The 131,189-nt window shown below is 47.2% G+C and overlaps 2 protein-coding genes across 2 annotated transcripts; one reads left to right on the forward strand and one right to left on the reverse strand.

The window, feature by feature from the left end:
* Positions 1-16,141: 16,141 nt before the first annotated feature.
* On the reverse strand, positions 16,142-36,233 carry KPNA7 (karyopherin subunit alpha 7). The gene is made up of 10 exons (XM_059416024.1): positions 36,168-36,233; positions 34,644-34,772; positions 30,624-30,706; positions 29,919-30,187; positions 27,348-27,430; positions 25,147-25,410; positions 23,465-23,698; positions 21,798-21,980; positions 18,370-18,516; positions 16,142-16,255 (listed from the first exon to the last, which is right to left on the reverse strand). Exons 1-10 carry the CDS (start codon positions 36,231-36,233, stop codon positions 16,142-16,144), a joined length of 1,572 nt encoding a protein of 523 aa, XP_059272007.1.
* A 23,981-nt stretch (positions 36,234-60,214) lies between these two features.
* Positions 60,215-120,546, forward strand: LOC132027145 (myosin-16). Its single transcript, XM_059415920.1, has 43 exons — positions 60,215-60,424; positions 63,970-64,113; positions 65,609-65,765; positions 66,394-66,421; positions 66,745-66,841; positions 67,595-67,687; positions 68,699-68,762; positions 69,041-69,139; positions 70,580-70,683; positions 71,464-71,602; positions 71,973-72,241; positions 74,170-74,340; positions 75,969-76,148; positions 77,757-77,883; positions 78,955-79,013; positions 79,869-79,956; positions 80,671-80,788; positions 81,965-82,085; positions 85,352-85,488; positions 86,774-86,855; positions 89,291-89,464; positions 90,514-90,741; positions 91,247-91,351; positions 93,428-93,514; positions 93,743-93,888; positions 95,036-95,126; positions 95,496-95,552; positions 96,296-96,382; positions 98,094-98,339; positions 99,154-99,271; positions 100,452-100,579; positions 100,814-101,010; positions 102,217-102,349; positions 103,609-103,825; positions 105,966-106,102; positions 106,196-106,299; positions 111,396-111,588; positions 112,499-112,702; positions 113,674-113,799; positions 114,791-114,961; positions 115,504-115,704; positions 116,717-116,948; positions 120,179-120,546. The coding sequence occupies exons 1-42, from the start codon at positions 60,215-60,217 to the stop codon at positions 116,915-116,917; spliced, it is 5,838 nt and encodes a 1,945-aa protein (XP_059271903.1). The 3' UTR covers positions 116,918-116,948; positions 120,179-120,546.
* Positions 120,547-131,189: the final 10,643 nt, after the last annotated feature.

Below are 131,189 nucleotides of genomic sequence, written 5' to 3' on the forward strand. Positions count from 1 at the left end.
GTTGGTTACTTAACTGACTGAGCCATCCAGGAACCCCAGTAGGTTCTTCTTTGATTAAAATGTTTATTGACAGCATTGTAGATTCACATGCAGTTATAAGAAATAACACAGAGAGATCCCTTGTGCACTGTCTCCAGTTTCCCCAATGGTAACATGTTACAAAACTATAGTGCAATATCACAACCAGGATATTGACATCAATACAATCCAATGACATTCAGATTCTCCCCGTCTTACTCGGACTTCTGTGTACGTGTATGAAGTTCTATACATTTTTAATATCTGTGTGGGTCCAAGTATTCACCACCACAAACTACTGAACACACCAACAGCACACCCTCCTCATCCTCATGTCCTTTTGTCCCACCACCAACACTTGACAACTAATCTACCCTCCATTCTTAAAATGTGGCCAATTCAAAAATGTTACATCGATGTAGTCGTATACAATATAGTCTTTTAGAATAGGTTCTTCTCACACAACATAATTCCCCAGGAGACTCATCCAAATTGTAATCTGCTTCTATAGTTTGTTCCTTTTTACTACTAACTAGTATTCCACGATTTGGATGTATCACCTTTTAACCTTCACCCATTGGACGACAGCTGGCTAACTCCACAGTTTTGGGTTACTATAAATAAACAGCTATGAACATTCATGGGCAGGCATTTTTGAGAACATAGTAAGTTTTAATTTCTCTGGAGTAACAGCCTTAGAGTACAATTACTGTGTCATATGGAAATTACACGATTAGTGTTCTAAGAAACTGCCAAACTTTTTCCAAGTGGCTGTAGCATTTTACTTTACTTTTTTTTTTTTAAGGATTTTCTTTTTTTCTTTCTTTATTCGTTTGTTTGACAGAGAGTGCCACCAAGCAGGGGGGGTGGCAGGCAGAGGGAGAGGGAAAGGAAGCCCGAGGCAAGGTTCAATCCCAGGACCTGGGATCACAACCTGAGCCAAAGGCAGACCCTTAACCCACGGAGCCACCCAGATGCCCCAGTATTTTACTTTTCTACCAGCAATGTTTCTCTGCATCCTCGCCAGTATTTGGTATTGTCACTGTCTTCTCTTCTGGCCATCCTAATAGGTAAGTGGTTGTATTTTATGGCTGTGGAATTATTTGAGATTTAGATTATTTCTTCAAATATATGCAGCCAAGAAATTAGGGACAATTCTAGAAAAAAATAATTCCTTAAAAGATCCTAGTTGTGGGGCACCTGGGTGGCTCAGTCAAGTAAGCCTCTGCCTTCAGGTCATGTTCTCCGGGTCCAGGGATCAGGCCCTGGGATTGGAGCCTGGGATAGAGCCCCACATTGGGTTTCCCGCTCAGTGTGGAGTCTGCTTCTCCCTCTCCCTCTGCCCCTCCCCACCAACCCTGCTCCTGCTCTCTCTCTTTCAAATAAATAAAATCTTAAAAAAAAGAGAGAGATCATAGTTGAACCTCACAGTCAATGTTCAGAAACAGATCAGGCCATAGTGGAAATGAGAAAATGACTGAACTACTTTTATACATTTAAAAATGTAGTTTTGTTTACAGAGTAGACACTTAGATGAGCAGTGTTTTAAACAATTGATTATCCTAATAAAAGTAATCAAGACACTGCTAAGAATATAATCAACTCATTTTTTCAGACATGACATTTTTATTGTAAATAAACAAAGTTGATGCCCAGGCTTTGGTCTACTACTCCCTCAGAATCTCATGATTCTATTGGTCTAGAAAAATAAGTATTCTCTAAGTTTGTTGCATCTCATCTGTAATATATAAGCAACAATAACCAAGGAAATCAACAAACCAAAGGAAATCCCAAGTAACACTCTGAATCATTGTGTATTGGCTAAAAATTGTTGCTAGTTTCAGACAGGGCTAGAGGAAGTGCTCCTGTATTCTAAGCAAATGGTTCTCAAATATGTGGCCCACAGAGCAGCAGCATCAGCAGGGGACTGTTAGAAATGCAAATTCTCAGGCAGCATCCCATACTGACTGCATCAGAAACTCAGAAGGTAGACCCAACAATTCACGGTTGAACAAACCCTCGGGGCAATTCTGATACGGGTTTGCATGTGAGAGCCTCTGTGAAAGGCACTTTCGTATCACCCCAACTTTAGGAAGAGAGAAGTGATGTGCAAAATCCAAAACAAAGATACTTTGGCCAGAATGTCAAAAACAGTTATAGGTAATTTAAGCAAAAATGAGTTATATTAGAAGAGTTTCGGGGGTGGCGAGGTCAAGGGGAGAGGTTACAGAATCCTTGTTAGATTTCACAATAGAGTATGGGCAATGATCAAAACACCTGAACAGCCAAGGAGAAGATTTTTTTCTTAATGAGAAACAGTATGGCCAGGACGCGACCCCTGCTCCCCTAGGACTTAATGCCATCTTCCGTACATCTCAAGATTGTAAGCGCTAGAGGGAGTTCCCAATAGGCTGAGTCTATACCAGACCCTGAAGCCCTGGCTGCCAGGGAACAATAAGAGGGGAAGATAAAGCCACTTTGACTTTTGTAATGAGAACTAGGCACTACCTCCTGTCCAAACTACACACAGGAGGGCTTTCTCCCTAATAGGAAGAGAACTGAACAACCCCTCATATGGATAATGTGTGACTCACGAACACGATCAGGGAAGGAAGGCAGCAGACTAACAGTTGTTATGATTTGATTAAACTGATACCAGGAATTTAGAGAGTTCAGTTTTTGATTCCCCAAGCACATGCTGACTCTAATGTGAAGACAGAGGAATCCTAACAAGAGGAAAGGCTGAAAGAATTCACCGGAAAATTCATGAATCACACACAGTCGTGCTAATTATAAAAAAAAAAAAAAAAAGAAGAGTTGTAGTAAGTGCCCATCTGTGACAAATATTAACTAGGGTTTGTGCTGGCAAGGAGGTGACCCAATTCTCCAGTCCTACAGATGCGCTGAACCAGTCACCAAATCATTGCTCTCTGCATTCTGCACAGTGTTTGAATCAAACTCATCTTTCTGTGGAGCTCCGGCAAGGCTCTAATCTTACCCTGATTGTGCAAAAATAGAAACAAGTACAGATGAATGTGACAAAGATTCCCCTAGTACCAAGAAAGGGGCGGGAGCTGTGTACCTCATTATTTAAAGGCATTCATATAAACAAATTAAGTTAATTTGGGGTTCTGGTGTGTGTGAGGGAGGGATGCTTCTATAATTATTAGCTTCCGTTCCTGCTAAGTGAACATGATAAAGATTTTCAAGGATAGCTATTTCCAACCCAAGTTCATCCTTTCTTCGGTGCCTGTCCTTAGCACTGTCCACGTGCTTCAAGTAGACGTTCTGTCCATCTGTCCATCTCTCTACACTGCATCAACCCTCTGTCTGCCTAGGATCTCCCGGTAGGGAGGGGGAAGGTGGGGCTTAGGCCACAGAATAGGTTGCTGATGCCCATTTTTTCCTCGCCAGGAAACCGGTTTTGTCATTTGTATGCACTGATTTATAACATAAGTTCACTTTCTCTCTTTATTATAAGGTAGAATATGAGCAAACATTTATCAGGAAACTTCAGTGTGTCTGGCAATGTGCAAGGAATTTTTTTTTTTTTTTTTTTTGGTATTAGAAACATTTTTGTTCTGAAATGTAACACATGTAAGGAAAAGTGCAACTCCTCTGTAGTCACCAGGAGGTAAAGAAACAGAACATCTCCAGGTCCCAGAAAACCCCTACATTCATCCCCCCAATCACAACGTTTCCCAGCCTCCTCCGCGGGAACCACGCCCCTCTTATTCGAATTTCGTCGCTTCTATTTATAGTTTCATCAATTAAGTATCTCTTTTGCCTGTTTTTGAACTTTCTGTAAATCGATCCATACAGTCTGGAATATTTTGCTACTGATTTTTTCTAACTCAACATTATGTTTCTGAGATTCATCCATATTATTGTGTTGTGGCTATAGTTCGCCTATTTTTATGGTTTGCATAGTATAACTATACATCAATTCATTCATTCATAGACGTTTGAAGGTCCCACTTTGGGGCTAATGTAAACACTATGTTAAACTGCATTTTTACTAATATGAGCATTATATTAAATTGTCTTTTCTTTTTTTTTTTTGCATTTTTTTTAAGATTTTATTGATTTATTTGACAGACAGAGATCACAAGTAGGCAGAGCAGCAGGCAGAGAGAGAGGAGGAAGCAGGCTCCCCGCTGAGCAGAGAGCCCGATGTGGGGCTCGATCCCAGGACCCTGAGATCATGACCCGAGCTGAAGGCAGAGGCTTAACCCACTGAGCCACCCAGGCGCCCCTAAATTGCCTTTTCTATTATTTTTTTAAAGATCTTATTTATTTATTTGACAGAGAGAGTTCACAAGTAGGCTGAGAGGCAGACAGAGGGGGTGGGGGAAGCAGACTCCCCATCAAGCAGGGAACCCGACGCGGGGCTCGATCCCAGGACCCTGAGTTCATGACCTGAGTCAAAGGCAGAGGCTTAACCCACTGACCCACCCAGCTGCCCCACCTTTTCTGATTATTAATAGGGTATTACTTCAGCTATTCGGAATCCCTTTAGCCAAGTGCACATGCAATATTTTGGGTTTTTTTCTCCATTTTCCTATGGGATTCTCTGTCTTTCTTACTGATTTATAGGCATACATTATGTAGTTTGGATATGAGCTGTCAGGTTTTCTTTCCCCTAGTTTTTTTTTTTAATGGCAAAATATGCATAATATAAAATCTGCCATCTTAACTACCTTTAAGTGTAAAGTCAGTGGGACTAAATACATTCAGAATGTTGTGCTTCACCATCGCCCATCTCCAGAACTCATTTCATCATGTAAAACAAACCCTGTACACATTTAACAATGCTCCACTGTCTCCTTCCCCCAGACCCTGGCAATCACCATTCTGCTTTCTGTCTCTGTGAATCTGACTATCCCAGAGACCTCATATAAGTGGAATCATATGATATTTTGTCTTTTTCTAACTGGCCTGTTTCACTGAATGTAATATCCTTAAGATTAATCCATGTTGGGGGCGCCTGGGTGACTCAGTTGTTACGTGTCTACCTTCAGCTTAGGCATGATCCCAGGGTCCTGGGATCGACCCCCCGCCCCCAGTCAGGCTCCCTGCTCGGCAGGAAGCCTGCTTCTCCCTCTCCCACCCCCACTGCTGTGTTCCCTCTCTTGCTATCTCTGTCAAATAAATAAATAAAATCTTTAAAAAAAACTAATCCACTTTGTAGCAGATGTTAGAATTTTCTCCCCTTTTAAGACTGAGTAATATTCCATTGTCTGGAGAGACCACACTTCGCTAATCCATTCATCTGCTGTTGATGGACATCTTGGTTGCTTCCATGTTTTAGCTATTGTGAATAATACCGTTGTGAACACGGGTGTACAAATCTCTCTTCAAGACCCTGCTTTCGATTCTTTGGGGGTAGATACCCAAAAGTGGAATTGCGAGATCCTATGATAATTCTATTTTTATTTTTTGAGGACTCACTGCACTGATTTCCATAATGGTCACACCATTTTACATTCCCACCAAGAATACACAAGGGTTTCAATTTCTCCACATCCTCCTCATCATTTCTGGTTTTTGACAGTAGCCATCCTAGTGGCCATGAAGCGGTATCTCATTATGGTTTTAATAATGCATTTCCCCCCACGACTAATGACATTTATCATCTTATCATGTGCGTGTGGGCCATGTGTAGGTCTTTGGAAAAATGTCTATTTAAGTCCTTTGTCCATTATTGAATCAAGCTGTTTGGCAAAGAATTTTATTTATTTATTTGACAGACAGAGATCACAAGTAGGCAGAGAGGCAGGCAGAGAGAGAGAGGAGGAGACAGGCTCCCCGCTGAACAGAGAGCCGGATGCGGGGCTCAATCCCAGGACTCTGAGATCATGACCTGAGCCGAAGGCCCAGGCTTTAACCTACTGAGCCACCCAGGTGCCCCCGGCAAAGAATTTTAAAAGGTCAATAGGGTATGGCCCTGAATTTTGTGGCTCATGTCTGGTAGTGGAAACCACCACATAAAGCAAATAATGTATAAATAAGACAGAAGAGCTACACTGAGGGCTTACGTTTAGGGGACAAGGGGAAGGGTTTGGCTGCTTCACCTGGATGCACATAGAAAAAGATTTGCATATGTCTTAAGCTTCAAGTTTCTAAAGCGTTTCCAAAAATGAGCTGTGATCCATTCAGGAGCATTACCAATTTAAATTTGATACTCAGGATGTATGGCTGGTAACTTTTTTTCTCATAAAGCAGCCCCAAAACTTGCTTTTTGCAAAGACTTGAACAGCTTTCTCAACAAGCCACATCTATTTCTGCTGTGAGTTTTCATTTTAAGTTGTCACTTAGAGGTATAATCAATTTAGACACTGCAGTTTGCTCAGCGAGCAAAGTCTGTGATGTCTTAACTAAGCCCAGGACAGGACTACCATGCCTCTCTCTAATAAGTCAAAGTCTTTGGAACCAAATGGGAATACAGTTTTATTCTAAGGAAAGCACTAGCTGCAAAGGAGAAAAACTGTACTTACTACATTGCATTTGGATTATGGTTGGATTCTCTAGTCATTGATGAAAATTAAGACTCTTGAATATTGTTATCTCAAATAAACTATATTGCATCTGAATGGAATATTTTGATAATTCCATTGGGCTGGTCTTAGGAGAATGCCTTCCTTCGAAAAAGGGTAGAGCTAAGAATCATTAGAGATGTTTTATGGAACCCATCCATTACCTAATGCTTCCTTCCCCTAAAGTAGTTTCCACAATCTGAATGCAATCCTTTGCAGAATAATTCCTATTTAAGCAGGAGGGAAACGGGTTATTGGGAGACTGGTGCCAACAGTGCATGACTTAGGCAAGCTATGAACTTGTCCGTGCCTGAAATGCAGTATTGGGGTAGCACTAGGGGGTTTTTTGTTTTTGTTTTTGTTTTTTTTTTGACGAAGAGCTAGTTTTCTTCTTATTGGGAAGAATTGGACTGCAGGTTCAAAAGAAAGAGTTGCCAACTTGACCCTTGGTCACTCAGCTTAGAACGTTCCTAGAGTTTTGCTAGAAGGGTACCTGTAGCTGGGAAGCCAGATTTATGGCCACAGGCAAAGAGAGAGAAAGGCCCTGTCTACAGTATACCTGATTATTAGGGTAGGTATTCTCCTTAGAAATCTGTCTAGAGAAGTCCCATAAAAAAATCATTTTCAAGTCTCCCACATCTGCACCTGCGTCTTCACCTTCCAATCAGTGAGAGTGGAGTGTCCCCCACCCAGAAACAAAAAAAAAAAAAAAAAAAAAAAAATCACTTCCAAGCATCCTTTGGATTCTGATATCTTGATGACCCAAACACTCCCTTCCCTACCTTTCCTCAAGACTAGAGACATGTCACAAAATCTTTTTAACAATCACCAGAGTTTCCTTTCCTTAAAATGTACACAGATCTAAGAACCCAAGGCATATAAGAACCAGGGTAAACCCAGAACAATGAATCCTTCAGTGATCCCCCACATTAGGGATACAACTGTGAGTAGATCTGGCATCAGCTGAATGGGCTTAAATACTCCCCTATTCGCTGGTTATGTGATCATGGGTGATTGCCTTACATTTCTGAGCTTCAATTTCTTTCTCTATAAAATAGATACAATATCAACATCATGCTGTTTTTATAAGAATTACTGGTATGGAAGATGTTATCTGTGAAAACCCTTTGTAAAAGTGTCATTTAAATAACTGTGCTTAATCTAGAGGTGTTTGTATTTAAACCACCGCCTCCCAGAGAAGACTTTCCCTCGTAAATTTATTCAGCTGAATATATAGGTAGTAACCAGAACTTCATAAATAAATAAAAAAGTTCCCATAAGTTTTAATAACTGTTAAATGTTATGATTCTCCACTTCCCCTACCCCCACCAAAAAAACAAACAAACAAAAAAAACTTTAAGTGTTTTCTAAACAATCACATTTCTCAAAGACAAGCAAATCAGACACATGGAATCTTTTGCCATTTATGATTCACCCAAACTGAGTGAAAGGGTGTTTGCTTTAGAGAAGAGAAACTCACACACTGAAACGCCTTTTTATTACTGGTAACTCCCAAGTCATTTATCAGACTTTTATTGTATGGAGTTATGCTTCAGGAATTCAGGACTCAAATTCATATTCATGCAATACACCATAAGATTACACAATTCTAATGTTTTTGAGGTTTTCTATTTTTAATTATTATTAAAACACTAGCAATAATAGAAATGGGACTCCCCTCTCTTCTAGCCAGAGATTAGCAATTTGGTGAATAGTGTCCCAGAATGTTTTTTCTATATATATACTACTAGATATTCACCAATAATAATATATATATATTTATATAATACACAAATATAGTAATATAGTAAATATAACATATAAAATATAATGATAATATATATAATACACTGGTATTCCTTTTTTTTTTTTTAAGATTTCATTTATTTATTTGACAGAGAGAGATCACAAGTAGCCAGAGAGGCAGGCAGAGAGAGGGGGGAAACAGGCTCCCTGCTGAGTAGAGAGCCTGATGCGGGGCTCCATCCCAGGACCCTGAGATCATGCTCTGAGCCAAAGGCAGAGGCTTTAGTCCACTGAGCCACCCAGGCGCCCCCACACTGGTATTTCTTGATTTAATTTAAGACATTATCTGACTCCCCATTGTGGAAGATAAGGAGTTCCCTCCTCCTGACTCCATTTTGGTACTTGCTTTGTATTTTTGCTTCTTCTATTTGTACTTTAAAATTTTTTTGAGCTCGTGTTTGATCTTCCATCAGCCTGTAACTCAAGATCTCCTCCACGTTAGATGAAGATATCAATATCCCTACCTTCTCTTATACTTGTCCTCGATACTCCCACCTCCATACTTATCAGGTAAACTCTGACAACGTCAAGGATGACAACATTCACATTCTCTTCTGCAAGCAGAGTTGACTTCCCTGTTTTATCTGCTGGTTCCACAAGTTAATTGTTACAGAATCAAGATTAAAATCACACCACATTTTGGTTTGCTTCCTGTTTGGCCATAAGTTTCTTACATAATTTTTTAGCTTTTATTTCTAATTGCCTTACTTTCTTCTTACTGATGGAAGAGATGTATGTTTTCTTCATCAAGTCATTAACATGATCGGGCTTCTTGGTCATTCTGTTACTCTGGTCTATTTCATTCCTCTCATTGAAAACATTCTGATTGGAGCTGCCTTTCAGTTCTAATAGGGAAAAAAACACTTTCCAGCTTCACTGTACAACTGTTATTCTGGGATTGCATTTCAATGGACTTCTGAGTTGACTCTACTTTTTATCTTGTGTTTTTCTTTTTAGTGATGGTGGGGGGTGGGGTGGGGAGGATTGTTTTCACCCTTTTGGGATGGCGTACATTCTCAAGTAGCTTACTTAGAAAATAACTTGAAAGGTAAGCCTCCTGATTTTATATCTGGAAATACTACTATGCCTTATATGACTAGAGAATTGTCAGTAGTAAGTAATTTTCCCTCAGAACTTTCAAGGCTTTGGAGTGTCTAGATAGCTCAGTCAGTTAAGCATCTGCCTTTGGCTCAGGTCATGATCCCAGGGTCCTGGGATCAAGCCCCACATTGATTGAGTAGGGAGTTCTCCCCCAACTCTTACTCTCCCTCTCAAATAAATAAAATCATTAAAAAAAAAAAAACAAAAAACAACTTTTAAGGCTTTGTTCCACTATATTCTACCATTCAGTGTCCCCAGAGAGAAATCTGATGTTAATCTCATTCTCATTCTTCTGTACATAACATTGTTTCTTCTTGGAAATTTCTTGGATTTTCTATTTATTCTTGGTGGTCTGAAATTTCACAACATTGACTGTAGATAGTCATCTTTTTCTCATCTATTCAGCTTTGCATTCCAAGTCAGTCCTTCAACTTAGAGATTCCTTCAACCTAGAGAGTCCTTCAGTTTTGATAAATTTTTTTATTATTTGTTTGATATGTCTTTCCCTGTGTTTTTTCCATTTTATTTATTTATTTATTTATTTATTTATTTATTTTGGAACTCCAATTATTCAGATGGTGGATCTCCTGCATTGATCCTCTCTCATTTTTCTCCCAACTTTTATCTCGCTCTGTTCCATCTTTCCTTATGTTTACCTTCAAACCCTTACCTTGAATTTTGTCCTGATAATTAATCTGAGATGGTTCCTGGTTCCTGTTTCATTGTCTCTTCTTGTTTAATGCCTGCAGTCCCTATCTTCTCAAATCTGTTGAAAATACAGAGAGTAATTTCCCTAGCGTCTCTTGAATTATGTCTGTTTTTCCTGGGAATAGTTGTTTCATTCACCTTGGCCTTTCTCTTTTATCGTGGTTTTCTTCTTGTGCCTGATCATGCATAGTTAAGAATGGGGGCCTAGGTTAATTTTTCTGGATAATTGGTTCAGATTTTTTATATACACACATCTGTGTGTTCCCATTAGGAGTCTCCCATGAATAGATTAGTTGACTGAGTATCCTAAAGAGTGATACAAGATTTAACTGGGTGGGTAAGAAGAAATGCATTCTGATTCTTGACCTTTGTACATGACTTGTCTTTACTCTCTGGAAATTTGTAGGATCTTTTACCAGAGTTTTGAAATTTTACAATGATGTGCTTTGGCAAAGGTTAATTTTAATCCGTTTTTCTGGGCTACTCACTGGAACCTTTAAGTTTGGAAATGTCTACTTCTGCTTTGGAAAATATTATTTCTCTAATAATTGTCTATCCTTTATTTTTTTCATTCTCTACTTCTGGAATGCCTCTATTGAGATTTTGCATCTCTTATATGTCAATTTTTTTTTTAAAGATTTTATTTATTTAACAGAGAGGGACACAGAGAGAGAGGGAACAAGGGACACAGAGAGAGAGGAAGAAGCAGGCCTCCTGCTAAGCAGGGAGCCAGATGTGGTCTCCATCCCAGAACCCTGAGATCATGACCTGAGCTGAGGCAGCTGCTTAACAACTGAGCCACCCAGATGCTGCTAGACTTCAGTATTTATATAACCTCATCTTTTCTGTATTTTTATCTTTGTCCTTTTGCTCTACTTTATGGGAGATTTCCTCAACTTCATCATCCAACCCTACTGTTGCATTGTTCATTCCTACTATCATTTTTAATTTCCAAGAGTCCTTTTTGATCCTGGACTTCTAAAAATAGCATCTTATTTTTGCTTCATGGAAGAAATACTTTATCTCTTGAGTATGCTAGTATTGTTTAATTTTCTTTCCTTTGCATGGCTTTTCTTTCAAATCCCCTACCAGCTCTATTTGTTTTTGTCTCTTTTATGTCAGAAGACTTCCTCAAATGTCTAGTGGTTCTTGATCTATTTATTTAAGTGAGGTACTAAAAAGCTGATCAGAAGTGGTGAGACCCTGGGGTAATCTACTTGGGTTGTTTCCTTGTGGAACTCACAATGTCAGTGTCTTTAGGTCTTTCCTCTTGGGAAGGTCACATTTCCCTGAGAAAGCTCTTCTAGGATCATGTGTGGAAGATATACACCTGCCTGGTAGCATTCCATTTATCCAGTAGGGTGTGGGGGAAGTAGGGGCTCACCATTCCCTAAACAATTTACTTAATCCCCCTGCGTTCAGCATGAATCTGCTTTTAACATTGCCCAATGTATTCTATTACAGAGATCTTTTTCCTACCCAAATGAGGAAACAATCTTTCAGTTTACTATCAGGGTAGGGAAGGGTCAGATCATCAGCTTTGTGGAGTAAAAGGACATAATGGCTTTTAATTTTTTTTTTAAATTATTGGGAAATTCCTATGTTCACAGGGGAAAAAAAAAAAGAATGGCATAATACCCACACCCCCCATGGTCCCATCACCAGCCCCTGAAGCCATTATTGAATTGCCAGTCCTACCCTATATATCTCTCCCTCTTCCACTTTCCTTATCCTGTACTTTGAAACAAATTTCAAACATCATTCCATCTGTAATCACTCAGTACATACCTTTAAAAGATAAGGACTTTTTTTTAATAAACATAACCTTAACATGATTATTCAACCTAAAAAATTAACACTTCTTTAATATCAAACCTCCATTCAATGTTCAAGTTTCCAGTTGTCTCCTAAATGTCACGTGTTTTATTTATTTTACATTTGTTACAACCAGAACAGAGCTAATAAGTCACATATTCTGGTGGTGGTCAATAGTCTTTGAAGTCTCTAAGTTTCCTTCATGTGTGATTTTATTCACTGGAATTTATTCAATGAGGAAAGACCATTCTATTGGTCTTGCAGAGTTTCTTACAGTCTGAATTTTGCCAGTTGCATCTGGCAAAATTCAGACTGTAAGGTGTAATTTAACATTTTTCTCTGTCTTCTGTATTTCCTGTAGGTTGGTAGTTGGATCTAGAGGTTTAATTGCTTCTATTGGTCTATCTTCAAGTTCATTAATTCTTTCCTGTCTGCTCCATTCTGCTATTGAGCCCATCTAGTAAATTTTAATTTCCGTTATTTTTTTAAAGATTTTATTTATTTGACAGAAAGAGAGAGATCACAAGTAGGCAGAGAGGCAGGCAGAGGCGGGGGGAGCAGGCTCCCTGCTGAGCAGAAAGCCCAATGGGGGCTCGATCCCAGGACCCTGAGACCATGACCTGAGCCTAAGACAGTAGCCTAACCCATTGAGCCACCCAGGTGGCTTCCGTTATATTTTTTAGTTCTAAAATTTCCATTTGGTTCTTTGCTTCTTTTTCTTTGCAGAGACTTCACTGACCCTAGGCTATCATCAGAATGATGTCTCTTAAAATGTGAACACTGGGGCACCTGGGTGGCTCAGTTATTAAGCATCTGCCTTCAGCTCAGGTCATGATCCAGGGTCCTGGGATTTAGCCCTGCATTCGGCTCCCTGCTTGGTGGGAAGTCTGCTTCTCCCTCTCCCACTCCCCCTCTCTCTGTGTCTCTGTCAAATAAATAAATAAAATCTTTTAAAATAAATAAATAAAATGTGAACACATGGTAGAGTGGCAGACTGGGGTAGTCAGCCTCTAAGGAGGCTCCCAATGAGCCTGTTTCCTAGTTTCCACGTTCTTGTGTGGCCCATATTCTACCAGGATCAGTCTGTGTAACTTACAGCATATGGTAGATGTGATAGTATATCACCTTCTGAGATTATCTTATAAAGGACTGTGGCTTCTATCTTGACCAGTCTCTCTCATGTACGCACTCTTAGATCACTTGCTCTAGGAGAAGCTAGCTTGTCCTATGGAAGGCCTGTCTGATGGAGAACTGAAGTCTCCAGCCAACAGCCTTGGACAAACTGAAACCTACTACCTACCATGTAAGTGAATTTTGAAGCACATCCTCCCCCAGTTAAGCTTTCAGATGAAATGTGGTTTTAGGAGAAGTTTGAATGCACTCTCTTGGGACTTTGAGCCAGAACCAGCAGCCAAGCGGTCTCCAGATCCTTGACCCACAAAAAAATGTGTGACCATAAAAAACTAATAGAGTTTTTTTTAAGCTGTTAAGTTTTAGGGAAATTTGTTCTATAACAGATAATACATCAGGGTTTGTAGCTGAGTCTCTGCTCTACCACTTAATAAAAGATGCAAGACATATTGAGTAACATTGTGAGCTCCACTTTCTTTCAGTGGAGACTGATAACCATTTCTGCCACACTTTACCTTCTCAAAGTTATGACTTGCACATCAGAAAATATATGGAGACATTATACAACTAGTAATTTACTAAACCCAAGCTCCCTATTTTGCAGATAAAAACTGAAAGCCCAAAGGAATGTAAAGGATTGACAGGCGAAGCATTAAGGAACAGAGAAATTATAGGACTTGCCTCGGCTTCAACTATTTAGAAAAAGAGCCAGGACCAGACCCCACAGCCCAGAACTTCACATCTGGCTATTTTTGCTACTATGCCTAAAATATCATGTTCTGTTGTCATTAAACATGGTCACCCCATGTTTCAGGAAGATAGGCGACAGGTAAATTGTGGACTGTAGGGTAGACAGGAGAATGGCTTCTCTTCCATGGTACATTACAAGCTTTAGGTAAATGCAAGAGTCATTTGTTCCAGCTTAGCTTTTACATCATAAAGCTGACATTGGGCCAGTTACTCCCTTCTCTCTGTTGCTCTGCCAGTCACCCCAACACCGAGTCCAAGCTCATAGGCAGCCAGCCAGAAGGTGACTAACACCAACTCTTTGCACCTAAGCCTTGTAGGATAGGCAGATAGTTCCTTTTTAAAAAATCTTGCTAGACAAGTTTGTATCAGTATCCTGCAACTACAAATGCTCCTTTGTTATGCAATTTTTGTAAAAATAGTTGACTGGGAGGGGAGAAAAAGGCTAATAGTATTTTGAGTCAACAAGGTCAGGCCATTTGGGCAATGACTAACCTCAACAGGGTTTCAAACTTTTTTTCTCAAGTTATTTTTGTAAAGCACCTCACCTTCTGCCTTCCCCTCAACTTCAGTCTTCTGATGGGGGAGGGGGAGAAGGTGGCATTTAAAATGTTGAAAAAGAATCGGATCTCGATCAGATAAAAGAAAAAAATGTATACATGGACTCAAACTGGAAGGGAAAAACACAAACATAAGTACGGTTGTGTTGATGGGACAGCTGGCTGGCTCAGTCTGTAGGGCATGCGACTCTTGATCTCGGGGTCATGAGTTCAAACTTCACCTTGGGCATTGAGATTACTTAAAAATAATCAATCCAGAACAGTTGTGTGAAATGGTAGAATTATTTTTTTTTCCATTCTTAGTATTGTTTTTAATTTTTAAAAAATTTGTATAGGATTGGGGCACCGGGGTGGCTCAGTGGGTTAAAGCCTCTGCCTTCAGCTCAGGTCATGATCACAGGGTCCTGGAATCGAGCCCCACATTTAATTTAATTTCCATTTAAATAACTAGTTATAATTTAGTTTCTCATCCATGTTTATCAGTTAAGATTCTTCAGTTGCAAGCAACAGAAACTATTTCTGGCTACTTAAACAAAAAAAATTTGTCATAGGAGTATAGAAGAGCAGGGGCTTCTTAAGATTGAGTCCTACATCAGGCTCTGCAATCAGCAGAGTCTGCTTATCCCTTTCCTCTGCTCCTCCCATTCCACTCATGTGCATGTGCTCTCTAATAAATGGATAAATAAAATTAAAAGAAAAAAAAAGTATGGGGGAGCAGACACGATCAAAGGGAAGCCTTGGAGAAGCAGAAGGCAGGTAACCACTGAGAAGGTCTACTCCACAGAGCATAAGGCCCTGCTGCTGGAGTAAATGAACACTTGCCAACAATTTGTTTCTTCTTGCTCAGTCGCTGGGTCTAAGAATTGAAGTCCTTGTTGGGTGGGATTCTGCTTGGTTGGAGATGTACCAAGCTAGGATGTCCAGAACTGATGAATGAAAGAGGGAATTGAAAAGGAGTCTCCGGGTCCTCTCTATTTCCATGTGGAAGAGCAAAACACCGAGGACCCCATCCCACCAGCACAGCTCTGGGCAGCGAGCATCATCACCCCAGAAGTTGATGAGGATCCCTATCAGAAGATCTCATGTCCACTAAATCCTAGATATGTTCTCACCATTCCAGCAGTATTTTAAATGGACTCCCACCCAACTTTCCTCCTCACTTGTCTAGGACCAGCAAAGACCTGCTTTGGCCATGACATTTTGGTGTGATTCTTCAGCACCACAAAAGAACTTAATTTGTATTATTTGAGTGTAGAGGCGGATCAAGTCCAACCCTCCTTAAAACATACCCCATATCCATCACAACACTGCCTAGGATCATTTTCCTACATCCTTCCCATCTTCCTCCTCTCACTCTCCTTTTGACGATCATGCACACAGCTTTCCCTGAAGAATGTTTTGTATTAGCAGGCATACCATGACAATGGAAAGGGGAAAGAAATAGAAGAACGGTGGGTTAAACCAAGTCTACAAAGAGGAAATTTGTCTAGCTAGCTGTAGACCATTCTACTGTTTTCAGGGTCTTCCTTTAAGATCCTTAAAGGTAACCACTAAACCACACATTCTTAGGAAAAAAATTCCATGTGGCTTTAAGACATAAGCAGTTTAACGGCAGTTTTGATAGATGGAGGTGAATGTGTTGAAAATTTTATTAACATTTAGTTTAAAATGCTTTATACCTGTGCCATGCCAAGACATAGAAGGTTCTTAAGTTCCCTGTTAGGGTTTGCTCCTTGGTTTAGGAATCGGGGGGGCTTGGTATTTTTTTGTTAAGCCATTTAAGAATTCATGATCTTGGTCCAGGGCTGGTAATATTGCGCCGCTTTCTTCTCCCTTCAGGGAAGAAGAGACACTATTATACCTGCACGCTCTCAGCATACTACTGCTGCACTGTTGACTCCTTAACATCTTCCGTGGATTAGCAATTTTCTCCAAATCAGCCTCAAGTCTCCCTCAGAGGAGAGGAGCATGGAAAGATTTCTCAGGCTGGATCTTCAATGGGAGTTTGTGTGTATGGTAAAACATACATACCGGAAACTTGCCATCTCTAACTATTGGCTCAGTGGCATTAAGTATGTCCACATTGCTGGTCAATTACCACCATCCATCTGCAGAAGCTCTGTACCTATTAAATACTAGCTCCCTCTTTTCTTCTCTCTCCCAGCTCCTGGCACCCACCATTCTGCTGGAGGTCTGTCTGAGTTGGACCCTTCTAGATCTCTGATGTAAGTGAAAGCACTCAGTATTTGTATTCTCGTCTGGCTTATTTGTAAGTGCAGTTTTGATGCACAGAACAGTGCCCTTATGGTGATTAAGGACACAGCATATGGAGCTGTTACTTCCAAATCAGAAGTCTTTAGCCTGGGGCCATTGGAGGAGTCCTAGAGATCCGAACCTCCTTTAAGAGATGGGTCTCCTAATTCCAAGGTGTTCGTAGGAGCCTTAACCCAGAAGCTGCTGACTGCTGTTCTGAGTCCTCTCTGCTTAGAGAGCATCCTCTTGGTCCCAAACCAGTATAGGCAACACACCACCAACATGGTCCTATTTATTGTATGGCTCCGGATTTTGCTGATTCAAGTTTGATGCCTAATGGGGTGCCACTTTATAAAACCCCAGCCTCCTGGCCACTTAACTTTGAGCTTACCATCTTCCTATGAAAAATATCTAATACAAATGTAACTCAAAACCACAACGAAATAACACTTGACACCCATGAGGATGGCTATGATTAAAAAAAAAAAAAAAGACAAGTACTGGCAAGGATGTTGAAAAATAGGAACCCTCCTGCGTTGCTGGTGAGAATGTAAAATGGTGCATTCACTATGGGTAACGGTATTGTGGTTCCTCAAAAATTAAAACTAGAACTATCCTGCGACCCAACAATTCCATTTCTATATATACACCCAAAAGAACTGAAAGCAGGAATTCGAACAGATATTTGTACAACCATTTTCATAGCAACATTATTCACAATGGTCAATAGAACAGTCCAAGTGAGTATCTATGAGGAATGGATAAACAATATCATATCCACACAATGGCATATACTCAACCTAAAATATAAAGGAGATTCTGGCACACGCTGCAACATGAATGAACCTTGTGGGCATTGTGCTAAGTAAAATGAACTAATCCCCAAAGAACAAATACCATAAGATTCTACTTATGTGAGGTACTTAGAGTAGTCAAATTCACAGAGATGGAAGTTAAATGGTGGTCGCCAGGAGGTGGGGGTGGGGGAGGAAGGATGGCGTTAGTATTTAATGGGGACAGAGCTTCATTTTGCAAAGACAGGAAAGTTCTAGAGATGATGCTGGTGAGCTCTACCTAGCAATGGGAAAGTACTCAAGGACCCTGAACTGTGCACTCAAAAGTGGTTAAAATGGTAAACTTTTATGTTGCACAGTACAATAAAAAGTGGTTTAAAGAAGTGTCTAATGCTCTCTGGTCATTATTCCCTGCTTCCGCAGAGAAGTTAGAAGCCCCGTGAACAGTTTATCCCAAATCCCATCTTCTGGGAAGAGACAAAATGTGTTAAGTAGCAAAATGCTTTTCAAAAGCTGGGCCTGCTTCAGTTGTGTTTCTCAGCAAAGCGAAAAAAAAAAAAAAACCCACACCTCAGCATCATACCCCCTCCCTTACTCCATCCATCTGTCCGTCCCCATCAAAAGAAGCAAGTAGGGGAGTAAAAAAGAGAATAAAATCCTAAACCAGAGACAACAGGACAAGCTTTTATGGGCCTAGAATGGTCTTTCAGGAGCCAGGAAGCTACCATTCAAAGGCAGCCCATTCAACATGGATGGGGGAGAAACTCAGAGCTAAGTCACCAGAGAAGCCGTGTCCGGTCACCCACGTCAAAGAGCAGAATGGGCACCTGCCCGGTCATCACCCATGAAGGTGGCATGCCAGGAGGCATGGGTGCTCCTTTCCCTTCTGAAGTCGCTTACCTCAGAAAAATGGTTCTCGATAATGTTCAAAGCCGTCAGGGCAACCTGCGGGTTCTCGTGAAATTGCAAAGCCTCAATTTTATCAATGCCTCCCATTTCTTCAATCAGAAGACACAGGTTTTCCTTCTCTGAAAGCTGCTCTGCTGCCTGTGGGCATATAAAGAAAAGCAAAACTCTGGGCAGAATCCCTGCAGCAGAGGGGAACTTCACCACTGTAGATTCAGACCAAAGGCTCCTGTTCCAGAATGGCAGCCAAAGTTTCACTGTGCCCTCAAAGATGGCAGGATTGGGACACCTGGCTGGCTCAGTTAAGCATCTAACTCTGGATTTTGGCCCAGGCCATGATCTCAGGGTTGTGAGATCGAGCCCCGTGTTGGGCGCCATGCTGGGCATGGAGCCTACTTAAGATTCTCTCTCTCCCTCTCCCACTGTTCTCTCTCCCCCTCTCTTAAAAACAAACAAACAAAAAAACCTATTTCAGGATCTTTCTCCTCGTTTAGATGTTTATAGTATATGTATTTAGGTTTATATTAATTGCACAAAATACAATTTTTGCCAAGTATGCTGCCCTCCATAAATACATCGCTATTACTGTTTAATAGATATCTCCCTTCTAATTAATGGTAATTGTTGAAAATACAGTTTGAAAAGATGTTCAAGTAATGCTATTTAAATGCAGGTATCTGGCCCTGCCCTCACTGGAAAGCCTTGAGAGGTAAGACTGAGGGGATGCTTAGTAATACCACGGCAAATAACCAAGTCCCTAGAAACAATATGAGTGGATTTAATCCAATGCAGATCATTGGATTTATCATCTAGTGCTATTCCTTCACTCAAACATTTGTACATGTGCCCTGGGCGAGGCCTACAGAACTAGAGATCAAGATGTGATTTAGAAAAGGCCTTTTCATAACTCACATTCTTGGGGAAGACAGGTAAGTAATTATTGCAGTACAGAAAGCAGAATATAGTGGATGATATATGGTTTAAGTTACAGAAGATGTGCGTAAAAGGCTTGGAAAGTAACACATATTCTTTAAAACAAATAAAGAGATTTATTTATTTGACACAAAGAGAGGGATCACAGCTGGCAGAGAGAGAGGGGGACACAGGCTCCCTGCTGAGCAGAGACCCGATGCGGGGCTCAATCCCAGGACCCTGGGATCATGACCTGAGCTGAAGGCAGAAGAGGCTTAACACACTGAGACACCCAGGTCCCCAATGAAAGTAACACACATTCTTGATGAACAGGGCTGTGCCAGGGTCAACCATAGGATAATCATGGCATTCCCCAAACAAGGAGGGACAAGGACAAAGACATGAAGGAATATATGTCGCATATTAGGAAAAGAGGGAGTAATTCAGCTCAACAGCCTATTTCGGGGAATTGAAGAGAAATAAAGAAAAGGCTTTGGTGGCAACTTTGAAGGACTCTGCTCTCTATTCGTGAGCTGTAGTAAGGAAACCTCTTGTGGTTCAAATTAAACATGATTTAGGCCACACTGTCTACCTGATCAGAGTTTGCACTCTGTGTCTAAATCCTGACATACTCCAGTCCTGGCCACAGGTCCGAAATGAGGTTTTTGCCTCTGAAAAAAAGAAACGGAGGCAGAACAAATGTGCTAGGTTAGCCTTAGAAAGAATGCTGGAGAGTGTGGGATGACCAAGGGCGGTCAGAGCTCTGGAGAAGGAGTCTAAATGTCGACACCACAGCACATGGCCCCAAAGTCACTTCAAAGAACTTCACCTACACTCTGCTGCCCATTTGAGACTCATATCTCATCCTCCTAACCTGCTATTTCAGTGCCTCTTGCTGGTCTACCAGATGTGGTTTTCCCAGACTCTCCCAAGGAAAAAAATCCCAAACATTTAGTTCAAATGAAACAGATGAAGTTAAATTTCTATAGCTCACAAGTGTGCTTTCACAAACGTGTTATGTCGTTGTGTCCAACCTTGTCTGCAGGTGGGCCAAGTCTCTCCTCTTCATCTGTGTGATTTGCTCAGTCTTAGTGTCTAATTGGGTGCTGTTTCAGATCTGTTCTTGACTCAGGTCAGTTCTTTCCAAGACAGTTACATGAAAAGGATGCTTAAAGTGAGCTTTTAAAAGGAGTCCCCTGGTGTTACTTTGAAATTTTTCCAACAGCTTAGTTGCATATCAAAGGACCTTAAACAGATGAATATAGCCAGCCTTCAAGATGGCCTCAGATGCTCTCTGCCTCCTGGTACTGAACACCTTGTATAGTTTCCTCTGATGTTGAGTGGGGCTGATCTGTGTAACCAAATGGATGTTGTTGAAATGACTTCCAAGGCTGGGTCATAAAAGTCACTGGGGCATCCACCTTGCCTTCCTAGATCACTTGTTCCAGAGGAAGCCAGCCGCCATGATGTGAAGACATACAAAGGGCCCTAAGAAGAGGACCATGTAGGGACAATGACTTTCCAGGCATATGAGGGAGCCATGTTGGAAGATGACCCCAGCCTCCATCAAGTCTTCAGATGAAACTGCAGCCCCAGATGACACCCCGAGCCTCATAAGAGACCCTGAGCCAGAACCATCCAGCTGAGCTGCCCCCAGATTCCTCACCCTAGAAACTAGGTGAGATAATAAATAATTGTTCTAGACCACCAGAGAGTAATCAATTATGCAGCAATATAGAACTGACACACGGTTCATGAACATAGGCTTTCTGTTGAAATAAAACTCTTCTAGATCTCTAATTCAAGTCTTTCTAGTCAGTTTCAAGATCTATTCCTGTTAACTTCTTGCTGCTCTTTTGAGCGTATCCTATGTTTTAGCCTTCTAAAAGAGCCAGCCGTGTGGTTCACGAACTGCTTTCTCCTGCTTTGAAGGTTTGATTGGTTTCTCCATTTCACTCGGAGTCAGCTGAAGTTCTCCTACACCTTATGTTATCTGGATGCTCTGAGCCTAACCTACCACCTTCTATCCATTCCCTCCCACTCATCTTTGAGTGCTCTTCCCCAGATATCCACAAGACTCTCTCACTTCACTCTTCTCAGGGCTTAGCATAAATGCTCTTCCTGAGACAAGCTTCTCCTGCTGACTGCGTATAAGGGATCACCATTCTCTCCCCACTCTGAGCCATCAGCGACGGCCCTTTTAGCCGCTAAACTCTCAACTCTTGTGTCTGGTTTCATCTCCATTAATACATAAGCTCAATCAGAGCGAAGATGTTCTTCCATTGTATGCTGAGCATCTGAAACGATGCTGGGCACACAGTCACTCCATTGAAAAATGAAGAGGGACCTTTATTAAAAATTCTCTTGTTTAGGTTACCCATAGGATATTTGGCCAGGAGGAGGGCATGAAGGAGTGGAAAGAGAATCCACATGTGAGTTTTAAGAACCAAATTAAATGCCTTAAATTTGGAGACTGCTATTTAAAAATCGATCTGCTTAGAACAGCTCACCTGGAGGATAAAAGAGAGAACATCAAGGATGATTTTAACAATTTTGGTGTCTTGGATGGTAAGCAGATTCACCAGTGGTTCCAGGACGCCAGAGTGGACAAGCTGGATCAACTGGTCTAGGGTGCCTCCAGTTGTGAAGTTAGCTACGGTCCAAACAGCCTCTTTCTGGACTTTAAATTCTCCCTGCCAAAAGAGAACATTTTGAGTCTTTATAGGTCCTAAGGAACTTAAATACAGTGATGCTAACTTAGTTCAATTTGTAGGTAGGCTGGGGACAGCCGGGACTGTCTGTGCAATTTACATGGACCACCTCAGCAACCTGCCTCTAGTTCCTGAGCAGAAGACAGCATCTTTGAGAAGCCCAGAAGCAGGCAGGCAGACTCCCGTGGGGCCTTCGAGGAAGGTTCTAAGTTTTGAAGTAGACTCCCTTCCTTAGGTCGGGTTATGGGAAAAATAGGCATTATGCTTGGAACTTTAGGTTGTAGTGACCTAGGTCAACATTTCTGGTCTTTCTGTCACGGGAAAACTATGGATGAGAAGCTCCCTAGCTACAAAGCTGAGTACACAGAAGCGATCTCAGGGACTGAGCCAGCCCAGAGGTGACAGAGAAAGGCCACTGAAACATCACTCAATGTATCCCTTGCATTTATAAGAAACACTTTGCCCAGACATATGGGAGTCATCTATTGTAGAACCTTCTATCCCCAGGCAGGAGTTATTCCCATTTTATGGCTGGGGAAAAACTGGCTTCAGCTTAAAAACACAAAAACAAAAACGTATCGATTACCAAAACACCATACGGCTCCAAGCCAGTTGTAGTTCAAAGGGCAGTTTGAAATAAGAGTCCTCCTTGACACGTGACTGGATGTTCTGATTAGAATATGTACAGCCTCACGGACGCACACGGGATAGGAAGCATCCGAGGGATTGGACTGAGCCCCTGATTTGAGTGGGGCAGCTGGGAACCCACCATCCGACCTGAGGGCAGGCGTCCTACCAGCAGCTTCTCCTTCCCACCCTGCTCCACTGGCCTTCCTGCTCCCTATAAGACGGAACCACCCCTGGGTGGTGTCACATGTAGAGGATTTAAACAGAGCTCGTCCATTCAAAGGTGACCAAAAGAAATGCTGACGCATAGAAGCTGTCCCCCGGAAGGGGAGTGGGAATCAGGAGGAAGGAGGAAGCCTTACTGTATTTGCACATTGTATCTGGATTTTCAGTGTCTATTCCCACTCTAATTGATGTGATTTTTTTTTTACACTGAAAAGTCCACTTTCTTCAGTGTATCATATCACCATAACCGGATAGGTTTTTCCTCCTAAAATAAAACAACCGCCCCACCTTTGGCAAGTAGAATGGATGGTACATTCTTTTAACACTAAAGATAAGCCAACTATTTACCAGCTCAAGATTTTCCTGACTGTTAGAGCTGTGGGGATCACCTTTCCGTGGAATAATGCCTATTTAGTCTCCTAAATCTTTTACGGGTTATCCCAAACAGGATGCCTCTTCCTTTTTCCAGGGCAAGTTAGGAAACTAAGGTTTCCTCGCTCTGTTGGGATCTCAATTGATTTGCTCCTTAGCCTGTCTCTGAATTCCTGAAGGAGTTCAACACGGGGCTGATTGGAAAATAGCCTTTTGTTGTGGACACACAGGGCACCACTCACATTTTTTAGTAGAGCCACCAAGGGAGGCAGCATGCCGCAACCAATCAGCCGCTGGATGTGTTGGCAAGGCCCTGCAGCCACGTTGCTCAAGGCCCAAGCTGCCTCCTTCTGGATGAAGGCCTTGGGGTGCATCAGGAGCTGGGGCAGCACGTTCAGCATGCCCGCGTCGATGGCCACCTGGGTCTGGTCATCTGTTCCCGTGACAATGTTCCCCATGGTGCGGAGCGAGGGCGTCTGGAAGAACAAGGCTACAGGTATAACCAAGCATTGCAAATTTCTGGGAACAGAACAGGACAATCACACCAGACTCTGCGCATTCCCAAGTGTTCCTCATGCTAGATTCATGGCACTCTGGAAACCCAGGAATAACGATTAAATCCTTGATCCCTGTTAATTCAGCACATCCATGGCCATTTGCATAATTTAAAGGTACTTGCTAGCCTCTCAATAGTTCCAGCTCACGTGAGATAGAGGTCAAGGGATGCCTTTATTAAGAAATAATGCTGCCCCTTTTCGTATCCTTATGGTGGGGGAAAATATCACTAAATTGATTACAGGGTTTATAATGTGATAACTTCTACCGAGTTTGTCTTTAGCACCAGTGTCAAGTTTCTGTTGTATATTTAATTGGAGCTAATGAGATCCCAGTGGCATTTTTTTTTTTTTAATGTATTCACAAACTCCCTCTCAACTCCAAAGGTCCCCAGGATGAGTCTGCAATTGGGCTCAAGACACCCATCCCCTGAGGGCTGACTGTGCATTTTTTTTTTGGTTCGCGTGCACTGTAGTGGCTGCCCCCATGCAGATGGTTCTAGAGTTTTCCTAGCCTTTTATGCTGGGTATCTGCTATTTCAGCGAGAGCTGAAGTAGTGCTACAGGCCAACAGCCTCGGCAGGACAGCTCCAAATGAGTTCTATACCCCCCAGGACAAGCAGCTTTTTATAGATATTCTTATACTCTCCTTCTCCCCTATACTATCCTCAAACTAACCTTGACATCCAAGGAATACTATGCAAATCTAGGCATAGATGATCACGAAGGCTGCATAAATATGTAACATTAGCCACAGAAATCAAAAGGGCCACTCACATTTCAAGGCCTATCTTCAAGAAGCGTATTATGTAAGGGACACGTTTCATATCACAGCAAAGTACTTGATGTTGGTTTCCTTGTTTCATTTTACCTATACTGAAATAGACTAATAAACTGGGGAAAGGATAAGAGGGAATTTTTTTTTAATACTTGAGTAAGAAATTCAAATGTTACACTGAGCTTTATGTTAATACACATGTGTGTGCACGTGCGCGCGTGCGCACACACACATTGTATTAGCCAACTTGTTAACATCCATATGCACAGACCCCTAGAAGGAAAGTCCACAAAAGAATAGTTTACTGGGTAGAGGGATTATTTTAATTTGGTGTCTGTCTAGATTTGCTAGTTATCAGATTAAGACAGAGTAAGTTATTCAACATCCACTAGGACACTGGGTCAAAACAGATTCAAGTCTTTGGCTAGAGAGTAGCAGAGACCTGGGAAATGTAGACAACAAGCTTTGTTCTAGATAAAGTATGAGACCCGACTGTGGAAGACCCTGGGAGAGGCCCTGGTTCAAGGGAGTATGACTCACACATTCTCCTGTGAAGGCCCAGACAGAGACAGACAGGACTGAGGACATTTACCAAGACATTGAGCTCCGAGCTACTCATGAGCTGAACCAGCCTGGGTAGGACCCCCGTGTTGACCACTTGGCTGATGCGCTCGTTGGAGCCATCAGTGAGGTAGGACAGGGCCCAGCAGGTGTCCGAGAGAATTTCGCTGTCTTGGTGCTGCAGGAGGTGGGACAGGACAGGCAACATCTGCTTCACGGCTTTCACGGAAGGGTAAGGGTTCTTGTTTCGGCACAAGTTGGACAAGGTCCACGTGATGTTCCGCAGAAACGTGATCTGTAACAAGGAGAAGTCTTCCAGCATCGGGTGCAAAGGAGGAAAAATGCCAGTGGCTTATGTCCTTGCCATCCCTGATCAATACTATCGACCAGCATGAAGCAAAGCGTTTGAGCTTCACACAGAATCTGTTCTCGATAGTGATACATGCTAAGAAGACTGAGAATGAGGTTTAGGTTTCATACACAAATGTTAGGTGGAAGTTTCCTTGTAGTCTTCAAAAAAGTTCCTCCCCGCCTTGACTGAGTTTATGACCTAATTCATTTTTCACTGACGAAACAAAGGTGAAGCAGAAGTTACTTGGTCTGCCCATTGGTCAGTCACTCTATCGATAACGTGGTAACCACATTCCTGATCTTTGTTGGAGGGTCAGTCCTCCTATCCCACATCTGGATCCCACTTTTGCCTTTGAAGATTGTATCCCCATGATCACTTCTCTCCCACCCCTCCCACACTCTGGGACCCTCCACCTCTCTAGCCATCATCCTGCTTCTATTTTTCCAGAGTCCAGTGTCAAGGATCATCTCTATTCACTGTCTACCTTGCAGCTTCCATTTGTTCTTCCACCCTTTCTAGTCTGATTTCTGCCCCTACTTCTTTGCATTGAGTGATGAAATCAGCTTCTTCCAAGCCACCAAATCCAACAGTGTTGTTTCAGCCTAGAATGGCTGCCCCTCTCAACCATCTTTAGTACCCCTCTTGGAAAAGCTCTTCTTGATATCTATGACACCAAACTGCATTTCTCTTGCCAAACTTCTCGGTCATTTGGGCAGACTCTGACTTCTGATTGTCAGAGCCCTTGAGACTTGGTCCTAGGCTCTACTCTAGGTCAGGGGTTGGCAAACTTTTTCTGCAGGAGGTCAGAGAATAAACACATCCAGCTTTATGGGCCATAGGGTCTCTGTCGCAACTAGTCCTCTCTGCCCTTGTAACATTACGAAAGCCATAGGCAGCATGGGCCTAAATGAATGGCAATGGCTGTGTTCCAATAAAACTTTATTTACAAAAGCAAGCAGCTGGCCACTGCTCTAGTTGATCCTGCCCAGCTGGATGGCGGATGCACGCATAGTCATCCAGACCCGCATTATCCACCCACCTGACATTGCTGCAGTGGTGCCTCTTACTCGCTTCAACTTGATATGTTTAACTAACGCTGATTCCTTTGTCCCCCTCCATCTTCTCCATTTCTCCAGGAGAACAACCTAACCTGAAACCAGAGGGCATTCTTCCTTCTTCCTATCCCCCGGCATCCCAGCTGGCGGCATCCCAGCTCCCTCTGATCTCACTTTACCAGTAGCCAGAAGGGTCTTCCCAAATATCAGATCACTTCACTTCCTGCTTGCCTCTGCCAGCAAGTGGATGTCTAAGTCCTTCACCCCACTTGTCATCTTGCTCTGCGATCTCCTTGCAAACTCCCTGGTCATGCCAGCCTCTTACTTATCCCACCATGTCAGGTTATCTCCTGCCTTGAGGGATGGGTAGTCCCTGGGATTTTAGAAGCTACCTTACCTTCATTTTTGTTTGGGGAAAATCTAGAACGAACATTCACCCAAGGGGGTTCCCTGTTGTTGCCATATCAATCAACTTGGACTCTAAGGTTCAAACCTAGACCCAGTACCTAGGAGCAGAACTGGTGACCCATTAACTCTTGTCTGTGCCCCATGAATGGAGACTTTTCTACTTTTGCAGGATTGAAAGCTTAGAAAAACTTTAATGGACCTCTTCCAATGTTGCCTGAAGAAAAATTAGCACTATAGCCCTTGGGGCCAAATGAGAATCCATCTCTGCCCAATGTGATATTTAGTCCTGGGCCTTACTTCTAACTGCTGGCCTAAGGGGCAAGGCAGCAACCTCATGACCTAGCATTGACTTGAAAGTATTCCCCCAGATTCAGAAACTTGTTACTTAGTTAGTTTTTCTACTTTAAAGATACTTACTGGTATGGTTGATGAAACGAGGGTCAGCAGATATGGAATGGCATTGCTCGAGATAACAAGGTCTCTGAATTCTGGGCCATCACCTACAAATAGATAAAAATGTGACATTCAGGGGTCACCGGGGCGGCTCAGTCAGTTAAATGTCTGCCTTCAGCTCAGGATATGATCCTAGAGTCCCAGGATGGAGTCCCTGGATTTAGCCTCGAATCGGGCTCCCAGCTCAGCAGGGAGTCTGCTTCTACCTCTGCCCTTTACCTTGCTCATGGTCTCTTGCTTGCTCACTCTCTTTCTCTCAAATAAATAAAACCTTTAAAAAAAATTTTTTTTAAAAGAATGTGATATTTGGGGCGCCTGGGTGGCTCAGTGGCTTAAGCCTCTGCCTTCAGTTCAGGTCATGATCTCAGGGTCCTGGGATCAAGCTCCACATTGGGCTCTCCGCTCAGCGGGGAGCCTGCTTCCCCTCTTTCTCTGCCTACTTATGATCTCTCTCCTCTGTCAAATAAATAAAATAAGAATTAAAGATTTTATTATTTATTTGACAGATAGATTTTTTAAACTTTAAAGTTAAAAAAAAAAAAAAAGAATGTGACATTCAAGGGGAGCCTGGGTGGCTCAGTGGGTTAGGCCTCTGCCTTCGGCTCAGATTATGATCCCAGGGTCCTGGGATCGAGCCCCACATCAGGCTCTCTGCTCGGCGGTGAGCCTGCTTCCTCCTCTCTCTCTGCCTGCCTCTCTCCCTACTTGTGAACTCTGTCTGTCGAATAAATGAATAAAATCTTAAAAAAAAAAAAAAAAAAGAATGTGACATTCAAACAGGGAGCAAAAAGAATCCTGAGCTAAATGACTAATTCTCTAAAACCCTGTGTAAAGGGTGAGAAGCCAAAACACATCCCCGGGCTAGTCAAGTACATAGCATAGCCATGAACTAGATCCTGGGTCTCCATCATGTTGGCTGGGTAGACAGGCCAGACGGGAGGAGCAGACACCACACAGCAGCAGTCTGTGGACACATGAAGGAGTCAGCCAATGGGTCCAGGAAGTGCCCTTGAGACTCTAAATGCTGGTGGCACTTCACAACACAGATCTCAGGAAGATGAAGGCTATTGCAGGCCAAATCGTCTTTCCAGGAGACTTCGGCATGGGGTGGAATCTTCCGAATGCAGCTCAGAATCTAGCCTGGGAGGTGGGTCAATGCTAGCTACCTGCTGTCTGCTTCTGAGGTGAGAAAACTGATTTGAGACCTTAGCAGTCTCCATTTTTATTATTATTTTTTTTAATAAAGATTTTTACTTATTTATCTGACAGAGAGAGAGAGATCACAAGTAGACAGAGAGGCAGGCAGAGAGAGAGAAAGAGAGAGAAGCAGGCCCCCCGCTGAGCAGAGAGCCCGACATGGGGCTAGATCTCAGGACCCTGAGATCATGACCTGAGCTGAAGGCAGCGGCTCAACCCACTGAGCCACCAGGCGCCCCTCCATTTTTAATTCTTCAACCATTAAGGCGCCTGGGTGGCTCAGTGGGTTAAAGCCTCTGACTTCAGCTCAGGTCATGTTCCCAGGGTCCTGGGATCAAGCCCCACATCAGGCTCTCCGTAGAGGGAGCCTGCTTCCTCCCCTCTCTCTCTCTGCCTGCCTCTCTGCCTACTTGTGATCTCTGTCTGTCAAATAAATAATAAAATCTTTAATTCTTCAACCACCAAGGCAAGGCATAGGTTACTTTAAACCACCCAATTTTGCCTCTTCTTTACTGAACCAAGCAAAATGAGGGACAAAGTCTCTGTAATAGGTGCTTCCTTTCTGCAAGCATTTAACAAGCAGACTTATTTTATATTCTGTGTTTGCTAATCCCAGTATCTGAAGTCCTTGGAGGTCTAATCATACTGTTTGTTTCTGCTGACTCAGTCATGGTGGGTTGTTGATTCTCTGAACTCGAAACTGCTAATATTTGGTTGATCATAATTTATCAAAATCCTGAGGGACCCAATTGAGTTCATATGCCCCCAGGAGCTTTGTATTTATTTTCAGCCAGGAATCCTGGAGCCTCCAAACCTACAGCACTAACTCTTCATTTTATGCTTTCCTGGACCATGTAGGGAATACAGCATCAAGCCCCAAATTCACGAGGCCATAGTAGGCTTGTCTTTACAGGACAGACTTTTACCCCACATTGAGCAAACACTTTTCTGGTCTGTTCCCTTGGCAACTCTCGCCAGAGGTAGAATTCTTTCAGGCTCCTGGGTGATGCAAGGGTCTGTCCTAAGTACTGCACAGGTCAAAGACTTGTCTTTGGTTCACGAAGCCATTAAGACCTGAGGCTGTAGGACCACAGTATTGACAGATGTCACCAGGCAGCCCATAGCTTTAGTACACACTGCATTATCTATCTGGTCATCGCTTTAATTCAGAGTCAGACTCTGAACCTAACTCTGGATTTTGGAAAAGCCTGTCATACTCTTCCCAGCGTTTCTAGATATTTATACTGAGAATATCAAATCTTTATGCTGCCCAAAGAACCATAGCATGCCAGATGGCTGCCCACTGGTTTCCTCCCCACCCTGAGGAGAGAGTCTCACCTGCGATATTACCAAGAGCCCATACCGCCTGTTCGCACACGGTCATGTGGGGGGAAGACAGGAGCTCAACCAAAGGTGGGATGGCCCCACCTTCCACAACAGCTTGAGTCTGCTCTGAAGTCCCGGAAGCGATGTTGGTCAGAGCCCAGGCTGCCTCAAACTGCAAGCAGGGGTGAGGCGACAACTTCAGGAACTCCACCAGCCTGGGGATGAGCCCTGCTTCAACAATCAGTTTTAGAGGAGGGTTCTTTTCTTGGGACAGCATTTTCCTTTGCAACGAAAAGAGAGGGGGGGGGGAATATAATGACAAGTCATGTGAGGCCGATATTAAGAATCTCCTTTATAAACATTCCTGGCATTCCTAGCTATCAAATGAGACTAACATCTGGGCCAGAGCTCCTTAATATTCTAAAGTCCAACCTATAGCACTTTGCAGTGACAAAGCAACATTTTTCCCTTTAGGTATTATCTATGAGCGGAGATTCCTATAGAGGCCAATTTAAATTAAGCAATTCATCTCTGACAACACTTGCATATCTTAAGTTGTTCTCAAGGACAGTGTAGAGAAACAATTTATTCTTGCTTTTGAATGGACTCGCCTCTTATATCATGTGGGCATTTTGCCAGTGCCACGAAACCAAATAGGCCACTGGAGCTCATTTCTAGTTAGGAATTTATAAACCACAGAAGTCTGTTTGGCAGTACCTGGCTGCCTGGGTGGCCTGGAAACACAGGTCTGGATCTGAGGCATTCACGCCACTGATTATTTCTTGCAGGGTGAGGCTGACCTGCAAGGAGACACATTCAGGTCAGAGTCTCTGCCCACAGGAACCATGAAGGTCATCTAGTCCAGCCATCTGATTACAGGCTGGCTTGGACAGTATCTCCCAACATGCACATTGGTCTACATTAGGGGAGAGAAGAACACTTGGTGGTCTTGTAAGTCTCATGGATCTGTGGGACACCCCCCTTGTTCTGGGGAAGGGTTAATTCCTATCATCACTTGGATCCCCAGCACCTTTTCATCCTGTGCAGTAAGAACATGTTAGGGATAACCAGCAAAAATGGCAGAGGAAGGACTTCCAAAATTCTCTCCTCCATAAAAACAAGAAAACCTACACAAGTAGATCAACCTTCCAAACTCTAGAAATGGACCAAAGGCTTGTAGCCATTTGTTTTCTTTGAGCCAAAAAGAGATTGTTCAAGAAAAACAGCTAATCTCAGGAAGAAGGATTCTAGGGAAAAAAGTGCATCAACATATGAAAGGGATTATACATCATCACCAACTAGAATTTAATCCAGGAGGCAAGGACTGTTCAACATATGAATATCAGTATAGTAGGTCATAGTAATAGGATATAGGGGGAAAGGCACATAATCATCTCAGAAAATTCAGGATAAGCATTTAACAAAATTCAGGCACACTTCCATGAAAATAAACATTCAGCAAGCTGGAAATAAAAGGCAATTTCCTCAATCTGATAAAGCCATCTAATAAAACCCCAAACAGCTAGTGCCATACTTAATGGTAAAAGAGAAAGTTTCCCCTTCAGATCAAGAACAAGACAAGGATGTCCACTCTTGTTATTCAACATCATATTGGAAGTGCTAGACAGATTAATTAGATAAGAAGAAAAGAAGTCATCCAGATTGGAAAAAGAAATAAAATTATTGCTATTGGCAAAATTCTAGAACTTGTATATGGAAGATTAAGGAATCGCCCCCCCCCCCCCCACACACACACACAAATAGAGGTTCAGGTAGTTTTCAGGATTAACATATGAAAATCACTTGTGTTTCTATATACTAGCAATGAACAATCCAAAATTGAAATTAAGAAAATTTTATTTTCAATGACATCAAAAAGAATAAAATACATCAGAACAAATTTAACAAAACTACATGACTTAAATGCTGAAACTATAAAAAAATTAATTTATTAGATCCCCTCTAAAAAATACCCATGATCATGAATCGGAAGACTTAACATTGTCAAGATGGGAATATTCTTATAAACTGATCTATAGAGGGGCGCCTGCATGGCTCAGTGGGTTATTCCTCTGCCTTCGGCTCAGGTCATGGTCTCAGGGTCCTGGGATGGAGCCCCACATCGGGCTCCCTGCTCAGCAGGGAGCCTGCTTCCCCCTCTCTCTCTGCATGCCTCTCCGACTATTTGTGATCTCTCTCTGCCAAATAAATACCTAAAATCTTTAAAAATAAATGAAATAAAATAAAATTCATATGGAAATGCAAGAGATCCCAAATAGCCAAAATAATCTTGAAAAAGAAGATTATTCTTGGTTGGAAGATACTTCAAAACCTATTACAAAGCAATCAAGTCTGTGTTGTGCTGACATAAGAGAAACATATTGATCAATGGAAAAGAACCCAGAGTCCACAAATAAACTCTCACATTTACAATCAACTGATGTTAGACAAGGGTTTTAAGACCGTTCAGTGGGAGAGAGGATGGCATCATAAGGCATCCAGGACAATGAAGTTGGACCCCTACTCACACCATTTACAAAAATTTACTCAAAGTGGATAAAAAGGTCTAAACATTAAGCTAAAACCATTAAACTCTTAGAAGGAAACTTAGACATACATCTTTGTGACCTTGGAGCACTCAAAGGAGTCTTAAATAGGATATCCAAATCACAAACAACCAAAGACAAAAGTAGACAAATGGAGCAGTTACAAAATTTAAAGCTTCCATGCTCCAAGGATTCTACCAAGAAAATAAAAAGACAATCCACAGAATAAGAGGAAATATTTGCAAATCATATATCTGGTAAGGGTCTAGTCTCCAGAGTAGACAGTATAAATAACTCTTACAACTCAACGATAGGACAACTTACTTAAGTTTAAAAATCAGCAAAGCATTTGAATGGACATGTCTCCAAAGAGATCTAAAAATAGCCAATAAGCGCATCAAAAAATTATCATCAGTCGTTAGGAAAACATATCAAAAGTGTAACCATATAGCCCTTTGAACCCACTAGATGGCTATAATCTGAAAGCAGACAACAACAAGCGTTGGCAAGAAGGTCAGAATGTACAAAGGTACAGCTACTTTGGAAAATAGCCTGGCTACCTATTTGTTTCCTATTGTTACTATAAAAATCACCACAAATTTAGTGGCTTCAAACAAGATATTCTCTTATAGTTCTGGAGGTCAGAAATTCATGATCCGTTTCACTGGACTAAAGGCAGGTCTGGCTCCTCCTGGAGGCTCTAAGGGAAGACTCGGTCTCCTTCTTTTGTTCAGCTTCTGGTGGGGCCACCTCCGTTCCTTGGCTTGTGACCCTCTCTTTCCATCTTCAAAGCACAACATGTTAATCTCTGCTTCGGTGGTCCTCTCACATTCTGCTCTAACTTGTCCTTCATCCTTATTGTAAGGACTGATGTGATTACACTGGGCCCATCCAGCTAATCCAGAATAATGTCCTTTTCAAGATCGTTCACTTAGTCCTACCTACAAAGTCCCCTTTGTCACACAAGGTAACATTTACAGGCTCTGGGGATTGGGAGATAGAGCTATTTGGGGAGGGGCATTATTCAGTGTACCATAAGCAGTTCCTCAAAGAGTTAAAACAGGGTGATCATAGGACGCAGCCATTCTACTCCTAGGTATACTCAACAGAATTGAAAACACGTCCACTCAAATACTTGAGCAGCGTTATTCATAATAGCCAAAAAGTGGAAACACAAGCCCACTGACCAATGAATGGATAAACAAAATGCGGTATATCCGTACAATGAAGATCTTTTTTTTAAGATTTTTTTTTTTATTTGAGAAAAAGAGAAAGAGAGCACAAGATGGGGAGGGTCAGAGAGAGACGCAGACTCCCTGCTGAGCAGGGAGCCCAATGCGGGACTCGATCTTGGGACTCCAGGATCATGATCGAAGCCAAAGGCAGTTGCTTAAACAACTGAGCCCCCCAGGTGCCCCCATATGATGGGGATGCTATAAAAGGGATAAAGTACCAACGCATGTTACAACACGGACAAACCTTGAAGACATTACTCTCAGTGAAAAAGCACATATGGCAACTTAGAGATGGTGTACAACCATTCTGTTTGATGACCACAGCGCATCATTGGATCCACTTGCCGGACTGAACTCATCTCTGTCCCATCAGAGTCCCGACCGCAGTCAGGTGCAATGATGCACGTGGATGGCTAAGATCGGACACAGATGGTGGCAGATCACAAAAGGCATGTAGAAACAAGGCTACTGGAGTCAAAGAAGAGAAACTCCCCCATCAGGACATTCCAGAAAAGATCTGAAAAACAATGTTGGCCTGCAAGTCAACCCAGAACTTACAATGAGGGAGGTTGGGGTGGATGGTGAATAGAAGTTGGAGGACAGCACTCAGTCCCAGACAAGACTTCATGTTTAGCGACTGGATTCTTCTAACTGAGAAAGAACATTTGTAACCCCTCATTTCCTATTTTGGCCCAAGTAGTAGCAAGTGAATTTCCATTAGAAGCCGCACCTTGTGTATTGCTCAGAACATCGATCTCAGATCAGTCACAAACCTAATAGCCCTTCAGCTTTCCGAAACCCACCAGTTCAGCTCGAGTCATCTCTCTGCCCCTCTCCTCAAAGACCCTCCATTAGAGCTTGCAAGTGCTGAATCTATTACACATTTTCCAGCCAGAGAAACTTGCTAAGGATGTATTTCACACCCAACTGTCCTGAACACCACATTCCCAACATACCCCTTTGGTTAGCTCTCCAGAAGCTGGTTCAGGGGAGAAAATGGTGATATTTCTTCTCTTTAAGGCCTGCTCATCTTTCTTGGCCTTGCGGAGTTCCAGGCTGACTGCCATGCGCTGGTGCCGCCGGATCTAGTGAGGAAAAGAAAGAACTGGAGCCCTTAGAGAGCAGGGACTCAGGTTCTCACTACATTTCGCTTTTAGCACACACTTCAAAGTGTCGGATGTCACTTTTACAGATACAACAGGCTGGAAGAGTTAAGATCACACAGTAAATAGTCTCAGCATGGTGTACCTCTTCCACTTTCTCCTACTATACCATGTCCCCCAAAATTGTCAACCTTCTTCCCAAAGTGAGGGAAGACCTATAGTTTTGGCAGGCCAGGATGCTCTCGGCTATAGAGCCATCTGAGCAAAGCATCCCATTGCCCCAAGTCTGAGCCCATCCTCCGCAGCGCTGATTAGTCCCTGAGGAGCAGGTCTGGTCTGGGCCTCCCATTTGTGGGGATCCAGGTGGGGCTGGGGGTCTATGAAGTCTAGGAAGACATGCCCCACATGACCCTGACCATTTCCATCATTAGGGATCCATCTACAGGTCATTCAAGCCTTGATCCAGTCCAATCCCGGGGGTTTTACTTGGAGGCCAGACCGAGGGAGATTATAGTTAAAAACAAAACAAGTGGCGCCTGGGTGGCTCAGTAGGTTTAGCCTCTGTCTTTGGCTTGGGTCATGGTCTCAGGGCCCTGGGATTGAGCCCCACATCGGGCTCTCTGCTCAGTAGGGAGCCTGTTTCCCCCTCTCTCTCTGTCTGCTGCTCTGTCTACTTGTGATCTCCCTCTCTCTGTCAAATAAATAAATAAAATCTTTAAAAAAAAAAAAAAAAGAAATACCCTTTTTCCTGGATCAGAAGAAACGCAGACATTATTAGCATCGAGAATCCTGGGGGGAATGATCTCTCTTTTTTTTTTTTTAATATTTTATTTATTTTTTTGATAGAGATCACAAGTAGGCAAAGAGGCAGGGAGAGAGAGCGAAAGGGAAGCAGGCTCCCCGGTGAGCAGAGAACCTGACGCGGGACTCAATCCCAGGACCCCAGAATCACGACCTGAGCCGAAGGCAGCGGCTTAACCCGCTGAGCCACCCAGGCGCCCAAAGATCTCTTCTTTAGATCTCTATTTTTGCCATATATGCTTTGTCGTCCCCATGTCCTGATCCTTCACTCCATTTTTTTTTTTTTTTAAGAGAAGTGTGCACGTGCTTGAGCATACGCGCTCGTGAGCAGGCGAAGGGCAGAAGAGGGCAGAAGGAGAGGGAGAGACTCTCAAGCAGGGTCCATCCTCTGTGCAGAGCCACTGGGGCTCACTATCACCTCCCTGAGATCACATCCTGAGCCAAAATCCAGAGCTGGACGCTAAACCGACTGCACCACCCAGGCGCCCCCAACCCCACCCCACTCGGATGCATTTCGACCATGAGACTTTCACGGCTCCGCTCCTCCACCGACTGGAGCGGTGGCTGGGTACTCACAGATGCATCCTTGCCCCGGTACTTGAATTTTCTCAGCCTCCCTTCTGGAGCGTCTAAAGTCGGCATATTGACGGGAAGCAGTAATCCACCTGCAGGTAAGACAGTTGCCAGAGACGGTCAGTGCCCAGCATGCGGGTGCCTATGTCATCAGCCGTCCTTGCTGTAAGCCCTGGAAGGTTTCACAGTGGGTAGGTGAGCAGATGGGAGAAGTCCGCTTCCATAGGCATCACCACACTGGCTCAAGAGGCGACGAGCACCATGGGAACCAGAGGAGACCAGCCCTGGGCGGCAGGAGTGAGGGCTACCTTTGGAGGCAATTCAGCTTTGACTTTGATGGCGTGGGTAGGTCGGAAGGAAAGCACAGAACCCTTTTCTTGTTTGTACATCCTCCTCCCTCTCCCCGCAAGGACAATGAGGTCATGTACATCTTGGGTGCGATTCCCCAGCCCTTTCACAGTGCATGACATATAGTAAGTAGGTACTCAAGTATTTGTGGGAGGAGGGTGGTGGGTCATAGGGCACAAAGGGAGCCGGTCCCTAATTAGAGGAGGTTATTCAAATCAGGCCACATTTTAACTTTCTATCAGGCAGCGGGGAATGGCATTTCTTACAAGGGTGCAAGGAGTACCCATCTGTTTCCAAGTACACAGGCTGAGCCAAGCTACACTGCAGAGACGAGAAAACTGGATAAAGACAACCAGAGTCTATTGACTCTATTCTTGAGTGTAGAACAGCTGGGAATGATGTCGGGAGGAAAGACGCATTTAGACACATCAATTCAGATGGGACAGTGTAGACAAGTAGGAGGCTTCCAGAAGTAGAGAGCCAAGACTGAGGTCTTAAGAAGAGAGATGAACTCTGCGAGAGAACAGAACATGAGCTCAGTCCTGGTGACATTCCCTACCGGGCCCAGAAGAATGAAGAACCAACAAGGGACGAGGAAAAAGAAGGGAATTTGAGTCAGAACAAAAGAATGATAGTGTCCAAGGCATTGGCAGTAACAGCAGCTACCAGGCTGAGCACAAGTTAAGTGCCACCAGCCGCCCATAGCTGGATGGAGCCAATGTGCTGAGCCTCAGAGCAGAGTAGTCATAAGCACCTCAGGCCAGAGAGTAACCAGGTCCTATACTTTCATCTACCTTTAAGTAACCTCAAAATCTGCTTTGTAAGGAAGAAAAGTTGCTTTTCAGGACTAAAAGGAAAACCAGAACACCGTTTTTTAACTTTAATTTTCTTTTTAATTTTAAATAGACTCTGTACCACGCCCAGCGTCAGGCTTGAACTCCCAACCCTGAGATCAAGAGTCACATGCTCTACTGACTGAAACAGCCACTTTTCCCCAGGACATCCTTTAAAAAAAGCCCGGGTGGCTCATTCGGTTAAGGGACTCCTTTCGGCTCAGGTCATGATTCTGGTCATGAGTCAGAACACGAGTCCCCAGATTGAGTCCCAGATCAGGCTCCCTGCTCAGTGGAGTCTGCTTCTCCCTCTGACCCACCCCTTCTCATGCTCTCTCTCTCTTACTCTCTTTCAAATAAATAAATAAATAGTTTAAAGAAAACAAACAAGGGGCACTGGGGTGGCTCAGTTGGTTAAGCATCTGCCTTTAGTTCAGGTCATGATCCCAGGGTCCTGGAATGGAGCCCTGCGTTGGGCTCCCTGCTCAGCAGGAAGCCTGCTTCTCCTTCTCCCACTTCCCCTGCTTGTGTTCTCTGTCTCACTGTGTCTCTGCCAAATAAATAAATAAAATCTTTAAAAAATTAAAAAATTTAAAAAAAAAACAATAAAAGCAGCTCAAGAGTTTTCTATTTGCTATAATAACCGGGGTCAAGAGAGTTAACAGCTTGGAGTAGAGATTTAGGTTGGAGTGAGGAGCTATACCCTCCATCTCCAAGAGATAAGGCGCATGGCATGTTCTTGGTCTGGAGAAGAGTAGTTCGGTTCAGGGAGCAATTGGCAAAACACATTTATCACATGCCAGGAATGTCAGACATCTGGGATTAAATGAAGCAACATTAACAGTTAAGTGGGGTTGGGGTGCCTGGGTGGCTCAGTCGGTTAAGCATCTGACTCAATTTGGGCTCAGGTCTTGATCTTGGGGTCATGATTTCAGCCCCACTTTGGGCTCCATGCTCTGTGGGGAATCTGCTTAAGATTCTCTTTCCCTCTGCCCCTCCCTCCACTCCCACACACTCTCTCATGTATGCGTGCTCCAAAATAAATAAAATCTCTAAAAAAAAAAAAAATAGTAAGGTAGAGACAGTCCCATTTTACAGATGGGGAAACCATCTCAGAGGTCACTTCCTGAGGAAGCCCAGAGTGCCCACAGCTGTCAGGCATCCACGTCAGGACTTCAGCCTAGATCTGACTCCTGTGTCCATGGTTGGAATCACCATGCTTTGCGGCCAACAGGTTGTAAGGAGTTCTGATGAGGAAAACAAGTCACCCCCATGGGTGGAACTTAACACATGGAGGAGGTATTGGAAATAGGAAAGCACAAGCAAGGGAGGCCATTTCTGAAATATCTGCCAATGCACTGCCGCTCCATTGCTGTCTCAGTGTCCACGACACCCTCTGAATATGCCTCTGTATGAGGCCAGTTTGGTACTAGGGGCTGAAACACTTTGGTTTCTGACCCAAGGCAGTGCCTGGCTCCAGGACTATTCCACAAGAACCATTCATCCTTTGGCCACAGCCCAGAACGTAGGGCCATTAGGGAAACTTGGAAGTGGGTCTGGGGGTTCTTCCCTCAAATATCAAGGGGAAGACCAGTATGGCACAAGCAGAAAAATGGTCATCTTCAGAGGGAACTGGGTCCTCCCCCTGAACCACCCCTTCCCAGGGGACATCTTGAAGGAAGAGTTTGAAAGTCACAGATGTAGCCAAACCACTCGTTTGGGGACAGTCTGCAAAACGACTTCTTTTGGCTTTCACAGGTTTCTCTTGTCACAGCTCAGAGTGTGCTTCCTTCCCCTCACATTGCTATTTGTGGCATCCAGAAAAACCACTACCCTGTCACCCTTCACCAGTGGCATGAAAGAGCCAAGCTGGAGGCTTTGAGTTAGGCACAAGATCAAAGCCAGAACCTTTCGTCATCAGCTCCCAGAGTATGAGATCCGAAGAAAGCCAAACTGTTCTTTAGGGAAACAGCACCAACTTAAAGGCTTTATTTATACACACAGCTAGGCCCAGGCCAGCTCTACTCCACCCCACCCCCGCACTCTAGGGGACCCCCACCCTAGGAGCATCAGGTGGAGAGGTCCCGCCAAGGGCCCCCGGCTATACTCATGGTCTTCCAGGCTCTAAACTAGGGACTCTAAAGTTTTGTTCATGGCACTGAGTCACTTTGGAGCATTACAGGCCATTTTTAAAATACTTTCCTAGACTTAGCCAAGCTTTGACTGTTAGCATCTTTCAAGAACTGAGAACGGTTTTAAATTAAGATCGAAATCATCCAAGAGTTGGCTTCTAGAATGGAGTATTTCTCTGATTTTACATTAACACACACTCATGGTGTAGACAGTTTAATACCTCAGAAATGTATTGAGCATTAACTCCCATAACCTACCTTCCTCCAAGTTAGCCTTTAAAAACTCACACCCACCCTACGGGGCTAATTATAGAAGGGGAGTTTCATAGACATGGTTTGGCCACACATTTCTCCACTTGCTTATACTGTGGACTTTTTTTTTTCCCCCAAGATTTAAGTAATCTCTATGCCCAATGTGGGTCTTTAACTCACAACCCTGAGATCAAGAATCACATGCTCTACCCACTGAGCGAGCCAGGAGCCCTCACTATGGATATCTTTTGATGTCGGAATGCTCAGATCTACATCCCTAACAGCCACTTCTTCAAACTCAGTGGGATTTAAGGTAAAACGACACATGGGGTTGGAGTGAGAGTCATTCCCCAGGAAGACCCACTGACCTCACCCCCAGTGTGCACGGGTCAGCAAGCAGGAGCAGCTGGGGCAGGAGTACTGGGAAGAAGAAGCAACCATGGGAGCGTGGAGGCCTGGGGGGGGGGGGGGGGGGGGGGGGCGGGGGGGGGGGAGGGGCCCGGGGGGGGGGGGGGGGGGGGGGGGGGGGGGCGGTGGTTGCCATGGGGTGGCAGAGACCCCACCTTGGCACTCATGGGGCTTTACCAACATGGACAAGACGTGTCCAGACCCTAAGTTTGTTGGAGGGAGACACATAGGCGTCAGGTGTCCCTCAAGTCTCACACTGGCCCGGAGGGGAAGCAGAGGTCACAGAGGTCACAGCAAGAAGGGACAAAGGAACCCAAGCCCTCTTCCCAGGGATCCTACTTCAGGGTTTGGGAATGTTCTAGGAGGGGGTAGAATCAGCCGGGGTTGATTCCCGTGGGTGAACATGTCCCAGGGGTTATTTCAGGGAGAGGGAACACAGGTAAAGGTGCAGACACATTGATCTATAGGCTGCTGTATGGTCAGGCTCCCCGGACCCTGCCAGCCCCCCTCTGGACTCTGCAGAGTAGACGACACTCAGCCATCGCCACATCCTCCATACCCACCCAGAAAACAAGCCAAGCACCACTTAGCACAATTTCATTAAACTGAGACTGATTTCAGCAAGGAGAGACCCAGCCTAGGGACGGACCTCTGGAAGCTGTCCCTCTGAGCAGGCCACTGACTTTTGCCACGATGGGGGTGAGGCAAGACTGCAGCAGCCTCACCCAATCCCCCCGAGCAAGACTAGGAGTCTCGTCAATAACCAGACAGAGGAATCTGGGAGGACACGGCCACATTGAGAGCCCCCGGCACTCACCTACCCACCACTCACCTGGAAGAGAGCCACAGCCTCCAGCCCCCTGACGGGCCTTAAATGCCCTCAGAAGGCAGCAGGTGTTCTGGGGTATTTGGCCCTTCCTCCCAGGGTTGGTCTCTGACCAAAATCAATGGATCTTAACTCTAGGTGCAGATTGGAAGCACCCAGGGAGCTCTAAGCTGCCGGCCGCCAAGTCCCTAGCCCTTAGGCTGATTGAGTTGGTCCAGGGGGAGGCCCTGAACTCCAGGTGCTTCTCATGTCCAGAAGAGGCACAGAGAGGAGCCTGAGGGTTGCCATGGACCTTCGGCCTCGGCAGCTGCAGCCTCCCTCAGGGAAGGGGTTTGCGTGCTGGGCATTTAAGGTTTCTGGGATCTGGCTGGACTGGCCTCCTCCTAAAACTGGAGTATTGGGATTAATGCTGCCATGCAACGGTTGGCAAATGTTTATTCCCAAGGCAGGCAGGGAGACTGGGTGGTGGTGAGAATGGGTTGGCTTCGTATCAAAATAGAAACCGAAATAAAATTTTGCGTATTGTTCAACTGGGGCACCTGGGTGGCTCAAGGCATCCAAGGCTTGAACGCAGCGTTGTGAATTCAAGCCCTACATTAGGCATGGAGGCTAGTCTTAAAAAAAAAAAAAGTTAAAGGGCATATGCTTCTAAAAATTTTGGGGCTCCGGGCTGGCTTAGTCCATGGAGCATGCAACTCTTGATCTCAGGCTTTGCAGGTTTGAGCTCCACGTTAGATGTAGAGATTATTTTTTTTTAAAGATTTTATTTATTTATTTGACAGAGAGAAGGATCACAAGTAGGCAGAGAGGCAGGCAGAGAAAGAGGAAGGGAAGCAGGCTCCCCGCTGAGCAGAGAGCACAATGCGGGGCTCAATCCCAGGACCCTGAGACCATGACCTGAGCTGAAGGCAAAGGCTTTAACCCACTGATCCCCCTAGGTGCCCGATGTGGAGATTATTTTAAAATAAAATTAAAAAAAAAAAAAAAGCACAAGTATTTATCGAGTCCGGACCATGGGCCAGGCCCTGATTCTGCAACAGTAATAGGATGAGCTGGTCCCTGTCCTTCCATCGAAGCAGAGATGGGCCCTCCCAGCAGAGCAGGAGCAGGACCACAAAGGGACAACGCAGAGCAAGGGAGGTCAGGGAGGGCTTCCAAGAGGAGGTGGTGCCAGAACCAAGTCCTCGGGAAAAGCAGGAATTAGCAGGTGAAAAATTGTGAGAAAAATGCTCCAGGCTGAAGAAACAGCATAGGAAAAGGCACTGAAACAGGAAAAGTGGTCATGGTTCTCCTGGGAACAGAGGCCATTCAGCACTGCCAGAGGGTGGGGCGCCTGGATGGCTCAGTAGGTTAAGCGGCTGCCTTTAGCTCAGGTCATGATCTCAGGGTCCTGGGATCAAATCCTGCATTGGGCTCCTTGCTCAACAGAGAGCCTACTTTACTCTCTGCTGCTTTCCTCTGCTTCTGCACACACTCACACTCTAACAAACGCAAACAAATAAGTAAAATTAAAAAAAAAAAAAAAGATTGCCAGAGGGAAGACAGTGTTAGGTGCCAGTAAAGGTGACCCGGTGTACAGGGGTGGGGGCAGTGGGAGCCATCCACCCTGATCCAGGCACTGAGGGCTTGTACTGTCTATAGGGATTTGAAACCAATGATAAAACCAAGTACAAGTTTGGTGTCTTTTATCACCATGAGCCAGGAATTCTGCAGTGCCGGTGAGCTGCACCCCACCTTGTTAACTCACTCTGAAAGTGGGCTCCCACCCCGAGAGCAGGGGGAAGCCCACCCCAAGGCTTCAACAGTGCTCCTATTTGCATTGTTTTTTCCCTTTTTTTTTTTTTTAAGATTTTATTTATTTATTTGACAGACAGAGATCACAGGTAGGCAGAGAAGCAGGCAGAGAGAGGAGAAAGCAGGCTCCCTGCCGAGCAGACAGCCCGATGCGGGGCTCGATCCCAGGACCCTGGCATCATGACCTGAGCTGAAGGCAGAGGCTTTAACCCACTGAGCCACCCAGCTGCCCCTGTTTTTGCCTTTTTATTATGGAAAGCTCCAAATCTGTAAAAGCTGGGAGAACAAACAAATCCTCGAGTACCAATCACCCAGGTTTTGCAATTACCACCACCATCTTAATTCTTCTCCTGCCACCTTTTAAACTTTGAATTTGTTGATACTTATTGGTGTGTGTGTGTGTGTGTGTGTTTAAGATTTTATTTATTTATTAGAGAGAGAGTGTGTGTACAAGCAGGGGGAAGGACTAGCGAGAGGGAGAAAAAGCAGGCTCCCCCACTTTGCAGGGAGCCTGACACAGGACTCAATCCCAGGAACCTGAGATCAGGAACTGAGCCCGTCAGCCGCTTAACCGACTGAGCCACCAAGGCACCCCGGTTAGTTCTGTGTTTTAAAGGAAATAGAATTATATTACTTCACCCATAACTACTCAGAATGAATCTCTCACACATAAAGACAAAAAACTGAAATGAAAATACCACGATCCCTCCTCACGAAATCCACAACCGTTCTTCCTGTGTCACTTTAGAATATCTAGGTTAGCCTTGTGGAGATGACAGGCAGATTCTTTCTGGGGCGGGGCCAGGAGGAGGAGGGGCAGGCAGGGGGTGAAGGTGGGTGGTGGTGGTGGCCCCGGGAGTGGAGAGAGGAAGGTCGGACTCCACGACACCCTGGTTCCTGGAGGCGAGGGATGGGGAGAAGCTGGGCTCTGCGTGAGTAAAGCACGGAGCTCCAGGGTGGGACCCTCACATCCAGGGGCCTGGAGGACACCAAGGTGGGGATGCAGCAAAGACCAGTCGGTGCAGAGCTGGGTCAGGACTCGGTGACCCACTGGCAGTGGTGGTGGGTGACAATGACAGAGAGACATAAGCTGCTTTGTAGTTTCAAACAGAGGAGATCGGTGAGTGGTGTGTCAGCAGAGAGGGCATTCCGAAAGGAGGCCTGAACTTGTGGGATCCAAGGCCATCAGAGGGACTGGCCCAGGCCCCCCGTTCTGCCCAGTCTCCCTGCACCTAAGTCCCCTTTCCCTCATCATCCCTATCCCTGTAGTGGCTGTGTCCCTTCCCCTTCGGGCTTTTCTGGGGGCGTGAGCCTGCACGCATGCGCGTACACACCCACAGCTAGAGGGATCCCTTGAACATGGAGCTCAGATTATACCACTTTGCAGCTCAAACACTTCAATGCTTCCAACATGCCCACAATCGCCTTAGAGGCCCCCTGCACTGCCTCGCCCCGCATGCGGCTCCTTCTGGCCTCGCTCCCACCACGGTCCTACTCTAGACACTCCAGCCTCCACGTTGCCCCTCAAATGCTTCAGGCCCATGCTGGCCTCGGGGCCTTTGTACCTGCTGTTCCCTATGCCTCCCTCACTTCCGTCAGGTCTTAGTTTTTGGAGACCATTCCTGGTCACCATGTCTAAAATCAAACCTTACCTCAGCCACACATTTGCATTCCTGTCCGACTTCCTAGAAGCACTTGTTAACATTTAAAATGCAGAGCATTTACTTGCTTGTTTATTTTCTGTCTCCTGCTCTGCCACCAACCCCCACGGAACTGGGTAAGCTCTATGACAGTGGGGGTGTTGTCTGTTTTACTTGCTGCTTTATCCCCAATGCCAGGAAGAGTCATTGCTCATCATATTTTTGAATGCATACGTGGGCACACTGGCCCCAAAGCCAGGCTCTCTCCTCTACCCCCACTGGGTTATAGATGTCCCTCCATCACCCAGAATGTACCCAGGATATACAGTGGGTGTGCTCAGTAACCTTCCCAAGCCAAGCATCAAGCTGGTGTCCTTTGAATAAACCTAATTAGCACACACAGCAGGGCCCACAGGTGCTACATAAAAGACTCAGAGACGCGGGAGGAAAAGCACTTTGGATGGAATCTCAGTCCTCAAATAGAAGTCACTTCAACCTCCCCTATGCTTAAGCCTCAATCACGAGTAGTGGCCACACCATCTGACCCACCAGGAGCCCCACATGGGCTTCCCACTCCCTGTTCCTTCCTCCATCAGCCCCATCCTCTACTGAGGCCCACTCCTCAGCCCTCCCGACCTCTGTTCTGCTGATCATGGTGGGCCTTTTACCCGCTGGTCTGGCAACATGGTCCTAGGACACCCGTCCAAGAAACTCTTAACATTAGATTTTCAAGAATGAATTACCAAGATGGGTTTATTTACCTGGCTAGTGTAACCTGCCTTGACTCCTCTGATGCAGTAGGAATTACCAATCCCATTTCAGAGAGCAGGAAACTGAGGCTGTTGACATTGACATGACTTGCCCGAGGTTACGTGATGGGGCAAGGCCAGGTCTGTGTGGCCCCATCTTTGCCCCAGTGCCTGGGCCTGTGCTGGGAACGTGCCTGACTCCCTCCCTTCCTCCCGTCTGTCTTTTACGGTGGTAACGTACACAGAACATAAAACTGACCATTTTAAGCGCTTCGGAGTATACAGCTCAGTGCATGAAATACCTTCACACTGCTGGGCAGCTGTCGCCACCATCTGTCTCCAGGACCTTTTCCACTTCCCAAACTGAAAGTCTGTCCCCATCAGACACTAATTCCACAAGCCCCTCCTCCAGTCCTGGACACCCAACCTTCTACTTCCGGTCTCTGTGAGTTCCACTCCTCTAAGGAGCTCATGTAAGTGGAATCATACGATGCTTGTCGTTTCGTGACCGGCTGAATGCCACTGAGCGTAAAGTCTTCAAGGCCCATCCGTGTTGCAGCAGACGTCAGGATGTCCTCCCTTCTGACTTCTTTCTTTGAAAGAGGAACCCTTTTTTTTTTTTTAATGTTGTTGTAGTTAATACTGTTGTTTACAGCGACATCGCAAGTTCAGGGCGCAGGGCAGATGTTCTCCTGGGCAGGGAGGGGCATTTATCATTGAACTTCGTTTATAATGGCCAGGGCAGGGTGGTAATAAAAGCAGGCTGGTTTCTAGTCAGTTTTCATTCTTGTTTCAAATTCGCCACAGTCAATGCCCCCCCTTGCTCCCTATATTCCTGGCCAACTGCTCCCACCATCCTTCCCGCTCAGCTTGGTCCATCACTGATTATTTATAGACGCCTACTCATCATATCATGATGGAAAAGTTGTTTAAGAAAAAAGGACGCTGGAATTAGAAAGCTGATGTAACAATTCCTCGGGGGGCGGGTTGGGAGAAGTTCCGTGATTGAGGCCAGTCCCTGGGAATCTGCTGGTTCCTGACAAACGCAGCTGCCGACGTGCCTGGCCTCGGCATGTCAGAGCGCGCGGGTGCATCCGTGCACACACAAATGTGTCAGACTGTTCCTGGGGCCTAGGGAGACTTTAACTTCCCAGGATGATGACCCTTAAGGAGCTAATTTTAGATTCTTGGTAGATGCTATTTGGCCCAGAAGCAGGAGATGAGGAAAGAGGATATATATATATTTTTTAAGATTTTATTTATTTATTTGACAGAGATCGCAAGTAGGCAGAGAGGCAGGCAGAGAGATGTGGAGGCAGGCTCCCTGCTGAGCAGAGATTCGGGGCTCGATCCCAGGACTCTGAGATCATGACCTGAGCTGAAGGCAGAGGCTTAACCCACTGAGCCACCCAGGCGCCCTGAGGAAAGGGGAGATTAAGGACAGGAAAAGGCAGGGTGGGAAGACAGCAAAAGAAAACCAAAGGAAGGCTGGTTGTTCATCAGGTCTGCAGGCTCTCTGGTAAAATTAGAACCTGAATTCCTCAGTATAGTGTTTATTTCCTAGAAGTGCATTCTGTTTAATGGGGCCTGATCTGTTAAGTAGGATCTGATCCAGCCCCACGGCTTCCAAGGCTCCTCATCTGCCTGACTAGGGTAAGCATTTTCTTTTCCAGGAGCATGGGGGCATTCTACAGACATTTCTCCTCTCTGGGGCCTCTGAATATCAAAGGCAGAGATCATACCCAGAGCCCAGGGTCCTGTGAGGCTTTCCTCTGACACCACGTGACCCAAGAGCTGGGCTGTGGACAAGGCTCTGTAGGGACCAGCAACTGGGTACCCACTCTGTGCTGAGTCTGCAAGGTGCAGGACTGAATCAGACAGGGTCCCTGCCACCAACGAGCTTAGAACCCACCTGTCATCACTTGAGCACCTGGGCTCTAATAATCACACAAGGTCTTTCTTTCTGCCATTCGCACCTCACCTTGTAACAGCTTGGTGAGATGCATATTATTATAATCCCAGGTGAGGAAGTGTGTTAGGTATTCAAAGACAGCACTGGATATCTAGCACAATGCTCTCACTCCCTGTAATGGCTCCATGGAGGACATGTTCTCCTCAGAGGGTGCAGGAAAATAAGGCCAAGGTTCATTCCAACCAGTCCCTGGCTCCAGAGGAAGCACCTGCTGAATGGACAGATGGATGAGTGAATGGATAGATGGATGGAGGGGTGATGGGTGGATGATGGCTGGATGAATGGATGATGGGTGGATGGATGGTGGGTTATGGAGGAGTGATGGGTGGCTGATTGATGGATAATGGAAGAATGATGGATGGATGGATGGATGGATAAATGATGGATGAGTGGCTGATGGATAGATGAGTGAATGATGGATGACAGATGGATAAATGGATTGGGGACAGATGGATGGATGGATAGATGATGGATAGATGAAGGATGGATGAATGGATGGATGGATGGATGGATGGGAGGATGGTGGCTGTATGATGGATGACAGATGGGCGGTCGATGGATGGATGATGGATGAATGGATCAGAGAGTGGATAGATGATGGCAGATGATGATGGATAGTGGATGAACGGACGGATGGATGAATGGATGACAGACAACAGAGGGATGATGGATGGGCAGATGTTGGATGATGGATGAATGGATGGATGGATAGATGAATGAGTGGATGATGGATGGATGGATTGCCGGATGGATGGATGGGAGATTACCCAGCTGAGTTGGGGTTTGAGTCCACATGGGCTTTTCAGACACTGGGATTTATTCAACCTTGTGAGACTCACAGAAAAAAAAAAAAGAGAGAGATTCTCTCCTTTGGAAAAATAAGAATAACTACTTCTTGGCAAAAAGGCATGATGCCAGGAGGATGAAAAGTTGGAAAGGTTTTTAGGTATTTTTGAAATAATAAAATAAAAATGGTACTTCAGTATCAAATAAAATCAAATTGAGATGTAAGTCTAAGTGCAGTATGAAAGAGAAAGAAATGGAGCTGGAGAAATTGATCTCCAGCAGCCTTGATCACCGTGTTTCTTGGCTCCCATAAAATTCACCATTAATAAGGAAATCTCCAGCTGGCTTGGAATCAGACACTTTTCAAGCTGAGCTGACTTTGGAGAACTCCTTGTCCAGGTCCCATGTTCTTTCTGTCCCAGCTGCATAGCACTGTGTTCAGAAGAGCCTGTCTTAAGGCCTCTCTTTCATATCAGAGCCTGCGAGGAAGATTCCAGCAGTGGCCTGCTGGGGCTCACCCTTTCCTGAGATGACCCTACAGGATTCCAAGGGTCTCTGGGGCGAGGGGCTATTTCTGGGCCTCAGGCTCATGTCCATGTTTGGTCTTCAAGGAGCACAATGTGAACTTTCCTCCACCTGCCAAGGCTTCTTCCTGCAGCCCTCCTGGGAGGACACGGATCCCCTTTCCTCCAAGATGGCAAACAACAGCTGAGAATGTAGCTTCCGGACCTTACCAGGAAGGACCCTGCAACCACCACCCTGGGGCACAAAAAAAACGAAGGGAGCATCTTGAGACACATTGATTTGACGTTTGTTTCCTCTTCCCCCCCTCAAAAAATAACTCCGGGGCCTAAAAACAGTCCTCATTGAAAAAACTTCAGGCAATACTGATACGTTAAAGACAGTTTAACTTGGGACGCCTGGGTGGCCCAGTCAGGTAAGCGGCTGCCTTCGGCTCAAGTCATGATCCCAGGGTCCTGGTAGAGCCCTAGATCAGGCTCCCTGCTCAGCGGGGAAATCGGTTTCTCCCTTTTCCCCAGCCCATCCCAAACTTGTGCGTTCTCTCCAGCCCTCCCTCTCATTTCCAAATAAACAAATAAAATCTTTAAAGAAGGTTTAACAAAAAAATCACCTGAAATTCCCCACCCAGAGCTAATGGGTTGGATCATCGGGCTGAGCATCCTTTCAGACAAGCTCTTGCCTCATTTGTTCACACGGGTGTCATTTTGCAAAACTGGCTTCAAACTATTCCTTAATCTTTCTTTAAAAAAAAAAAAACAACAACACTAAGCCGTGGGCTTTGTTGAATGCCATTGCATATGAATTTACATTGTTGGGTTTTTTTTTCATTGTTGGTTTTAAAAAAATCCATTGTACCTTTATTGAACTTCACCTATATGTGTATTATTTATATCTTTCATGTTATTTTTCTATTCACATTATTAACTCATCCCCTACGGATGGACATTTAAGTTGTTTCCAACATTTTGCGGAAAGCCAGCTCAGAGCTGCCTGAGAAAGGGGGAAGGGGAGTAGGAAGGATGACCCTTGGGCTTCCAAAGAGGTCATCCAAGGGGCTGAGGCAGGAGCCTGGGCTGGGCGGGGCCTGGTGAGGGACAGCTCTGGGCCCAAGGCTGGAGGTAGGTGTCAGAAGCCTCAGGGTTGTCTCCATGGCTTTTCCAGATCAGAGGGTCCCGGAGCCTAAACTGCCCCAGGGCTGTGGGTCTGGGAGGACCCTGCCCTACCAGCCTAACAATAACCCACACATTCAAACTGTGTGGCATGTGGAGCTGGCACAGAGAGGTGGCAATGCGATGCCCCCCTAGGGGGCAGGGATCAGGCTGCTAAGGACATAACCTTGCAGACACCTGCAGAAACCGGCTAAGGAACACAGAAGCATGATAAATACATTCCAGTTCTCTTCCTTCCCCTCCCATCTCCAGCCCCAAACCAAGTTATCAGAACTCCTGGCTCCAACCTTTGACCTTGCTCAGAGAAGCCCAACTCGCTCCATGGAAACCTCCCAGGAGATAAGCATTAGTAGATGGAGATAGAGTTTCTTGGGGTGTCCATTCTATGTCATTTGGGGAGACCCTTAACAAGTAGGCAGCATATTCCTACTTAAAAGCATTTTCAAGGGGCACCTGGGTGGCTCAGTGGGTTAAAGCCCCTGCCTTCGGCTCAGGTCGTGATCCCAGGCTCCTAGGATCGAGCCCCGCATCGGGTTCTCTGCTCAGCAGGGAGCCTGCTTCCCCCTCTCTCTCTGCCTGCCTCTCTGCCTACTTGTGATCTCTGTCTGTCAAATAAATAAAATCATTTTTTTTAAAAAAAGCATTTTCAAGACAAGCCACAGACTGAGAGAAAATATTTACAAAATACATATCCAACAGTGGTTTTATATGTAGGATATATGAACAATTCTTAAAATTCAGTATAAAAGGGCATCGGGGTGGCTCAGTCAGTTAAGCATCTGCCTTCAGCTTGGGTCACGATCTAGGGTCGTGGGATCCAGTGTCTTGTCTGGCTCCCAGCTCAGCAGGGAGTCTGCTTCTCCCTCTGCCCCTCCCCCTACTCGTTCTCTCTCTCTCACACACACAAAAGTAAACTTAAAAAATCTTTTTAAAAAATTCAATATAAAAAACATACACACAACTACCTGATGACAAAACGCCCACAGAAGATCTGAATGGACACCTCACCAAGGAAGACACGTGGGTGGCAAAAGATGCTCAACATCATGAGTTGGTGGTGGTTAGTGAAAAGTTTAAGAAAGCATTTTCAGGGGGCGCCGGGGTGGCTCAGTCATTGAGTGGCTATCTTCAGTTCAGGTCATTATCCCAGGGTCCTGGGATCGAGTCCTGCATTGGGGTCCCTGCTCAGCGGGAAGCCTGCTTCTCCCTCTCGCATTCATCCTGCTTGTTCCCTCTCTTGCTGTCTCTCTCTCTGTCAAATAAGTAAATAAAATCTTAAAAAAAAAAAAAACACTTTCAAGTAAATAATCCCACTTGATTTTTCTATCAATGGTCATTTATCGTTATCATTATTTTTTTAAAGATTTATTTATCTATTTATTTGACAGACAGAGATCACAAGTAGGCAGAGAGGCAGGCAGAGAGAGAGGGGGAAGCAGGCTCCTCACTGAGCAGAGAGCCCTATGCAGGGCTCGATCCTAGGACCCTGGGATCACGACCTGAGCCGAAGGCAGAGGCTTTAACCCACTGAGCGACCCAGGTGCCCCAATATCATTATCATTATTATTACTTTTCCAATTTCATAAGGAAGAAATGGCAGAACTGAGACTCAAAGCCATGGAACTCTTTCCACTTGGGATGTTTCTGTGTTCTAAGAATGTTCTAGAAGCAAGCACTTAGTATCTGATTTGATAAAGCCACACTTCTCATTTCAAGCAAGGAGAGAAGGCCACCCCCCAACCACATACCCCACCCCCCACCATCATGGATAGACAGGCTGGTCTTGTAAGCAGTAGGACCTAGGTGCCAGGAAACGTCCTGAGTGAGTGACTGTCGGGGCTCTCACAGGCTGGAAACCATCCCCTGTGGACCTTCAACAACTGGCCCTTTGCTTCATAGAAAGGGAACCTCTTCCAGGAGGAGCTGGTTCCCAGCCCAGGGCGTGGCACACACAGCAGGAAAACTAAAGTAACTTTGGCTTCCTGGCCCTGGATCTGGACAGGGTCCGACCTTCTTCAACATCTCTTGACTGAGAATTCTGTTGTCACGAAGGTTCTGGGCCCAGGCCCTGGTCCTGGCAATGAGAGGCCATCCCGGGGCACTGAGTATGGGGGTCTCAGGCTGGCGCAGGATTGACCAGGTGCCACTCCTTCACCTTTACCTGCTGTGTTTCCTCTGCCCTCTCCAGTCCCCCCCCCCCCAGAGGCTAAGGGACCACAGTGCAAAGCCCTCCACGGGAGAAAAAGTGTCTGGTTTATTGGATATCACTGCTAGGGTCCAGCAAAGAACTTAGTGCAGAGCTCACAGAACTGGGAGAAGAAAGGAATACACCGAGGGCCAGCAGCCCTATTTCCTAAGTCAGCCCTTAGGGGGCAGGGCCCAACTCCCCATGTATCTAAGTCCAAGGGTTTCTGGATGTAAATGCCAAGAAAAATTCCCATCTCAACTATCACCCGAACACAGTATTGTGCTTGGAGTATTGTTCCCACCATACGGTTCCAGCTTTCCTCCACACAACACATATTTATTGATCATCTAATACATGCCAGGCACTCTACATGAGCTCCCTCCTTTCTCTGAACAAACCTATTTGGTAAGTACCTCTACCATCCCCATTTTACAGACAAGAAAATTGAAGTGGGGAGAGGTCACAGAGCTCATAAGGGACAAACTCAGAAAATCTGGCTTCAGAGTCCAGTTTTTGGTCAACACACTCTATTGTCTCCCAGGCCAATGCCTGTCCTCACCACACTTACATTCGACAAAGGAAAGAGCTCAGAAACCGTCTAGTAGATCCATGACGTGCTATTGAGAGTGATAAGCATTGGAAAGAAAAATAGGACCACGTCTCAGACGCTCACTCACTGTGTGTCTTTGGGCAAATTGCTTCACCTCTATGAACTTGTTTTCTCATCCACTAAAAGCAAGTCATTACTCATCTGCATCACCCACCTGCCCAGGGTCAAGCTGGAAAAATCCAAATGAGCTAATGGACTCAGGAACGCTTTGTTTTTATTGTTGTATCAATACCAAGCCATGACTCCAGGGAATTTTCTCCCCCTAGGGCGTCTAAGTCAGCTGGCTTTCTATAGAGAGGTATAACAAAACTTCCCCCAGATATCTTCATGAGCCAGATAATTACAAGCCCAGTGCTATTCTTACCGCAGTTTTAAAAGCAGAAACTACCGCGTGTATCCACCTACTCTTGGGAGGTAGTACTCACCTGACGGTTACTTTGAGGGCCTTCTCCCAACCAAGCACTCCTACTGAGATGGAACTTTCTAGAACATGAGCCACAAAAACTCCCTAGTGAAAAGTTCAGGAGAGACAGAGGGGCAGGTACTAGGTATCTTGTGTTTCCTCCACTTGTCCCGTGTCCCAGGAGGCTGACCTCTACTGGCTGCCTCCCCAGGTCCCTGCTCTCCAGCTTCTGATTGGGTGTGGCCAGAGGAAATGAGGGGAGAAGATGGGTGAGCAGGTGGGGAGATTTGAGCAAGGCCCTGCTGGGTCTGGTTGGGCAGTAGCTGCTGGGCCATCTCCCTGAGGACTTCACTTTTCCCACTTTTCTGGGGTGTGGTGGCTTTCCCATGGCCTCTCCTGCCCATTCCCCTAAACCCTGCCCCACCTCATTCAATAGGCTTTCCCTTAAACTCCAGGCTGTGACTACGTTGGAGTATGCTTTCTCCTGCCGGGGCCCGGACTGAAAACCTCCTGCCAGGGAACATTCCTTCTCAGAACCACTATGAGTGCGGTCCCCTTTCTTCTCACTGTCCCCCGCTCTCATCAGCCAGAGGATGAAGATCGTGTGGAAATAAACTGGAAGGATGCTGGCTCTGGGTGGAGCACTCTAAGGATGGACTCCTGCAGCCTCTCCAGGATAACTGTCTCTAAAAGCCCCCCCGGGAGGGTGGTGGGCTATGGAGAGACCATCTCCCCTGCTCTCCCCAAAGAAGCTCCATTTATCTCTGTTGATTCTCTCTCTCCCTCTGCCTCTCCCTCCTTCTGCACAAAGTTCTGCCTATGAAAAGTTCTGAAGCTAAAGCAATTGACAATGACCCTATCAGGTGATCAGAATTTGGGGAGCAGCTGATCGGCGTGAATGGCACCTCAGCAGCATTGAAGGCACCTCAGCCAAACTCTTATTTTACCTTTGGGGAAACTGAGGCCCAGTACAGAAGAAATGGGGTCCATCCTCGAGGGGTGAAGTATTCAGGCAGATAGGAAAGGGTCCATGTCGAAATTGCTTATTAATCCAATTCTTCACTGACAGATTCGTTTTCAGAACACAATAATAATGCTGCGGGGATCAGTCAAAAGCAAGTGTCTGCAAAACATTAATATGCATTAAATAAAAAAGTTCTTTGTTTATCTCGGTAAAGTAGCTGCTTCCCAGGCCCAAACCCAGAGGGACAAAAAAAGGAAATCAGTTCTGTGCTCAGGTGGGCTCCTTTTTCTTTTAAGAGTGAATTAAGGCAGCTACAACCTAAATATAAAATCTAAAGCCATATAACTCTTAGAAGAAAACGCAGGGGCAAATCTTCAAAACCTTGAATTTGGCAATAGGTTCTTAACTATGATGCCAAAAGCATAGGCAACAACAACAACAAAATAGGTTAGACTTTGTTAAAATTAACTTCTGTGCATCAAAGGGCATTATCAAGAAATTGAAAACGTCTACAGAATGGGAGAAAATATTTACAAATCATATACTTGATAAAGATCTCGTATCTGCGGGGCGGCTGGGTGGCTCAGTGGGTTAAAACCTCTGCCGTTGGCTCAGGTCATAGTCTCAGGGTCCTGGGATCGAGCCCCGCATCGGGTTCTCTCTGCTCAGCAGGGAGCCTGCTTCCCGCCCCCTCTCTCTCTGCCTGCTTCTCTACTTGTGCTCTCTCTCTGTCAAATAAATAAATAAAATCTTTAATTAAAAAAAAAAAGATCGGGGCATCTGGGTGGCTAAGTGGTTTAAGCCTCTGCCTTCGGCTCAGGTCATAATCTCAGGGTCCTGGGATGGAGCCCCACATCGGGCTCTCTGCTCAGCCTGCTTCCCCCTCCCTCTCTGCCTATTTGTTATCTCTCTCTGTCTATCAAAAAAAAAAAAAAAAAAAAAAGATCTAATATCTAGGGGCGCCTGGGTGGCTCAATTAGTTAAGCACCTGCCTCTTGATTTCGGCGTAGGTCACCATCTCAGCGTTGTGAGATGGAGCCCCGTATCAGGCTCTGAGCCAAGTGTGGAGTCAGCTTGAGATTCTCTCTCTACTTTTCCCTCCACCTCTCCCTTTCTTCCCCACTTCCCCTGCCTCTCCGCTCACACACACTCTCACTCTCTCTGCCAGAAATAAAAAAGGATCCAGTATCTAAAATATATAAAGAATTCTTAAGACTCCACAACAGAAAGACAAACAACCCAATTAAAATGTGGGCAAAGGACTTGCACAGACATTTTTCCAAAGATACATAAATGACCAACAAGCACATGAAAAGATGCTCAACACCATCAGTCATTAGGGAAATAGAGATAAAAACCACAATGAGATATCGCTTCACACCCACTAGGATGACCATAATTAACAACAACAACAAAACAAAACAAAAAGGAAAGTAACAAGTGGTGCTGAGGATCTGGAGAAATCGTGAATCATTGGCAGGAAGGTAAAATGATTCAGATGCTGTGAAAACAGGTGGTTCCTCAAAAAACTGAACACAGCGGCGCCTGGGTGACTCAGTCAGTTAAGCATCCCACTCTTGGTTTCGGCTCAAGTTGTGTTCGCAGGGCTGTGGGATCAAGCCCCATGTCTGGCTGTGGGATCAAGCCCCAGGTCTGGCTCTGGGACCAGCAGGGAATCTGCTTGAGAGTCTCTCTCTCTCCCTCTGCCCCGCCCCCCACTCCCATGCACGCAGGCGTTCTCGCTCTCAAAATAAAATCTTAAAAAAAAAAAAAATGGACATAGAATTACAACTGATCCAGCAAGTCTAGTCCTAGGTAACCAGAAGAAAAAAAAAATTGAGAACCAAAATAATTGCAACCCTATGTTCATAGCAGCGCAATTCACGGTAGCCAAAAGGTGGGAACAACCCAAACGTCCATCAGTGGGTGAGAAGATAAAATGTTGCAGATTCTACAACAGATTACTGTTGAGCCTTAAACAGAATAAAGTCCTGACACCTGCTAGAGCTTGGATGAGCTTTGAAAACATGATGCTAAAGGAAAGCAGCTGGGCACCAGAGGTTAGATCTCGGAGGATTCCGTTCCTAGGAAATATAGAGAATAGGTAAAACCATAATGATAGAAAAAAGCAGATTGGTGGTTGCCCAGCCTGAGAAGCTGTTTAAAGGGTACCAGATTGGGCGCCTGGGCGTCTCACTCAATTAAATGTCTGTCTTCAGCTCAAGTCATGATCCTGGATTGAGTCTTGTGTTGGTCTCCCTGCTTAGTGGGAAGTCTGCTTCTCCGTCTGCCCCTCCCCCACATTTGTGGGCACACTTGCCAGAGCGCGTGCTCGCTGGCTCTGCCTCTCTCTCTCTCTCTTTCTCTCTTTCTTTCGGAAAAAACAACAAGAATAATAATAATAATAATAATAATAATAAAAATCTTTAAAAAGTGGGGGGTACCAGATTTCTTTGGGGCAGATGACGTATTGAAACCAGGCTGGGGTAGTGGTTGTGCAACTTTATGAATGTATAAATGCCACTGAGTTACTCACCTACAAAGGTTAATTTTATGTTAATTTGTCTCAATTTAAAAAAAAAAAAAAACAGTGCGGGGGCGGGTTGGAGATAAGGGCGTCTGTAGGCACAGCCTGGAAGAATGTCCCCCAGGCAGCTTCTCCCTCCAGACCCAGAAGCTGTATCTGAGCTCCGGAAGGGTGCAGATGGGAAAGGCAAGCCCAGCAAGGGCAAGGACTTGCGCAAGGTCACGGAATGTATAGGAATCCATGCAGGAATTGGAGGCAGGGCTCTGGGACTTAAAGCTGGCACTGCTGGCCATAACGAGCTGGAGGAGGCCCACGGCCGTGATCAAATGAGTGAAGTCTAAGTTCACATTGGCCTTCCAGACTGACAAAATCATCAACCCACTGGTTATCTGGGCTCATCCATGCCAACGGCTTTGGATGAGTCAACCCAGGTCTTCCTCCTTGAGAGTCATCCCCTCCGTGGGCAGAGTCCTAGCTCTAAGGAGAAAACACATTAGCCAACTGTTCTATTTCTGCCCACAGCTTGCACCCCTGGGCTGAGGTCATCAGTTTCCCCACAAGGGCAATGGGAGGAAGGAGAATGTCCTAAAATTACAGCATTCATTGATCCCCCCTGAGGGACCTGGGAGCATCCAGTCTAAGTCTGGAAGGTAAAGCCAGCTGAGCAACCAGAGCCCTAAGGGGTTCTTTTCTTTTTTAAGGTTTTGCTGGCTCAGACCTGTTGGGCAGGTATAAAAGGGAATGGCCAGCCTCTGCTCGGCACCCAGTCTCTTCCAGTGTGGTCTCAGGTGGGTACCATCGAGGCTGCGGGGGGTGGAGGGGGAGATGGGTGCTCTGGAGGAGCCACCTGAGGAAAGTGGGTGGACTGACAAGAGATTAGCGAGGCTGAGCAGGAGGCGAGCATTTCTAGAGCCTTGGGCTGCAGAAGATGCATATCATTCAGCGCTCCAAGGAGCCTGGACCTGCGGGCAAGGAGGCAGCTAGCTGCTGGGGCTCGAACTGCATTCCACCTGCATTCCACGGTGAGACAAGGGCAGCGCTGGGATTCAAACCCTGACCAGCCGCACTTCACTGCACCACCTGACTTCCCTGGTTGGGGGAGCGAGGTGCTGGGTTCCCCCAGGGCTCAATCCCAGCCCTGCCCTTTCCACACGGTGATGCATCTCGGCTCCTCCACCCCACCCCCAGGCCCCCTGCAGCTTTTGCTGAATGTTTTCTTGAGCTGAGTGTTTTCTATGTTCTGTGGTTTATGATGCTAAAAAAGGGGGTCTGAGGGGTGTCTGGCTGGCTGGCTTAGTTGGAAGAGCACGCGACTCGATCTCAGGGTTGGGAGTTCGAGCCCCAAGTTGAGTAGAGAAATTACCCCAGTAAATAAATAAATAAACTTTAAAATTTTTAAAAAAGAAAGAAAGAAAAAGTGGGTCTTAGTTATCAGAGATGCCTGGGGAGAGCTGTTGTCTGCAGGGCCAGGAGTAGCCTGAATATACAGGGGGACCTGGGCTCACTACTAAGAGCTGGACTCACTGCTGAGCAACGGACTATGGTCACTAAGAGGGGTGGAACCCGGCGTCAGAGCCTGTACAGCTGGGAGGGTGGGGGGCTGGTCCCAGGGGTTCTATGCCCCAGGCCCCCAGGCCAGGACAATAGCAATGACAGCTTAGCTTATGGTTCCTGGCAAAACCATCGTAAAAAAAAAAAAAAGAAACCAAAACACAGAAGCAGCCTAATCGGAATAAACAAAGGAGAATTTCTGGCCCTTCCTCCCACATTAGAACAATTTTAAAAGGTACCTAGCCCTCAGACACGAGCAGTTGCTTTGTTTTAATGGCAACTCTAATGCATTTTAATCTGACTTTGCTGATACTTGCATTTTCTTTTTCATGTGGATTTTGGTCTCATTTCCCTGGTGGCTTCCATCTGTGTTAAACAGAAGCAGGAAAATGAGGCAGCAAAAAGACAATGCAACGGAGCCATTGGGGACAACACATGACAAAAGGAAGTTTATGTTGAGCAATCCTCTCTTCCAGAACGGGGGAGGGGGAGGAGGCCCAATGCAGCCTCCACACTGCCCAAGGTGACTTGTGGCAAGCCGAGGGAGGGCCAAGTCTCCTGGGTGCTGGATGCACTGCTAGAAGCTCTGGGCACACTGAGGACTCCCAGCTCAGTGCTCCCCCGGGACAGGATTCAGGATGAGTCAGGCAGGGTTCTCACCCCAGCTCTGGGGTCTTCAGTGGGGAAACAATTCCATCCTTTAACAGAAATGTATCATTCATTCCTTCCCCTTTGTAACACAGGCGACAAATCACAGTCCTCAGCACCTGTGACTTACGTTTTCATAGCACAGGACAATGTTGCAGAGAGCTCGAAAAATTGTTGGTTCCCATCACTGCTGCAGAATGCTGTTGGGTTGTGAGACCCACATGTCATTTGATGCGTTAGGGAAAGAGGATACGTATTACTGTATCAAGCAGGTTTACTTAATTTTGTTAATTATATTTTAATACCATTTGTTTCCTTGGTAATCCTATGCACCTTACTACCTGAATGTAAGACGTTCATTATGTCCAGTGGGAACACAGGCATCACCAGGTGGCACAGGGTGCCTACCTCCTTCCTCTCGTTCTCATTTTCTGTGAAACAGACCAGCTTTGGGGCTGGGGGGCCCAAAGAGAGAGGGACCCCACAGAGAGATGAGACCAGGAGCAAGTATCTGGTTTTGCCGCCCCCTCTTGGCTGTCCTCGGTCAGCTTCTTCTGGAAACCAGAGCCCTTGACAGAAAAAGCTGGAGCCCTCCAGAGGATAGCTCAGGGCAGCGGGGATCCTGGGAGGCACAGTTCTGAGACCCTCCATCCCCAGCTGGCTTATTTAGAGCTGGGCGCTGTCCTCGGCCTCTAGAACAGCACTGCTGACAAAGGGCCTCAGAACCACACCCTCCCCAAACTTCTGAGAAGGTTCTTTACCCCCAAGACAAACTGGGATCCCCCGGACTTCTCTCTTTGCTGCCATGAATCCCCAGTTCTTCTTCTTAGTGGTTTGGTGAAATTCTCTGGGTTTGGAGACCTAGCGGCCCAGGCTTGCCTCCAGGCTGGCCTCATCTTAAGAGAGGTAATCCCTGAATCCGGGCAATTATTCTGGACCAACCACTTGCTTAGCATCTGGCAAAGCCTATAGACCTCAGCAAAGATTACTATTTTTAAATACATTAAAAAAAAAATACATGGGGTTGCAAAGGAAACCGATTGTATTAAAATACAGTTATCAAAATATTTACAAGTTACCCTGTGATATAGTAATTAAAAGTATACTTCTTTGTAAGTAGATTTAAATAACAGCTAACTCAGGATCTAATAAGACCATGATTTCAAATTTGAGATGAGGGTAAATAATATTTTAAGATGTCTACAGCCAGGCTAAAACGAAAGATTAGCTGTGCTTTCTGCTGGGGACAAACCCAACAGGAACTGTGTTACTGGGGTCCTACTGTGCTTTGTGGCCTCTGTTCATACCTTAAGGGAAAGCAAAACCAAGTAATAATTGTTTTCTCATACCAATTTCATGGTTAAAATCCTTGCTTTAGCCTCCCCAGGCTCTCTTCTTCTCCTCTATAAAATGAGTTTCCTGATCCCTACCTCACAGCCTTAGTGTGAGAGGCATATGAGAGGACAGGTGACAAAAGTATTTTGCAGTTGGTGGGGGGCTATAACAACTCTGAGGTGCTATTAACTAATTTCTAATTCTTGATTATTAAGACCTAATGCCACAAGACCTCCAAAGTGACCTGAGAGAAGCAACCCCATCTCTCTTGGGGCATTTGTTGCAACCTACCCATCAGTCTTGGCGAACTGTCCTTGCTCTTCCCTACAGCACCCAGGGAAGCCCTGGTTCCCTCCCTTGGTTCCCTCCTGCTCCTCCATCAGCCAAGCCGCGATGCCTGGTGGATACAAAGGTGAATGTGGGGACGATGTGGACCCGATGCCCTTCCTGGCACCTCCAGAAAAGGAGAGGATTGAAGCCATGAACAAGCCCTATGACATCAAGAAGTCCTGCTGGGTCAAAGACGAGAAAGAGGGCTTCGTTGCTGGGGAGATCCAGTCTGAACAGGGTGACCAGGTCACCGTGAAGACAGTCAACAACCAGGTGAGTGGGGAATAATCTCCAGAAAGACACTGAGCTTAGGGAGTGGCAGACACCCAGGCTCTGCTGTCCATGCTCAAGAGGCAGGATGGTAAGAGGGCAGATGCCTCTGAGTCCTGTGTGCTGACCTGACTACACTTGAACTATGGCCCTGGGCAAGACACCTGCCCTCCCTGAGCTTTGACTATTCCCCAGTAGAGACTCCAACATGGTAGGACACACGCAAGTACAGGTATGCTCTGAAATAGCATGCGTGTGCACGAGATTGTGTGAGAGTTACTTTCATGGGGATTTCATGGGGCACGGCAGTAAGCATCGCAGACGTCCGCAGTTGCACTGTGTGCTCACAGCGACATGAGGAACGTGAGGCAGGGCTCAGAACACCCTGGCTGACTCAGGGAGCTCTCCACCTGCCTGCCCACAGATGGAGGCTCAGCGTCCCTTGCTGCACGGCGGCAGTGCTGGAGCTGGCTTGTCCTGGCTTGTGAGGACCCAACACTCAATGCTAAACAACCAGGGACTTTGCAGCCGAGAATTAAACTTTTGGCAGCTTGATGTCTTGACAAATGGTATAAATCAGGGATTTCCCCCAACGCACGCACCAACCCTTAGAGCTGGTTTACCAGCACACCTCTCTCTCTACTGGTCTCCACTGTTTTCTGACTGTGGGGGTGACTTGAGAGAATGGATAGAAAGTTTGGTTCATTAAACCGTTACCCTATGGCAGACTCCTGGTGAGGCACTGGATGTTTCGTTTAATCCTTTCAATAATCTTATGTAGTGGGATTTTAGGAGTTACTATTTTATAACGGATGAAGGAGGACCTACGTAAGTGGCCCATGGTCACAAAGACAGCAAATGCCGAGCTCAGATTCAAACCTAGCTGTATTGCGCTCAAACACCCACATGTCCCCAAGTCACAAGGCCATTTCTTGGTGGTGGGCCGAGCAGCAGGAGTTGGTCCTCAGTCAATGTCAGGAAGACAAGAGGCCAGAGATCTGCAATCAGAACATGCAGCAGCTGAGCTGAGATCTGTGCTTTGCTTCACTTCGAGGGGAGCAGCAGCAGGGAAATGAGGCTATCCCCAGGTTCTAGGGGACTGGAACATGAAAGTCAAGCTGACTTCTCTGGAGAACCCACTTTTCAGAAGGGCAGAGCACTGTGGTGTTGTGAGGTGTAATGTACGAGAGCTTGGATCCCCAGGGGGCCCGGTTAGGATAGACATTAAGGACCGCGCATAACTTCTGTGACACCGCAGGTCTGGGACAAAGACTGACTCACCTGACCTCTAAGAGAAAGGTAAAGGCCCCTGTCCTCTGCCTCAGCTGACAGACAGACAGACGGAGAAGAGAGGGAGGGAGAGAGAGAAGTGTTTGCCTGAAGGCAAGGCCCAGAGATCTGGGAACTCCCCAAAATGGACTCGGAATAAAACCCAGCTTGATTTACCATGGGTGTGGTGACCATTAGTGGGTAGATTTTCCAGAACTGTCAAGGTTTCAAGTTATCTGCCTAGTGGACTCATAAATTATTAAAAGTCCCAGAAATCCCAGTGCTTGTTCAAGCCCCACATCTCAGGCTATAGGCAGCTTGTCAAAGATGTTTATTTTCTGGATCACATGGCTTAAGCTTTGGTCCCAGATGCTGGAACTTAAGAGCTGGTGCTGGTTTTCATTTACACATGAAGAAATTGGGGCGCAGAGGGAGGATGGAGTTTGCCTGCCGTGCACAGACACTCCAGGATCCTAACCCTGTACTACTACTTTTACCCTGACACATTAACTGCTCAGGATTCATTGTATTATTATTATTATTATTATTATTATTATTATTATTATGGTCTTGTTTGCTTGCTCACTTGCTTTCAATTTTATTCTTTTTTTAAAATTTAATCTCTTTTTTTTCTTAAGATTTTATTTATTTATTTGACAGACAGAGAGATCACAAGTAGTCAGAGAGAGGCAGAGAGAGGAAGGGAAGCAGGAAGCAGAGAGCCTGATGTGGGGCTCCATCCCAGGACTCTGGGATCATGACCTGAGCTGAAGGCCCAGGCTTTACCCCACTGAGCCGCCCAGGTGCCCCAAATCTTTTTTTTTTTTAGATTTTATTTTTATTTTTTTGACAGACAGAGATCACAAGTAGACAGAGAGGCAGGCAGAGAGAGAGAGGGGGAAGCAGGCTCCCTGCTGAGCAGAGAGCCAGATGCAGGGCTCGATCCCAGGACCCTGAGATCATGACCTGAGCCGAAGGCAGAGGCTTAACCCACTGAGCTACCGAGGCGCCCCTCAATTTTATTCTTTAAGGTGGCTTGAGGGGAGCAGGGAAATGTCTTTTTTTTAAAGATTTTATTTACTTTATTTTATTATTATTGTTATATATTATAGTATTATATATATATATATATATATATATATATAGTATTATTATTATACTGATAGAACTATTCAGGCAACCCCTTATTTATTTTAGAGATAGAGAAAGAGCAGAGGGAGATGGACAAGTAGACTCCATACTGAGCATGGAACCCAATGAGAGACTTGATCCCACAAGCCCAAGATCATGAGCCGGGCTGAAATCAGGAGTTGGAAGCTCAGGGGCACGTGGGTGGTTCAGTTGGTTAAACGTGTGACTTTCACTCAGGTCATGATCTCAGGGTCTTGGGATCAAGCCCCATGTTGGGCTTGGCACCAACTGGGGAGTCTGCTTCTCCTTCTCCCTCTGTCCCTTTTCCCACTCATGTTCTCCTCTCTCAAATAAATAAATAAAATCTTTTTTAAAAAAGGGCCCCTGGGTGGCTCAGTGGGTTAAGCCTCTGCCTTCAGCTCAGGTCATGATCTCAGGGTTCTGGGATCGAGTCCCACATCGGGCTCTCTGCTCGGCAAGGAGCCTGCTTCCTCCTCCTCTCTCTCTCTCTGCCTGCCTCTCTACCTATTTGTGATCTCTGTCTGTCAAATAAATAAAATTTAAAAAATAAATAAATAAATAAATAAATAAAAATTAAAAAGGAAAAAAAAGCCAGACTCTCAACCAACTGGCACCCAGGCGCCTCCTCCTTTTTTTTTTCAATGAAAAAGTTCACGCTGTTTAGAAACCACTGCCAATTCTCAAGGCAGAGAGCCAAGAGTCACGCCTCTGCAAAGTGTCACTGGGATTGAAAAGCAAGTTCTGCTCAGCTATCAGCATGGACTTGGCAGGAAGAGAAGCAGGGTCCAGAGGTGTTCTGAATGTAGGGATGGAACTTAATAGCTTATAAGGTATTTTATAGGATCCTACTTAAGTTAATATAGTTCTCCCTGCCACCAGCCAAGGAAGCTCCTGTGATCCCTCTTTCAGAGGAATGGTAATCTGGACTAGGGTGGCCTTGGAGGTCTCTCATCAGCCCAAGCCTCACAGTGGGACATGGCTGGATCAGGAATCAGGCCCATTGGTCACCTGACTCCAGCTCGTTCCAAGATACCAGAGAGTCTGTGGTACCTTGTGCCAGAGGCTGACATGGCTGCAGACTATACTGTTCCCTAATTCCTGTTGTGCCTTGACACTCCCCCACCCAGACTCTTACTGTGAAGAAGGATGATGTCCAGCAGATGAACCCACCCAAATTCTACCAAGCCAGTGACATGGCAGACATGACTTTCTTGAATGAGGCCAGCGTCCTGAACAATCTGCGCCAACGCTACACCAACATGAGGATCTATGTGAGTTCCCCGGGGCTGGCGGTGGGGACAACGGGTGATGGCTGCTGACCTTCTGCACCCCTCCTGATGGGAAGGACACAGCTGCTACTCTACCTTCCTAGCAACCGTCACACAGTATGGCTCAGACAAGGGCACAGAACCATGTTTCTGACGCGTTAGAACTTCCACTCCAAGCCTTCAATGTCTCAGTGATGGTGCCATCTCCACGGGCAGCTGGTATACCTTCTGCTGAGGTTGCCACCCAGGAGTCTTTGTCCTCACTACCCCACTGCAGACTCTCCCATCAAGACTCATTTTCCCTCTGGTGACATCATATGGCCTTGTTAGATGTCACCCCCTGTCCATCCGTCCATCCAACCATCCATCCATCCATCCGTCTGCTGTCTGTCCTCACCCCCACCCTCAGACAGGACTGGCGGGAAAGAGTGGCTCTGTGGCAGGGGTTTCAGGGCAATACACTGTGTGTCCTACTCTCAACTCCTTAAGTGAGCTCTATCTCATCTTTGTTTCTCTTCCTTTGGGTCACTTTCTATTTAATAAGATTCCTCATAAAAACTTAATACATATATGGCAGCTATGCTAAGAAGAAGCTGGCGTCAGGCAGGGAGGCGTTTATTCCCATTTGGGTCAAGGCGGAAGGTTTTAAAGTCTAACTGAAAAGAGGCACGGGGTCGGGGCTGGGCTCTCAGGTGGATGTGAGGGTCCAGCAAGGAGAAAGACAGTTTGGAACTCATGGGTGGGGACCCACGGACGGGGCTGTTTTCTGCCCTCCCTTTTTCTCCCCTTTCTTCTAGTACTTCATTGGTTTTTCTGATTTTCTTTTCTCCTTAATGGGACAATTTCCTTACAAAATTGCCTTGTGATGAAAAGAGAAGATGGTGCCTCTTCTTAAGAGTAGTTCAAATCCAGCTGCCCACTGGGGGTGGAGTGGGGGAGGGGGGCGTGTCCACCCAGGGAGGGCTTTGCCGCTGTTAAAACACCCCAGAAGTCTCCCTGTGAATTCTCATGAAAATCTCCCAGATAGATTAAACGGAAAAAGCAAGATATAGAACAGTATTATAGAGAGCTATCTTTTGCTTTAAAAACAAGAAGTGGGGTGGGTAAGAACACATCCCTGGATTTCTTTGTATACGCATCAAAAACCATGGAAGGGGGTGTGAGAAATTAACACAGTGCTTCCCCAGAGGGAGGAGGAGTTGCGACACCGAGGAGCTGGGGAGACCTTTTCCTGCACCTTTGCCCTTGCAGTGACTGTGTTATCTATGCAAATAATTAAACCAGAAGAAAATGAAACAAATATATGAAAGCGAAGGATTGTTTTGCTCGCTGACTAGATGCTCCAATACCGATTTTGCCTCCAGGAGGGGATGCTGCTGTACCTCTCCAGGCTGGCAGCGCCCTCCCCACCCAGGCTGCTCTAGGACAGGCTAGGCCTGGGAGGGAAGAGGGCGTCAGGAGGAAAGGCCAGCTCACTGTCTTCCTCACCTCCCACCAGACCTACTCGGGCTTGTTCTGTGTGACAGTCAACCCCTACAAGTGGCTGCCCATCTACGGAGCCCGCGTGGCAAACATGTACAAAGGCAAAAAGCGCACCGAGATGCCACCCCACCTCTTCTCCATCTCTGACAACGCCTACCACGACATGCTCATGAGTGAGTACAGCAGGACCTCTAGGGCTCTCAGGGTGGGCGACAAAAACTCTTTTTGCCATTGGCTCCGAACATTTTAGAACCACGGGCTACCCAATCCCAACCCGGACTCCACGCTACCCATTGAAGTTCTTCACTACGTGCTGAGAAGCAGCAGGGTGTGATGTTAACACTGGGTACCCAGGCTCGGTAAGGGTGCAGGGCACTTGCTAAGTACCGGCCCTACCTCACACCGCATCCCTTCTAAGCTTTACAGAAACATGGAAGGCCAGGTTAAGTAACTTGCCCAGGATTCAAGTCCACACTTAACCATTCCCTGTATGATCTCTGCATTGTAGCATGGTGGCCCATGAAGTGATTTTTATGTGGCTTATGACTGGATAAATATATAGAATGGGGCTGGTGAATTTGGGGCCTTTCTGCAGAGGTGAACATTGCAGTGGCAAGCACGTGGCCACGGACCCCACCGGACACAGGGGGCTGGGCCTCTGGTGGTCGCTGCACCCTACCTCCCGGGATGCATTGAGTGGGATGCAGGCAGATGCGGACTGATTGGCCATGGCGATGTCAAATGTCTAGTTTCTAAGTGTTTCCTAATTACATCTTCCTGTTGCTGTCTTCTTCCCTGCAGATCGTGAAAATCAGTCTATGCTAATCACGTAAGTGTCCCTTCTGTCTCTCAGTCTATATACATATAATTAGGTTTGTGTCTTACACATGTAATTAAGCCTTCTTAGAATTAATTGGTGGGACTTTGTATGGAAATCTGCAGGCTGTGAGTGGGCTTAGCAGGACATCAAGGCTGCACCTGTGAAACTGGGCGGGGGCTCTGTGTCCCCCAACCCCACCCCCCACTGTCTGTCCCTGTCCTGGCTGAGGGTGAATCATGGTGACACTCAGGCTGCAACTTTTACTGCTTTGCTTCTCTGTGGCCAATCCCCTCTTTGTGCTTCACTTGTCTGCTTCTATTTTCCACTTGCAGTGGAGAATCTGGTGCTGGCAAGACTGAGAACACGAAGAAGGTCATTCAGTACTTTGCAAACGTCGGAGGAACCGGCAAACAGTCTTCGGATGGAAAGGTAGGACCAACGGACACACTCAGAGTCTGTCATGCCAGCCCACCCTGTGTTCAGGCACACACAGGAGGGTACGCACAGATGGGCACACATGGGGGGCACACACGGGAAGGCACACCCAGGAGGGCACACACAGCAGAGCCCATGTGATCCTCACAGCTGTCCTATGGGTTTGGGCCTTTGTACAGAGGAGTAGACAGGCTTGGAGAGAAGGATGAACCACATAGGGAGAAGGAAGCCACAGACCTGGGTCTCCTCCTACAGGATCTATTCTACTGTCCCAGCTCACGTCCGTCCCCAGAAAGGCATGTGGCAGAGCCACTGGTGCTTGGCAGGGGAGAAAGGGGAACACCAGCTCCTCCCTCAGCTGCTTCTGCAGACCCTGGTGGCCAGCGGGCCCAAGGAGCAACAGCTGGGCCAGTGGCATCTATAAAAGCCCACAAAGCAAAGGAGAGTTTGTAAGAAAGACCAGGGATGCCCCGGGAAGGGTTTTCAGGCTCACTCAGGAGTCTCTCCCGCAATCACAAAGTACAGAACAGCTAAGAAGCAAGGCCTGTCATCTGCCAGGTGCCCCTCCCATGTCAGGGCCACAGGGAATGGTCATCAGGTGGTGGCCCTCTTCCCGGGTTCCTTCCTGCCCTGATTTCCAGGCCTCCCAAGGCCCTTACCCTCCTGGCTCCTGGCTCCAAAGCCACAGTGCTGTGAAAGCCCTGACTCTCCAGGCAGCACCCAACCTTGTGTTTCTCTCTGGGTCAGGGGTCCCTGGAGGATCAAATCATCCAGGCAAACCCTGTGCTGGAGGCTTTCGGGAACGCCAAGACCATCAGGAACAACAATTCCTCTCGCTTTGTAAGTGTGAGCAGCCACAACGGTGACCCCTTGGGGGGAGGGGGGGATAGGTGTCACCCCATTCCAGGTAAGGAAATTGGGGCTGATTTAAACATGCAAATAGAATGAAGAGAGTCACAGCATCTCCTTCCCGAGATTTTTAATGTCCTATCTGTCAGGTTCTATATCAAACAGAACCACATCAGTACTTAAATCCAGGAGCTTGAAAGCAGAGACCTGGTGATGGAGAAAGCAGTGAAGTCAGGGGAGCCAGAGATGCGCATTGGCCGAAAGCTGTAGACACCTCCCCTCCTTCCTCCCCTCCAAACACTCCCTCCCATTGGAGGGATGCCCGAAACGTGCTGTCCCCAGGGCCCTGGTGGATTCTGGAGCTAGCTCAGTCCTCTTGCGGGAGCTCTGCCTTCCACTACCGGAGGTGCTGTCCAGGGAGGAGAAATGCCCGGGCTTCCCTCCTGATTCCCAGTCTCCTGCTGGGGCCCCTCATCGCCTGAGCCGGTGGGCTGGCAGGGAGCCTAGGTAAACAGAGCTGGGCAGGGAGGAAGGGAAGGCAGGTGAGAAATTGAGGCGAGGGGCAGATGGGCAGGAGCAGCAGAGATGGAGCCACAGAGACACCTATTTCCGGGAGAATTTCCTGGTGGTTCTGCCGAAGTTCAGGGAGAGGGATGCAGTATGTCAGTAAGGAGACTGCGTAGTGTGCTTCCTACACCCGCTGGCCAAACTCCCCCATGTGTGCCTCTAAGCATGCTTCCCAGAGGCCCCAGACCCTCCTGCCGGTGCTCCTCTCCCCACAAATGCCCTGGGGGGCTACCCCACAGACCCTAAATTTGGCTCCAAGCCCCGTCCATCTTCTCTACCCTTCTGTGTGGGAAATCCGCAGCTCCACGAACAGTGATGTCTGGCGCAGCTACGTTCCCAGTAGGACCCTTGGAATTCAGGGGAGCTGCCAGTGAGGGACTCTGTTGGTCTAGAACTCCCTGTATCCCCCCTCACAACCCTCCCCTCCCTGCTCAGGGCAAGTTCATCCGAATCCACTTCGGAACAACGGGCAAACTGGCTGGAGCGGACATTGAGAGCTGTGAGTCTGGCCCCTTTTGGAGGGTTCTTGCGGGGCGGGACCAGCTACACAGTGTGTGGGGCCCAGGGCTGTCTCATGCCTGGGGTGCTGACCCTGCTCCGGGGCTCCCCGCCATGGACAGTCAGGCCCCCAGCAGCCATGCCCGGGGCAGAGGGAATAGCCCCTGGACTGGCTATTGCGTGGGGCTGTATGGAAAGGGGAGCCCATTGGCTGCGGCACCGTGCACTCCAGGCAGAATGGGACTGTATTCATGGACATGTTTGCACCTTCCTTTCCAGATCTCTTAGAGAAATCTCGTGTCATCTCACAGCAAGCCGCTGAGAGGGGCTACCATATTTTCTACCAGATTCTCTCTAACAAGAAACCTGAACTTATTGGTAAAGATCTTTATGTCTATCTGCCTGCCCCTCAACTTGCTTTTCCTCTTTTTTCAGTAACAAAACAGCTCCCGAGGACAGAGGGTCCAGTAACAACCCCCCCCCCTTCTGTGGTTCTGCAGGAATCCCTTTGAGTTACATGCATAGGTTACACGGAACTTTCTCAAAGTTCTACTCACATCCCATCTTCACAATGGCCTCATGAGACCAAACACCACTGCTGGCCCATACCACAGATGGGGTTTTGGAATGTCTGCAACTCATGGCTGAGACACAGACCTGCTGCCTCTGGGCCCAGTGCCCAGACAGGAGCAGAGAGGTCAGCCCAGGACCATCTCATGTGCGATAACAAGAGGCTCCCCTCTGGGTGGACACAGCCCACACTGAGTGCATTATCTGATGAGCAAAGTATACTCACTCACTCACCTAGATGCTCTTGTGCAGGCACCAATCTGCTCAACTGGTGATGGCAGACCTGCTGAGGGTAAAAAGTGAGGGAAGAGATCAATCTTCCGCATACACACCTCCTAACCCTACCAGAGGCTGGGTTCCATTCCCCACACACAACTGGGCTTTATTTGCATCAGACACACTGTCCTTTTTAATTAATGGATAGCATTTTGAAATTGGAAGACTTCACATAAAACAGACAAACAAAAAACACCACCATCTTCTTGGTTTCTCTGGAGTAGCAAAAGATCCAGTAGCCATGGGCCTGCTGTTACACAAGGCGCTAATCAAGGCAGTTGAGTGGTGGTGGCCCCTTTCGGTGGAGTGCAAGCTCTCTTGTCTACCACCCTCCCCGCCAGGCCCTATTGCCTCCCCGACCCTAGAGCAGGGTGACAGCCAATATTTATCTTCCTTCTTGGGCTCTAGTTTTTACCAACAGTAGAGATGAAGGAACATGCAAGTATTTCTTGCACCCACGTTTCTTCCAAAAGTGGAAAAACAAAGATAGACCAAGAGGGGCACACATATGAAGAAAAATAGAAGTGAGTATATTGCTTTATAAAAGCAACAGTATCTGTGCGTACCATGTGCAAGTGATTGTTACTGCCCACTGCAGACACTGTATTACCTTCTGCCTTAGAGGGTAAATTGCTATTTATTGGACAGAGGAAAGAGAAAGATAGGAATTAATTTATTCCAAAAATATCTACAGGGGGCCCAATAGGCACCAGGTACTGGCACAAGTAGTCAAGGACACAACCAAGTTGCTGAGACCCTCCTGTTACCCTAAAGCTCATCCTGTGCCCTATTCAAGTCCCTCCGTGACTCTGGGTGATCCCAGAGGGACCCTGTTTTATCCAGCGCTGTAAACTCATTGATGTCCACCGTCACGCTGGGCACAGGAGATGCATTTAGGGATCTGGCTTAAAATGGAAAGAGAAGAAAACCGCACGTCACTCAGCTGCTAACCTGCTTTCCTGCTCTTGGCAGAGAGTTTGCTGCTGGTCCCCAACCCTAAGGAGTACCACTGGGTGAGCCAGGGCGTCACGGTGGTGGAGAATATGGACGACGGGGAGGAGCTGCAGATCACAGATGTGAGTGGACCCTCCTGGCTGGCATGTGGCAGGGAGAGTCAGGACAGAGACTGTGGGGGCCCTGCACGCACTGTCACCTGGGGTGGGGATCCAGATGGGGTGGGGACCACTCCCAGCAGCCAGGCAATAGCCCGCATTCTCTCCTGGAGATCTCTGGGGCTGCAGCCGGCACCTCTCTCGCCTGTCGTAGCAAGCAGAACCGAACTAGAAGTCCAAGGAACTGAAGGGCCATGTACACCAGCCTGGCTAGGAGTGACCCTCCCGTCTCTGCAGTTCCTACTGTACCCCCTCTCTCCTCGTATGACATTGAGCACCTGTAACTTCTGCTGGGGTCTGACATTAGCATCGATTTCTGATGCGCCTTTGCCTTTCCCTCTCCCGGTACCTACCGTGAAGCCTTAGCAGTAATAATGATGGTGATGATAATGTGACTTCCGTTTGTTATTATCTCTCAAGGGCTATGCGTTAAGCATTGGACTAAACGTTGAAACGTCATTCTGGTTTATCCTTATGACCACCTATGATCCCCCTTTTGCTGATGACTAAACGGAGACCAGGGAGAGTAAATAAATACAATGACTACACTGCTGAGCATCTGGTCTGGGTTCCTTGGAGGAAAACTGACCCTCCTCCAGGCCGGGGTGTGTTTGACCTCCAGAGCCCACGCCATACTACCGTGGCCACCATGGCCCACGGGTGCCACCCCCACAGCTGTAGGGCCACGGCCTCTATGCTGTGGGATAAGGAGCCAGGAGTGTCTTGACTTTCTCTTCCCTATAGGTGGCCTTTGATGTGCTGGGCTTCAGCCCAGAGGAGAAGATTGGCATTTATAAGCTGACGGGGGGCATCATGCATTTTGGGAACATGAAGTTCAAGCAGAAGCCCAGAGAAGAGCAAGCTGAAGTGGATACCACGGAGGGTAGGTGTTTGGCTGGGGCTCTTCGAGGTAGAGAGGGCCAGCGGCAGGGGTTCAGGACTCTCTGAGGCTCCGTGCATATTTCAGAGATGTGCTGTAAACCAAGAATGTTTCTTTGACATCCAGACATCGATAATCTCAGGGAGATGTGACAGAGAGTCAGAGTCACGATTTTGGTTTCTATGCTCTGCTTTGCCATTTGACCTTGAGCGAGTGTGGGAAACCATCTCAGATGTCTCTTCTCTCATGGGCACAGCCTCTGTCTCTGCTACCCTCTCCTTCCTCCCTTCCCTAACTATGATGGATGGTGCTGGGTTTCTCCAGGGCAGGACATCATGTTTCTCACGCACCTGCTTTTTCTTTCCCTACTCAGTGGCTGACAAAGTCTCCCATCTCATGGGTCTCAATTCCGGGGAGCTCCAGAAGGGCATCACCAGGCCCCGGGTCAAAGTAGGCAACGAGTTTGTGCAAAAGGGCCAGAACATGGAACAGTGCAACAACTCCATCGGGGCTCTGGGCAAGGCCATCTATGACAAGATGTTCAAGTGGCTGGTGGTCAGGATCAACAAGACCTTGGACACCAAGATGCAGAGGCAATTCTTCATCGGGGTGTTGGACATCGCTGGCTTCGAGATCTTTGAGGTGTGCCTGCCCTGGCATTGTTTCTGCTTTGGGGGTGACCATTTTCCTTTTAAAAGCCACGTTTCTCCACAGTTCTCTTGTTTCTCATCTTGGACCTGGGGCGGGCTGATCTCCGTTGTTTGCTCTTGGGTCTCTGACTTTTGGCATCCAGAAAGCTCCATCTTCATTTGTATGGTGCCAAATCATAAAGAATAGGGTAAACAGACTGGACAGAATGGGTGACATGCTGGGGCCGGCCTGTACTGTCTCGGGAGGGCCGACCATTGAGTTTTCAGGAATTTTGTGACCCAGCTGACATCGTGTTGATGATACATGACATCATGTGGATCCATTTACACAAGGGAAATTGGCCAACACTTCAGATCTTCTTCTTTCTTTCTCCTTTCCTCTCTTTCCCTCCCTCCCTTCCTTCTTTCTTTCCTTCCTTCCTCTTGTTTTTGAGAGCGAGTAAGCTGATTGGCCAGCACACTGGTAGCCCCCCCCACTTCTTCCCAACACGAGAGAGACTCAGGTCTCCTCACAGACTGGTGTTGTGGGTCGGGAATATTTTACCTCTGTAACTGGAGGCAGCATGATTAGGAGTCAGTAGATCTGGTTCTGGACTCAGGCTGGCTCTCAGCTAGCTGTGTGGCCTTAGGAAAGTGGCTTCCCCTCTCGGAGCCTCAGTTTTCTCAACTCTAAAATGAACAGACTGGAAGAGATGGTCTATAAAGTTCTTTCCACTCCACTATCCTATTATTTTAAGATTTCTACTGGCCACAGGTGAATTTATTTATTTTTTTTAAACATCTTAGCCCAGAGGCACCTGAGTGGCTCAGTTGGTTGAGCGTCTGACTCTTGATCTTGGCTCAGGTCTTGATTTCAGAGTCCTAAGTTCAGGCCCCAGGGGCTCTGTGCTGGGCATGGAGCCCACTTTAAAAAAAAATAAAGAAAATGGCAGTCAGCTTAGCCCAATTTCTTTCAGGCTCTAAAGGGCTAATCTGACTGCCATCTACAATAGAATCCTTTAATTTCACAGGCGGAAGGAGGTTTAGAGTTTCCAAACTGGGTTCCCTGACGTCCAGCAGGGAATGGACTAAGGGAAAAGAGGCTGGTCTGTGTCAACAATAGTGTGTGCAATAAACAAACAGGGTTCGAAACCCAGCTTGGCTACTTCCAAGCTGTGTGCCTCTCTTTCTCTACCTGTTAATGGGGACACTACTCCTTGCCTTGTAAGGTTTTAAGCAGGTGCAGCTCAGCACAGGGTCTGACACACGAGCCTGCCCTCTGATTACAACGGAACCTCTGCTCTAACCTATTTTTCATGCGGCTTTAGCATGGGATTTCATTAAGAGAAAGCACTCTCTGATTTTTTTTTAAGGCTTGTAAACCCCTCAAACCCTTTCATCCTCTGGATGAGGATAAAGAAACTGCACCCAGAGAGTGAACTCTCCAGAGGCACACAGGGGGTCCGAAGCATAATGCCTCTCAAATGATTCTATCCTGGGAAGAAATGATTCTTTCCACAATGATTTTCATTAACCACATGAGGGAGGGAGGGAAAAAGAGGAAAGGAGAAAGAAAGAAAAACCTTATTTGAAGTGTTGGCCAATTTCCCTTGTGTAAATGGATCAACGTGATGTCATGTATCAACACGATGTCAGCTGGATCGTTCCTGTGCCCCCTCCCCTGCACTCTCTTTTGCCCCCTCCCCGACAACCCTGCTCTGCAGGCTCTAAGCTGCTCTGGGCCTTTGCTGGGGAGGGTAACCAAGAAGGGTTGACGGAGGGCCGTCCAGTGGTCAGCATTCAGGCAGCTGGGGCAGCACCTGACAATGGTTGGCCCACAGCAAATCTGAGCTCAGCTTGTGCCTCATCCCTCAGTCCTGGTCCCAGGAAGGCTCTGCCTGGGTCCTGGCTGATGCCCCGCTCTCTGCCCTCCCACCCCAGTTCAACAGCTTCGAGCAGTTGTGCATCAACTTCACCAACGAGAAGCTGCAACAGTTCTTTAACCACCACATGTTCGTGCTGGAGCAGGAGGAGTACAAGAGGGAGGGCATCGAATGGGTCTTCATCGACTTTGGCCTTGACCTACAGGCCTGCATTGACCTCCTAGAGAAGGTAACCTGCTGCTCAAGGTGGGGCTTAGAGGCCAGGGCCCTGAGTGGGGGGTGGGAGGGGCTCAGAGGGGGACTTCCCTGGTGCCTGAAGGAGGTGGACTAACAGCACTGCTAACGACCTTGGTTGGTCTGGCCTCTAGCTTCCTCTCTGCAAAATGGGTATGATAGTTTTGCAATGACAACTGTTAGTTGAGCTGTTGGATGCCTTGACTCACTGGCTCATCCTAAGCCGCCACCCATGTGTTTAGGGGGGTAGAAATGGGGGGGCGGTGTGATATACTATATCCATTTCACAGATAGCAACACTGAGGCACAGAGAAGGGAAGTAACCTGTCCTAGGTCACACAACCTGTGAATGGCAGAGTCAGGTTCTAACCCAGGCAGTCTACTGGCCACCCCTATAATCATACCATAGGGAACATTTTAGCAAAGGGCCTACTTCAAGAATATATATGGTTTGATCAAATGCAGAAAATGGATAGAAAAAGGACATTAACAGGACAGATGACAAAATCTGAACAGTCTGCTCATAGAATTGTATCAATGTTAATTTCCTGTGTTTCATTATTGTTACCGAAGTTGCATCAACATTTCAAGAAGTCAGATGAAAGACACGTAGGGATGCCTCACACTCTTTTGCAAGCCTAAAATTATTTCAGAGTAAAAGCTTAAAAAATAAAGAAAGCAAATATCATATGTCATCTTTGAGGCTCAGCCTAGGGACCATCATAGGGAAGCTATTAGCCAGGCAAGCAGGGGTCTCCAATGTGAGACCAGCCTTAACCTCCCAGGAAAAGAGTCTCCAAAAACAAGCTGTGTGCACAATCCACATGTCCCCTAACACCTACAAACACCTCCCTATCCAGCTGTCACAGAACCTGAAATGTCTTCATGTTTCACCTTTGGGGTTAAACATTGCCCTCTTCCAGAAATATTCCTTAGAAACTCAAGGGGCACCTGGGTGGCTCAGTGGGTTAAAGCCTCTGTCTTCAACTCAGGTCATGATCCCAGGGTCCTGGGATCTAGCCCCGCATGGGGCTCACTGCTCAGCAGGGAGCCTGCTTCCTCCTCTCTCTCTCTCTGCTTGCCTCTGTACCTACTTGTGATCACTCTCTGTCAAATAAATAAATAAAATCTTTAAAAAAAAGAAAGAAATCCAGACCCTCCATAGATTGGGGTAGAGGGACAGCATTTATGAGCTCCCTTGTTCTATGAGAAAAGACCTAGAACCATCGGCAGCCCCTGGTAGCCAGGAGTGTCTTTGAGGGCAAGAGTGTTAAACACAAAGAGAACAGGTGTCATTGACTTTACCATTTTCCTGAGGGCCAAGCCTGCCTGACACCGCTGTTTGGGAGGAATTAGCATTTGGGGAGCTATGTAGCCCCTTCTGACCTCCATCGTCCCTTCTGTTAGATTCAATGAATTCTAGCCTCTTTCAATCTAAATGGCCTTGGCATTCGAAGACCAGCTACTGCACCATTACCAGTGCTCCTTGCCCAGAGTTCTGCTTCCTGGCCGGCCACCTGGGTGTCTGTGGCACCCCTCCCACCCCCCCCAGGCCAATACCTGAGTGGCCCGCGTTGGGGTCCCGTGGCCTCCTGTAACACCACCCACCACTCTTCCTTCTAGCCCATGGGCATCTTCTCCATCTTGGAGGAACAGTGCGTCTTCCCCAAGGCCACCGACGCCACCTTCAAGGCAGCGCTCTATGACAACCACCTGGGCAAGTCCAGCAACTTCCTCAAGCCCAAAGGGGGCAAAGGCAAGGGGCCTGAGGCCCACTTCGAGCTCGTCCACTACGCAGGCACTGTGAGTACCCCCTCGGCGCCCCCTGTGGCCACCTTCCTGCTGCTTTAAGGTCTGGGTCATGTAGGTCCTTCCTGCCCTGCCCTTTCTGATGCTTCCTGCCTCCAACTAGCACAGGCGCCATATAACAGAGGTATCGGCTCAGTGAAATGACCTCTGACTCATACTTCCTCATCACTTCCCCCTCTGAGACTTCCAAAGCAACCAGGGAGCAGCCAGCAGTTGACGCTCTCAGACCCGCCAGGGCTACACCATTGTCTGCAGCCCTCGGTTGGATGGCCGAACAGAGATCTTGGACAGAATTGCTAACACTTGCAAAAAGAGAAAAGAAACACCGCGGGCCCACCAATTATCCCCCAACTTTGAGCTTTGACAGCTCGTGGCCACCAAACCAACAAAAAGACATCTCAGAGTGGCTTTTTCACTCATGACAGACTTCGTCCTTGGGGAAGAGGGAATTAAGTGCCTCCAGGACTCGGGTTCTATTTGAATAATTGATAGGCGAGACAAGGTTTGTTCAGCCAGCTTTTAAGAATGAGTTTGGTTTCCTTGGGATTGCAGTATTGCCGTAAATGCCAAGGCTCCTGTTACCACCGGAGTTTGTCGAGCCTCTGTGGGTTTAACTGCAGGGAAACAGCAGCCTTAGGACAGAGCTGTCAGAAAATCCGATGTTGGATTGGGCATTGGGGCCAGGAGTTGATGATCTCATCAACCATAACAATGCCAATCACTTGGAAAATGAATCGCGCCAATGCCTAGAGCAAACAGCAGGTTGGGAGCCTACCTCACCTCCCACAGTGAAATGACAAGAGCTCCACATTTGTAGCAATGGAATATTCCAAGTCTAATGGGGCCTCTACACCTCTAAGAAGGCTCTAAAGTAAGCCCAGAGGTGATGAACGTCTATATGCTATATAGGAGAAGGAAACCCCAAAGGTTTTGGCTTCTTATCTGCTTCCTTCAGTTCCCTGTGCTCAGTGGAAAAATCTGAAAAGTGCTTCCTCTTTGCCTCCAGCTAGGGCCAAATGGGAAGCAGAACTTAATGGATGTCCAACTACCTGAGCACAGAGAGCCCCCAATTCTGGATGGATGGAACCCCCCTTCCACCAGGCAATGTCCAAGGGATGTGTGCCCTTGAGCAAGGAGAAACCAGACACCCTTGTCTGGAGGTCTTCATGTAGCTCAGGTCAAGGTCAGTCACTCATAGCAAGGGCTGAGCCTAGAAGAAGATCAATCCACCTGGGTAGCAAAAGAGTCAGAGGTCAGGCAGTCTCAGAGTAGCCAGCAGAGCAAGACACGCAAGAGAAGGTCACAGCCTGACAGAAAGTAGCTAGAGTCCTGGTTTGTCAGAAAACCTCGGAGACAGGGTGGCCTCAACAGGCAAAATGTGAATGCCCAAGAAAGCAGATAATGGGGCCTCCACCTCATACTGTGGTTCAGGGACATCCCAGGACTCCAGAAAATGTCAAGAATGGAAGCCCCCAGAGACGGGGTTGAAGGTTGGTCTTGGGAGCCCAGAGCAGGCTAAGCTGTTGGTAGAGGTTCTGCCTGCAGGAGCTGGAAGGCAGAAACTAGACCCGAAGGTAACCACTGGCACTTGCCCCCCTCCAGGTGGGTTACAACATCACAGGATGGCTGGAGAAGAACAAAGACCCCCTGAATGAAACAGTGGTGGGCTTGTTCCAGAAATCATCCCTGGGACTCCTGGCCCTTCTCTTCAAAGAAGAGGAGGCTCCAGGTACAGCTGAGTGCTAATTGTGTCTAGTCTCCCCATGCTGATGCCCTTTAGTGACCAAAATGGAAATAAGGAAACAAAACTCTCTTATTCAACTCTTACTAAACGGATAAATGAATGCCAAGTTGCTTGAGGTAGGCCATGGACGATGGTGCAATGGAGAGATACAGATACATTCTGGGAAATTCCATCAACTGATTTGATGACTGGGCCCGTATCACCTATAGGTGGAGTGACACTGCTTGGAAGAGTTGAGGCCCAAATGCTGTGTCCTATTTTCTGCTTCCTGTTCTCCTCTGTCTGAGGCAAAGGCCAAGCCCAGCCCTGCCGTCTACCCCATGGAGGTCATGTGGCCCACAGGGAAACACCCCAGAGGGGAGCTTCCCAATATGGCTGCCACTCAGAGGGGCAAGAACTGCAAATTTCCTCGAATTCAGAGATGTTTTCATTATCAACATGCAATTCCTCCAGATGGTCTGTGGGCTCCTCTTCCTTCCCAGGCAATGGGAACAGTTTGTCCCCTTGTGTAGCCTTAAACCACAAAGGGAAAACAGACTCTCCAGAGAGCATAATACCCCTTTTGACGATTAGGCCGTAGCCATCCCGTTCACCCATTCCTTGGTAGATCTCTCTTTCCTGGTGGTTCAGGGACATCCCAGGACTCCAGAAAATGTCAAGAATGGAAGCCCCCAGAGACGGGGTTGAAGGTTGGTCCTGGGAGCCCAGAGCAGGCTAAGCTGTTGGTAAGGCCCCACCTTACCTAGTCCCAAGAAAAGCTTTTTTTTTTTTTTTTTTGAGAGAGAGAAAGAGAGAGAGAGAGAGCAAGTGTTTGGGGAGGGGCAAAGGGAGAGAGAGACTCCGTGCTGAGCATGGAGCCCAAGGCAGAGCTCAATCCCAGGACCATGAGATCACGACCTGAGCTGAAACCAAGAGTCAGACACTTAACCAACTGAGCCACCCAGACACCCCCCACAAGAAAAGCTTTTTAAACCAGAGAATACATATCCTTGACACAGAACACTTAATGTCCTACGCTGTGTTCTGACATGAAACATGCTTGTCTTTCTTCCTCAGCTGGAAGCAAGAAGCAGAAGAGAGGGTCTTCCTTCATGACAGTCTCCAACTTCTACAGGGTGAGTAGGGACTGCCCTATAAGCCACTGTGCATCGAGTGAACCCTACCCTCCATCGAACCCTCCCTTCTAATGGTCCACCTGCCACCTCACAGCCCAGGACAGGATGATTTCATTTCTATGCCTATGGCTGCCTCTTTCATTCAAGGAGTCTGCTTCCTTCTGAAGGAGTCACAGAACCACAGCACCTCAGGGCAAAAAAGACCCTTAGAGATGGTAAGGCCAACCATGTCATCTCAGAATTGAAACCCAGAGAGTGGTAACAATGGACATATCGGTGCCCAAGATCTTGAGCCCTAAAGTTGGCTGGCAGACCTTCTGGGCTGATCACAACTTCCACAGATTGGGGGTATGACTAGGGACATGTTCTAAAGTGTAGATGAACAGCACAAAGGAAGAGTTCAGTATTTCCCAAGGATCTGGCTGCCCTAAGGCAGAGCGGGCTACGTCATTAGAGGTATCCAAGCAGAGGAGAAGGGACCATCTAGTGGGGAGGCCACAACGGGCAGGGGTTTATCCTCACAGGTACTACGTATAGTTCCTTCTAGTACTGAGACTCTGATGAGCCAGCATTGAGTGAGAAGGGCCCCGCCATGAAACACCATATCAAGAAAACCATGTCACATCAGGCAAGTCCCTCTGAGAGGACAGCCACCACCCAAGATGCTGTCCCTGATGATAGCCAGTAGCCATATGTGGCAAGAGAGTCCTGGAGAAGAGGCTGGTGTGGCAGAAGAGCTCAATCTGAATTTAATTAATTGAACTTTAAATAAACAGCTCTGCTGAGCGTGTGTGTCCTGCAACGCCAACACTGAGCTCTACTCAGTCCTTCTGCTTCTTGTTCCTCCGTCCCCAGGAGCAGCTGAATAAGCTGATGACCACCCTGCACAGCACCGCTCCCCATTTTGTCCGCTGCATTGTCCCCAACGAGTTCAAGCAATCAGGTACATCGTGGGGCTCTGTGAAGCTAGTGTTTGTTCAAATGAAGTACCCTCCCCCCCTTTAGAGAAATTTAGTTACTTTTGCCTCCCTCTCCCCCCACGAATTTTTTCAAACTTGGACAATTTTGCCCACCGAAACAATAACAGTTGATAAAAATAACAAACGTTTGTTGGGTGCAAACTGTGAGCCAGGTATGAATTAAGTCCACTTTTAATCGGCAGGGATGACTGGGGCAAAGCGGGGCACCGAAGGATCCCCCCAAAATGGATCATCCAGGGGCACCTGGGTGGCTCGGTCAGTGGAGCATCTGACTCTTGGTTTTGGTTCAGGTCATGATCTCAGGGTCCTGGGATCAAGCCGCCATGGGGCTCAGTACTCAGCGTAGAGACTGCTTGTCTCTCTTTCTCCCCCTCTGCTCCTCCCCTCGCTTATGCACTCTCTCTCAAATAAATAAAATCTTTAAAGAAACGGATCATCCAAAATTCGTGTTCTAGCTGCTTTGTAAAGCAAAAATTATGTTTTGGCTGGGTGGGCACCAGCTGGAAGTCACACTGGGGAGGCCTTTGGGTGTTGGCTGAATTGTGGGGCTCCCTGGGCAGTGATGGGACAAGACTGGGGTTGATGACACAGATGCTCAGTTAGCTTTCTGCGGTGGCAAGGAGTAGCCTGTCCCATCTGAGAATCCTGACGGCATCCTGTGCCCTCCCCCTTGGCAGGCGTGGTGGATGCCCACCTGATCATGCACCAGCTGGCTTGTAACGGAGTCCTGGAAGGCATCCGTATTTGCAGGAAGGGCTTCCCAAACAGGATGCAGTACCCGGAGTTCAAACAGAGGTGAGTGGTGTCTCCCTGATACCATGAGTCTACCGTTCTCGGTTGACAGGGACTGACTAATGGAGAAATACAGTCCTGTTGTCCCAGACGCAACACCTCACAGCAGATACCAACTCATCATTACTTTGTGCTTTGACTTGAATTTCAACTGCTGGCATGTGCATTTCTTTGCCTGAGGGCCTCCCCTGGCTCTGGAACCTGCTTTGCTACTGGGCAGGCTGAAAGTCTCAGGAAGTAATGTCTCCCCAGGAGCAGCCCTCAACCAGTGACTGAGGACAATTGTCAAATAAATACTTCAACTCCCTCACCCTTCTTGGTGGCCTAACGATGAGGCATGTTCTGTACTGGCTTCCAGATAAGTGTCTAACAGTAGGCTCTCCAGGTTAAATTATAAAAAATAATAAATATTTAAAAGCCCTGGTTTGTAGTGTCTTTGGATTTCCATGGGATAAACTCTCTCATGGCCAATTTCAAGCCAGCAAGGAGACGTCACTGAATGACTGAATGTGGGGTTGGGTAGAGGTACATACAACTGTTCCCAGTGTCCCCCAGCAGGATTAAGTCTCAGCTGCCCATTGTGATAACTAGTCTGATAACATGCCTCTTATTAACTTCCCTGACCTTCCCAACCCTGCCACCCTCCACCCCACTTCACCTCCCCACAGATAAACCATTTGTACTTGAATCCTTGTGTCAAGGTCTGCTTCTGGGGGAACCTAAACTAAGACCTCCACCTAAGGCATTGTTTTCCATCTACCCCCTCCCTATCTGCTGGAACATATGACCACAGATGGACGGAACAGGACAAGTCACTAGAGGTCAGCTTGTCCAAGCCCTCTAAAGGCTCTAAACAGGGAAGGACTCGTGGAAATCACAAAGAGGGCTGCTGGCAGGTCAGCAAAGGCAGCACTTCTATGCCTGGAAGGAAAGATCAGGAAGGAAAGATGTGGGTGTCTTCATTTCTAGGAGCACCTGCCGCCTCATGGACTCCTGACCAACACCAGTGTTTGCTCCCCAAGGTCTCCTGTCAGTCCTACCCACTGCCTGCTGTGGCCATCTGTAAAACAGGTCTAACCTGTGACTCCAAGACCATCACAAAGGTCAACCGTGTGGTTATGCTTCCTGAGCTGCCAGCTTGGGCACGACAACAATTGTCATTTGTGTCTCTCCCACCAGGTACCAAGTGCTGAACCCCAACGTGATTCCTCAGGGATTTGTAGACAACAAGAAGGCCTCAGAGCTGCTGCTCGGATCCATCGACCTGGATGTGAATGAGTACAAGATCGGGCATACCAAGGTAACCTCTTCCGGTGACACTCCCTCCCTACACCGCCCAGCCTTGTCCTCAGAAGGTGAGCTTCAGGGCATGAATTCCAACTGCCTGCCTTGGGCAAGCCCACCCCCCACCCAGCTGATGAGAGCCTCAGTTTCCTCCTCTGGAAAAGGAGAGCTGATACAGTTGATCTCATGGAATTTGGGGGATGAGAACCCAGCTCAGACAGGTACTTACTAAATGGCAGATTAGTTCCTAGGCCTATATGAACCCCAGTAAGAATCGAGGTCCTGGGTTTGACTGGGGCATGAAACTGTGTGTGTTTGTGTTGGGTGCGGGGGGGGGGTGGTAAGGTCTAAGAGTAAAGCACCATAATCCCAGCCCACCACACTGAAAGCTCTAGCCCTGAGCTGGCAGGTGAGTCGGGGCTGACTCAGAGAGGCTGCCTGATCCTGACTCAGCGGACCTAGGCTGCCCTGTGTCTGTCCCACTTCCTGGCCCTGCAGAGTCCCGTTGGGATTGGCAGGGCCAGCCAGGCTAATGGTGCAAGGTGTCCCTCTATAGCTGTCCGAGCAGACTACACCCCAGCCTGACTATCAGGGTGATCCAGGAGGAGTCCCAGCTTTGCATCCAGGAGCATCGGGCTCAAAGCCTGCCCCTGTGTAAACCACAGGCCTGGGGAAACACAGGGATGCTCTGGGCTATGTGTACATCCCACCCCTCTGGCCACTTAGCATATGTTGCCAAGCATGGTTCAAGGCTCTAGGGATACACCAGCGAACAGAACAGAGTCCCCAGCTCCCTGGAGCTTGCTTCTGATAGTAAGTGCTGGCAGAATCATCACACTGCTCTAGAATCTGCCAGAACTGTTAGCTTTGGCCTCCTTCACAATTAAGACATGCTGTGCACAACTAAACTGACTTTGAGGAACACTTTGGGTTTTGTCATAATCACTGAATACCAGCTGCTTCCCCCACCTCACCTTTGAAGGATGGGAAACTTGAGGAAGTGGGGACTGGGACATGGAGCTGATGTGCCCAGCTCTGCAGAACCAGGCAGGAAGGAGCAGGCCTCGGACCCCCAACATGCTGCTCGCGGGAAGGGGAGATACGGCTGCCATTGCTAGCATCTGACACAGCTACTGGCTGGGCAAACGGACTGCATTTGAGGTCGTGCAAAGATTGCACTGGGAACCACGGGTCCAGATAAAGGTCTGGGGATTCTGGAGACAGCTTTGCTCCCCAAGGGCTGGGCAGGCTCTTGTGGCAGAGGCAGAATAGAGACCAGGATGATTCTGAAGGTCAGCTGTGTCCCTTATCCCCATCATTGGCACATGGGGACCCTACCCCCGCCACATGCTCACCTCACTACTCCTGAAAGGACACACCTCAATGAGCAGCCATTGGGAAATATCAAAAAAACATTTCATGAAATCAAGCCCAATGTCTCAACCCCATGATGGCTAGCTCTTTGAGTTTTTGTGGGGGAAGAAGACAGGGAGAGAAAACTTTCTTTTCCAGTTGGTACCATAGCATCCACATAAAAGATTCAGCTGGGGGCTCGGCTCCTTGCCCCAATGTATGGAATCACAGACTCTCGGGGCTGGGAGGACTCAGGGTCCTGCACTCCCACTGAACAACAGCGGAGATCGAGGCCTCCCCAAGAAGAGCAGCTTGGCTAAAGTGACATAGCACATCCAAGGCAGCCTGAGGCCAGGTACAGGTTTCCTGGCACCTTCTCTCCTTCTAGAAGTTTCTATTACGTCCTACTTGAGGCTTATAAAAAGATGTTACCTTATGAAACACACTAATAATAAAACAACCACCCACAAGCCCTCTTAAAAATCCAGAACTTAATCTTTGCATCTCTTTCCTCCCCACCCCCAGGAGTAAACTTTGTCCTGAATGTTAACCAGCCTCCTGCCTTTTAAAAAATAGTTTCCTCGCATATGCATCTGGCTTCGGTTTCTGCCTGGTTCTGAGCTTCGTGGAAGTGTCATACTTGACATACTCTCCTGTAACATGCTTCTAACCCTTCGTTGTATTTCCAGGATCCATCCTTGTTGGTTAGAACATGACAATCATTCACATATCTTGCTGCCTCAGACAGTCACATCACAATTACCCTTTCTTCTGTCCTTGGAAATTGTTTTCTGCCCCCAGCAGTAATTAACAATGCTACTTTGAATATCTTTCTGTGTGGTCCTATGTAGGGGTTTCTCTAGAATGAAATTCTCAGCCTTGGCTGTACATTAGAATATTCTGGGGAGGGGTAAAGATACCAATGCCAGAGCCTCGCCCCAGACATTGTTTGAAATCACCTATGTCCAGGTATCAGCATCTTTCCAAGGCCCTCAGGGCAGAAACAACGTGCAGCCAGGACCAAGATAGATATGTTAACGCTGAGGAGGACAGTTTCCTGTTTCGGGGTGTGCAACATCTAACTTGACAAGGGAATGCCAAACCATTTTCCAAAACTGTTGTACCCACTCACCTTCCCCTTGATCCACAACCTTGCCAACCCTTGCCTTTTCTGGTCTTAAAAGTTACAGGTGGAGGGAGGAGTGACTGATATCTTGAGACTTGACTTTGCATTTCCTGGAGGCTGGGTGTTTCTGCTCTTTCTGACAAACTATAAAGCTGGCCCTGTTTTCCTGGGGCTGTGCCCCACTCACATGTCAGAGCTGGGTGCCCGAAACTGAGCAGCATTTGTAAAACTCTCTATCCTTCCTACAGAGTCAACGCCACCCCCACCCTCACTAGCCCCTCTTCCCACTCCCAGGTCCCTGGGGAACTGTGACTGTCCAAAGGCTGTTTTGCATGGCAGTAAAGAAGGAAGGCCTCTTGCCATCCTGGGCAGTCATCACAGCAGCCAGGATTATGAAGATAGATCACATTTTATTTACAGTTTCGCACTTTATACAAGACTTTTCCACCCAATATCTCCAATCCTTATAGCAACCCTCAGGGAGGGATCAGCATCCCAATTTCACAGATGAGGAACTGAGGCCCTGAGATGTGTGGAGACACATTCAGGGTGACCCAGCCAGTTAAGTGCAAGTCCCATAGGAAGAGCCAAGGGCAAGGGGAAACTGACGCTGTGGTCCTGCTGTTGGCGCTCTCTAGGCTGGGGCCAGCTGTTCCCAAGGGGCCTCAAACACCAGCCCTAGCCTGGCCCTCTTAACTTTTAAGGACCTTTCTGGACCCCTGGTGCCTGGATGGAAAACTCCCTGCAGTTGCTGCCTGTGGTGACAGCTGGCCTCTTTTCAGATGGGTGTGTCTTTCCCCTAGGTATTCTTCCGAGCCGGCATCCTGGCTAAGCTTGAGGACATGCGGGACGAGCGGCTGGCCAAGATCATGACGATGTTACAGTGTCGTCTCCGGGGTTTCCTTATGAGGATTGAGTTCAAGAAGATGCTGGAACGAAGGTAGCACTCACCAGCACCAATAGGGGTGGGCCCCAGAGGCCATGCTCACTCACACAGGATGACCAGGGACCCCGCCACACACACAGCTCTCAGCTGCATTAGCAACATCGGGCAGTGAGATGAGGGGAGGGTGCCAGTGTCTTCGCTGGCCCAAAGAAACCTATTGGGGGCCTCTATTAGTTTTCTAGGGTTTCCACGACAAAAGCACTACAGTCTGGCTGCCTTAAATCAGTGGAAATGTATTTTCTCACAGTTGCAGAGACCAGCCGGTCTGAAATCGAGGTGTTGCAGGCCACACTCCCCCCAAAGCTCTAGAGAAGGACCCTTCCTTGCTTCTTCCAGTCCTGGTGGCCCCAGGTGTTTCTTGGCTCGTGGCCACATCATTCCGATTTCTGCCTCAGTGTCTGTGTCTCTACACTGGCTTCCTTCATTTTATACGGACACCAGGCCTTTTGGGTTAGGAACCCACCTTTCTCAACTATGACCTTCTCTCAGCCTAAGTAATGACCCTGTTTCCCAACAAGGTCACACTCCTAGGTACTGGAGGTTAGGACTTCAGCGTATCTTTTGGAAGGGGACACAATTCAACCCCTAACAGGGGCCACCAAATATAAATCCTATAGGTCACTTCCCGTTATTGATCCCTGTGACGATACTATGACAGGGATACGGCAGGCCAGCACCCCGTGGAAACTGAGGCCAGAAGGGTGAAGGGCCTGGACCCGGTTCATGCAGAAAGAGTCGAGACTGGAACCCAGAAGCCCTCACTCCAAGTCCTTGCCTCTGGAATCCTGTTTCCCAGCGGTGTCTCTAAAACCATCATCAGAAAATAGCTCAGGCTCCTCTGGATGGCCTCTGGTTGACTCTGGGTCTTTGTGGCCGTAGTATTAGTAATAATAACAGTAATGAACAAATAACAACAATAATGGGTTCCTGATATCCACTAGGCGCTCTGCGACCCCAGCTGAAGGCAGGGACCCCGGTCAGGAGCGGAGGGTAGGACAGCAGCCCAACCCAGCCCAGGGCCTCAGCACACAGGAGGCTTTGGTAAATGACAGTCCAGTGAAGGTGCCAGGGACAAAGAGGTGGGCTCCAGAGACAGCAGACAGATAGGATGCAGAGGGTAATGGGCGATTTCTGCTGAGGGATCGGAAGGAAGGGCAGTGTAAGAAGGAATGAGTGGTCTGTCCGAGCCTTGAGCTATCTGAGAAGAACTGTTCCATCCGGGAGGCCGGGCCCCGACACCTGCACTCTAACCCACGAGACCCCGGCTTCCTTTTTGCAGAATTGGCCTGAAAGTCATCCAGCGGAACACACGTAAATTCCTGGAGCTGCGTTTCTGGGGCTGGTGGAAGCTTTACAACAAGGTAGGGCTCAAGGGACCAGGTCAGCCTGCTCGGGGGACCTTGGTTCCGGGTGGAGGTACCTCTCGTGGGTGGCAGGCCACAGGATGCTGCAGGCACAGTCCAAAAATGAGAGGAAGGCGGAATCTAGCCTCCTGCCAGACAGGGGCAAATTCCTCCCTAAGGAACCACCACAGTGTGTCTTCCGGCCTCATCTCCTCCCTGAGCCTCCCGCCCCCCACCCCTGCCCCGACACACACTACAGAAAGCAGGCTTAGTTATCAGCACCTCTCCCTGGGCGGGTGGAAGCATCTTCAGCTCCTTTAGTGAAGGTCTCAGCTTTGGAGCTGGAGTGACCTCGGGAAATCATGGGGGCTGACCTCCCGGTCCTCCGGTTCTTCCGAGATGGCAGAGGGCAGTGAGTGAGCCAGGTGGTGGGGCTGCGGGACCCCCAAGCAGCCAGCCTGCCCTTGACTAACACAGGAGGCCATGAGCCATCCTCCTGATGCAGGCGGACTCATAGTGGGTGATGGTGTCCCCGCCTCTGGCCCCCCATCCCCCACCCTCATCCCCTTCAGGGGGGACACCCTGCTGGGCCCCAGAGGAGGCAGGATGCAGGGCTGCTACATTTGCATTCGGGAGCTGGGATGGTGTTGTCTCAAGGGGCAGCCAGGCGGAGGTATGAGTCCTCTCTCTGGCCCTGCGGCCTGGCCCGGTGGCTCACGCAGAAGCTTCTTTCCCCTCCCTGTGGGAAAGCGCTCTGGAACACAGTGCTGGCCACAGGTTTGAAGGAGGGATAGTAGGTCTGCCTCCCCAAAGGCACCCACACATGGGCCAACCTGCTCAGGGGCCTGAGATCGCAGAGGAGTCCAGACGAGCGTTTCTCAGAGTGCAGGCATCGCCGCTCATTTCCGCCGCTCATTTCCCCACCTGTTCCCCACCTCTTTCCAGGCGTCCACTCAGTTTTTTATTTTGAAATTTTTATTTTAAAAGGAAATATTTTATCCTTATCTGCTTTAATCTCATCCTTAGCAAGCATTACACATCCACAGAATGGTGGATTTGACGAGTCATTTTCTGTTCTTAAAAATTATTATTTAAAGAAATTAATTACTCAGTTTCTTATTTTTTTAAGGTTATTTTTAAAGTAACTATGTAACGAGGACTATCAAAGGGTTTCTATGTGATGCCATATCTGTCTCACCTTCCCCCTTTGTATTTGTGTTGCTCTCTGGGAAGCCCCAGGCCAACAGCCATTAAGATGCTTTCAGGCAGGACACATGGTCCCAAATGAGGAGGTGAAGCCTGAAAACCTCCCATTCTTTACTAGAAAGTAAAACCGCTAATTAAACGCAGCAGAGCAAGATCCTATTCCAATGAGTTAAAAAAAGGAAAATAAAATAAAAATCCTTTTCTCTTAGTTTTTAATTAAGCTCTAATCTTATTTATGCCAGATAGGATGAGTTGATGGGGAAAAAATAAACAACATGTTGTGGGAGGTTTTCATTGAATAAAAAGAGTTACATAGTTGTGGGTTCACGTGGACCCACCACTGTGGCATCCCTGGTCCCCACAGCCCAGGTTGGCAAGGTGGCTTCCCCGTCATCTTCCAAGAGAGGTGATGCCTTCTCCCAAATCCATCTCCATGGGGCGTTTGCCCTCCAGAGAAACACACCCATTGGTCAGGACATACCCTGAGGGCCTGTCCTGCCAGCTCTGCTCAGAGCTGTAGGGACACGGAGGGCATGGGGGAGATTTTCGAGGCACTCAAGGTCTAGCAGGACGAGGAGTACAGGTGGAGGGAGCTGAGGGACCCAGGCCCTCTTGCAGGGTAAGAAGGGCAAAATGTGTAGAGAGGTCTGGTTGGGGGCGACGGGTGCAGAAGAGGAGCAGGGGCTCCCGGCCAAGGGACAAGGCAGGCGCAGCCCTACAGAGCGGGGAGCAAGAGGGCAGAGGGAGGATGTACCAGCTGAGCTGGAGCAGGGTGAATGAGGCTGGGTAGTGCAAGGCCTGGAAGACCACGGCAGGGAGCAGATAAAAGAAAAGTAAGTGAGAAATACAGAGAGACACTGAGAATATACTTGTGACAGGGAGAGAGACCGAGAGGAATCAGTGAGGGAGAAAGTTGGGTGAAACCAGAGCTTGAATTCAGCCAGGGTTCCTGAGCACACAATTTACAGAAACACCGGGCGTGGCTAGATGCCAAAGAATGTCTAACTCAGTGTCCCTTAGGATCAAAGAGCACCCTGAGGATTGGTCCCCAGCCAGGATGGGCCCTCCCTGGAGAGGCTAGGGATGTTTTAGGGCATCTATGGAGAGGTTCCTCCTCACGACTGCCAAGAGCTGTTTTCCACCCCCGTGGAGGTGTGACGTCCTGTCTGAAGCAGAGCCCACAGCCCACCAGCGAGCCCCCGCCAAGCCCATCCCTGTGACACAGTATGGTGTTGCCCCCTGCCCAGGTCAAGCCACTCCTGAATGTGGCTCGGCAAGAGGAGGAGATGAAGGCCAAGGAGGAGGAGCTGAGGAACGCCATGTCCAAGACCCAGGACCTAATAAACAGGGTAAAGGAGCTGGAGGAGAAGATGGCCACACTCAGCCAGGAAAAGAACGACCTCACCATCCAGCTACAGGCCGTACGTGGGGCCCTGGAGGGGAGGGGAGGTGTAGGGGGGTGAGAGGGGTAGCTGGGAGTCCTGGCAACTACTAGGATCACCAGGGACGCTGAGAGTCAGACCCAGAGAGGGAGAGCCTTCTGAGAAGCCATGTACAAGTGAGGTCCTGGCAATAAAAGAACCACCAGGGGCACCTGGGTGGCTCAGTGGGTTAAGCCTCCGCCTGGGATTGAGCTCCGCATCGGGCTGTCTCCTCAGCAGGGAGCCTGCTTCCCTCCCCAACACCCCCGCCCACCTCTCTATCTTCTTGTGATCTCTGTCAAATAAATAAATAAATTCTTTAAAAAAAAAAAGAACCACCAATTCCTAGAAGCACCTTCATGGGCTCCACCCCTTCATGCCTCACAATGATCTCCCTTATCGTACAGACAAAAACTGAATTTCAGTAATGTTATGCCATGAATCGTAAGTCACACAGCTGGTTTGGTTCGACTCTGTGGCCAGTTATCATCCTACACCACCAACCCCATCTTGGGGAAACGCCGGTGAACACCCAGGTGGTTCCTCTTCTGCCCCTTCCTGTCCGCTTGACCTTTGACGACCCCATCCTTCTCTGATATCAGTTCCCTCATCCCCAAACTATAGCTTATGGTAACTGTAGCTTATGGTAACATCTGCCTGGCTCGCCCCTCGGGGTTGTTAGGAAGAGGAACTGTGGATGGGAAATGGCTTGTTAACGCAGAAGTGCTGACTCCGCGCTGGGAGCTAGTTGGGCGTATGGCCCAGGCCTCACTGACAGATGGAGCCACGGGCACACCCGGGTTCAGCAGTGGGACAGCAGAGCCTACACTACCAGTGTGGTGCAACCTGAGGGTCCTCCCCTTCTCCTGGACCACCTCTGCTGTCACCTTACCAGGAATCGCGTGAAAATGCAGATTTGAAGCCAGCAGGTCTCGGGGGAAACCTGAGACTTGGCGTCCTACTCAACTGATCCGTGATGCCGCTGGTGGTCTGGGGACAGCACCGCTACTGTTTGGGACCCCTTTGACGCATGCTCTTTCTTCCATCAGGAGCAAGAGAACCTGATGGATGCCGAGGAGCGCCTGACCCAGATGATGAAGACCAAAATGGAGCTGGAGAGCCAGATCTCGGACATGCGGGAGCGGCTGGAGGAGGAGGAAGGCACGGCGGCCTCCCTGAGCGCCACCAAGCGCAAGCTGGAGGGGGAGATGAGCGACCTCAAGCGGGACCTGGAGGGCCTTGAGACCACGCTGGCCAAGACGGAGAAGGAGAAGCAGGTGAGGAGGCCCTGGGGCCTGACCACACTCCTCGCCAGAACCAGGAATCCTGCGGGGCTCACACCTGGAGTCCCCACTGTAGCACGGCCCAGCACCCTCGCCACCAGCCACAGCAGGCTAGTAACTTAGCTCGATGTAATTTAAAATGTGGCTCCGCTGTTGAGCGAGCCGCATTCTGCTGGCTTGGCAGCCACACGTGGCTAGTGCTACCACATCGGATCTGCAAGTCTGGTGGGGCCCGAGGGTCTACTCTCAAAGACACTGCTGACATCTGAGGACTGGGCTGGGATAGCAAAGGCCTGAACTGGTAGCTCTCACTGCCCCCGTCACCCTAAGATTTTGATGCAGTCGGTTAGAGTGTGCTCTGGGCGTCAGCATCTCTCAGGCTCCCAAGTGACTCCGGACTGTAGCCAAGCTGTAGAGTCCCCTCTCTCAGAGCAAGTGCCTCCCCCAAGGGTGTTCCCAGCCTTAATGGCCTGTCTCTCTCTCCTGCCCCCACTTCTAGGCCCTGGATCACAAGGTCCGCACCCTGACCGGGGACCTCTCGCTCCGGGAAGACTCCATCGCCAAGCTCCAGAAGGAGAAGAGGGCCCTGGAGGAGCTGCACCAGGTGGGCACCGCAGACTTGCCCTTGGCAGAGCAGGTGGAGCTTGGAGACTGGAGATCCAGATTCAAATCCCAACTTTGCTGCTCCTCAGCTGGGGCCCACAGGAAAGGCACAGAGTCTCCCAAAGTCTCAGTTTCCTCATCCCTGAGGTGGGCGTTGTCATATCTTATTGCTGTTCTCCCAGATTTGTTGTAAGTAGGGTGACCATATAATTTCATCACCCAAACTAAGACAGGTCAAGAGTCCCAGGTGCGCTGGACGATATGGTCCCCAGACTCATCAGGACGAAGGGGGTGGTCCATAGAAGTGCCCTGGGAGCAACGCCCCAGTGAATCCTGATACATCTCGGTGACAAAGGGCATAAGCTCTTGTCAAGGGAAGACCTTCTCGAGGGTTATGAGCTCAGGCTCCCGAACGCAGAGTCTGCTCAGACCAGCCGCCAGTGCTGACTGTGGCACAGACTGCTTCCTAGCTCTGGAGACAGAGGTACAAAGAGCAAGTCGAGGGCCAGAGCCAGCCAGTGGACCCCCACTGCCATGTTTGCAGACACGATGAACACACAACACATCTCCCGAGTGCCTCTCCCCGCTGCCCCCAGAAACACCACCCCTGAGACTGTGACTCTCAACTATTTCAAACTCAGAGTCCCCTTCCATAACAAATACGGTCAATTCTCATTATTCGAGAGAGTCATGTTCTATAAAGTCACCATAAACACTGAATTAGCAAACACTGAACCTCAGTTTTAAGGGGAACTATAGGGTTTGGTTCCCGCGAGCCTCTGCTCATTCAGTACACAATACATATTGACTATAATCAATACATTGCTTTGTTTTACATACGTTTCTATATCTCATGCCTGAACAGAACTTACCTGACATAGAGATTTCCTCTGTGGGGCACATCACAGCCTTCTTGTGCTGGGGAACACTAACTAGACAGCATGGCAAACTGTGCATGGGGCCCATTTGAGAAAGCAAAATCACCAAGACAAAACCACCAAACTATAAAACCATGGCACTGCATAGACTCTGAAAAAGACCCCTGTTTGCAGTAGGAGTGGGAACAAGAAGGCAGGGCCCCATCTCCTCTGACTGCAGCTGGGAGTGTGTGCCCCGGGAGACTCAAATTTTTCGGTGCTCTGCGCATGCCTGCAAAGGACCTTGAAAGCACCACGAGTATTGATTTGGGATTACAAATAAATTTGAGCTAGTAGGTAAACTGGCAAGTAGATAATCCGCAAATAATGAGCACAGGCTGTATTTTGGAAGCCTCTCTTACCACCCCTAAAATAAAAACTATTGTACGTCATACCTAACTTCAAAAAAAATCAGTAGTGTGCTCCTTCTTTTTTAAAAGGGGAAATGAAAGGAGTGTAATTTGTAATAAACGATGGGGTTGTCAGCATGTCAGAGCTCGGGCAGGTCTCCGAGAAGGTGTCGGGAGCAGGCGGGCGTCCCCCTGAGCCTGCCTTGGTGGCTGCAGGTGGGCACTGAGGGCGTGTGGGGGACACCGATAGTACAGTGTGGATGCTGTCTGTGATGAGAGTTTACATAATGGTGAAGAATTCTCAGGGAGATTTTGACAATAACAAATCTTCTGTCTGTTTTCACGGTGGATCATTCTTCAAAAATGTAGTCTATACTAAATGAAAAAAAAAAAAAATAGCTGAGTTCTATGGAAAGTGGTGCTGGGTGCTAGGTCCCAGAAGAACTAATTGTTGTTTCACTTATGTGAATGCCTGGATGGGGCATCAAGTGTGCGGACTGCAGGGTTCTTCATGGCACTGGATTGTTTCCACTAGAAACACACACTAAGTGCCCGTGGGGTCTCCAGTCGCGGTGACAACAAAAAACACCCCACAGATTTCTGACCTACTCCATGGAGAACCAGAGCCCCACTGACCGGTGAGGGTCCCCTGCAGCTGACAGGTACTGGGGTCTGCTCCCCACCTCACCTGGTGCCAAGGGCAGGTGCTCAGTAGCTGTCCACTGAGCTCAGAAGTGATGGCAGAGAACTGGGTCTGTTCAGCTGCTCCCGCCTGGCTCATGGGACACGCGTGTGTATCTTTCCCTTCAGAAAACCCTGGACGACCTGCAAGCCGAGGAGGACAAGGTGAACCACCTGAACAAGACCAACAGCAAGCTGAGCACCCAGATCCATGAGGTAATGCCCTGTTGCTGGGGCCAATGCTGTAGCTCAAGGGCCGGGTCCATGCTGGGGCACAAGGTCCTCAGATGCATTTGGGGAACTGGACTGACCCAGGCCTCGGGGAAATGAGGGCCTCTCTGAGGCTACAGCGAAGGAACCAGGTCCAGTCTGGTTCCTCATCGCATTCCAGTCTCAGACTCACCTCCCCACCCCTACTCTCTCTTCCTTTTCTTGTTTCTGCAGCTGGAGGACAACTGGGAGCAAGAAAAGAAAATCCGAGCAGAGGTGGAAAAGGCTCGTCGCAAAGCTGAGAGTGACCTGAAGATGACCATTGACAATCTCAATGAGATGGAACGGTCCAAACTAGACCTCGAGGAGGTGGTGAAAAAGTACGCCCATGAAGGCGTTCATTGGCCCATAACAACAGCAGCAGTATCTAGCACTTCCTGGGTAGGGTCAGGAGCCAGGCACTGTGCTGAGGGCTGCTCGTGCTTTAATGTATGAGCCCAGCACCCGCTGTGCCCAGGCACTGTGCCCAGGACAGAGGATATAGGGAGGGATATAGGGAGAGGGGAGTAGGTGCTGCCCACTCACAGGGAGCTCCAGGCCTCACGCAGGGCTTGTTGGGCACTGGAAAGGAGACTAGTACTAAGCAAGGCGTCTATCCCAAAAGGTAGGGGGTCTTCATAGAAATCCATCAAGCTGAGCTTTCAAAGATCACAAGAGTTGAGGGGGTATTTTCTCAGTATCACTGCCAATAACATGGGAGAGCCGGATGGAGTAGAGAAACACTGGAACCAGGAACGCAATGGCAAGGCTACTGCAACAGTCCAGGTGTAAACCTGAACTTAGTAAGAGGCTGAGGGATGGAGACGAGAGGACAGACTAGGAGAGCTCTTGGGGAGTGGAATTTGGACAACGCATCTCTGAGGTGCATTTGGCTAAGACAGGTTCAAAGCACCACGGACTGCTAGGAGGGTGGGCAGCTAGCTCTGCCTCTCGGCATTTCCTCTGTGGCACATCAGGAGGTGTACGTGACCCTGACCATCCTGCTCATCCACTTGGCCTCTGGCGTCTTAGTTCTCACATGTGGCTCCTTGGCACACCGAACCCACATGTCAGAAGGAGACATCCTTTGGTGGAAAGTTTTTAGAGGAAAATTTTCCTTAAAAAGGCAAAGCCAGAGTCCCTAGCATGTAAGCTGTGCCAGAACAGTGATTTCTGTCTGGTTTGCTCACTGATGTGTCCCCAGAAGCTCAAACAACGTCTGGCACACAGTAGATACTCGATAAACTTGTACCAAATTAAGCAGCACATGAGTGAATGAATAAGCGGGTGGAAAGCGTGTGCAGCAGATTCTGGGGGCTCTGCAGGGTGAGGCCTCCTGGGCAGTCACCCAAGAAGGCCAGGCGCTGGGGCATGAGTGGGTCTCAATAGGTTCAAGGCCTCTTCCGGCAGCCCAGGTTCTGTTCGCTCACCAGCCAGCCGATCTCCCCTCAGAGCTCTTCGCTCAGGAAGTCAAACCTTCTCTTGCAGGAGGGATATGGAAATCAATTCTGTCAACTCCAAATATGAGGACGAGCAGTCCCTGAATTCCACCCTCCAGCGGAAACTGAAGGAACACCAGGTGTGTCTGGTTCCTGGGACCGGGACCAACGGAGCTCTCCCTCCCAAATGCAGCTTAGCTCCCCCCAGCGAGACTGGCCCAGAGTCCTTGAGACTGATCCTTGTTCACCTCACTCAGACTTGGAGTCAAAGGCCCTCCACAACCCGCCCCATTCCCTCCCTGACCTGGTCACCCAACCTTCCCCCGCCACTCCCCAGCGTCCCTCCTGCCTCAAGGCCATTGCACATACTCTCTGGGCCCTATTCCCCCTCTGCTTTTGACCGCATCCCCCTGGGCAACTTGCCATCATTTCCATATTAAAAGGCCAAGTGGGCAAGTTTGTAACTTCACCCAGAAGAGATAACCCGCCTTGGCTTATTTGTGTGCTAGGCCCGAATTGAGGAGCTGGAGGAGGAACTGGAAGCTGAGCGGGCAATGAGAGCCAAGGTAAATAAAATACTTCTGCACTTTTTTGAGTCTAAGGACCCAGTGCCAGCCACAATCCAACCATAAGCAGACACTCCACTCAGGAAAGCAAGAGGACAGGTTTCCAATTGAAAAGGCCTTACTGATTCTCGAGCTGTGCACCAGGCCCGGTGCTGCACGTGCACTATTAATTATGACGTAAGATGCACAGATACTATTTCTGGTGTGAGTCCAAGGAGAGGAGGCTCGTTCTGCCCGGGGCAGGTAGGGAGGCAACATTAGCCTGGCGACTTGGAGACTGAATCCAACAGGCTGACACCGGGAAGAATTTCCAAGCAGAGAGAAGAAATAGCACCTCTCTGCATAGTGACAAAGATGTAAAAAGAAAAGCAAAGGATGGAAGGAGCCTTTCTGGTGGGAATCTGAGGCCAGGAAGCGGGGGGGGGGGGGGGGGGGGGGGGGGGCGCGCCAAGCCCCCAGCCGCGGGCGCGGGCGGGGGGGGGGGGGGAATGAATCCGCACACACCTAATCTCCAGATTCAGCCAAACCAGGCCGAGGGTAGGGTGGGCGCGAAGACCCCCCACCCAGTGCAGGGGAAGGACACAGGCATCCTTCACTGGCTGTGCGGGGTGGCAGGCAGAGGGCAGAACTCCCCAAGTGCAGGTGCCCAGCCTCACAAGATACCATGTGGTCACTGTAGTCTTTGCCAGAGAAGGGGGGGCTCCTGCACCAGGCTCCCGTCATGGTCATTTGATCCTCCCCAGGTGGAGAAACAACGCAGCGACCTGGCCCGGGACCTTGAAGACCTCAGTGACAGACTGGAAGAGGCTGGGGGAGCCACGTCTGCTCAGGTACCATCCGACCCAGGAACCCCAATTCCTGTTTGCCTGCAGGGAGAAAAAAAATTGCTGGATGATGAGCAGTGGGGAAAAAAAAATACAGAATTTCGGGGGCTAACTTGAGGAGAAAACAATAATAAAGAGGCAAGAGAGGGGCTGGTTTGGTCCCCTTTATCTTGGGGCTCCTTAGCCCAGTGGTGTTGACAGAAGCAGCCCCGGACTGAAGGCAGAGGGCGGGCACTGTGCAATTCGTGTTTATAGAAAATGTGAGCTGCAGTGAGGCCAGCAGATCAGGGGAGGACTGCCACTAAAGAGGGTCTGTGACAGTTCCCAAGAAGGGGGTCATGCCATGCAGGACCACACAGGGGAGCACGAAGGTCATCAGGAGGCAAGGGCAGAGGGAAATTGTACCCGAGAGCTTCTACTATCATTTCTCAGGGAAGAACTGGGGAGGCAGAGTAAGCAGGCTTAGGATGGGCTAGTTTGGATAATTCCAGCAGGCTCTAGGGCACAGGGGCTGTCCCCAGTTGTCTGGTACCTGGCCATGGGGGTATTGAGGGCAGGCAGACAATGGCTGAGAGGGTGAGAACCCCATAGAGGAGGGATTGGAGAAGAGAGCAGGCTCTAGATTGGTTGCTTTGCTTTGGAAATTTGGTTGTTTGCCATCTCTAGAAATTACCTAACCCTGGGCGGGGGGGGGGGGGGGGGGGGCTGTCCTTCCAGATTCAGCGAAGTCCCAGATCTCAAAGCATCAGAATATAGAACATGAGGACCTGGTTAATACAGGGGGTGACCCCACACTCCCAGGGCTGGAATCCAAGCTGAGCCTCTGGTCTGGGATGCATCTTCTTCCAATTCACATAAAGGCAGAAGAGACTGGCAGAAGACACTTGAAACTCTCCTTCTAATTCCGTGTTGTTAGGTCTCTTACAAATGTGGACCCTAGGTCAGAGCTGAGAGCAGGAATGTGGATGTGTCCCTTAGCACTAGAAGGCTCCCTGGACTCCACGTCCTACCCCCTCACCATCTGGCCACAGTCTGCTTGTGGTGGAGGGACCTGCTGAGCTGGTGCCCTGCTGCGGTCAGGGTCCCAGGAGGAAAGGCATTAAGAAGGGATGATGTCTAGCGATGCAGGGAAAGTGAAGGGAACAACAGGATTCTGAGCACCAGGGGGATGGGGCTGTGTGACATGGGGAGCCATGCAGAAGGGGCTGCTTGGTGGGCTCCTTCTGGAGGCTCTGGGGGAGTGTGTCCAAGGCCTCCTTTGTGGCGGCTGGTGGGTTGCCGGCAGACTCTGGTGTTCCTTGCTTGTAGCTGCATCAGTCCATCCCTGCCTCCATGGTCCTGTGGCCTTCTTCTCGTGTGTCTCCCTGGATCCAAATACCTCTCCTCTTAGAAGGACTTCGGGCGCCCTCCTTAATCCAGTTATGGTATTTTAACTTGTTTATATCTGCAAAGACCCTGTTTCCAAATAAGGTCACCGTCACATGTATTTGGGGTTAAGAATTGAGCGTATCTTTTTAGGAGGCACAACTCAAGGCACAATGCTATCTAAATGAATGTGGTGGGCAACCCACCCAAAGGCTCAGGATGGATATTTCCATAAAGACCTCCTATCAGTGGGGTGCAGAAATAGCGGGGGACCACTGGGCAGGTGGTCCACGTCCAGCCTCAGGAGGCCAGTGCCGATCGGTTCTGCTAAATTCTGCTTCTCCTCTCCCAGATTGAGCAGAACCGCAAGCGGGAGGCAGAGCTGCTAAAGCTGAGGCGGGAACTGGAGGAGACGGCCCTGCAGAGTGAGGCAGCGGCGTCCACGCTGCGCAAGAAGCACACGGACTCGATGGCCGAGCTGACCGAGCACGTGGAGAACCTGCAGAGGGTCAAGTCCAAACTGGAGAAGGACAAGCAGGTCATGAAGGCTGAGATCGATGACCTCAATGCCAGCATGGAGACTGTGCAGAAGTCCAAGGTGAGGGTGGACCCCCACAGAGCCACAGGAGAGTGCCCCAGTGCCCAGCCGCTTTGCAGATATTTCGCCAGGTTCATAACCTAACTGTGCCTCGGTTTCCTCATGATTAAAATGGAGACATTAAGAATCTGTACTCCATAGTGCTGTTGGGGGGGCTACAATTGTCCCTGGCATATAAGAAAAGCTCAATAAATATGAGCTATTAAGATGACCATTACATTAAGACGACTGCATCCTCAAGGAGCTGGGAGACTAGTAGGATAAATGCATACATCCCTGCAATGAAAAAGGGATAAGTGGCAAGAGGGAAGAGCAAGTAAGCCATTCAACATGCATTTACCAAGCATCGGCCATGTGAGAAGCATTCTTGTGACATGAGGGAAAGGGGGGCTCCAAAGGTGAGCAGGGAGGATGCCTTGGGGTCCCCAGTTGCAGCCAAGTACTACTCCACACTTCAGGCACTCATGAGGTATCGTCACAGATCCTACTTTATCTGCAGATCCCTGCACTATGCTAGTATTTTTTTCTTAAACTGACCCATTGCATTTTCTTACTGGGTGAGGTCTGCAGGGGTCCGGAGTAACCATAAAATGGAGATGAGCCAGAGAGTGAGGGTCTGTGTGCCAACCCAAAGATCAAGGCTTATGTTGGTAGACATGGTGAGCTGGGGCGGGGTGGGAGGGAGATCATTCTGAGACAGGGACATTCTAGAAGGACTAGCAGGCTATATGGGAGGCTGCACTAGGGGAACCCAGGTGGGAAGCAGGGAGGGCCTGTTCCCCGTTTCCCCACTGGGCTCATTCCTCCCGGGCAGATGAATGCTGAGGCCCACATCCGAAAGCTGGAAGACAGCTTAGCTGAAGCCAATGCCAAGGTGGCTGAGCTGGAGCGAAACCAAGCAGAAATCAACGCCATCAGGACCCGCCTGCAAGGTGAGCTGGCCACAGCCTACAGCTTCCTGAGGCCCCGCGCATGGAACAGAATGAGGATCCTCAAGGAAACTGAAGGAGTGGCTGGGTCTTCTTCCCAGGGCTTTCTCAGCGTTGGAAAATTCGCATCCCCTGTGATGTGACAGGAGATTTGATTATACCCACTGAGTGTTTCAAGTATCATCTTTACAGCGGCAAACGGGGAACACTATTCAAAGCATTTCCCTCCCAGTTCTGTCAACCACCCTGGGAGATCAGCAGGAGGGGCAGCAGACACAACTCAATTTTTAAACATTTTAAAACATGACCTGCATACTAACAGACAGTGAGCATGTGTCACTAATGAAGGAGCCGGGAAACGGCAAGCCTGCCTTCAAAGGGCATTTGAGGGGCAGAGATTTACACAGTTGGTTGGGAAAGGGATGCCTTAGATAACTTTGCTAAGGTGGACCCAAAGCCTGTTAACGTCTTACAACACAATAATCCCGCAACCTCTGGATTTGGTTGTTTTTTTTTGTTTTTTGTTTTTTGTTTTCTTTTTTCTTTTTTTCTTTCTTTCTCTTTTTTCTTTTTCTTTTTTTTTCTTAAACCAGAAGAGCTCCTTTGCATCTCTAGGGCAAAAATGATTTGCAACTTATCACAATTCACTTAACATCTAACTTTGCAGAGGCCAGACTCTGATCTGCGGTAACAGCAAGACAAACAACCACGCTATTCCCTGAGAGAAGGAAACTCTCCCTAGACAGGCCAGTCAGACAATGTTGCAGGACGACACCAGGGAACCGGCTGGCCTCCTGTGGCCTTATTTCCCACATTCTGAATACTTCCGAAAATCAATATCCCCATTTGACAGATAAGAAAAGGGAAGGTCAGTGAGATGAGGTAACTTGCCACAAATCTCGAGAAACCCTTGCTCGTCCTCTCTGGCTCATGCACACCTTCCTGGCCTCCGGCCCCAACAATCAGTTCACAGACAACAAAAGTGTAGGTTTGGAGACCGTGACAATTAATTTTTCAAAGTAAACACTCTCTGCCCCACTGTTTCCTTCGAACCGCTTTGCTGTATCTCATGCCAGGGGCTGGGACTTCGTGATCAGAAGCCCCGTACCCCATGCAGGACGCCGGAAGTTGGCGGTGCTTGGACAATTTCACCCAATATTTCTCCCATCCCCTTCTCACCCAGCTGAAAATGGGGAGCTGAGCCGGGAGTATGAGGAATCCCAGAGCCGGCTCAACCAGATTCTGCGGATAAAGACATCCCTGACGTCGCAGGTGGACGATTACAAGAGGCAACTGGATGAAGAATCCAAGGTTGGTTTGGGGATGGGGTTGGGGTGACGGAGCTGTCCCTCTGAAGAGTTACAAGTTATAAAGTTGTAGAAGGAACATGAAAAATATGATTCAACAACAAGTTAAAAAGTTAACTACAAGATTGTGGTGTGCCTCTTACTGCAATGTTGGTCCAACATGGTATGTGTCTGAGGGATGGCCCTGGCGGCCATAGGGACCATCAGGGCCTCTGATGGTCTCGGCTGGTCCCCACAGTCTCGAAGCGCGGCCGTGGTGAGTCTCGCCAACACCAAGCATGACCTAGACCTGGTGAAAGAGCAGCTGGAGGAGGAGCAGGGAGGCAAGTCGGAGCTGCAGCGCCTCGTGTCCAAGCTCAACACTGAGGTGACCACCTGGAGGACCAAGTATGAGACAGATGCCATCCAAAGGACCGAGGAGCTGGAGGAGACCAAGTGAGGGTCACCCTGTACTGCAGAGCACGGAAGGCTGGGGTGGGGGTGGTGCTGGGGGTCTGACCACATCAGCCACTGCGGAGGCCAGGAACACAGCCAGGAGAAGGCAGTTCTCAGGCTCCTCTTAAAAAGGGGTATGCGTGTCTGGACAGCAAAGGCCACTCTGTGCCCTCAGCAGAATACCCAGCCTTTGGGTTTCCTCTTCAAGGCTCTCTACGGCCTCTGCCCTAAAATGCTCAGGGCTGCAGGGAGGTCAGGAGCAGGGTCTCCACCTCCAGGCAGGGCTTCTCTGCCCCTAAGTGCTTGGGAAGCTTCCACAGGTCTGGTGGGTCTGGGGCAGGGCCTCTGGGTGATGCTGGGAGGACACGAACCACACTCAGCGGAAAGGGCCCTCACTCTGCCAGTTCTCCCACTCTGTGTGAAATGCCCTCAAATCTTGTGACCTTTCTTCCTCGTTTGCAAACTAGGGAAGTGGACACTCTGCTTGATAGGCCTGAGGAAGTAAGAGTGGACACATGAATGTGGATCTGAGCCACCTTCTTGTATAGGAACAGGCTGACTTGGTTGCCCATGGGTGTGTGTGAGCCATCCTGCAGCAGGCAGGGAGGGGACGCCGGCCTGCTTGCTGGGGCCTCCTGCCCACTGGGATTTGTGGCGAATAGACAGCAATAAGCACAGTGGGCTCCAGCTGACATCAATCTCTTATCAAAAGCTCTTTATACATTGATCCTAAATCTACATCCTACAGCTCCCCACTTCCTGCCCTCTAGCTCTTTCCTATTTTCTGTTGAGAGCATCTAGGAGCCGCCTGGTCCCACTCCAAAGCTCAGGAGACCCCCAGACTCCCCAGACCCCTGCAAGGTCCTTGTCCTCTTCCTCTGCTCGTGTGTCCCCTTCCCCACCTTACTTTCTCCACGGTGCTTACGTCTCTGTGTCTATCCCCCTTCTAGAGCAGAAGTTCCATGAGGGCAGAGGTCTTGGTCTATTTCTCTAATGCCTAGAATGATACCTGACCCAGAGCAGAAAAATGAATGGACGGACGGATGGACGGATAGACGGACAGTGACTGCTTTCCTCTAAACACTCTCCATTTCATTTGCATCTTCTCCGCTGTGGCGCCAGAGCTCAGCACTACAAACCCAGCCCCCAGCCCAAGGGCTCCTGTGTGTTTCCCTGACAGGCCTTTCCCTGTGCCCTCGCCCACAGGAGGAAACTTGCCGCCAGGCTCCAGGAAGCAGAAGAGGCAGCCGAAGCTGCCCAGGCCCGGGCTGCCTCCCTCGAGAAAAATAAACAGCGACTCCAGGCAGAAGTCGAGGACCTCACCATCGACTTGGAGAAGGTCAGGGAGTCAAATAATCACTGGATCCAAGGGACCCAACGGAGTTGGATAAAATGATCACATGCCTGGACTTAGCAAGAAGAAATGGGGTCCAACAGGAGGGAGCACAGGGTCTGGATTCGGGCCCCGTGGACACAGGCCCCCATCCGATCTTAACACTCAACGGGCCACTATTCTATTTAGGTCTGTGATGAGGACAAAACTTAGTCCCAGGAAATCAGGCAGCCAGTCATGTCTCTGTTCCCCTTTTCCTCATGCAAACCACATCCAATACACTTTGTGTGGCTAAGTATTCTTGTTTGCATCCCAGGTTCAGACAGATCTGCAAGTCTCTGGGCCAGATTAAATACGATTTCCACTGGCACACAGCAGCCTGGTCCTGGTCTAGATAGGGCATATAGGCAGAGGATCATATCCACGTGAGAATAGTCCCAAAACCTGATAACCTTTTGCTCCCTCACCCCCTGCAATTAAGAAATTAAGCAGAAATTTACAAATTCCAATGTTGCAACACAGCAAATACATACTTGCCAGACAGTTATGAAAAAAGGTGAAAGGCCTATGAAAAGTAAGATCTGAGAAATATCAGCTTTGGTTCACAAGAAAAAGAACCACCAAACCCATGCCTGAGTTGGAGAGTAACACATAACATATATTAGTAAATTACAGAGAAATAAGCTATGGAGAGTTGGGTGAATATTTTATTTATTTATTTATTTATTTAAAAATATCTTATTTATTTATTTATTTATTTATTTATTTGAGAGAGAGAGATAGAGAGAGAGAGAGAGAACACACAATCAGGCAGAGCGGCAGGCAGAGGCAGAGAGAGAAGCAGGCTCCCCACTGAGCAAGGAGCCCGATGGGGGACCTGATCCCAGGATCCTGGGATCCATGACCTGAGCCGAAGGCAGTGGCTTAACCAACTGAGCCACCCAGGCATCCCTGGGTGAATGTTTTAAATCTGGTAAGGCTGCTGTGGCCCAGATCCCTCATTTTACACCTAAGAAAACCCGAGCCCAGGACGGTAAGATGGACTGCCGAAGGTCATACGTCTTATAGTAGATGTGAGGGGTGTGGCTCCTTCCAGACTCCCTGCCCCGTGCTGGTGCCGTACATGTGGAATCATCTCCCAGACCTCAAGAAGTCTGTGGTCACCACAGTTAACTGGGGACGGGCAGGGAAGCTGGGGAGGAGCACTGAGGAGGGGAAGGGGCTGGAAAGTCAGACCCGCGGAGACCAGCCCCACCTCTCCCTAGGCCAATGCCGCAGCCGCTGCCTTGGACAAGAAGCAACGGGTCTTCGACAAGATGCTGGCCGAGTGGCAGCAGAAGTGTGAGGAGCTGCAGGTGGAAGTGGACAGTTCGCAGAAGGAGTGCCGCATGTACATGACAGAGAGCTTCAAGATCAAGACTGCCTATGAGGAGTCCCTGGAGCACCTGGAGTCCGTGAAGAAGGAGAACAAGACTCTGCAGGGTGAGTCTGCGGACAGGGACAAAGACTCAGGCGGGGCCTCCTTCCTCCTGAGCGTGTCATGGCTTTGAGCACCCGGCACTTGGTAGACACCCGATAAATACATACTACCAACACCTTGTAGAAGCAATCGGGCACTCAGCAGCAGCATTTCAAGCAGGCGAGGCAATTAACCTTTCCATGCCTCAGTTTCCTCACCTGTAAGTTGGGGATATGATGTCTTCCTTGTAAGATGGGTGTGAAGATGTGTGAAATCTTCACTCAAGAGAGTGGCTGGAACAAATAGGGGCTCCGCAGAGCCCTTTGTGTACGGAGCCCTTACATCTGTCATACGTACATAATATACATACACATGTAAGAATATTTTTTAGGATTTTTATTTATTTATTTTTAAGAGAGAGGAGGGAGAGAGGGGGAGTGTGACCAAGTAGGGGTGGGGGCAAGAGGGAGAAGCAGACTCCCTGCTAAGCAGGGTACCCAATGCGGGCCTCGATCCCAGAACCCCAGAACCAAGACCTGAGCCGAAGGCAGACACTTAACCGACTGAGCCACCCAGGTGCCCTACGTGTATGATTTCTTACGTATCGGAGGCTTCAGGCTGGAACTTCATTCTGTTAGATACTCTTGGAAGAATGCTATCTGTTGAGGGTCATTTCGCCATTCAGAGATCAGACTGCTTTATTTGCTTTTATGGCAGGTGCACGTTTCTAATCCCCAAATCAGTTGCGTGAGAGATGTCTGTATTTTTATTTTCAAGAGCTGTTTTGGGATCCCTGTTCTGCTGAGCAGCAAATGAAATCAGTCAATACAGGGTTTCCTCCATTCAGGTTAGGTGCCTGATTGTCCCCCAAATCTGCCCAAGATCCTAGAAGTCCCTCCCTGGGGAGCTGTCAGCTTACAGGGGAGAATCGTGAGAACCCAGCATTTGAGATAGGAAGGATCTGCATTTGTAACCTCAGAAGTCTAAGTACTAGAGGACTTGAACGTAAATACATGAGTTAAGACTGGGGAAGAACAACCAGAACACCCAGACCAAGACTGCCAGGACCAGGAGATGGCAGAAAATAGGAAGGTGATGATGAGGCACTGCTGAGGGGCCCTGCTGAGGGGCCCTGCCGATGGCCCAGGGCCCTGCCTCCACTTCTACTCCATTCCCCACCCACACCCTCGCACCAGCTCCTGGTGCAGATGATAAAACTCCCTGGTAACCTAGGGGTTTAGAGGGATATGCACCTCACCTGGCAGATGAAGCACAGGTGAGAACAAAAACTTGTAACGTAGCCTCAGCCTGGTGGAAGCCACAGAGGAGAGTGGCCAAACAGCCTGCCTGGGCTGAGAGGGGGTGAAGCAGCATCACAGCGCTGCTGGTTGTCCCAGAGCAGTCCAGTGGGGAATGTTCTGGAAACCGCCACTATGTTCAGGTGACAGGTGATGGGAAGCCATGTGGGCTACAGGGTGTCTATGAGGGACACCAACAGCTGAGACTTGGATGATGCCCTGAACGTGCTCTCTAAACCCCACCTGGAACTTAGAAACCCAGGTGGGGAGACCTTGGATTAAATGAGATTTCTCTGAACTCAGAGGGGCTTGATGTAGAAATGGAGCTTGGTCACAGGTTAATCAGGACACTTGCATTTTTCTGGACACCTCTGGCTGTGGGCTGAGATTTGTGACTGCTCCAAGCAACTAGGTCCCTATGGGTTCCTCTGGGTGGGCGAGAGAGGTCTCCCAAATGAGGAAGGAGATCTGAAAGGCTCTAATCATCCTGCCTTTTCTTTTGAGGTTGGTTTTCAAACCTGGTGGTGGGGAAGCAGAGGGGAGAAGGGGCTCCCTGAGAAAAGAAGGCTTCACAGTCCCGGGGAGTCCTGGCCACTGGCCCCAAAGCTGCTCTGTGTTTGTTCACTCTTCTCTGGGCTTCAGTCTCTCAACTATAAAATGAGGAGCTTGAACCCACTGTTGTCCAATGTCCAAGCTCTGATACTCCATGAGTCTATGACTTGGGAGTATGTTGTTTCTCTTTAGATACAGTGAGGCTAGGAGTGCCGGCTTCTGCCCTGACGTTGCATTGTCCATGCCACATGCGATGACCCTGGGAAGCTGGTGGTCCTCATGTGTCTTATTAATGAGAATATTCCTTCCTCAGAGGAGATAAAGGAACTGATTGATCAGCTGGGTGAGGGAGGACGGAGTGTGCACGAGCTGCAGAAGTTGAAGAAAAAATTGGAGATTGAGAAGGAAGAACTCCAGGTGGCCTTGGAGGAAGCTGAGTCTTCCCTGGAGGTAACCACATGGTCGTCACCTGGGAGGCTGGACCCCTGGCCAGGGACCACGCACCTACTTGGCCAGAAAGTCTGATGTTTATATTCCCGGCAGGTTGAAGAGAGCAAGGTGATTCGAATTCAGCTGGAACTGGCTCAGGTGAAAGCTGACATCGACCGGAGAATCCATGAGAAAGAAGAGGAATTTGAAGCTACGAGGTATGGGGCTAAGGCAATGGGAGGCTGACTTGAGGTAGCATGATGGAGTAGAGTCCAGAAACCTAGGCCTCTGCCGCCCACTAGTCACGTGACCTTGGGCAACTTAGGTGAATACTTTGAAATATGGTACTTAAGTGATCACAAAACCCCATGAGATAATAACCCATAACAACTCAAAAATGGACAAAGGACTTGACTAGACATTCCTCCAAAGAGATATACAAATGGCCAATAAGCACATGGAAAGATGCTCACTATTACTCATCCTTACGGAAATGCAAATCAAAATTACAATGGCATACAACCTCATACACATTAGGAAGGCTACAATCCAAAACACAGAAGATGACAAGTGCTGGCAAGGATGTGGAGAAACTGGAACTCTTGTGCACCTCTGGTGGGAATGTAAAATGGTACAGCTGCTGTGAAAAACAGTATAGAGGCGCCTCATGAAATTTAAAGTAAGATTAACATATGATCCAGCAATTCTACTTCTGGGTATCTACCCAAAAGAATTGAAAGCAGGGTCTTGGAAAGAGATTTCTACACCTGTGTTCATAGCATTATTCAGAAGGGCTACAGCATGAAAGCAACCCAAATGTCCACTGACAAATGAATGGATTAAAAAGATGAGTTATGTGCATACAATTTAATTTTTTAAAGATTTTATTTGAGAGAGAGAGCACATGCACATGCATGAGTTGAGGGGAGGGACAGCAGAGTGAGAGAAATAAGACTCTTTGCTGAACACGGAGCCCAGTGCAGGGCTCAACGCAGCTCTCCATCTCCAAACCCCGAGATCATGACCTGACCCTGAATCAAGAGTTGGAAGCCCAACTGACTGAGCCACCCAGGTGCCCCCATACAATGGAATTTTATTCAGCCTTAAAAAGGGAGGAAATCCTGACACCTGCTATAATATAGATGAACCATGAGGACATTATACTAAGTGAAAAAAACCAGTCAGGAAAGACAGATACTGTATGATTCCACTTACAGGAAGTACTTAGAGCAGTCATGGTCATAGAAACAGAAAGCGAGGGGCGCCTGGGTGGCTCAGTGGGTTTAGCCTCTGCCTTCGGCTCAGGTCATGATCTCAGGATCCTGGGATCAAGCCCCGCATCAGGCTCTCTGTTCAGCAGGGCTCCTGCTTCCCCCCCACCCCCCGCTCTCTCTCTCTGCCTACTTGTGTTCTCTGTCAAATAAATAAATAAAATCTTTTAATTAAAAAAAAAGAGAAAGTGGAACAGTAGTTCCTGGGGGAAAGAAGAATGGGGAGTTCGTGTTTAACGGGGACATGATTTGAGGTTTATAAGATAGAACGAGTTCTGGAGATGGATGTTGGCAATGGTGGCATAGCATTATATATTTAATACCACAGGACAGTGCACCTAAAAATGGTTAACATAGGAAATTTCATGAAATGAGCATTTTCCAACAATAAAAAAATTAGGAAAAAACCCCTGTGAGATCAGTGCAACTGTCCCATCTAACAGATGTGAATGATGATGGCTTCCTCATCCCAGCTCTGGGGTGTGGGGAAGATTAAATGAGAAGGTAGATATGAAATACATTGTAACCTGTGAAGCCACACAGCTATGTTACTGTTAACATTCATGAACCTTCAGAGAACATCCACCACATCATGGAAAAAAATTGATCTCTTGGGGTGCCAAGGAGTGCTGGATTTGGAAATTCCTTTTCAATCCAGTGTCCTCTGGTGCTGCTTGAGGTTCTAAGAAATTTTTAGACTCAGCACTAGGTTCTGGTTTACAGAAATATGATTTGTTGTGATTCTGAAAAGATCAACACACTTGCAACTGTCCACATTGGCACCCTTCCTGAACTGCCTGTCTGAAATCTCTCCGCACTGTGGCTTCCTGAGTTTACAACATCGCCCACAATCACTCCTGCAGGACGTAGGGAGCCACTGGGGAGAAAGGCCTCATGATTCTGCAGCCATCAGGCTAAATGAGACCCCCACCCTAAATACCTAGCTATGCCACTATGTGGTGTGTGCATGTGTGCATGCACATGCATGTGTAAGAGAGAGTTTACAACACATTTGAGATATAATTTACATACAGTGTGCCCATGGCAAGGAAAAAATTGAATGGAGTTTTTTAAAAAAAGATTTTATTTATTTATCTGACAGAGAGAGAGATCACAAGTAGGCAGAGAGGCAGTCAAGGGGAGGGGGGGAGCATGCTCCCTGCTGAGCAGAGAGCTCAATGTGGGGCTTGATCCCAGGACCCCGAAATCATGATCTGAGCCAAAGGCAGAGGCTTAACCCACTGGGCCACCCAGGGGCCCCAAATTGAATGGTTTTAAGTTGTGCAATCATCACTACAAGTTTAGATAAACCCAAGATAAACCCATATCCCTTCGCAGTCATGCCCCCATAACTCCCTACCACCCCCACTTCCAGCCTGAAGCAACAACTAATCTAGCCAATGATTTTCTTTGGACTTGCCTATTCTGGACATTCCATGTAAGTGGAATCATACAGTATGTGATTCTTTTTGACTGGCTTTTTTCAACAGAATGTTTTCAACTTCATCCATGTTGGGGCATGTGTCAGGAAGTATTTCATTCCTTTTTATTTTTTTTATTAAAAAATTTTTTTATTTGACAGACAGAGATCACAAGAAGGCAGAGAGGCAGGCAGAGAGGGAGGAGGAAGCAGGCTCCCTGCTGAGCAGAGAGCCTGATGCAGGGCTCAATCCCAGGACCCCGGGATCATAGACCTGAGCTGAAGGCAGAGGCTTTAACCCACTGAGCCACCCAGGCGCCCCTATATTTAACTTTTTGCAGAACTGTCAGGTTATTTTCCAAAGCAGGTGCATCATTTTACATTCCCAGTGTTAAGGACCGCAGTTTCTCCAGATCTTCTTCAACATTTATCATTATCTTCTTTATCACCGTCATCCCAGTGGATGTGAGGTAGTATCTCACCATGGTTTGGAATTGTGTTTCCATTATAGCTAACGATGCTGAGCATCTTTCATGTGCTTATCCGTCGCTTCTATATCTTGTTTGGAGAAATGTCTATTCTAGTCCTTGGCCCATTTAAAAAACCAGATTGTCTTTTTATTGTTGAGTTATAAGTGTTCTCTATATATTCTGAATACTAGACCCTTCCTTTATCAGATATATAATTTGTAACTATTCTCTCCCATTCCGTGGGTTGCCTTTTAACTTTCTTAATTTTATTTAAAGATTTATTTTTTCCAGAGAGAGAGAGAGAATGTGTCTGTGCATGAGCTGGGGGAGAGGGAGAGGGAGAGAATCTCAAGCAGACTCCCTGCTGAACAGGGAGCCTAGTGCAGGACTCTATCCCAGGACCCTGAGATCATGACCTGACCCAAAATCAAGACTTGGACATTTAACTGACTGAGCCGTCCAGGCACCCCTCCTTGTCACTTTCTTAATGATACCCTCTGAAGCCCAAATGTTTATAATTTTGATGAAGTTTAATGTATCTGTTTTTCTTTTCTTTGGTAGCTTTGTATTTTAGGTATCATATCTAAAAACCCATTGCCTAATCTAGTCACAAAAATTTCTGTCTATGTTTCCCAGATTAGCTAAGAGTTTTATAGCTTCAGCTCTTACATTTAGGTCTTTGATCCATTTTGAGGTAAGTTTCATAGAAGGTGTGAAGTACGGGGTCCAACTTCATTCTTTTGCATGTGGATATCCAGTCGTCCCAGAATCACTTTCTGAAAAGACTTTTCTCTCCCTACTGAATGGTCTTAGCAACCTTGTTCAAAATGAATTGACTAGGATTTATTTCTGGATTCCCAATTCTACTCCATTGATCTATAGGTCTGCCCTTATGCCAGGACCACAAAGTCATCTTTTTTTTTTTTTTTTTTTAAAGATTTATTTAAGAGAGAGAGCACAAGCAGGAGGGGCCGAGGGAGAGGGAGAGGGAATCTCAAGCAGATTCCACACCAAGCACAGAGGCCAACAAAGTGCTCAATCTCACAGCCCTGAGACCATGACCTAAGATGAAACCGAGAGTACAATGCCCAACATTGCTACCCAGGCACCCCCACAATGTTGTGATTACTGCAGCCTGGTAGTAAGCTTTGAAATTGGGAAGAGTGAGTCCTCTAATTTGTTCTTTTCCAAGATTGTTTGGTTATTCTGTGTCCCTTACATTTCTATATAAATTTTAGGATCAGCCTGGCAACTTCTGCAAAGAAGTTAGCTGGGATTCTGGTAGGGATTGCAGTGAATCCCACCTAGACAACATGAAGTCTTCTGATCCATGAACATGAATGTCCTTCCATTTATTTAGATCTTCTTTAATTTTTTTTTCAACCTGTTTTATATAGTTTTTCTTGAATTTACTTTTTAAGTCAAAGTGAATCAAAATTTTATTCCCTTCTGAGAATGTTATACCTCCTCCCATGTTTAGAAATTGAATACATCTCAAAGTGCTGCAAATCCAGTAATGTGCAAGCACGTGGAAGGTGTTCCCGGTGGAGCAGAGGTGAACAGAATGTGGGGCAGGACACAGGATCTTTACATGCTACCCATTTGTTTCCCTCAATGAAACAACTGTTTTTTGGACATCTGAATTACCTCCTCTGGTCCCCTTCTGTGGAAGGAGATTAGTACAGGTTATATGAGGGCTTTGTGAAAATGTTCATTATATTGATTACAGTAAATTAAATATAGTAAACACAATCAAGCGATGACTGCTGTTTTAAAGAGAGACCTAAAACTGACTCGTATGGCCAAGGCTCACATTTTGTCATTTAAAAAACAGGCTAGCATTTGGGTTTCAATCCTGACTCCATGACGTGCTAAATCTCTCGCATGTTTTTTGTCATCGTGGAGCCTCAGTTTCCTTGCAAGTCTGTTTCTCATGTTAAATGATTTGAGATCCCAAAAGATAGGTGGTAAACATTAACCTTTGTTTCCCAAACCACAATGCTCCCCCACTTACATGTTTAAGGGGAGATACAGTCTAATTTCAAATATGGTGGCCATATCCATGTTGAAGCTCTCAGACCTCTTTAGCAAGGGTTAGCACACCCTGACCAGTGGGCCCAGCATGCCAAAGCCTTCTCTGTTTGGACTTGCAGGAAGAACCACCAGCGCGCAATTGAGTCACTGCAGGCCAGCCTGGAGGCAGAGGCCAAGGGCCGGGCAGAGGCGCTTCGGCTTAAGAAGAAGATGGAGACGGACCTGAATGAGATGGAAATCCAGCTAGACCACGCCAACAAGAACAACAGCGAACTTGTAAAGACACTGAAGAGGCTGCAACAGCAAATCAAGGTAGCAATCTGGGAGGAGGAAGAACTAATCACAAAGTTAGCCATTCCCAAGTTTACAGGCTTCCAGGAAGCTGACTGTGCATGTCTGCAGCTGGGACAGAGGCACGGAAGTGACAACGGGGGGAGGCTGACAGTCCAGGGAACAGGAGACCTGGGGACTGCATACGTGAAAGGCCCCAGCCACAAAAGTCCATATCCTGGACCACTGCAAAGAGGGAAGAAGATAGGAAAAGAGAGAGTTTGGCCTGTCTTAGTTTTTAAAGTCATTTTTTGGTTATTAAAAGTGAATTTAGGCACAGAAAAATGAAGAACATAATACACTATTAACCACCACTCTCTTTAAGTAATAAACATAAACAGAGTTGAAGTCTTCCTTTAACCCTCTCCATCATCAGGCTTGTCTTTCAAGCCTCTGTAGCTGGATGTACGCATTCAACACATGGTTATTAGAGACCCGCCTGGTCTAGGCACTGTATTAGGTCTAGGAAATACAAGAATGGACACAACAAACAGACATCCCTGCAGATAGGCAATAAATAAATAAATAAAACTCGTATTAAAAAAAAATGATAGTCACTCTAGAGAAATAGTAGGACCAGGAGAAGGGAGATGTGGATTAGCCCACAGGGGTAATGAAGCCTTGGCTTCATGCTAACTGCCCACTGGACAAATCCTCTGGATGCTTGGGCCCTGGCCAGCTAGGCCTCAACCAGACGGTAAACTCCCCAAGGGCAGGTCTACACCTTGCACTCTCTTCTTCTGTGGCCTCCACCTCCCCAGCCCTGCACCCCACTGCCCCGGCTCCCTGCTGAGCCTGGTCCATGAAGATCCCGGCACCCTAAGGCCTGGCCAGCCCCAGGCGGTGCCAGGGCCCAACAGGTGGGCTCAGGCCAGGTTCTCTTGCCCCCCAGGACCTGCAGATGCAGATGGACGAGGATGCTCGGCAGCACGAGGAGCTGCGGGAGCAGTACAACCTGCAGGAGCGGCGCCTGAGCCTGCTGCAGACCGAGCTGGAGGAAGTGCGCTCCAGCCTGGAGGGCAGCGAGCGCTCCCGCAAGCTGCTGGAGCAGGAGGTGGTAGAGATCACAGAGCGGCACAACGAGGTCAACATCCAGGTAGGATGCTGGCTTCCTGGGGGGGTGCTAGGCAGACCCACACTTGGGGCACTGGGACAAGCCAGGATTGTGCCCAGATCCTGTGGACTCCCTTCAGAACAGAGGAGGATAGTGTCCCCACTTGGGAAATCCTCAGAACTCACCTGCGGAGACTTGACTTGTTATGGCAAGAAGCCCCTAATGTAAAATGTACATCTTAACCATTTCCAGTGTGTGCAGGCTCACTGTTGCTCAGAGCTTTCCAAGACTCCTAGACTCTCCCCTGGAGATTCTGATCCAGTGGGTCTCTGGTGGGACCTCAGAAATCTAAACTTTTAAATTCAAACTCCTCAGGAGATTCTGATGACTTAGCCAATTTCAAGAATCACCATTATCTCTAGTGTAGCTGAGGACAGAACTTCGGAACTGGAAGGGATCTAGAATATTCCAAAGTCTGACATTCACTTTTCAGATGAAAAACCATGACCCATGGTCAACAGTGGGGACCCTTATCTCCTGCTGGTGGTAACACCAGTATGGCTGATAGTGCAAAACTTTAGCAGCACAGCTTAATTCTTACTAAGCATCTTATGTGAATTCACCAAAAGAAAAAAATGTGCATGGGACATATAGGAATTATAACCCTATTTTAGAGATAAGACCAAAGCCTAGAGGTAAAGAATTTATCCACGTAGGTGGAAGTACCGGGGCTTAAACCTGGGTTTTCCCAGCTCTGAGTTCAGGATTGTTCTAGAGCTGCCACCTACCCCAGGCCTAAATGACATTATTCTTGGACTCCTTGTGACATAAGTTCTGCTCTAAAACCCAGAGAAAAATGCAGGCAGAGACCTACCCCAGGCAGAAAGCCCAGGGCCATCTCCTGTTGGGGGGCACTGGCAAATGTGTCTGGGAGAGGGCTGTTTTTCTTTCCTGGACACGGGAAAGCTGCGCAGACTTCTGGCTCACAGCGATGTCTTCATTTTCCCCTCCAGAACCAAAGCCTCCTGGTAGTGAAGCGCAAGTTGGAGTCAGATGTCCAGCGCATCTCCAATGAGCACGAGGAGCTCATCAGTGAGTTCCGCTCGGCTGACGAGAGGGCCAAGAAAGCCATGACTGACGTAAGTGTGGACACTGCCTGGTCCTGGTGGAAAAGGCCTGGGCACCCCACCCCACCCCTCAAGGGTCACTACACATAGGTACCTGCCAGTAGGACTGTGGTCCTTGCTCTGAGGAGTCTGGAGGCTTTTCTGAAAGCCCAAACAGATGAAAGTAAGGAATAATTACAAGTTACACATGACCATGTGAGAGATCAGCAATTGAGGCCTAGGGCTTGGGTCAAAGAAGCTACTGAAAGTAGGGTTTTCTGGGCAGGCCTTCTGGCAAGGAGCAGTGTTAGACCAGCCTTGAGGACAGTGTTAGTGAAAGGAAGATGGGTCTCATGTCAGGGGGCTCAGGGGCAGATTCAGCAGGACATGCTGCCAGTGGTTTTGCCCCAGTGTCCCTTTGGGGACTCACACAGCTTTGAGAGGCAGAAACCATAGACCCCACTTTAAAGATGCGGGAATACAGACCTCATCACCTGGTTCCCTGCACTTGTTCGAAATGCCAGGAGCGCAGGATATTGCTGGTCTTATTTGGCACTATGTCCGGAAAGCACACACCCATACCCGGTATGCAGATTTTCTATGAATACTTGTGGAATGAATGAACGCGAGCATGAGAGGGTAAAATGACTTGCTGAAGGCCACACAGGGGCCGGATGCAGACCTTCATCTTCCTCTTCCCGATCTGTGCTCTTCCCACCCTCTGTGCTCTGTGCCTCATGGAAGAGACAGCAAGGAGGGCCTGGAGATCCCCAGGCTGGTGGAGTCTATGGACTAGGAGGCCTGGCTGCGAGTGCATGAGCCTGCCTCTTCCCCTTTCACTCAGGGGGACCCAGGAGCATGGGGTACCTCCTCTACCAAAACCCAGCAGCACATCAAACCCAAGGGTTTCCTTGTCCACCACTCGGTCTTCCAGAGACCAGCGGACAAGGTCCCGCATCTCTCAGAGGAACTGAGACTGCACAGGAACCCAGTTCCAGCTCCCCACTCTTCTCCTGTCCCACAGGCGGCCCGCATGGCAGAAGAACTCCGGCAAGAGCAGGACCACTGCATGCACCTGGAGAAAATCAAGAAGAACTACGAGATCACCATCAAAGACTTGCAGGCCAAGATGGAGGAGGCTGAGCAGCTGGCCCTGAAAGGAGGGAAGCGCACGATCATGAAACTGGAAGCCAGGGTGAGGCCACCCCTGAGCTGAGCCAGAAGAGAGAAAGGGGACCTGTGGCTGGGCAGGGGCCTTTTCCCAAAACCATCATGCCCAGAGCTTGATGAGGAATTGGGTTACTCAGATGCTGGGAAGGAAAAAGAAGTTGAGACAAGAGCACTAATTTATTTAGGTCTCCTTTCCCCAAGAATGTGCTTCGCCTGCCCAGTCTATTTCCAACATTGTTCCCCCCTTATTACTTTCTTAAAACAAGCCTCAGTCTTCACCCGTGGGGTGTCAGAGCTAGAGGGGCCAGGAGGTCGGTCACCTTGTCCGGCCTCGGCCTCCCTGACTTCCCAGAGGAGAAAACTTTAGGGTCAGGGAAAGGGACCCATATGACAACCACAGCAAGTGTGTGAAAGGCAAAAGCCACCTGACCCTCCTGGCCAGGGCTTGCCTGCTCTTCTCCGAGGAGGAAGTGGACATGGCAGCCGTGACACCCCCACCCAAGGCCACTGAGCTCCCAAGTCCAAAAACCTGCATTCCCTCAGCCATGTTCCTCTCTTCTCCCCCAGATCAAGGAACTAGAGACAGAGCTGGACGGTGAGCAGAAACAGCACGTGGAGACCGTCAAGACGCTGCGGAAGAATGAGCGCCGCCTCAAAGAGCTCGTCTTCCAGACCGAGGAGGACCACAAGACCAACCAGCGCATGCAGGAGCTGGTGGAGAAGCTGCAGAACAAACTGAAGGTCTACAAGCGGCAGATCGAAGAAGCGGTAGGTGCCCACTGCGCGCCCTTCATACGCCGTCCCTTCTCAGCCCAGGTCTCAAGACTTGGTTAGAATTAGCCACAGGGAAGGAATCTGCTACTGGCCAAAAGATGACCCCTGAGAGCTTTATGTCCATGGCGCTTCATTCTCACTATTCTGTTGGAAGCAGACTGACACCACACACTGGAGATAAGAACATGTAGAAAATGAAAAGATCCCCTAAGAACACCCGTGCTAACTGAGGTACCCACAGCAAGCTGTGCTCTAAAACCGGGAAGGTCTTGGCGGCCTTTGTCCTGCTTCTACTGCCCCTTGTGGTCTCTGCCAGGATAACTTCTCTTTCCTGCTCCTATTGTTACATGCAAGACCCTTTCCTTATTTGATCCTCCCAATACAAGGCGGGAAGACTGATACTCTTAATCTATTTCACAGGTGAGGAAACAGCCCAGAGTGGGATATTTATGTGATGTTAGTAAATGTTAAAATCGAAGTTAAATGGTTAGCAAAGGATGACTTCGAGTCTCAACCCCAAACCACAGGTCCACCTATTGCAGCAACCACCCCTCTACCCCCACCCCAACATAGATATTTGACCCTGCCTTTGCTCACTGCCAATTCTGGGGCTACCGCACGGAATCCATCAGCCACCCACACAACCAACGCCTTTCCCAAAAGGCTCAATAAAGACCAGGCTGACAGTTAATATGGTTCTAACCAAAGCAGCACTATGACTCTCTTGGGGGAGATGACGGGATGGGAGGTGAGTGCTGGCGGCCAGGGACTGCGCTAAATCCGCATCTTTCATAGTGGGGCACCACTCGCTGACATCTAAAGCCACAAATGACAGAAGCAGCCACAGAGTCATTTTACTTGGAAATAAGGGTGTCAAGGACAAAAAAGAATCAGCTAAAAGTACTGGACGGCTGGACTCTCATGCGTCTGTGTAGAACTGATAACGATGCACATTTAAGCAGAAGCAGCCAGGTTTACACCGTTTTCCGCCATGCCTTTGTCGCAGGAGGAGCAGGCCAACCAGACCTTGGCTCGCTACCGGAAGACGGTGCACGAGCTGGATGACGCCGAGGAGCGGGCTGGCATGGCAGAGACTGCCCTGAACAAGCTGCGCACCAGACACCGCGTGGCCGGCAAAGGCATCACGTCTGTGGAGATCATCCAAGTGTCCAAGACCGGCTCCTCCAAAACCCTTTCCGAGGAATGAGGGTCTCCACCTCCTAGCCCACAGCCAGTAGGTATGGACTCCACTCGCAATGCCCATGCTCCAAAGTTCCCTTCCCTGACCCTACTTTGCTCCTTCTGACTTTGATGCTTCCTGTGTGCCCTGATCTCATGCAGTGGGAGTTCCAAAGCTTTCCCGTCTCTTCAGCGGCAACACTCACTCTGCATTCCCAAAGCCCTCAGGCATGGTGCTGTCCACCTGTAACACAGGGTCCAGAGGTCATGATGCTTCCCCATCTGGATGGAAGCTCTTAGAAGGCAGTTTCCATGTCTGATGCCACTTGACATCAGGCCTGGCAGACAGGTGCTAATGTTTGTTTCCACTGGACAACCGTAAGGACGTTTCCAAGCTTACAGCCAATGTGTACTTCCCGTCTTTCACATCTCCACAGTATCATTATTCCTAAGGATTTCATCAATACTGGTTGAATTTAGACTTCTTACATTAATAATAATAATAATAATAATAATTAGTTGCTGCTACTATTTCTGAGCACTGTCCCATAGAGGACAATGTAAAATAGTCCTTTCTTTATTTTCTTTCATTCAGAAGCAACTGAGAAAAAAAAATAGGAAACAAACATATAAAAGTCAAAATGCTAGTCTTATTATAATTCTAGATTAAGAATTTAATGGGTATCCAACCTGGTCATCCTTGTATTTCACCCCAGAATTTAAGGCACTTGCAAAACTGAACCACCACAGCCCTGCTCCATAAGGAGCAGCCCCTACTCTGAGGGGAGGGATGACCAGAACTCATCAAACCTACAAGCAGATCCAAAAGGAGAGACCAGATGGGGGGGTCATCCCTTCCTTCCTGGTTCCTGCTTCCAAACACAGGATAAATCACTCCCCTTCCCATGAGTTGAGCAAGGGAAAGATGAGGAAAGTGGTGAAGAACATTATTCCAGAGCAGTGGTTCCATAAAAACGTGGTCTTTTTGACCAGCAGCAATATCAGCATTACCTGGAAAATTACTAGACATGCAAATTCTTACACTTCACACCAGACTTACTGAATCAGACATTATTGGGAAATGGGCCCAGCATCTGTGGTTTAACCAGCCCTATGGTGACCAGATGTGTGATCAGGTGTGTTAGAACCAACGCTGTAGCAGAAATCTCTCCTTACAGAAACACAGAGCCAGGGAACAGAAGTTTCTCCTACTTTTACCAGAACTAGGCACATGGTAATGTTTCTCACTATCTTATTTATCCTATGGTAAAGAGATACATAAATATCTCCATTTGCCACATGAGGAAGATGAGCTCAGAGTTTAGTGACTTGCTCATGGTCATACAAGCCCTGTGCTATGGAAAGGCAAACTGTCTTCTATTTTGATTACTATGGAGGTGAATAAGGCTGCCCTCTGTTTAGGATTAAACAGAACACTCAAGATCAAGGATTTGGTTTAGGTTGGGAGGAGATGGAGCTGAAGTCTCAGTGTACAATGATCCAAACTCTATGGATTATGGGCATTCTTTTCTGGCCTTGTGCTCAAACATCCGGACAGATCAGCCCCTGTGAGGGTAAGTTTCCCCACTCACAGCTCTCTTTCAGTACTGGGTCAGTTTGCGTTTTAGTCCAAAGTGATAACCCCACTGAGCTTAGAATTCAAGCCGAGCCTTTTCTTACCATTTGCTTAGGGAGGAAACAAAAGATAGGAGATACTCTTTTTCTTAATTCTCTAACTCTTAAATAATGGTTAGAAGTCAAGAAGTTAAGGAAACCAAAGGCTTGCCTTTGGATGAATATACCATTAATGTATAACCATCTCCTCTTGGGGCAAAACCCTGCAAGGGGTCCCATCTGTTGAACTTTCACCTTGGCGGGGGCTACCCAGGAGGCTTCCTGTGCCACCTAGACTCAGGGGGTACTTCAGTCCTTCCACCTGCTAAGTCTCAGCCTCCAGGATTAGCTATCTAATCCTGGAAAGGATTAGATCTGTTAGGAAACAGATCCTCTGCCCTGGCTTGGTGACTGTATATTCCTGGGGGGCTGGTCTTGATTCAACAGTTCTGTCTCCAAACCACAAGGCCAACCATCCTGCCAACAGCACCCAAGTGTGACGAGGCTTTTTTTTTTTTTATCCCATTTCCCCTTGTTGGTCACAAGGCTAGACACATCATCAGTAGCCATGAGATGTTTTAAGCAAATTAGTACATGAGTCAACACTCAGCCAAGACCCCACAAGAGTTTAATTTTCCAAAGTGGCTTTAAATTCAGTCCCACAAATACTGACCAAACTCAGTATTTGCCTGGGATCAAGGCCCACATTGGGCTCCCTGCTCGGCAGGAGACCTGTTTCTCCGTCTCCCATTCTCCCTGCTTCTGTTCCTTCTCTCTCTGTCAAATAAATAAGTAAAAAAATCTTAAAAAAAAAAAAAAAGTCTAAGAAAAGTCTAAGGCAGTGCCACTCAATGAGTGGTCCATCTGTTACCTGCCCAAGATAACAAAAGTACAGAAATGGAGAGGAAGTTTATAGACATTTTTACAGCAATTGATACAGCCATGACATCCAAATACATGATCAAAGTATTTTATAAAAGCATTTGTTTCTTATATTAAGTAAAATGAATGAATACATTTTTAATGGAAATTTACAAGAGTAAGTAAAATTAATCCCTCACCAGATAAAGAAAGGAATTCCAGATAGAAGACCCAATATATGCCAAAGTGCAGAGGTCAGATCCATACAAGGGAACAGCATGACTAGGACAGAGGCGCTCAGGAGGAGGGGACAGTGCTGGAAGTGGTGGGAGACAAAGCTAGCAAGACAAGCATGCATGAGGTTGGGAAGGACCTCACGGGGTACAAGTATTCTATAATTTCCCTAAGGAAATCTTGGTAAGTTTTTAAATCCATGTGTGGGATGTGATGAGCAGTAGCTTTTCTTTCTTGGGAAGACATATCACAATGGAAAAACAAGCCTGTGGGCCCCTCATGAGATGCGGCAGGCAGGCCCGTGGTGAGTACTGTATCCAAAGGGACCGTACTCCAGCCCTCTCGATGACCTGTATGGAGTCCAGGCCCAAAGGTGTCTCTAAACCTTTACAAACTCATACAGAATGGACCAGTTATGAACCCAATAATGGTGTCCATTATGAGGAAGGAAGCCTGTGCAGCAGCAGCAGCCCAGGCATCCAGAGGACATTGTTTCTCTAGCAAGAAGGAAGCAAAGATGTCAGAACTCTCAGCTCTGATCTACAAGGTTTTTCTCACCCTCTCTCTTTTTTTCTTCCAGGGTGACACAGATCTCAACAGCAGACCATTAAGTGGAAAAACATGAAAATAGAAAAACTGGATATCCTGAGAATGTTTACTATGCAAGAGAAAGTGCAAGCCAGAAAGAGACAAGTGCTACAGAATAAAGATAGCTGTGGGGGGAAAGGGTTTGAGGGTGTAAATACTCAGCCATTAGAGGAACTAAAATTAATGTGGCTTCTCTGAGACCGCCTAAGCTGTGTAAGCACTTGGATAACAGTAACAGTGGGTCTGTTTTAGTTGAGATCCTACATGTTCACGTCAAAGACAGAATGTGTAATGTCTGTGTGCCCTGGCTGTTTTCTAGAAGTAATTCCTCATGTGGACAATTTTAATGCCCTGTCCCAATGCAGCATAAATAAAATAAACATGGAAAATGGACTGGAGATTGTTTGTAAGTGAAGAAATACTATTTTTCTAAGGCCTCCCAAATCCAAAGGCAATTTTTACAATATGTCAGAATTCTGTTTTATCCCTATAACCTAGTTCACAGTCTTACTTCTATTGGAAACCATGAGAACTATGCCATCTTGGTGAGATCCACTGCAAATTTTGAAAAGGTGGGTCAGAGATATGAAGACTAACCAAGATTCATAAAGCTGAGAAAACTACAGAATCCCTGAATGGATCTTAAAGGATCCATCCAGGCCAAAGACCCACAAGGCCCCCACATGCTCTACCTCGGCATCTCCCAAAATGTTCAGACACAGGCAAGTTTTCCTTAAATCAAAATTTAACTTTTCCTTAAATCAAGCTGAGACATGCCCCCTAGCGGCATCTACTTTTTAACCCTGGTTTTGATACCTAGGACCCTGCAGAAGGACCTCAATGAGAGAGAGTTCTCATGTCTCTCCAAGATCTCTCTTCTCCAAGGCTGAATATTTCTGGGTCCTTCAAACTTCCCAGATGTAAGAGGGTTTCCGTTGTCACCTTTAACATCCGGACCCTGTTTCTCCCCTCACTTCCCTAGTCTTTGGATGCAGGACTGGACTGGAGAGAACCATGAGGGCTCCCTGCCACTGCACGGCCCTCAGATGGCACCTCTCACCAACTCCCTGGAAACAGTGTCTTCCCTTTGACTTTAAGTACTCTGACTCTCTCTGACGCCCTGGCAGACAGAAATCATTGTTCACTTGGTAAAGGAAGGGATATTAACATTCCGTTGGTGAGTCCCCCTCTCTCTCTCTTTTCACACTGGCCCATTTCACCCCTGTGATGGTTCTACACCCGGCCCTCCCTAAACTGCTCCAGTGGGAACCACTTGGTTTCTTCTGTACAAATGGATCAACTGTGAAGACACTGCCCTCTGGTGGTGGGGTCTCTAACTGCTTTGTGTGAATTTCCTGGGAGACCCCAAATGACACATAGAATTACACATAACTAGAATTTTAGAGTGCAAAGGGATAATCAAGAGAGTGTCTAGTTCAACTCTCAGCCAATTGGGAGATTCCCTTCCATTACATCCCTGAAAAAATGGTAATCCAGCTTGTATCTGAATCCTTCCAGTGAAAAAAAGGCAGCCCATTGCAGTTTTGACTGACAGTTGTGGTTCAAAATAAAATGGAACCAGAATATGTCTCCCTGTATTTTGCCCTCATTTTGATCTACTCTTCACCTCTGTAATTAAATAAAATAAGTCTAATTCATATACTTTGAAGTCAGACAAATATGGGTTCCACTTTCTCAGCAGTGGGACTGTGGGCAACTTAACCTATCTCACCTCCTGTTTTCTCAACTGTTAAATGAGGAATAATAACAGTATATGCATCTTAGGAATGTGAAGTTTAAACAAGATAACCTGGCACGGAGCCTATTATGCACAACACTTAGGCACTTGCCAAGTTTCTTCTAGCATTCTGTAGGACTTAACACTTAATCTCCCAAAGGAGACTTGGCCTGCCCTGGCAGCCTAGCAGCTGAGAGCAACAAGCCTCTTACTGGAGAAATGCAAGGGGAATTCCATAAAGTTTTAAGACGTCACCGTCATTGCCTGGTGGATAGTCTACCTGTGGTCTCCCCACATGTGGAGAATTTCAGAGCAGCTCCTCACTTTGCTGGAGGAGTTGTGGGGGGGAGCAGATGTAGATGGGCTTAGTGACTTGCCCTACACCAGTTAAAGGCAGGGCTAGAAATTCTTCTTCATTGGGTGGACAAGAGAAGGTTTCTGATCCAGTATTTATAAGAAAATGGATTTCTTTTAGCCACATATGCTGTTTTTGCCTAAGGACATGTAATTTCAGAATGGCTTGAAGGTCTAAAAGGATATACTCTATGTCCTCACAAAATAATAGATCAATTAGTATCCATGAAGACCAAAATCAGGTTCTGCAGAATAAATGGAGCAAAGACTATTTAAATGGTTTTGCTAAACATTTTGGGTTAGCTCTCAAGGCTGCTAAATTTTGTATCACTGATTACATTAATTGTTTTTTCTTTTTTTCTGTATTTCTTTAAAGATTTTATTTATTTATTTGACAGAGATCACAAGTAGGCAGAGAGTCAGGCAGAGAGAGGGAGGGAAGCAGGCTCCCTGCTGAGCAGAGAGCCTGACTCGGGGCTTGATCCCAGGACCCTGAGATCATGACCTGAGCCGAAGGCAGAGGCTTAACCCACTGAGCCACCCAGACACCCCTTTTCTTCTGTATTCTTGATACTCTGCCATCTGGGGCCTCCCTGACTGAAGAGACACAGTCTCTCCCAAGGCTAGGCAATTCTTACAGATAGCAAATAGCTTCATACAGACTAACCAATCCAGAGCCCATACTCCAAATCACCTCCTCTATTTTGCTCTTATATTCTAGGAGGCATTATTCCTCTGCCTTAATCATCCCAGGGCCAGATACGAGACAACTGGGGACAGCTTCTATGCTCCAGCAATTATTCAAACTAGCCAATCCTAAGCCCGCTCACCTTGCCTCACCCATTCCTTCCCCCAGAAACCACAACGAAGACTTGCGTGCATGTTTCCCTTGCTCCTCCTGCCTCCCAGTGTACACTGGCACTTCCTCACATGGCACTGAGTGACAGGACATGCCATGACTCCTGTTTCTAGGGTTCTAGGGTTGTTCTAGGGTTGGGTCTGTGAGTGTAAAAACTTCCCTCATGACAACCATTTCCATATCTGCAAGCCGTACTACATCTGATTAAAACAAATCCCAGGGATATTAAAAAATACCAATTATCTTCCTCCTCCTTCCACATGTGAACCAATCCTGGGGCCCTATACAGAAGCCAGCAAGTCGGGGCCTTCCCAAGGAACACACCTTTGGAGCTTCCAGAAATCACAAAATCATCACAAAGACCCCTTGACCCATCCACCTGTAAGCTTATCAGGAACTGGGGCTGGAGATCTGTTGTGAAAAGGCAAACCCTGAGTTACAGTAAAGTCACAAGACTGGAAGGAAACCTGTTGGCTATTATAAGGGACTATTCTTCCCTCTACTTCCTGAATCCTGGTTTAGACTAACTAAATTAAAAAACATACCCTGCAGCTCTGGAGCATTGATTCCATAAAACTTTCCTCTACATACATACATATTCTTTAAAGATTTTATTTATTTATTTGACAGAGAGAGAGCGCACAAACAAGGGGAGCAGGAGAGGGAGAGGCAGGCTCCCCGCTGAGTAGGAAATCCGACTCAACCTCAGGACCCTGAGATCATGACCTGAGCTGAAGGCAGATGCTTAACTGACTGAACCACCCAGGCGCCCCCAGTGAAGACCCTTGTTCTCCAGGATACATACTGAAGTATTTAGGGCTGAAGAGTCACGATGTCGGTGACTTACAAATAGTTCAACAAAAAGGGGCACCTGGGTGGCTCAGTGAGTTAAGTAGTCAACTCTCGGTTTGGCTCAAGACATGATCTCAGGGTCATGAGATCGAGCCCCATGTGAGGATCCATGCTCAACAGAGAGTTTACTGGAGATTCTCTCTCTCTCTCTCTCTCTGCCCCTCTTCTTGTGGTCTCTCTTCTCTCTGCCCCTCCCCTTGCTTGTGGTCTCCTCTTTCTTTCTCTCTAATAAATGAATAAATCTTTAAAAAGGAAGAATGAATGGGGGCGCCTGGGTGGCTCAGTGGGTTAAAGCCTCTGCCTTCGGCTCAGGTCATGGTCTCAGGGTCCTGGGATCGAGCCCCATATGGGGCTCTCTGCTCAGCAGGGAGCCTGCTTCCTCCTCTCTCTCTGCCTGCCTCTCTGCCTACTTGTGATCTCTTTCCATCAAATGAATAAATAAAAAAATTTAAAAAAAAAAGGAAGAATGAATGAATGAATGAATGATATGGGAGCTGACAGATACCAGATGAAGGAACACAGTGGGCAGTGAGAACTCTCAGAGGTCAGGAACAAAGAGAGACATCTGAGGGTCAACCTATGCACAGTGGTTGAAACTGAGAGCCTGCAAGAGGTCACTTAGGGAGCACGTGCAGAAGGAGGCAAGGCTTGAGTTCATCACCATTTGAAGTTCAGACCCAGAGGCAGGAACTGAACAAGAATGGTCATGCTTATAAGCAAACCAGCCATGACATTCAGTGCTCTAATAAAAATATTCATCAGACTTGCAATTTTCTATCACTTTACATTTGTTCCTAGAGAGACATTCTTTGTGTTGATTAGGTTCCCTCCAGGTAGAATTATTGTGTAGAGTTATTCAACTTTTTGTCAACAGTTTCATATGGGACTGTCACAAAAGAAGAACCCACACATATGTCTGAGAAAGATAAACATAAAAACAAAGGTACACTATATATTACAATTAGAACTATAGTCATCTCAAGTTAATCCATTCATGAAAATGAGTCTAAGATCAAAGGAGGTTATGAAATATGATGAATATGAAATTCATATTATGAAATATGAAAAATATGAAATAAGAATGCATTCAGTGCCTGCCCAAAAATTCTAACCAGTTTCTCTAAACATCACTAAAACCCTCTTAAACACCTATAAAACAATTCTCCAAACATTTCCATGTAATGTAAACATTTTATATGCTTACATGTATCACTACCTAATTATCTGACACTTAACAAACTCCATAGTCATTACATTTGCCAGCAGTATGCAATGATATACACTATACTAGATGAGAATTAAATATTCCCTTTAACCTGCAACAAATGTATTGCAAATAAACAGTGTGCTAATGTGTTAAAGATATATAATTAATGCAGTAGAATTTAGCAAAATAAAATAGACGAATAGAGCAATTTTTAAAAATAATTACTTACCAAATGATTCTGGTAATGGAGGACTGGGGTGACAGACAACTCTCCCACTAGCCATAACTAGAAAGATGGAAAAAAAATACAAAGATAAGAGAGATAAGAGATAAGAGAGAGCTAATCAGATAGAAAATAGCAGGTCAATATCCAAGAGAGCAGAGAACATTAGAGAGTGAGACTGCATTTTAGGACTGCTTTACCCCACAGACTATTGGTTGATTCCAGATGAGCTGGCTAAGCACCTGAGCAGTACTTCTTAAAAGTCTATCATACTATGGAGACAAAAGATGGAGTTCAGGGTCCTCAAAAAATAAGGGTCCTGGTAAACATCTGTTGTAGTAGTCAGGGATCCCCAGAAAAACAAAAACAATAGCAAATAGATACAGACAGATCTACAGTTACATCAGTAGATACACAGATATAAAAACACTTAATAAAAGGAATTGTCTTGGGGTACCTGGGTGGCTCAGTGGGTTAAGCCTCTGCCTTTGGTTTAGGTCATGATCCCAGGGTTCTGGAATTGAGCCCTGCATCGGGCTCTCTGCTCAGCGGGGAGCCTGCTTCCCCCACTCCCTCTGCCTGCCTCTCTGCCTACTTATGATTTCTCTCTGTGTAAATAAATAAGTAAAATCTTTAAAAAAAAAAAAAAAGGAATTGCCTTATATGATTATGGAGGCTAGCAAGCAAAAAATCTGCACAGTTGATATTCCTGTTCAAGGCTGAAGGCCAGAACTGCCTGACAACCAGAAAGAGCCAATGTTGCAGTTCAAAGGTTATCAAGAGGAAGGAATTCTTTCTTACTTGGGAGTGGTCAGCCTCTTGTTTTATTGAGTGGTAAATAGATGCTACTCTTGGATGATGGTTCACCCACATTATGGAGGGCAATCTGCTTTATTCAGCCTGCCGATCTAAAATGTCAATCTCATCCAAAAACACCCTCACAGAAACACCGAGAATAATATTTGACCAAATATCTGGGCTCAGTTATGTTGACAAACAAAATTACCCATCACATCTGTGCTTTGGGATGGGACACTAGGAATAAGGGTGAATTAGAAGATGAATATTCTTCTCAAGAACATTCTTCCCAGCCTTGAGTCATCTGAATGGCCCAGAAAAATCCTAAATCCTAAAATTAGTTTAAGGTGATCCCAGATTGCCGACATCCTCAGGCACTTGGCAAAATGAGAATGAAAACCTAATCTGGGCAAAGATAAAATCATTTTAGGTCTGGAATTATTCCTACATAATTTAAAAATTAAAATGTTAGACACAACTTTGATAACCAACTATAGAAGAGGACAAGAATACAAAATGAGAACCAGTCAAAACGAGTTGGTAATGGCAACAATCCCACAGGAACTCCAGGAAATGGCAAATATACAGTATTTATTATAGAATTAAAATGCGTGACAAGAATAGCATCTAACTATGGAGAAGAATAATAAGGGAGTTAAGGTAATCTAAGACCTTAGCATTACCCAGGAAGAGAAAGTACTGATCACTGGTGTGCTCTGTAGGTCAAAAGCCCTGATCTGCAGCCTTTGCTACTCTCTATAGTATAAATGCTCCCATGGTGGCCGATTTCAAGCCAGTACCGACAAGAGGTACTGAACATTAATTTGGGAAAAGACAGCACAAGCTGTTCTCCTGAGCCAGTGTGAGCACGTTCTAGCACACTTCTAAATTAATTCTTGAAAATGAAATAATAAAAAATAATCAATCCAAAAGAAGGCAAGAAAGGAGAGAGGGAAAAAAAAAAACAGAATGATCAGGACAAAAATAAAGCATATAATAAGATGATCAAGTTAAATTCAAATATATCATAATTGCTTTAAGTGTAAATGGATGGATATTTCAGTTATAAGATAAATATACTGTAATCGAAAACCAACTGCGTAGGGATGCCTGGGTGGCTCAGCTGGTTAAGAGGCAGTCTTTAGCTCAGGTCATGATCCCAGGGTCCTAGGATCCAGTCCTGCATGGGGTTCCCTGCTCAGCAGGGCTCCTGCTTCTCCCTCTCACGCTACCTGCTGCTCCCCCTGCTTGTACTCTCTCTTTCTCTGCCAAATGAATAAATAAAATCTTAAAAAAAAAAAAGCAACTGTATGCTGTTTATGAGCAACACATCTAAAAGCATAAAGTAATAGAAAAGTAGAAAGTAAAAAGAAAAAAAAGATACACTAGGCAAACCGTAACCCAAATAAAGCTGGTACAGCTATATTAATATCGGAGAAGTAAGTATTAAGAGCAAAAGCACTATTTGAAAGGAATATTCCAGGGCATATGGCTGGCTTAGTTGGTATCTCCTGGGACTCCTGATCTCAGGATTGTGAGTTCAAGCCCCATGTTAGGTGTACAGTTTACTTTAAAAAAAAACGTGGGATGAGCTCCAGGGTGGCTCAGTCAATTAGGCATCTGACTCTTCATTTTGGCTCAGGTCATGATCTCAGGGTGGTAAGACTGGAGTCAGGCTCCCTGCTCAGCATGGAATCTGCTTCTCTCCCACTCCCACTGTCCCTCCCCCTACTCATGTGCTTGCATGTGCCTGTGTGCTTTTGCTAGCAAATAAATATTTTTTAAAAAAGGAATATTTCAAGGGCGCCTGGGTGGCTCAGCGGGTTAAAGCCTCTGCCTTCAGCCCAGGTCATGATCCCAGGGTCCTGGGATCGAGCCCCGCATCGGGCTCTCTGCTCAGTGCAGAGCCTGCTTCTCTCTCTCTGCCTGCCTCTCTGCTTACTTGTGTTCTCTATCAAATAAATAAATAAAATCTTTAAAAAAAAAAAAGGAATATTTCATAATGATACAACATCTAACTCACAAGACATAACAATTCTATAACATAGAGGCACCTATAATATAGCCTTAAAATATACAAAGAAAAAAATAACAGAGAGTAGAAAGAGACAATTCCATGACCACTTAGGAGATATTAAGACATCTTTTTTAGTAATTAAAACAAGCAAGCAAAAACAAATTAGTAACTAACATAGAAATTATTCAATTAAGGCATAAATCAATCACAAAAATATAACTTTAAACTCCCATGTTTAAAAATTAAGAAATGCCAATTCTACACAAACTCCTACAGAAAATTTAAAAGAATACTTCTGAACTCGTTATGAAGCCAAAATTACTCAAATACCAAAACTAAAAAAAAAAAAAAAAAAAAAATTACCAGAAAAGTAAACTGCAAAACAGTATCCTTTCTAAGCCAAGATTTTAAATTGCTAAATTCCTTTTTTTAAGTATTTGCTTTGATTTTATTACTTTTTTTTTTTTAAGATTTTATTTATTTGACAGACAGAGATCACAAGTAGGCAGAGGCAGGCAGAGAGAGAGGAGGAAGCAGGCTCCCCGCTGAGCAGAGAGCCCGATGCGGGACTCGATCCCAGGACCCTGAGATCATGACCTGAGCCGAAGGCAGCGGCTTAACCCACTGAGCCACCCAGGCGCCCCTTTGTTATTACTTTTGATAGTATTTTATGAGGAAGCTGCTTACAGTCTCTAAAGAAATTTTTAATGTAATCTCTACCCCAACCGCCACCTCTGCCTGCCCTGCCTACTGCTTCCCCTGCTTGTGCTCTCTCTAACAAATAAATAAAATCTGAAAATAAAAAAGACCAAGGAGGACTTTTTGCAACAACATGAACTTAGTTTAACACTCTAAAATCAATCTATATATAAAACTTCTAGAAAAAAAAGAAATCTATATAAAATCTGTATAACCTTGGAATAGTCAAAGATTTCATTTTTTAAAAGTGTGCGGGAGAGCACAACGAGGGTGAAGGGAAGAGGGAGAAGCAGACTCCCTGCTGAGCACGGAGCCCAAGGTGGAATGTGGTACTTGATCCCAGGACTCCTGGATCATGACCTGAGCTGAAGGCAGATGCTTAACTGACTGAGCCACCCAGAAACCCTAGTTAATGATTCCTTACATGACAACAGATAAATGGACTTCCTCAAAATTAAGCACTTCTGCTCTTTGAAAGATATTAACTAAGATAATATATGAAGAGAAGCCATAGATTGGAAGAAAACAATTGGGAAACAATAAATTGTGATAATCAACTTGGTACTTTACATTCAAAAAATAACTGCCACAATTCATTGACTACTTTTAATAAGACAAGGACGGACACACATTTTGTATACATTTTCTATTTTAATCCTAAGGAACAACCCTAAGAGATGGAAACTATAATCCTCATTTGACAGATAAATTTAAGAGTTTACTGATTTGTCCAAAAACATATAGATGATAATCTGCAAAACCAAAATTTGAACCCAGTTCTATCTATTTCCAACATCAATGAACTCAAGATCTTAAGTACTCCATTATACATCTTTCTATTAAAATAACCTGAATTGGGGCGCCTGGGTAGCTCAGTGGTTAGTACTCTGCCTTCAGCTCAGGTCATGATCTCAGGGTCCTGGGATTGAGCCCGGCATCATTAGAAGCAAAATGTGTACATAGCTGCAGCCTCCAGATTTACAGGCCAGTGAACTACAGATTTTATTTACCAAATTAGGAAAACAATTCCTGGTATTCATAAGTTTGCTCATGTGTTTGTCTCATAAGAATGGTATCTGTGATAGTATAGTATTTATATATCATCTGAGACTACCTTATACCTCTAGATACACCGCACACCAAGTGGTACCATCCCTGTGCTATGGAAATGAACTGGTGGGACGCCTGGGTGGCTCAGTTGGTTGGAAATGAACTGGTTAGCCGCCTAAAGTGCAAGAATTTGCATGCATTTTTCAGTCCTCTGTATTAAATTGCATAAGATCCTTTCCATAGGAAACTTTCCCTCCTTGGAACCATTGAGGACAATATCTAAAGGAGTGGGCAATTAGGGCAACATCTAAAGCATAAGCATTATTAACCATTAACACAGAGTATGCATTTGTGTTTCTGTCCTTTTGTTTGCTTATAGCTTTTATAGGCATTGATTCAATAAATATTTCCAACAGTCTTTGTGGTGAGTAGGTGGTAAGCATTAACCCATGTAAGGTACAAAATGGAGGCAGACATGAATCTGGTTGGCTCCGTTGGTAGAGCATGGGACTCTTGATCTCAGGGGTCATGAGTTTAAGCCCCACATTGGGTATAGAGATTACTGTAAAGTGGGGCACCTGGGTGGCTCAGTCGGTTAAGCATCTGCTTTCAGCTGAAGCATCCCACGGTGCTGGGATCAAGCTCCGCATCGGGCTCCCTGCTCGGCAGGGAATTGGCTTGTCCCTCTCCCTGCTGTTCCCCCTGATTGTGCTCCCTATCAAATCAATCAATAAAAAACTTTTAAATTTTTTTTTTTAATGGAGGCAGACTGGCATTAAGTGTTCATTGTCCAGGTGGGGCTCAAGAGAGAACCAACCTTCTTATCCCCCAAACCACATTCCAGATACTAAATCAAGGCCCTCCTGAGCAGATGGAATCTTTAGGCTTTTGCAAACATGTAATCTTTCTGACCTATGATTGGGTACTTTCCTGACGTATCTAAGTAAGCCCTTTCTTCCACTCATAACTGGTAGTAACTTCTGTGTTCTTTGAAACCCCAGACTGTTTACTTCATTCATTCACAGTTTCATTCAACAAATATTAAGTAGGATTTTCCAGGTTTAAGGCATCGTGTATTTCCTCGTACTTAAAATTATGTGTGAACTAATATTACCCTAGCTTCTGGGCTCCTTGAGGACAGAAAGCTCTTACCCAACTTATGTGTACATTTCTTGAAATGCTTAACACAAATCTTGGCATTTGGTG

The sequence above is a fragment of the Mustela nigripes genome, chromosome 11 (genome assembly GCF_022355385.1).
Source record: "Mustela nigripes isolate SB6536 chromosome 11, MUSNIG.SB6536, whole genome shotgun sequence".
NCBI lineage: Eukaryota > Metazoa > Chordata > Mammalia > Carnivora > Mustelidae > Mustela > Mustela nigripes.

Bases quoted from the DNA above. Each gene is read 5' to 3' on its own strand.
- KPNA7 (XM_059416024.1), bottom strand. From the start codon at position 36,233: ATGCCGACTTTAGACGCTCCAGAAGGGAGGCTGAGAAAATTCAAGTAC. The intron at 30,707-34,643 runs GTATGTTGGGAA...GTCTCCTTGCAG, and splicing joins CTGGAGAGCTAACCAAAGGG to GTCAGCCTCACCCTGCAAGA. The intron at 30,188-30,623 runs GTACTGCCAAAC...TTCGTTGCAAAG, and splicing joins CAGGCCACCCAGGCAGCCAG to GAAAATGCTGTCCCAAGAAA.
- LOC132027145 (XM_059415920.1), top strand. From the start codon at position 60,215: ATGCCTGGTGGATACAAAGGTGAATGTGGGGACGATGTGGACCCGATG. The intron at 76,149-77,756 runs GTGAGTACCCCC...GCCCCCCTCCAG, and splicing joins TCGTCCACTACGCAGGCACT to GTGGGTTACAACATCACAGG. The intron at 77,884-78,954 runs GTACAGCTGAGT...TTTCTTCCTCAG, and splicing joins CAAAGAAGAGGAGGCTCCAG to CTGGAAGCAAGAAGCAGAAG.